A 140,427-nucleotide genomic window follows, 5' to 3' on the forward strand; every position below is an offset into this window, starting at 1 on the left:
GAAGGAATGATGAAGAAAGACTCGACAGTCCTCTGTGGCGTGCTCTAACTTACCATAATCACAGAAAGCGTCATGGCCAGGAGCTCTTGGCATCCCGGCTCAAACCCACGCCGTGGCTGCAACTTTGGTGTAACTCCCGGCATGGCAGAGGGGCTTCGGCGCAGAGGCACGGCTGCCCTGGGGTATCTGATGGCCTTCCAGAGCGCTGAACGCCTGGGAGCTGCTCGAGGTGGGGAATGGGTCTCCGTACACCTGTGCGCATCCTCTGAATCCTGCAGAGGATGCTCCTGGCGCTCCTACGGTCACCCTCAAACACGAAGCTTTTCCGCGTCGAGGGCGGTATCTGGCAGCCCCTTCCATCCGCGGAATGCCCCCGTGTGACCTCCTCACCCCCGGACCCCCCTACCCGCGGCCGACCCCCGTTAGGGGAGGCGAGGGGCGCACCGGGGCCTTCCCCGCCGCCCTGCCCGGTCCCCCAGCCCCTCTCCCCGGGCTCCGCTCCCCTTGCGCGGCCGGAGAGAGGCGGGAGGGGGCCGGGGTGAAGGCAGCCTGCTCCCGGCCCGGCCTCCGGCCTTCCCCGCCGGGGGAGGGGTCGCGCTGCGTGGGGCCGCTGCCGCCCGCCCCTCCCCGCCCCCGGCCGGTGCCGGTGCCCGTCCCCCGGTCCCCCCGGTCCCCCCGGGCGGGCGGGCGGTGCCTGCGGCGGGCGGCGCGGCGGAGGGGAGTTTCCAGGAAGTGGCCATATTGGATCCATTCAGCCGCATCCACCCGCGGCGGGGAGAGCCGCGCTCCCGCCGCCGGAGCCGCGCCAGCCCCGGCCATGGCCGCCACCGACCTGGAGCGCTTCTCGGTGAGCAGCGCGGGGGCCCGGCCCCGCTCTCTTACGCGCCTCTCCTCGGGCAAATCACTCGTGGGTTTTTTGGTTTTTTTTTTGTTTTTTTCCTCCCTCGCTGGGTGGGAAAAAATAAAAATCCAGCCGGTGGTGGGGCCGGGGCAGCCGGGGGGATGCGCCGTGTCCGCGGCGGGGGTGGGTTTGGGCTGGGAGCGGGGCGAAGCCGGCGTCCGCGGCATGGGCAGGGCGCGGGGGGCGTCCTGCCCTGCGCCGTGGGCTGGAGGACAGGGCGGGCTGGGAGGCTGCGAGGCCTCGGTGCCGGGTCTGATGCCGAAACCCGTGAGGAAAGCCTTCCGTGACCCCTCCTCGGGTGTCCAGGGTGCTCACAGGGGGTACCCGGCATCCCTCTGTCTGCAGGCATAAAGTACCCCGCAACCAGGGGCGGGAAGAAACGGGGTCAGACCTTCCTAAATAAGAATTGTTTACATACCGCTGGTATCCAGACACTCTGAAACAGCGAGTAACTTAACGGTGCGTATATAATACTGCGAGAGAGACACTGATTCAAACACGGGGAGAGCAAACCCTTGAGGCTAACCGGTCTCTGAGCCAATGTATGAAGAACGCTGTACAGCAAATATGGAGCGTGACCTGTCCACCGCCGCCTCTGCAGCTCGCATGTTGTATAACTGCTATCGGAAGTCAATCTGGCTAAAATCTGTGTCGGCTTAAAACTATTCTTTGTCTAAGGCTTGAATTTTTTGTTGTTGTTGGAAGGCTGTTCTGATTAAATAGCTCGGTGGTGCATCTTGCAGCCTTTCAGAGCTAAAAACATTTTTACCGCATTTAATAGCACAGCTTTCAAAAGTCAAAAATGTCTGGTGTGATATTGCTAAATAAATGGGAACAGCAGTGGTGGTTGTCTGAATTATAGGCATGCCGTTTGAGCACAAACAAGTCCCTGCTACTGTTTTCTCTGTAAACTACTTTTTGCCAAGAATCTCAAACTCTGCTTCATTTCTTTGAATCCTGGCCCAAAAGTTTCCAGCTCAAGAATGAATTTGCAAGACTGTAACTTACTTAAAGCTCGCATAAAGGAAAATTGATTGTGGGCTCTTATTTAAGAAAGCAAATGCTTCTAGACTCCGGGGGGAAGGGATAAGGTACAGCCTCAGCGGCAGGGAATGGAAACACCGTAACTGTCTCACTGCAATTCTTTCTGCATTTGTATCCTATATAAATACTTTTAATGTTAATTTGGTGTGCCTGCTGGTGACTGTGCAGGTTTCCGTAGGTGTTTAGGAACCTAAAATATTGCCTAGCCTGGGAGAAAATTAAACTTAATCTTGCATTCTTTGGTGTGGGTACTTTAATGCTTGGTGTACTTGCGTCAACGCGCTGTCACTTTTATTTAAAAAAAGAAAGGGGGAGGGGGGGAAGAGAAGTTCCTGAAGGTGCTTGGCTCTCATTTGGGCACCAAACTGAAATGGCTGGGATCCAACATGACTTTAGTGCCCAACTCCATTAGGAGAAAATCTGCTTACTTTGTGCAGGGAGCTAGGGTGGTTTTATAGGCATCTGCAGGCCCGGCAGGTCTTCTCTGCTGATCTTTGCCTTTGGACCGGTTTGCCTTTTGTCTGGAACCATGGATCTGGCAGAAGCAGGTGGGAGAGCAACATCTTGTTTCCATCTGATGTAGGGCAGAGGGCTGTCCCAGCTGCTGTTCTCTTCATCCTCGGCACATGTCTCGGCTCTGATGCTGTTCCTCTGGCAGCATCATGGAAACCTCATGATTCAGGTGTTCCAAGTTGTTCTTTCTGCAGGGTTTACAGCTATCTGGTGCCACTTCGTATCACCGTGCCTCAGTTTCCTGAGCATAAAGTCTGGGTGGGAATAGCTCGTTACTGCCAAGAAGAGGTGATGATAGATTAATTCATTTTTACCAGCTGTTTGTGCCTGCAGTGGGAAGTAATGTTGAAAAAGCCTCTGAAGGAGGTTTTCAATATACAATAGGCCATGCTATTTGGATTGGTGAAGCTATTTATAAGTGTCCAGCTGACACTGACATCCTGGAATGTAGTGACCCTTAGGTTTGGATAATGTGTTTTCAAAACTCCCCAGACGCACGCTTCCCTTGTACAGTCCTCCAGAATGCCTCTGTCTCCAGCACAATAAAGTTCCCTTGAAGTGCTGCTGTTGGAAATAACCAACAAAAGCAAATGAAAGGAAGCTCGCCCATAGAAAGCTGCCTCTAAGGCGGCAGAATCACACCAGCGGTGCTCAAGACCGCCTTTGTTTTTGTGAATGTAGTGCTTGTGAGAGAGACTGGCTTCAGCCCCTGGAAACCGAAGTTTTCTGCTTATCTGCTGTGAGAATGTGGCTCACCACTGCTGCGTTCAGGGCTTGGTCTGCAGGCATCGCTTCTAGGTACCTGAGGCCAGTTGTCTTCATTGCAGTTACCACCAGAGTGGAAAGAAAGCTGATAAAGTTTGGTTCAATTATGAAACACTTCAATTTGTCATCAAAGCTCAGAGCTTCTCCGTTGCCTGTTCTGGCCAGTGTTGAGCTAGCACATGTGTGACTGTGCTGGAGCAGACACTGGCAGTATTATTAGCAAGGATGTTGGTATGTTGAGCGGGAAACAGCCAAACCACCACGTGCAATCGGAAGCCAGAAAGTGTGTGAAATGCTTCAGGGAAGGGTAGAAGCTCTGGAGGAAGCTAGAAGAGCTGGAAGGAGAAGAAGTAATGGAGAAGCGACTGGAGATGCGTAGGAGAATAAATGGGATGAGATGCGAGACAGAGACTGAAAGACTGTGTTGCTTTTGAGAAGCTTTTCCAAACTCCCAGATCTGTTGCTTTCTCTCTTTTTAAATAAAACCCATCGACCTCCTGAAACACTGTCGCTTGACTATCTGCATTAACCCACTGTGTGACTTGGAGGTGCAAAGGCAATTGCTTGGGCTCTAAATTAAACAGCTGCATACCCTCAGCTGCATGCATGTGAGGAGGAGTGGGTGTCCCCAGCCTTAAGGTTGGGCTTAGAGTTTAACATTACGCCGTAAGTTTTGAAAATGCCGTGGCTGATGGCCTTGTCCGCGTACTGTGACTGCGTGCACAGACGAGGGATTTGTGAACATCAGCTCCCAGTGAAGAGAGCGCTGGATGCAAGCACGTAGCTGTGTGTGAGCCGTGGTTGCGGGGTGGCTGTCTACAAGCAGTCCTGAGAAGACGTCCCTCCGTGTTAGTGATTGATAGCTAGGCTTTTACTGGTAGCTTTACTATAAATTAATGCTCCTTAGAAGATGTCACCAGAAAAAACACCATTTTATACTGAGGAAAGCTGAACAGCATCTTCTTCACTGGAAACAGACAACGGGATTTCTTTTGTCGCAGCGAGCTGCTGAGATGGGGGGGGTCTGGCTAGTTTGGCAGCTTCGTGTGAGCGTTACCTGTTTACACACCACTGCCTTCTTGTGATCTGCTCCCAAGTCTGTGGGAGGAGAGGGACCTTTGAACAGTGCCTGCTCTGCCATAACTGCCTGGGTTGTGATAAACTTCATGCGTGTCTGCTGCTGCTGTTTTCTGTAAGCTCGCGTTTTCTCTTATTGACTGCACAGCCTAAACCCGCTCCTCCGTGTGAAGGGGCCGGTGTTCTACCTTAGTCCGTGAAAGGTGGGCATGAGGAGTGGGCTGAGAACAGCTCTGTGTACTGTGGCTATGCCAGAAGACTTATCACTGCAGGTTCTAAGCACAGGCTTACATTTTCTCTTAATCAAACTCTCAAGGAAAACATTTCCATGGCTCAATTCCAGTGGAAACTGGGGTTTGTTTGGATTCGGATATTCCCCCTGCGCTGTTTTTTGCCCAGCCAGTGGCACCATTTGGAAGTTCCAGGGTTAAATTTCCTTGTCTGTTTTTGTCGTTCAATTATTTTACCTTTAGCCTGGAAAAACTCAAGTGATCCCCCATGCAGTGTGGAACAGAAGTGACAGATTTTTCTCCAAGCTGGTAACATGCACCAGGAAGCCAGCCCAGCGGGAGCAGCCCTTTCCCTCCCTGCCCTGGCCAGCTCTTCTGCCTGTAGTGTATACTTTTTTTGGGAAGGAGGGATGGGGAAAATGGTCTTCCACTGGAGGAGACAGATTGGTGGTTGCCTCTCTGAGCCCCGCAATCCCGCCCTGGGAGGCTTGCCTGTGCTCATACAGGAAGACAGCTCTGACTGTTTCAACCGCAGGACCAATTAGCTCAACCACAGTTCATCGCAGTTAAACACTTATTTTGAATATATGCACTAGCAACAAATGGTGCCCTGAAAAAGATTGTTTTGTTTTTCTCTCTTTTTTTTTTTTTTTTTCCTGCCCCGCTGTGGTGCTGTTGCTGTCGGTGAATCTGGAGCATCTCCTCCTCTTGCAGCAGAGATGCAACATGTTGTTCTGCGTGGGAGCTCCAGAGCTGCTCTTAACCGCTCATAATCACAGCGAGCGCCGAGGCAGTGGGTGGAAGGACGTGAGCTGGCGAATGCTGAAGCCGTGTGTGCCCTCTGCATCGGCAAAACAAATGAAAGCCTGAAGAATAACTCTTTCAGGAGGCCAGCATGGTGTCAGGGCTCGTCGTCAGTGCTGTGATGGCAGCTGTCAGCCAGTCTCCAGCGTTGCTGGAAGGCCAAAAGCTCCCTAAATATTATCTTCTGTAGCAGAACACCAGTGCTGTTGCCAGCTGCGGGGAGAGATGCAGCCCTGTCTCCGAGTGCCCCCGCTGTCCCTAGTCCAGTCATCTCGAGGCACCACCGTGCAAACGACGTGCTCTGGGGACTGGGCTGTTTGTCTGTCTGCACGAGCGACGGTCGTGCTTGTCTCCTTTCCTTCGCGTGCTCCTTTGCCTCGGAGGTTGGGAGGTGAAGAAATGGCATGATGCTGAATTGGCTTTTCTCGGGTTGTGCAATTAAAAGGACGAATTTGGGAGGCCACGGGACTGAGGGAGAGGTGCGGGGTGTGGGCACGCTGTTTCCACCCAGCCTGTGTGGGGTAGGGGCACATCTGTGTGATTAACTTGGATTATTCAGAACGTGTCCTGGGCACATTTCAGGCTGTGGATGGGAGAAGCTGCCCTGCTCGTTTCAGATTAGCTGCAACCCTTAGAAATAATGTTGTCCTGTCCCATATTTATGTTTTGATGAGGTGAGGCCTGCGCATTCATGCACAGCCTGCTTGTTTCTCCCCTTCCCCATATCCCTGTAGCTGCAGCGAGCTCTGGGTTTATACCTGAGGCTTTGCATTTGTATTCATGTATCATAAAGGTGTCAGATGGGTAGGAGAGCCCACCTCTGCTCCCAGAGCAGCTCAAGTGAGGAAAAAAAAAAAAAAAATCCTGAAGGCACTGCTTCTCCTCAGTCCCAGCCATGTGCTTTCCTTCCAGAGCCTCTTCTCTGGCGTAAGCGGCCCTGCTTGCCTCCGGCTTGCGACATTTGGATGTGAAAGGTGGAGCCAGGCAGGGAATCAGCACCCTCCAAAACGGGGTGACAGTGGAGACTTTCAGAGGGCTGGGGGAGAACAGTGTCAGTGAGAACTGCAGGCTTCTTGGATACATCCCTCATTGCTGGTTTTGGCTTGTGGGCTGACTGGGGCCTGTGGGGTCAGGGTTGTGGAGGCACCGCTTTGTTTAGATGTTCAGATTCCTTTGTGAAACCAAAAAGTGTCCATCTCCCACACACATGAAATTCCAGAGATGTCAGACAGCTAGAGAGAGGTTCCCATGGAGCAACCTGCCTCAGGGCTCTTGTCCTCTCTGGCTCGCACAGCCTCAAAACCAGATTGTCGCAGGAGCTGCGGAGCGAGACAGCCTGTGCTGGTTTCCATCGAGGGGCTTGGGCTGCTCCCATCCTCTCGCGCTGCTGCACGAGGTGCTGCGATGAGTCTGTGCCACTGCTGCATTACGTGTGCAAGGAAGCATGTGGGGAATGCATCCAGAGTCCTCCACAGGCAAGGAGCATTTCGGCTGGTTCTTGCTGTAACAGAGAGGCAGGACACATCTCTCAGCTTCTGCTCGGCTGAGTTCATGTCTGCCTGCAAAGGACTGTACAGGCATGCCTTCAGCTGTGGGCTGGCGTGAAGCGTGTTCCCAGAGCTCGCGTTGTTCACGCTGGAAAATCAAACCGTCCTGCAGCAGCAGCCAAGGTTGCTCAGGTCGGTCTCTGGGAGAGGCGGCCGACTGCGTGGCATTAAATAGCATATATGTTCCTGCAGGTGCCTGGCGTGTGTGGGACAGCACTGGGGTCACGGGGCAGCTTGGGTCAGAGGGACATTGCTGGGTGTCTCATCCAGACCCTGCTTCCAGCAGGCTGCTCCGGGCCTTGGATCCTAATCCAAGTTGATCCTGGCTTTCAGCTCTGCCCCAGTAAAAAGGTTGCCTGATAAAGGGCTGCCAGAGCTGGCCTCCCAGGAACGCGCTCCTTCCCCCGTCTCCTGCAGCAAAGATGTTTCCAGCTCGTATTGCTGAATATAGGTTTATTCTGTAGTTTCATACAGAATGAATAGCTCTTTCAGCTTATCTTTTTGCTGTACACTTTTTTCAGATAGAGGCTTTTTCTGTTGCCTTGAGTCTTCAGATTAAAGGTATTCTGTGCTAATACACTTTGAGGATTTCTGGAGGCATGTGTTAATAGGATATGTAGCGGTCAGCTTATTAGCATGATGACTCTGGTTTAGCGCTTGGAACTGAGTGGCTGTGGTATGTAAAACTTCTCTTTCTGGTGTCTTCCAGGCAGTATCACAAGGAGACTTGTCCACTAGCTGGAAGTGCTGTTTGTGGAGATGCTGCGAGATGGTTGCGTAAGGCAAACTGGGAAAAAGCATACAGTGGTGACCAAAACTCTTGGGTTCCCACTATATCTCTGTTCCCTTGTCTAAAAATATACTGAATAATAGTATTTATTGTAATCAGGCAATAAATTCTGGAAACATATGTGGGAATTAGCTATGTTTATTTTAAGTGGTAACTAAAACAAATAATCTTGGTGGCTGATATCCAGCATGGCTTGTTCGGCATGATGGGGATCCAGATGCTTTTTCCTTCTTCAACATTGGTTTTAAACTGCCCCAAGCCTTTTCCGTGCCACTCCTTAGGGGAAGGCACTCAGTTTCTCCCTTGGCTTTGTCCCATGGCCATTTGTATTTGCCAGGTGTCTCCTCCTCTTCCTCGTGGTAGCATGGTGGGGAAGGGAACAGGTCCTGCTGGGCAGATCAGTTGAGTGCAAGCTGGGAATGCATCTGCTGCCTTGGGTGAACTTGGGAAAGTCTCTTACTAGATAAGGTGATAAGATTAGTCTCTTGTCAGGGTTAATTGTGAAATTCAATGAAATTAAAAGCCTCAGCTCCTTCTGAATAAATAATTTTGAAAAGAAACGAACTGCGGTAGTCTGGTGTATTCTTGTTTGTCTATATTTTGAGTTCTTTTTAAACAGACTGAAAGAAAAGTTATGTTTGTGTTTTGGACTTTGCTTTCTTGGTTTTGAATAGCTCATGGGGGTTGGAATTCTCAGGCTGATGAAAAGCTGAACTTTCTCATCCTTTAAGGTCATTTTGGAGGAAATGTCTCTCATTTTTGGTTCCATAGTTTTCTCTGTTTTCACCAACTTTCCTTATTCTCAAAGGCAACATTCATGTTTGCAAAACATTGTGTGCATAATGCCCGGCAAATCCTGTTTTGCTCCTTTGTAAACTCTCATCCAGGGCTTGTGATAGGGACAAAATGCATGTTTAATCCTTTCTTAATTAAGAAAGACCTCACAGTAAATTAATTTGGCTTCATAAATGTTATAGGGAAATCGCTAAATAACAGCTTAAGAGAAGGAAGCATGTGGGAATTTTGCTTTTAGTGTAAAAAGTTAGAGAGGAATTTAAGCCAGAAACAGTCAGTTTGTTTGCAGAAAATTAAAACTGATGTTGCATTCACAGGTTGTGAATGTATCATCTTGGATGTATGTTGTATAAGATAAGCTTTACTCTCCCTTCAAACTTAGCTCTGAAAGTCAGCAAAAACTGATGTTTTAAGCCTGTGCCAATTCATTTGGTTCTGTAGATGTGTGTAGGATTTTATGTTTTGTGGTTTGCTTTTTTGTTTTTTGGGTTTTTTTAAAGGAGGAAAGGCTTCTGAGACTGAAGCAAAGCTGAAGGCAGTGCCTGCAGTTCAGCTGTTTGCTTGCAAATGTTGAAGTGAGCAGGCTGGTGCAGAGGGGAATATGTCGAGTGTGCAGATCCCAGCTCCTGGCTTGCTGCTGGGAGAGCTCAGCGTCCGGCGTGTTGCTGGGCAATCGGTACAAGGTGTGCCGCAGGAATCAAAACACCGCTTTGGCACCAGGAGCTTGGATACAGGAAAGCAGTTAAGGAGTTTGCCTAAGGAGTTCCTCCCTTAAAAGGAGTTTTGCGTTCTCAGTTGAATAATCCCCGTCCACCTTCTTATGGGTAGGTGACTACAGTGCGTGTTCAGCATGCTGGATTTTCACAGGTGTGCAGCAGAGCTTTTTCTTTCTTGAGACTAGCCTGGGGCATATGGGACATTGTGAAACATTGATGCTGGACCAGTGATTTTTTTTTTTTTTCAGGCAACATAACCTTTAGTTAGCCCTAAAGGAAAGAACCTCAGCTTTTGAGTCTTCTTGCCTCTGTAATGTAGAGTGGCTTTCATTTTTATTTGGCATGTCTTGGCGGTGACTCCATATCTGGTTTCTTCAGTGATGGTTTTTGCCTGCCTGGAGTGCAGCTGGGAGCCGGGAGGGATATGAATAAAGCCTTGAGTGTCTGGGAAAATTCTTGGCGTTCTTAGGAGAGCGGTTTAAAGGGGGGGTGGGATTGTGTTTTTTTTACTGTGAAGTTTTTACGGGGGGAGACTGCAGTGTGGGCTGGGAGCATGTTGTGAGTGTGAAGCAACTGGAGATGACTGGCTGAAACGGTGTCATGTACGTGGAGGGATGGCTGAGCTGTGGCTGTGCTCCGGTGTGCTCTGTGTTGGAAAAGAGGAGGTGAAGGCCACTAGGGCTTTGCCCTGCCATTGCTGGAGGGAAAAGCAGTGTTAGGCATCGCAGTGTTACAGTTTACAGTTCTTTAGGGCTGCCACAGTGGGAAAAACGCTGTTGCCCTCCCTGCACAGTCGTAGTGAAGGCAGGGTTGCTCACGCCATCTGAGATGTGTCCTGTTTGACTGGCTACGGACCACCACCAGAGTGAACTGGAGTGAGAGGTAGCAGAGAAGCTGAAGCACAGCAGGTTGCTATTGTAAGACAAGTGGTAAACCAGTATAAATCCCACATCTAAAATTATCTCTGTAGGGTTTGGTTTTTTTCCTTTCTTTCTTTTTCCCCCAGCCTATTATTAAGTGTTCCACAATGGGGATGTGGAATTTTGAGCACATGCTTAAGATTAACTGAAAACTTTGAGTTGCACATGCGCTTGCACTTTGCAAATCTGCTTGAGATTAGGTGGCATTTAGGTGCGACAATTTTAGCCTAAGAGGTGCTGAGATCTCCACTGGCCAGCCCCAGCTGAAAGCGTGCTTCCTTTCATCTCCAGTGCCGAAGGCACCCATGAGGTCACGCTGACTGCGCCTAAGCCCTCTGTCAAGACTTACTGTGCTCAGCGTCCTCCTACTGTTGTTAGACAACCTCAAATCTGGTCTCATTACCTCTCTTGGGCCATCTCTTTCTGCCTAGTAGGCTACAAAGTGCAAGCTCATTCACTGATGCTGTAATGCATCTAATAGTTCTCAGCCTCGAAGTACAAGAAAGATAATATTTTGATGTGTGATAGTGTCTATTTTGAATGTTGCTAGCACTGTAGAGGTGCTTTTCAAATGTCAGGTGTGGTGTTGCTGTTACTGCCCCTCAGCTGCTGAGCTTGGCAAAAGAAATGTTTTCTTCATGGAAAATTGAGTCTGTACTTGCTGCTGTTTCTTTGCAAATGTCAAGTGGCGTTTGTTGAGCCGGTGTTCGGAGATGGGGTAGGATCTTCTGAGAGAGGTGATTTGAGCACCTTGATCCAGAAACTGGGCCAAGCCCCAGGGAGTGCCTGCTTGGACAAAGCAGCTGGATTTGGCTTCCGACACTGTTTGCCCAAAGGTCTCTAGGCAAGTACACAACTGCTCCATGACTCAGTTTACTTGTGAAATGACAATAAGACTACTAGCACCTCTGCAAGAAATCTTGCAGGGAGGGGTGTTTGGGGGAGGTCCCCTCAACATCACGCAGTTGTGGGATTGGGGTAGGGACCTTGCCCATGCTGGACCCTGAAGCAGACCTCTCTGTTCCCTGGGTTTGTGGGCAGTTCGACTTGCCCTGCCCGGTCTGAGAGAGGCCAGGCAATGCCGGCAGCGTGGCTGCTTGGGGTGCCAGCCTGCATGAGCCTGTACGTGGACCAGCTTGCTCCGTTTGGATTTAATAAACAACCAGGTCTCATTCAATCCTTTCTCTGCTCAGCTGCAAATGAAACTCACTGCATGAGGACCGAATAATTTCCTGATTCCATGCATTTCCATTCAGGAGACAAGGGAACAGCATCCTACAAATCCCACTGGTATACATATTAATCTCTGTTGCACGCACTGTTGTGGTGGATTGTGGATGGGGAATCAAGAAGGTGAAGTCATTGCTTTGTGACTAACAGCAGTCCCCAGCTGTGCTGGGTGCCGAGCCGGCCCCTGCAGAGCGATGACCGCTCTGTCCCGCCATGGGACCGCTGCCAAAGGTGCCGCAGCCGTGCGGAGCGGGGCCTGCGGGAGCTTTCCCTGCTCTTCCTCTCGCTGGTCTCTGAGTCACGCTGATCGGGGAGCTGCAATCTGTCTGCTAGCACTGTTTTATCTTTCTGTTTTGATTTGATTGTAAATTGGAGGGGAGAGGATCTGTCTGTGCTCTGCACTTTGCAGGGTGCCTGGCACGCTGATCCGTGACTCCGTGTCTGCGTGTGCTACTGCAGTGCGAAATGACGTGCCTGTGGGTATATCCAGTGCTGTAGAGCTACTGCAAGGCATGGGTGTGAAGGTAACGGACTGTACCCAGGTTGGAGGGGGACCCATGCTGCAAAGTCCTGGAGGATTTGGTATTATTTAAGGTCAAGATGTCACCCAGAATTGAGGAATTTATAAACAAAAGCGTGCCTCGGTAGTAGGAATTGAAACACCATGGAAGATGTTGTGTTGTTGCCTCTTGCTATTTTATAAGTGTGTGTGGAAAATGTAAATGGAAAAAGGCCAGGAAGAGAGGGACCTGAAATACCACTGCCTGTGAGCTCTTGGAACAAGAAAGCTCTCATCGGAACGGCTGTGCCTCTCCCCAGCGTGCGGGATTGGCGTTTGGGGAGCTGCAGCCCGGCCACAGCTCGGGGAGACCCCGGGTCGTCGGAGCAAAGCCTATGGAGGTGCTAGAGGGCATGTTTGGGAGCAGCAGATACCTTTGGGTTGAAGGTCATTGCTCAAGCGTAAGCCCTTTTCATTTAGCAGAACGAAGAAAGGACTGAGTTTCCCCTGTAGGCCTTTGCTCTTTTGCCTTGGAAAATGTCAGCTGTTCATCTTTCTCACTCATGTTTTTTGTTGGGCTGTAGAAATGCAAAAAGGCACCTTAGATGCAGAAAAATGCTGTGCTAGCCCTCGGGGTATAAACCCAGGAGTCTTCACTTAAGTCATGGTTTAACCGATAAACAGCTAAACCATGTGATTCTTGGTTTTTGCTCTTGGCGTATTCACAAGTTGCTTGTATGCTGATGAGTCTGCTGTAGCAGGGCTCAAAATTTACATTACAACTCCCATCGTGCCAAGTTCTTAAAGAAAAAACATATATCACCATTTAAAAAAATAAATATCACCATTTATGATTGTGGCGTTCATTTACGTTTTTGTTTACCCATATGCTTTCACTGGCTTCATTCAGGAAAACAAAACTGAGGGTTGTCTTAAGCAGAAAGCACAAGCATATGTCACCAAAGAGCATTTCTTGTTGAGATTAATTGAAAGATGATACTTCTCAATATCTTTTTCTTTTTTTTTTTTTTTTTTTTAACCAACTGATGTCAGAATGCAGAGTCGTCTTTTATATCCAAGTTCCAGTCTGTTTATGCTACTCCTGGTGTGAAAGCAAGGAGAACAGGGGCAGCACATCTAAAAGCAGAACGAGCTGCTCTGCACCAGGAGCCCCAGCTAGGAAAGTACGCAGTTGAGGGGCAGCTGAATGTGGAGCTGATCTTCTCGCTGCTGACATCCCCCATGGGTTGCGCAGGCAGTGATAAAAGCCGCTTTTCCTGGGAGAAGTTGCTGAAAAATGTAATGACGCAAAGTGAAACTGATGCTAATTTGGAGGTGAAGCATGAAGAGACTGGAAGAAGAGAAACTGTGATTAGATTTTTATTTTTTAAAGGATCGTAGGCACACTGGTTGATGCTGTAGCCTGTGCCACTTCTCCCTGCAGGTTTCTTTAATCCCTCTGTCTAGTTGGAAGAGCCTAATTAATATGAGAATACTGTGTTGACCCTCTTATAGGGATCTGGATTTGGTCTCTCTGATTGTGTTTCTCTGCCTTTTCTTGGCTCACTTGCAATAAAGGGCCAAATAACATATCATCTCCTACGGATGTGGTTTGTGGCCAGCTGCCCGCAGCATTGCTGCCCGTGCCTGCAGCGATGCCGCCCCTTGCTTCCTCCCAGCCCCGCGGTCCCGCAACACAGCGTGGTTTGTGGGACCCTGCTGTGGATGAGCTTAGGAAGCTGATGTGGGTTTGAAATGCTATTTTCAGTTCCCTGGGCAGCTTCTTGCTGGTGTGGCTGCAGGAATGGGCCAGCGTGCTGTTGTGCATCCCAAGTGCATCCCCAGCCATCAGCAGAGCATGGCCGGGAACTGGGGTGTTTGATGCCTTATAGCAGGTTTGAAGCATTACGTTTGGAGGTTTCTTTTCAGTTCTTGTGGTGCTCAGCTAAGTGTGGCTGTCTGTGCTACCAAGGGCATGTCTGTCTGTCTGCTGCATGCCAGGAGAAAGGATCCTGTGACATAGCTGTCGAACCAGAGCCAAAGACTGATTTCCCTCCGGGATGGCTGTTGTTCCCATGGCCGTGCCCCCAGATGTCATTTGTGCGCCTGTTGCCTTGATGGACCCTGCTTCTTGGCCCAGTTAGAGCATCTGTGAAAATGTTTAAAGGATTTTGGATTAATAAATTCTGGTCTGACCTTCTGATGACTCTTTTGTTTCCCACCAAATTCCAGATTCAAAATACAAATTATCCCCTTGTCTCTCTGCTTCAAGCCCTGAAGATCAGCTCAAGGCACAGAAGATTTTCAAAGAGCACATTCAAAGGCTCCAAGTGAAACTCTGGTAGCTGCCTATCATAGGATGCCATTAATGACTCAAGAAGTGATGTTCAGGGCTGCAGTGGCTGTTTATGGTGGCGAGTTCACACTCAGAGCTATCACAAACTCCTAAATATCGTGTTGCAAAATGACCAAATGTGCTTCAGGAAAGCTTGACTGCCTCATGGTTATTTGCAGCCACAGGACGGGGTCTTGCTTGGTAAGAAGGAGGAGAGTAACCTCTCCAGGCCATGAGATGAGGGACCTAATTCTCATCGGGCGTTGCAGAGGGCGGGAGTGTTGCAGAGACCAGTGCAACTGGAAAGGGCAGGGCTGTGTTTCTGCCTGGCTCTTGTCATGGCCGATCCCATCTGGCTCTGCCAAGTAACCTGCCTGCTCCTGTCCTGCAGGGCAGTTGCATTGCTGGCACCAAATGTGGGAAAAGTCCTGCTGAAATTCTTAGCTTTCGTTTAAAACAAAACCAACGACAAACCCCCACGTTGCTGCATTACTGCTGCCCTCATTTATTGCAGCATTTATATTCTGGATTGATTATTTTTGCTGAGCCTTGCAGGCTGGCTCCTTCTGCTGGGAAGAATTCAATTTTGAGTGTGACCTTGTTGCCTTTACTAGCAGGTGAACCGTGTCAAGGTGTCCTTGAGCTAGCCTGGGCAAGCCGGAGGTGGCCAGAAGGGCTAGTCATTCGGGGCGAGACTCGCAATCAGTTGCAGGTAGATGCAGGAAGAAGGCTGGTGGTTGCTCGGTGGGGTGGTGGGTAAATTCCTCTCCAGGGCAGGCCAAAGCACCAAATAGCACAAGCAAACAGAAAAATTGGTTGTATTTGTAAGGCTGTCAAGTTTGTAAGCTGGATGGATTGGAGGGAAAGAATAAAATGAGAAAACTTTTTTTCTTTTCTTTCTTTCTTTTCTTAGTCTTATTAGTTTCCAGTATTTGTTGCCGTTGTTTGTCCTAACACAGCAACAACAGCAAAATCCCTTTGGAGGCTGAATGACAGCGGAACGTGCTGCAAGCACAGCAAATGGTTTTCTGCTTTGGTATCAGCAGCGTCTTGGACTTGAACCAGATTATTATCGCTGCTTACAGAAATAAAAGGAAACTGTGCATTTCAAGGTCACTGACAAAAATATTTCACTGAAGTTTGGCTCGTTGGTTTAGCAGCTTTAAGAGATGGCGAGCAGTTTTCAGTAAGTGTATTCTTGTCCTGTAACGAACAGCAACCAAATGCCAAAAAAAGAAGAGAAAAAGAAAGCCCTGTGCGAACACATTTGGGTTTCCTCCGTCCGAAGCATGACTGAGTTCTCAATGCAGCCTTGCCTAGCTGGAGCCTATTTTAAAATGCAGCCTTGCCGAGCTGGAGCCTATTTTAAAATCCCGAGCAGTGGTGCTGCCTGTTGCCTGGAAACCTCTTCCCAGCCTCGGGCACTCTCAGCCTAATCATAGCCATAGGCAGCCTTTATTTCCCATCCAAAATGTCATCCCAGGCTTCTGGTTTGTGTTTTTGTTTGGTTGTTTTTGTTTATTATTTAAAATGAAAAGACACAAAGTGTAACCATCAAACTCGGTGACTTTCTGTGGGAACAGCTTGCTTGGCTGTCACTGCATTGCAGTGGTGGGAACTGGCATTTTAAGCTCTGTAAGGTGGTGGCTCGGAGGGGCAGGGGGGCAGAGGAGAAGTGGGTGCTGAGGGGACGGGGCTGAGAGCTCGAGGAGGCTCCCCAAGCTCTGCTGATGCATGCAGTGGCTTCCTGCGCCTTGTGATAGTCTCCTCCTTAAGAGGAAAAACAAACCTAAACAACTCTGAGCCCTTGCCCAGCACACGTGTGTCCAAGTTCTCCTTGCCGGTGCGGTTGCACCATCCCGTGCCGGATCTGCGTTCAGCGTTGGGTTGCCCGCATTGGCATGGACTCTCTTTTCTCCCTGTGTGCTGAGGAATCATCCTGCAGTTGGGGTCTGTCCCTGCAGAGGTGTCAATCTGAGCTTTAGCAGTTCGGTGGGGTGACAGATGAATGGAAGAAAGTTTAACTTGGAAGTTTCTCTGTCTTAGGGGCCCTTTTTAATTCACCTAAACTCTTGGCCACCTTAAAACCTTAATTGATGCTGTCTCTCCCACAGGAAAACTTTAAATGATTGCTATTTCCGCTTAGTTAGTGCGTGCAATCGATCCTGATGGGATGAAATGGAATTGATCGCAGGAGCCCAGCTACAATTTGGTTGTGTTTCTGTCCGAGGAGTCCCCTGGGAGAGCTAGGCTGAAATCATCTGAAAGCTGGTAACAAATGCTAAGCAGGACAGCCAGAAGGTTTGTATGTGAGGCACAGGAGCTGCTTCAGCTGTTCACAAGTTGTTCTTGTGATTTAAATGGTTTATTTTACAAAGCTGAGAATATTTGTTCTACCAAAGGCAGAACTAAAGGAGGCTTTGACTCGAGATGCAGTTGAACAAAGGTTTGTGTTTTGTTTAGCAATCTTATTGCAGGCATAGAGCAATACGCAAGGCTTATCACGTCATTTCGTTTATTTTCCTCTTGAGTTAATTTAAAGTTTGACAGCCAGCTTAGGCTCTTCTCAGGGTATGCTCTTGTCTCACAGTGTTAGTGCTAGGACATTAAGTCCAAATTTTCAGGGACAGACAGAAGAACCAGAGCCAGGCAAAGGGCAGACACTTTTTCCATCCCCATCTTCCGCTGTGTGATTAAGAAAAACAGAGTAATTTACCAAAGAAACTGTGAGAGTGAATGAATCATGCTCTGAAATCATGTATCCTTGCTTCTCCATGGAAGGATAAGAGTGCTTGAGAGGCTGCAGGGGCAGTGGTCCGGTCCCTGGGTTTGGATAGCGTTGTTCAGTTGTGTAGAGAGGTGGCAACATCTGTTGAAATATTTGTGCAAATTCAAACTCTACTGTTCTTCACCACTAGAAACAGAAATGACTCATCTGTCGCATCCTCTCTTTCGGAATTACGGCTGACCTGGCCTGCCTTTCTGTATAACATAGGGCATAGACCTGTTGTCTCCTTGGATGTTTTTTGTCTTAGTTTCGAAGCAAAGCTCCTACAGGTGATCAGCTTTGCCTTCCTCTGGGGGAGGGAGGAGACAGAAGGAAGAACAAAGTGCATGTGGGGGAGGCAGGAATGGGAACAGCAGAGAAACGGTGGAAAACTGTGTGGTCACAGATGGTAAAGCAAGAGGATTCCTCACCCTGCCTGTGCGACCAGCACCCCTGGATGCGCGAGCGAACAAAACCGTGCTGCTTATGGCAATAGCAAAGGGAAAAAGACCAAGTACTCGGGGGAAAATGCGGAGTCTGTCAAGCTGAATTCAGTGCTAGAGGGTTTAAGAAAATAAAACAAAAAAGGACGAGGACAAATGAGTGCTGAAACACATGGTGGTGGGTTTTCCTTTGCTAATCTCTCCCAGTTGCATGCAGTTGGAGCTCATGCTAGTGTTTTCTTTGTAGCCTGGAGGCTTAGTTCTCCCAGTTTCCCATTAGGATCAGTATTTTCCCCTCTCTTTTCTGTTGTTGGTGGCTGCCGGAGGGTTTGAGCTGTGGCGTGCCAAAACACAAGCTCTCGTGGGCAGTATTACAGTTTGTGTCAGTGGCTCTGCAGTGCCTGGGAGGGTGGTTATTTCTTGGGCTTGGTGGTTCATCTCGTATCTCTGACTTGCCTTCTCAGTGCAGCTCTGCTAATCTGGTTTTGTCTCCCTACCAGAATGAAGAGAAGAGGAACCTCTCCCTGGGGGGCCATGTCGGCTTCGACAGTCTCCCCGATCAGCTGGTCAGCAAGTCTGTCACACAAGGCTTCAGCTTCAACATCCTCTGTGTGGGTGAGCACGGTCCTCTGCAAAGAGATGTGGGCTGAGCTGGCGGCGCGGTGAGGTTGGGACCAGGATTTCTTGTGTGTCCTGCTGTGCCACGGGCCTCGGCAGTGACTTCAAGCAAGTCAGAAATACCTAACTCTTAAAAAAATGCACAATAATTTCAATGAACTTGAGCTCTCTGGAGCTTGATGTGCTTCTGAGTTGTGACTTTCACAAGCGACTGTTGGAGACTCTGCCCAAAATTAGAGAGAGTTTTGGGAAAAGCTTTGATATATCAATTTTTGCCTTTGGTGAGGAAGCTGGGGGAGGAAATGGGACTGTCCAGCTCTGCATTGAGCTGAGCTACTGGTGCAGGCACAGAGAGCGGCAGGGAGGTCGAAGTGGCTGAACCTTGTGGGTCAAACCAGAAGAATTTCCGTAATCAGTGAGGTGTTACTCATCCCCTCCGCTGCAATAGCTTTGGAATAGGAAGGATTAAGGGAAGACTGTATGTGGCAAGTTAAATATATCCCTTTGCAAACTGGGGTGGCTGGCATGAGCAGCGTCTCAGTGAATAGGGTGTCCCAGGAGATGCAGTCAGAGGCACCATGTGTTAGGTGAGAGCTGCTGGTGATTACTTGGTCATTTCTGAGTGTAAGCCTGCACCCCAAAGCTAGGGATAAGAGGTTTGTATCTGAGCTGTCCCTGGTTGATACTTTCCCAGGGTGAGTCAAAGGGCTTGAAGCATGACCATCTCTGTGCTAGGAAAGGGAGAGGGAATGTTCCTGGTTTTATTGATTGTAAAGTATTTGTCTTGAAGATTGTGAGCAGGTCTGAGAGGCTGACTTTAAAATAACCTCACTATATTCTTGTTTTTTAATGTTGGTATTGACGTGATCTAGCAGGTGATGCTGGCTAGAGTACTAGAAACCAATTCCTCCCAGTGATGAGATGAGCATTATTTTTACTTTGGCCAGTTCTTGTATTGTGTATGAGGTCTGAAGTATTGTAACCTGCTAGACCAGAAGAAATACATCCAGAGACAGCAGCTCCCTGCCTGGCCCCTCAATCTGCCCGAAGAGAATATGGCTATGTATAGACTGTGCAGTGAAACCCTGACAAGTTGCACAAGGTGCTTGTGCCATACCTAAGCCACTTCTGCATATCCAAACCACAAGTAAGAAGCATGGCTGAAATCACAGTTGAACTTCATAGACGTGGTCCTTAGCAGAAGGGTAATTGCAGCAGAGGGCAATATGTTTTTAATTAGTGTTGTTCTTGAGGACACCAGAATGGATAATCGTGCATTCTCATCTGGCCATACCATTTGTGACACACTGGAAAAAATTACCTTTTTTTTTTTTTTGGACAAGAGGTAAAAAAAAAATGTACACCTGTTTGCCAGTTCCTGCTTCCAACTGTGCCCACAACTGAACAGGAGAATGTGGCTTGCATCAGTACTGAGTTCTCCATATGACTTTCCTTTCAGATTAATCTAGAGCACCAGGCTGTTTTAATTTCCTTGCATAACTCTTAGCCACAGCTGGTAGGAAGCGGTATGTGTCTCTGCCCTATTCTGAGCACCATGAGGTATTTTTTCTCCAGTGAAGAGCAGAATCTGTGGTGCTTGAAGAAGGAAAAAGTCCAAACCCCTTGGCAGCAGACATGGCACCTGCCTCAAACAGAAACTTGCTCACCCTCTTGCTCTCCCATCGGCACGTCCGCTGTAGGGCTCCACGGAGGTGGCTGGGTTCAGCAAGAGGGACTGTGCCCAGTAGAAGCAGTGGCCGTCTATGCCGAAGGTGTAGCACGATGGACCACCTGGGAAACGAGCGGGGAGTAGAAGGCTCTTTCCTTGGATTTTGCCTCTCTTCAATCCCTTGGCCAGTAGGGCTGTGTGTAGTGAATGAGGAGTTTAAAAGGGGCCCCTTGTAGGCCAATCTGGAAAGTATTGGAAAAAGTAACTGGAGAGTCTCGTTTAGTTACCAGGAGTAGCAGTTCAAAGCCTTTCTGTCTCACAGACAGCCTGTGAGCCAAATATTCTGGGATGGAGCTTGGTTTGTGATGCATACCAGGTGTCCTTCAATGGTTGTTGGAACAGGGGGGCTACAGATGGGAAACGTCTCCTAATCTTGCCCCTACTGGTTCTCCAAGAACGATTCTCTCCCTACCAAGTTTCTCTGCCATCCCTGCTTGACTCTATGTTCTCTCCCTCTGTGTATCTCAGAGGTTCAAGCTGGCAGAATTTTTTCTACCACTGGAAAGATGAAGATGCCTCGGAAGTGCCCTGCTTGAGTGCTCCAGCACAGGGCTCTGCTGAGGTCTATAGTAAAAATGCACTGTGGAACGTGGCCTCTGAAAACATTGTCATGCTTTGGCCTCTGTGTCACAGATGCTATATGGCATTTTGGTATTGGTTTCACTTTGGTTTCCTCTAAACAGCATTCTTGTCTCCTCTTGGCTGATCAGCATGAAGAATCATGGGGCAACAGGGCAGCCTTGGAGGAAGTAGAAATACTAAGGGGAAACTCCAGAAATCAAGAGCAATATGAGATGAAACTGGCTGCGTTGCCAACACCATCATCTGGGCTGGGTTGCAAGATCTCCCCTGTGCAGCTGGAGCTCTTCAGGGCAGAGCAACACCTCTTGCTCTCTGTCAGGCAGCTGTTGTCTTGCTGAGGTTGTTTGGATGCCTGATGTGACGGAAGAGTTTGCTGCTTATTTCCTCCAGTTTAGCCAATTCTGCTTGCCGCACAGGTAGCCCTATCATCTCAAAGCATAGACATGCTGCCTGTGATATGTCTATGCAGAATGGGACCATCTTGGACAGTCTGTGTCTACCAAGCCAGATCTCAGCAGCTCATTGAGTGCCTTGTGCTTGCGGTGCTTTTCAGAGGGGAGAGTAAAAGAGCCACAGAGTCGACTCTGGTGTAGCTGTAGTGTGGATGGAGGGGGGAAAGGGTTACAGCAGAACGAGCTTTAATCCTTTGGCAGTTATTAGTGGGACGTGTGGGACTACAGGGTTGAGGCCGTAGAAAAGGGACAAGCTGCTTTAGGGCTTCCAGGCAGACCAAAGTTCAGCTGCACAGTAAAATCACAAAAGCTTCACCCAGAGTCTTTTCTGCTGTGAAAAGAGGTTTTCCATCTGATGGCAAGTTGTTCTAGCAGGTCCAGAGCTGTCTGCGTGTTTCTCTGTACTGAAACAGGCCCCCAGATTCCCTCCTCTCAGGGGTCTCCACTCTCGGAAAAGGCAGGTCCCCAGAGACTTTAATGGCAAAATAAAGCAAAGAGAGAAAGTGGTAAAGAAGCCTGTTAAAGTTGGGAATCTCATAGAAAAGAGTGAGAGGAAACCTCATTGTCAGACCTCCCCATCCCCTCCACAGCACGCCAAACACCCATCGCTTCGTGCTGATCTGCAGTGTTACCTGGAGCTATCGCCGTGTTTGGGACAGCCAGCAACTGACCCAAATAGTCCTTGTCGGTAGGAGCAGCTGAGTTTTACTCCATCTCATCTGAAGACTGGAAAGACTCCACTAAAATTGTGCTCTCCCCAGCTCCTTTTGTGCAGGATCCCGAGCAAAGTCAGGGTACATGGAGGGGAAGACTGTGTTTTTCTGTGCTGTATGATCCTCACTGGGGAGATGAGACTGAAGTGCTCTGTGTTAGCTTTGCATTAAGCATGGGAGGCCTTCAAGAATGCAGTTACCTTTGTGGCAATTATATGGCTGTCAACACGCAATTTGTAGTAACCTTTCACAGTATAATTTAGTTCTGCTCTGTAATTAATGTTCTTTGAAGTACCCGTGACAAATTCATGCTGCAGTGAGCTGATGATTTCTCCTTCCTAGGTGAGACCGGCATTGGGAAATCCACACTAATGAATACCCTCTTCAATACCACGTTTGAGACAGAGGAGGCCAGTCACTATGAGAGTGCAGTTCGCTTGCGGCCACGGACCTATGACCTGCAGGAGAGCAATGTCCACCTGAAGCTAACGATCGTGGATGCGGTTGGATTTGGGGATCAGATAAATAAAGATGAAAGGCAGGTCTCGTGCCATCTGCTTGGCATTTCTGGGCTTGCCTCTGATGCTTAGACATGAACTGCCTGCAGCCCTGCTTGCAGTGTTGCAGAGGAGGTGTCTGTGTTTCTGATAATAGAGTATCTCCCTGCAGTGGCTCTGGTTCTGGGGACTGAGTATAGAGGGAGTTGGGTGAGGAGCCAAAAAGAGAGGTCATAGGAGGTCCTTCCAGCAGAGAATGGTGTTCTCCAGGAGCGTGAGCAGTTAACAAGCTGTCCTCAGTGCAGGGTTGGGAACTATCTGTTCTGGCAGTGATCGGTGTCTCTGGACGTGTCTCATTTAATTACACAGACATCTTGTTCAAGCCCCAGGTAAAGGTTTTCTGGGACTCCAAGGTCTCTCCTTGGTCATGTTGCATTGCTACAGCCAGATGGCTCAGCCCTGAGATCTGGGCAAAGTTTGATCTGTGGAAGTAGTCGTCTTTCCATGCTCCACTGTCCTTAGACTTTGCAGTGCAGCCTCAGGAGACTCCAGCAACCTTTACATTATAAGGTCTGTGTGTAAATGCCCCACTTTTCCTGTTGTAAGGCTAAATTGGTTTTAAATAATACCATGGTATGTCTAGGAGAACTCCTTAGCCTTCAGACTGTTTAATTTTGAGCTCCAGTATCTGGGTTGCTAATGGTATGGTTTTAGTTACAGGCCGATAGTAGAGTACATTGATACGCAGTTTGAAAACTATTTGCAAGAAGAGCTGAAAATCCGCCGATCTCTCTTCAACTATCATGACACGAGGATTCACGTCTGCCTGTACTTCATCACTCCAACCGGGCACTCACTCAAGTCCTTGGACCTGGTGACAATGAAGAAGCTGGATAGCAAGGTAAGGGGTTGGAGACCATGGTCCCTCTTTCTGGAAGTGGTGATGCTTCTGTTGATATTGATTGTCACGTGGAAGGCTCTGTTCCTTCCATGTAAGTGCTGGGCTCCTTTCTGTATGTTAGCTGAGCTGTTTTTAGGACTCCGGTAAAACTTAGTCTGCCCTGGTGGGTTGCTGAGGTTCTGTGCTTTTTCTCTCACCGGCTTTCCTGAAAAATGTCAGGTGAAAAACCTCTTTTCCAGCTAGCTGTGTGAAGTCTAGAGTGTCCATCACTGTAACAGTCTTACTCAGGTTAGTTCATATTTATCAAAGCCATCAGCTGCATCTTTATTAGCTCTTCTTTACAGGTGTGCAGGTAAGGCTGCGTTCCAGCTCCTGCAGTTGAACGCTGGAAGCTGCAGAGCCACCTCTGCTGCCCTGACCTGTCAGCAGGGACAGAGAGCAACCAAAACTGTAGACATCCTAAGGTGGTGGCCAGTACAGAGGAGACAAGGGCTGAAGAGAAGCGTTGGCTGTGCGTGCTGGCACACAGGGAGTGCGTGAGCTGTCACTGCTGGTGTAGTGCCAGATGATCTGTATAGGAGATCACAATATCTTCTGAAAATGTAAATATGGTGAGAAATTCTCAAGGTCATAGGAATCCTGAAAGTGGGTCGTGAGAGGTTCTAGCTGGGGGTTGCTTCTTTGTGCGTAAACTGTTACTGCCTTAGGGGGCAGTGGGTTACTTAACTGGTTACCACGGATATTCCTGCAGCTCGGGGGAGGTTTCTGACACACTTTTGGTTGCTCCAGCTGGCTTCCAGGGAGCTGCAGGAGGCTTCAAAGGTCACTAGCGACAGCAGCATCTCTTCTTTTCTTTGCAAGAATTTCCTGTCTTTCAGAGCGGTATTTTAGCAGTAAGGTGGTCCCTTTCAGATGGCAGATGCTGATGAGTCTACAAAGGGGGCAAGTAAGGTAGCTGGGACCCTGCAGTAACTGGGGATCCCCTGGATTACGTTTAGGGAACGCTCTCTTCTCTGGCTGTTGTCCATGTGCAGCTCTATCGGACTTTCCTGGTGGGTAGAGTTCCCCCTCCCTCGTCGAGTCCCTGCTGTTTGCCCTTGCCCCCCTGGGGCTGTTGGCCCGCTTTTCCTTGGCCCCACTCCAGAGCAGGCGCTGGCTTCCCATTGCAGTGGGCTGTTTGTAACCCTGGTGGCTGTTACACTGACTTCATCAGGAATCCAAAAACTTTCCCTTAATAAACTCTTGTCGCTTGGTCCAGTGCCAGCATTACATGTTCCCAGAAATATGTTTGGAGGAAAGCTTTTGCATGATTCCCCTTGGTGCTGGTGGTCCCACAAAGCTTTTCTCTTCCTTTCCTTCTGCATTCCTACTTTTCACATCTTCCCGTGGCTGCCTTTAATGTGGTCCTTGGGTAGTACCAAAATAAATCCTTTGTACTTGTGCAGAGATGAGAACTTCGTGCACGCTCAAGCTTTTTATATTTCTAAACTTCCACTCAAATGGTCCTCTTTGAAGTCATTTTATCCCTTTGCTCTCATCTCCCTTCTTACCACAGTGTGAGAGCATCTTGGATTTCATGGTGTGGTGGCCTCGTGCAAGCAGGCACATGGAAATGAATAAGCAAGTAGAGACCGTTGATGTTTTCTGGGTGTCAGGGATTTATGTTGCATTTCTGCATCGGTGCCACCCCAGGACATCAAGGGGCTTTCCGGGCACTCCTTAAAGATTTGTGCATGACAGAGCTGTGCCCCTTTCCCAGGACACGTGAACCATTTGTGCTTGGGGGGCCAGGGTGCGGGCAGAGTGAAGTGGGGTGTCGGCAAACCCAGACAGCTGTCTGTCTGCTCCAGACTGGTGACGGCGAGTGGTTACTGTGGCTGAGCAGAGAGGTGACGTGCCCTGACTCACGTCTGCAGCCGTGTGAGCACACCTGAACCTGGCTTTCCTCTTGGGAAGCTTTGTGTGGCTGGTGGCCCCTGTTTACAGCTGAGGAATGGAGCCCATGGAGACGAAAGGTGTATCAGAGGCAATGCTTTGCTGCTGGCTCAGCCTCTGAGACTAGTTTAACAACAGTTTTGCAGGAACCTGGCTCAGTTACACCTTTGCTTTAGCACACCAGTGGCATGGCATCAGGTGTTGGGCAGGCTTTTGAATCTGTGTGACGATTTCAATCTTGCTTTTAGTGTAAAGTTTACAAAATCCCTTCTGGGTAAAGCTGTTTTGTAAACAAAATCTTCCATTGTACTGTAATACAATATTTGTTTGGCTGAGCTCATGGGCAGCTGTTGTGTAGGGTATTTAATTACAGACAGAGAGCTAGAAGCATCTTCAGAAGTGGTTCTAGGTGGATGAAATGTGGCTGGCTGGTAGGTGGGACGCAGGTATGACCTGGCAGGGGTTGGGTTTAACCCAGGAAAGGAAGGAGATAAATAAAATTGCATCTGTATCAGATGAGAAGGTGATTTACTGATTTAAACCACAGCCCTGCCCTGGCAAGTGACAGCACAGCTGTGTGCTGCCACGGGCATCCCGGGGCTCCCTGCTTGTTGGCCCTGGATGGTTTCCAGCCAGCGTGTGCTGTTTATGAGCTGTGGCTAATTGCTTGCCCTTCGCGAGCTGACACGTCCTAGGCAGGGCACTGGCCAGTGGGGACGCTTCAGGCCAGTTTGTGCCTCTGCTGTTTGGTTTCCAGGGTACGATTTGCCTCTCAGCTTCACTGGGACTTGCATTTGGGAACACTTTGGAGATGGGGAAAAATCCAGCTGTATTTCACAGGGTGAAAATCCATGTAGCCCTATTATAGTAGCAAAATTATTTTCTACCAACTGACTTATTTCGGCACGTTCTTGTAAGTTTTATTTTTGGAGACGAGAAATAATTCTGTGGTCAGAATTACTTGAGAAGGAGATGCATTTTATGTGTGTGCATGTGAGTTGACTGTCTTGTCTGAAGCACAGACTTCCTCTGGCTGTAATTCCAGCTCCAGCAAAGACTTCCAGAACATGGACTGACAGTCAAGGGAATGCTGCGTGCCTGTCACATTCAGTGGGGTGACACTCCAGTAGATAACTTCATTATTTTATACTTGATCTTTAAATAGAGAATATTGCCCCTCCACCATGAGATATAAGAATGTTGCTCTGGGATTTTGCCTGCAACCCAAGGTAAACGTTATTTGTGTAAAAGTAAGAGTGGAGAGAGAAACCTCGCACAGTTCCAGCATTGGACTCGATGATCTTAAGGGTCTTTTCCAACCTTAATGATTCTATGATTCTATTGGGTTTTTAAAAGCTGTTCAGGAAGGAGAGGAGCGGTGACTTCTCTAGCTAGTTGTATATCAGTTTATTTGGCACTAATGTCTGTGCCCCACATCGTGGCCTTTGCATAGATATGCATGTGTGGAAGGTGCTGTAGGAGGGCAGGATTAGACATGCAGTTCAGTTCAGTGGCATCTCATATCTCATTTGTTTCTTGTGTCCAAACTTCCGTCCTTTCTCCTTATTATAAAGGGATGGGCTCATTCTAGACTTAGATAGCTTTTGGGTGCCCGTGCTCAAAATCGGGGAAAGGAAAACAGGAAGATAATAGTATGGTGCTCTGGGTATCACTTGTTAACCGTGGGATTCCAGCTTGTGGGTTTCCAAGGTATGCATGCCATCAAAATAAAAGCAGTAATAATTTAAAAAATTAAGGAACTCACAAGGGAAGAAGAGAGAAGGAGGGAGATACACCCAGGTGCCATTTCCAGGACTCCAAAGTATTGATGTTGGCTATTGATTACTGGAAATACGACAACTTGTAAAACCCTTTTGGGTTTTGAACTCTGTGAGAGCAGGTGCTGACTGAAATGCCTTTTCAAAGTATGAGGAAGGTTGGAAGGGACTTGAACTAACCTCTGTGTGCACCGTCTTTGAGTACAGCTGGGGCAGCAGCTGTGACCACAGAGCCTGCCTTCTCCTGCTGCTGGGGAAGCCGTGCCAAGCTCCAGACTCTGCACCTCTTGCCTTGCTGTAGGCAGGACTGAGCTGGTGCTTTTTGGAAGAAAAGGGGGGAATTGCTCAGGCCAACTGAAAATGGACTAAAATCACCTCTTGTACTGGTTTGTCAGCGTGCCTGGCTGGACGGAGAGTGCGAAGCCCTGCACACAGCAGCTCCCTGGCAGTGCCTTTCCCCTCGCAGATATTGCTCCTGAGCGGGTGGTACACGAGCCCTGAGCTGACCCTTTTTCTGTGCGAGAGGGTGGATCCAAGCCTCCTCAGCTCTTAGCAGGTCAGCAAGACACCCTGCTGTGGTCATGGCCCTTTTTACCTTTGTAATGAGGACATCAGCCTGCTGAGTCGTGGAGTGGGACAGGCAGACCTTGTTCTGTGTGGATGTTTGTGGTCCTTGGTAAAAGAGGCCAGATCAGTGGCTGAGAAAAATAAGGAATTTATCCTCTCAGATAAATTCATGATGAGCAAATTAAGACTATTTTCTTTTGGAGTGAGTAAATGCTCTTGTATTTAGTAAGTGCTAAACCAGAGGGGGGAGAAAAAACAAGTCGTATGGAAAAAACAGAGCTACAAAGAGAACTTGAGCTGGGAAAGCAAAGTGATTTGTTTTAATGGGCACCCATTGGAGACGAAATGGCTGTTATTAATTTCTGCTCTGTAGGACAAAAAGTGCTGGCTTTTGGGAAATGTTAGATGGCGAGTCAGACTTTCCCCTCATTTGTCTGAATTCTTCTGTTTTACTGCTATGAATTTGGCTGCTGTTCAGACAGACGAGTTTTGTTGTTGTTTGTTTAAGCAGTGGTTTGCAGTATTGCACGTGGCTTTTCTGGGCGTAGCAGCATTATCTAATAGAGGTTCCTGCGACACATCGTGCCCCGCTGTAGCTCTCCCAAGCACGAGGCCATAGTGAATCGCATCCCTCCTGAAGGATGTGCGACGTGGCCCTCGTTTGCTCTCAATCTTGGTATGTGCTGGGCATGAGGGGACCTCCCCACCCTGCAGCTTGCGTGTGGCTTTGAAACTTGGGTCGATGAAGCTGCGCGGGGTATTGTGCTTGGTGACTGCTGATGCGAAACCAAAGCTGAGCCACAACAGCATGAAAACAAATCTCCTGTCTGCTCTATGGCACCCTGCTCCTTTCCCAGGTGGTCTGTGTAATCCACACAGCATGCCTGAGTTGTGATCCTGACGGAGAGGCTCCGGGAGTCCTCGGGAAGGATCTGCAGCTGCTGTGAAAGCATCTGAGTCGTCCCTGCTCTTTCTGCTTAAACATGGGAAGGCTCCACGTCAGCTCGCTGCAGCGTTTCATCCTTGCGCTTGCCTTCTAAAACAGCTTGTCAGCACAGCCAGAAGCGGATAGGCGATAACTCGAGATGTGACAGTTATGCTGTCTGGGCCTCCCTTGAAGTGTGTAACAAAATACATAGGCAAGAGCAAAGGCTTTGATCTGCTCGTTGTGTATTTATTGCACGGTGTTTGTCTTTGGTTTATCTGGAAGTCTTGTAGCCAAATTAGTCCTGGAAAACTCTTCCCTCTAGTGTTCAGCTGGGCTCATGCTGCAGGCTTGCATGCAAAATGTAGCACCTTTGTGGTTTTATGAAATGTAAAGCAGCCACCGGGATAGGACCCGGGCCACCCTGCGGGCACCCACGCTTCCAACAGAGCTGCTCGCCTGACTGCTGCTCACCTGGTTATTTTTCCTTCCTTCCTTCTGCTGTAGGTGAACATCATCCCGATTATTGCCAAAGCAGACACCATCTCCAAGAGCGAGTTGCATAAGTTCAAGATAAAGATAATGAGCGAGCTGGTCAGCAATGGTGTGCAGATCTATCAGTTCCCCACAGACGACGAAGCAGTCGCTGAGATCAACTCTGTGATGAATGTGAGTAATGCTGCCAATCGTGTTGCTTCCAGAAGTTGTGACAAATGAAATTACTGCACAAAAATGCATTTGAAGGGCAAGTTTCATTGGGATTGTCCAGACGCTGAATCTGTTTGAAAGTTGAGCTGTGGATCTGATGCCTAAGGCTGTTGCATACAGAATTAATTAAAATGTGTGGGCTCTCTGAAGAAACTCAGCTCAGCTCTAAAATTTGTTTTATTGAATTTTTGAAAAATACTTTCTTCAAAATTCATTCTGTCTGCTTTTAGGCTACTTTTCATTTCAGGAGGGAGAAACTTTGAATAAAAATTTTTCAGTTAAGATTTACATTGGCCTTCTGACTTAAGGAGGCTAAGCAGAGAAAACCGAATTTAAAATAAAGAATAGAAATTGTTAGACTCTATTTTGTCTTTTTTGAAATTCAAAGATCAAATTCAGACCTGGCTGAAGCACGTGCAAAGCACTTACAAGTTTCCTGTCTCCCATATCAGAGTGTAGCTATTGCAGTAGAAACAGCTGAAATGTTTCCATGTTAATTTTTTAAATAAAAAGTAGCTTTTTCATCAAAATGAACATTTTCCTGCATAGTTGTTGCTGATTACATGCTTTGTCTTTTCTTTCACCCCTCCCCCCCTTTTTTTTAAACTTTCAATAGCCAATTGATTTCTGGGTCAACTAGATATGTGTTTTCACTATAATAGTGCTTTTTTGCTGAACTTGTGAAAAATTTGGAGGGTGCACACTTTTTAAAATAATTGTAAACTGTGTGCATTGGGGAGAAAAATGGGAGCCACGCTTGCTTGGTTTTTCTTTTTTCTCCCCCCGCCCCAATGAAAATCTTGTTGGCCGCTTCTCTACCAATTCCACATTTCTGGATCCGTTTCCTCCTAAATGTGAAGGATTTTGTCAACCTCGTCCTACTGAAGCGCCTGCTCTGCAGCTCCTCTCCTGCAGCGCTTGAGGATGGTGCCCTGCTTCCTTACTGCGTTTGATGCTTTGCAGACTTGGAGAGCAGCGAGCACACGTTGTATCCTGCACATGTCCCTTCCAGTGCCCACACACAAACTGCTGTGCCAAGGCCTGTTTGCGGATGTCTTTGCTTGTGCTTTCTGCAAGGCAGGGAGTGCCCGGCTCTTGGCGTGTGGTAAGACTACCGCTGAAGAACAACCTGACAAATGGACAGAGGGAGATCAGTAATGATTATGGTGTTCCTACAATATTTCCCCATCTAGTTCAGTCCAGCCAGCACTGCCAGTAAGCTGTGCTATGGCCCTGCGCTGCTCTCTGTTGTAATATCCCAGTGCATAGTACAGACTGCTCTGAGTATTGGAGATTGATAGCTTCAGAGGAAGGGCTTTTTGAAGTAGATCCTGTGCCTGGGTGAGGGGGATCTAATGGTCAGGCTGTTCTCTGAGGGGTTAGCCCATGCACTGAGTCCCCGGCCTTGGCTCTGTTTCAGGCTCATCTGCCCTTTGCTGTGGTCGGCAGCACGGAGGAGGTGAAAGTTGGGAACAAGCTGGTGAGAGCTCGGCAGTACCCGTGGGGAGTGGTGCAAGGTAAGGTGCTGCGAGCTGGGCACCTGCTGCAAACCTCCCTTGTGCAGGCACATGCACACGCCGGCACCCTCCCCAGCTCTCCCTCCCACCAGCACGTGTGCATGAAGGTGCCCTGTGCTAAATGGTGCAGAAATGTCCTCTGCAGCCTTTTGTGGGTTGGCCAATCTTTCCTTTGAATTCCCATTCCTGCCGGCAGGTGGTAATGGTCAACGGGAATCCCTGCATCCAAGGGGCTGTGTTGTGCCCTGTGTGGGACAACAGGTAGAGGTCCTTGGGAGGGGATTCTCTGGAGTTAATCTGTATGTGCGTTTGTGCTCCCCTGGCATGTGTATAGTTTGCTGACTTCTCCTGTTGCTTCCATCAGTTGAGAATGAAAGTCACTGTGATTTTGTGAAACTGCGGGAAATGCTGATTCGAGTCAACATGGAGGATCTTCGGGAGCAGACTCACACCCGCCACTATGAGCTGTACAGGAGGTGCAAACTGGAGGAGATGGGCTTCAAGGACACGGATCCAGACAGCCAGCCCTTCAGGTGAGCGGCCTTCACATTTAGCATCAATTTAGAGCAATAGTTTGGCACTGACACCCCAAAAAAATGTTTGTAGGTGGTATCCACAGTGCTGAGCTGGAAAATACTAGCACTGGGTTTGAACTTTGCAGCTGACTTTGGTGGTGTTCCCTTCCCTGTCTGTTTGTCTTTAAGCAACGCAGACAGGCATGCATTTCCCCATCCTGAACTCATTGGTGTCCAAAGAGTCTGGATTTCGTTTGCTTTCTTCCCCAGCCTCCAAGAAACATATGAGACCAAAAGGAAAGAGTTCTTGGGTGAGCTCCAGAAGAAAGAGGAAGAAATGAGACAAATGTTTGTTAACAAAGTCAAGGAGACGGAGGCAGAACTGAAGGAGAAGGAGAGAGAGGTGGGTGTGCCAGAAACCTGCGAGAGGAGCCCAAAATACCGCCAGCATAGGATCTGGGTCTGGGCAACGTATGAATCCTGGAAAGCACATGCAGCTCTTGAGCAGACCTCACCAGCCAAAGCACAAACACACACACACACCTTCCCCCACTCAGAGAAGGGGACACGGGGTAATGTTTTCAAAACAGCATCACTGGTTTAGGTGCCTCAGAAAGAAGAGCCTTCCCCGTCCTGTGCAGTGTGTAGGAGACTCGGCTGCTGCTTGGTGAGCGAAGGGCAATGCGGGACATTTTGGTGAGCATCCACATCAGGTAGACTTCACCCCTGGAGGCTCACTGGACAAGCAGGCTAAAGCTCCAGCTGGGCTGGAGTTCCCCGGGTCAGTGGTGTGAGGCCACGGGCAGCTGCCATGACTGGGGAGGACATAAACGGACCATCTTCAAAACTAGCGAGGATCAAAAGAACCTGCAATGCCCACAGCCCCACGGCAGGGCTGCAGACTGAGCTGAGATCCTCGGTGCACTTATCCAGAGCTCACGCTTTCTCCCATTTGAGACGTTGTGTCAGGCAGAGCTGAATTTATTGCGTCTTCACTGCTTTTGGTGAAGAGGCTGTGATTGCCCGGAGGTCAGCTCTGGCGAGGGGCTTGCACGGTGCAGGGGCGCTGGCTGCCGTACCCCGCCAGCTGGCCAGTCTCTGTGGGGTGGGGAGGGTTCGTGCGGGAGGTGCGACTGTGGCTCCGGGGGAGCCTGACGGTCATGATGGATGCAATGCTCAGAGGGTCTGTCTCTTACCAGCTGCATGAGAAATTTGAACACTTAAAAAGGATACACCAGGAAGAGAAAAGGAAGGTGGAGGAGAAGAGGAGGGAGCTGGAGGAAGAGATGAACGCCTTCAACAGGCGGAAAGTAGCAGTGGAAACCTTGCAGTCCCAATCCTTGCAGGCTACCTCACAGCAGCCGCTGAAGAAGGACAAAGACAAGAAAAAGTAAGTGACTGAACTTGAGTCTTTCTCCTCTGCCGCTGGGAAGCTGGGTGTCTGCTCAGATGCTTTAATGTTTGGTCAATTGCCTAGACAGCAAATGGAAAAGGGGATTTTGGAATTCTAATTCCTACCCTTCTGACTCTTTGCCTAAAGCGGAGGAGAGACAGCGTCCACCTGCGCCTGGGCACTGCCCTGGGGAAGCCCTGATGGCTGCAGATGGGAGGGATTTGCAATTTGGGGCCATTCTCTAAAGGCTGAGTGTCCCGTGGGGTTTGCCCTTGCCCCTGTGACAGCCAGCTCGGGTGATCCTGCGAGCCGTCTGCCCCGGAGGACAGACGGGAAGGTGACTAGAAATAAGCTGCATCTTCTCCCCAGCAGAGGAGTGGGGACAATCTTGACACAGCTGTAATGTCTTACAGATGAGGTCCCCCGTCATGTGCCACCTCACGGTGATCTGTAGGCTCAGGGCCCTCTTTAGATAGTGCACTTACTTTATTTTTAGAGTCAGAGCTGTAAAGAAGGAAACAGCAGCTTAGAGTGAAGATGCATTGGAAATTCATTAGGGCTCCGTGTGAAATAGGGCTCCAAGACACAGTTCTGCCTACGAGAAAGCTCTTTTCCCCTGAAGGCAGAATTCTTATCTTAGCTTGCTGCAAGTTAATTGACATTGCTGAAGCCAGCAAGACTGTGGAGCGAGGGCATGTAAATAATGCTCTCTCAGCTGCCTGGTTGTGTAATGATAGAGCAGGAATGGGGCAAACGGGTTTAGGAAGAAAAGGTGGGAGGGTCATCCTGTTTCCATTCAAGCCAGTCTTCAAGGAACACTGGCTAGGGAGCAAAATGAGGAGCGCCATCATGTAAGCTGGTAGTTCTGTTATTCCAGCATTTTTTGTCATTTCCCATTTCCCCTTGCGTGAAGGAGCTTAAGAGTCTGAACTGCATTCTGTCAAATCCAGACCGGGCTGGCAGCAATGCTTTCTGAGCCTTTGAATGATGAAAAGAAAAAAAAAGACCATCAAGAGTAGCAACACCCGGGTTTGCTCTTGACAGCACAACGTTTGGCTTCACGTTGCTGATGAGATCTTGTGCTCTGTCATTTCTCTGCTGTGAACTGCAGCACTAGAGAAGCTCATTCTGTGTACTGACGTGCTAGTAATTTGTTTCTTCCTGTGGAAGATAACAGTGCATATTATTTAACATATTTCCTCGGAATGTAAATGTGTTGGTGTTAAAACAAAACCAAAGCACTCTCTTCTGCAGACTTCTCAGCATGCTCTGGGCATGTCCCACCTCATGCACAGAGTCCAAAACTCTTTGTAAAATATTTTGCTGAAAATAGAGTTTAATCCAGCTAGACTTGCACATGAATTAGAGGCTGAATACCGGGGCAGCCTGGGGCCCAGGTCTGCTTTGAAGAAGGTGAGCAGACCAAACCACACGCTGTTAACTTGCGCGAGCGATGCCGGTCGCTGGGATGCTCTGGTGGTGATGTGTGTGTGCGCTGGCCAGGCAGAAATGCTGCAGCTTCCCCTCCGCTCTGTCTGTCTGCGATAGAAATAGGTTTCCTCCACTTTGCTGGTTTTAACCCACTTGCAGATGTGAGTCTGGATGCTCTTCCTCTTCTGGGTGGTGATGAGAAACCAGCCGCCGTCAGAAGTGGGGCTGGGAGAAGGCAGCTCGGGTGGTATGCGAAGGACGGAGGGGCACCCACAGTGGGGACCCCCGTGAGGTGCTGGGGCTGGGAGGGGGCTATCTTCAGCTCCGGAGCATGGCTAGAGGAGGTGCACCATCACCAGGAATAAAATTAATGAATTAGGGAGAGAAAGTGGTTTTGGACTGAGTTTTGGGTTGGTTTTTGTTTGGTTTGGGTTTTTTTGCAAACCTGTGGGCTAGTTCAAAATGCAGTATTTGGGGGTTATCCTCAAGCAGGATAACAACATTTATAATAAAAAATTCAAAGGAAGGTGCCTCCCCTTGCCCTTGCCAGTGACCTGTCTTCCCAGACCCCCTCTTCATCTGGGAGGTAGCAAAAGGAGCTGGGGGTCTTGTGAAACCTGTGTGTCAGAGAGCACAGCCCTAACCATCCCACTGCTGCATCCCAGCCAGTCGGTTTGACGTTAACCCCACAGACCGCATGGGCATTAAGAGGATCTGTGCATTCCCAAGCAAGCACCAGGAATGTCTTTGCCAGCTTTCTTACCGAGATCTTTCAACCAAACCAGACGGGAAGGCAGCTGGGATCTGGGGAGCTGGTGGCAGGCAGTGTCCTCCCGTGGGACCGGCAGCAAAGCTTCCCCTGGCAGAGCGCAGGGTTCAGGCTGTGCCCGTGGCTTTGGTAAACGGGGAGCCGGTGCTTTACAGAGCTGCGTGTAATACTAGCTCGGGGTTCGCCCTCTGCTTGCACAGGGGCAGGTGCCCACCCAGGGCGGCGCGAGGGAAGCGGGACCCAGAGGATGCCAGGGGAGCATCGCTGCTGGGAGGAGCCCCCACAGCTGCCCAGGGGATGGGGATGCGAGTGGACGCGCGTCCTGGGTTTATGGGCAAGATGTTGGGACCTTGCAGGAACTGGCAATATATCGTGAGCTTGGGGAGGGGGTGTTTTTTCTCGTTTCAATTTTAAGAAGAGCTAGTTGAATCTTTTATCGTCTCCTGTTTCAACACAGTGTTTTTAGCAGCTTCAGTAAGTAAAAAATGGAGATGGAAGAATTGCAGGTGTCGAGGGGACGTAAAAGTGTTTGTGCTGAGGTTCTCTTGGTGCTTGCAGCTGCCAAGCAGGTCGTGCTCTGTGGCACAGCGCCCAGCGTGCCGGGGGGTTGCTCTCCTCTGGGAGTCTTCAGAGCAGTGTTTGCCCTTCTCTTCCTCCTTATTTTTTTTTAACATATTTCACTACGTTTTGCTTTTGTTTAATTTTCATAACTTTAATTCATGCTTTTTTATGTTTTGTTTCTTTCAGTTAATCACACACAGACTTTCAGGCCAAGAGTGGACTTGGTGCTTTCATGTGTTAAGTTGCTTGAGTTTCCCACCCTGTGACCCTTCTCATAACATTGTGTGAGTGGACCAAAGTGAAAGAGAAAATGAGCATCTTCGGTGGTTGCGGTGTAACGACTCGCTGTTATCTGTACAGAATTTATCAGGAGGTTTTAAGGAAGTAACCTTACCATGTACATTTTGTTAAACAAAGTCAACTAATCCCTAAAGTAAGATGTTTTGTTTTAAACCCAGTGACTGAACAGCCGTGTATAAAGTGACCGTAACTGTTTGTCTGAACTCATCGTACCCACCAGCTAAATACTTGCTTTCTAGGTTTATTTTTTTTTTAATTGGCTAAGGTGACTGCTTCAGGCTCATCTGCCTTCCCCTGTACATGCATAAATGTGAGGAGTGGTATGAAGAATGCTGAAATGTTTATTTTTCTAACAAAATTATCGATTTGAGTAAGTTTTTAGGATGGGTGGAAAAACCCAGTGCTTAGACTTTCTGCCCTGGGAATCTTAGTTGGAGTAACCCTCATTCCAGTAATTATATATTTTAATCCCGAATTACTCTAAACACTTTCTACATCATTTATTTTTTATATATATATATATATATATAAAAAGAGAGAGAGAGAGAGTGGTTAATAAAATTCATGGGACAATGTTTTGAATTTTCTTTACTGCTAAAGTAGAACACTTATATAGAAAGATTTTTCCTAAGAGTTTGTTGTATAATGTGGAACTACAGGATTTGTGTAACTTTTCACTTGTCATTTACCAATGTGTTTTACTGTTGTGGAAAAATTATTTAAGTGGCCATCTTTACTTTTACTCTTTAACCTTAAACTTATTATGTGCCTAATAAGGAGAATCCCCTGATCTTGAGCTATGCACCGTATTTATACTGATAGGCTCTGTTCCTCTTAGAAGGTGCTTCCTTTAACACTCCTCATGCCTAGAAATCACAGCCTTGTTTTCCTGGGCAACCGAGCTTAGAGGAATAATTAGGATCAATATTATTTTTTTTCCACTCAAACCATTTCGTGATAAGGCAGGATGATAACTGAATAGAGACTTACTAGCGATGTTGTCATGGAAAAATAGTTGGACCCAACTCCATCCATCAGATAACAGGCTAAAAGACAGCAAATATTTTATATTAACCCCACATAATGTCTTTAGAGTTTATAAAAACACTGGCTGGCTAAGTGTTAGTGGTGAGTGTGTGCATTTTATTTAGTTATTAATGTTATAGGATTTCTCTTTTTTTTTTTTTTTTCTTTAAGACTTTTCTTTAAGCTAAGATGTCAGCAAATTCCTTATTTGACTTGCAGATGGAGGTGCACGGCCTTGCATCTGAGCCGTTACAGGTCTCTGAGGGTAGCATTTTGTGGGATTGTAAAATGAGGTTCTTTAACTTGCATATCCCATTAAAGCAGCTTTTTTTTTTTTCCTAAATACCTGCTCAGATGTTAAACTTTTCATATGGACATTGACCTTTTATACAGATATATTGAAAATCATGTCACTGTTACTTGATGAGTGTAAGAAAGAACCTCCTGAAGATCTCACAGGTACCTTTGGAACAGGCTGGTTTTGAAAGAGTAAAAATTATGCGCACTTATTAGGAGTCTGCTGAAAGCTGAACACGTAATTTTTAAGGCTGTGCCTCCGGGTTAGACGTATTTTAAAGAGTAACTGTCAAATGTTAGGGGAGGGTTAATGTGTTTTTTCTCAAAGAAGCGTACAAGGAACCCAACCTATTGTTACATACAAGACGACAGTTCCAGCTTACCACTGACTACAGTCCAATCATGTAGCAAATTAAGGGCAGGATTTTGATTTTTGCTAATGAGAGAAACTCTGGTGCACTAATTGCATGAGTAAGCAGCTTTATTTGGTTCATTGTTTTGCTTCTCAAGGCCAACGCTACGAAGGCTGGGATAAAACAATAACCGATGGTATTGGGTATGCAAACAGCTGCCTTGCCATCACTTTTCCAGTGGATAGTTTTCTCCCAATCTCATGCTGCAGCCAGAAAGATCTATGCAAATGATTTCTCTCTGCCCTGGCTCATCAGAGATCAATTTTTTTTTTTTTCCTAAAATAGTAGTTTGTTACAAATAATGATGATAACAATGAAAGAGTAAAAACCTTCAAATCCATGGGCATTGTGGAGAAATTCCCATTTTTTTTCTGATGAAGACATTCAGAATGTATGTAACAATATTTGAACGATGATTATGATATATACATTGACTTTACGTTGTGATGGACATACCTTTTCCTTGTAGTTACTTGTTCTTTAGAGCAGTCAACATCAGAATCTCCCCAATGGGACTCAGTAATTTTTTTTTTTCTCTCGTACTTGATTTTTTCCTTTTGGCTGAGACAAGATTTAAGTATGTGGTATATAGAGTAGTTCTGTATCTTACTTTTATTTAACAAGTTACAAATGCATGGTGATGCTAATCTCACTGCAGTCCGAAGATTTACATCTTGTAGGCTAGAAGTGAAAGAAAAACCCTTCAGAAATGGCTGAAGCTGTTCAGTTACACATCTCTCAGCTGTTTTATACATTTATCCTTAAAAGGTTGGTATTAATGGGGAAAACGATCCATTTTTTTTATCATTTAAGCATTTACTATCATGTATGTTGCCTGCTTTCTAATTTAAAATGTGTTTTGCGGGGCTGTGAGCTCTGTAGGATTCACGTCTGGCTGTGGTGGACGCCGCGGGGTGGAGATGGGGTGGTTGGCTCGGAGCGTGTGGAGGTGCCTTGGGGACCTGCCCGGCGTGGGCAGCAGCCTCTCGGACGTGCCGCATCCGTTCGCTTTGTCATTCCGAATGTGTTGGGTGTTTTTTGTTTTGTTGTTTTTTGTTTTGTTTTTTGACTTTCAGTTCTTTCCACTCACTTTGTACTTTTTTTCTTTTATTAAATCTCACATGTATTTTGAGTTTTTGTGGTGTCGTTTATTTAGCAGTGGATTTCCTCTTTTATCTAGTGGATCTCTGTTGAAATAATAATGTGTAATGATTGAAAGCTTACCAGTCACAGGATGTCTTCTGACTATTGGGAACATTCAAAACTAAAATTAGCTAGTTAATTAACAATTAGCTAATCATACAGTATGCTCATCTGTGATCTGGGGAGAAATTCTAAGGTATCAGTTCAACTGCCATCCTTATTTGGGCAAAAGTTGCCTTTAAGCTTGTTTGTACTTCTCCTTTGTGGGATCTGGTGACTGAGCGGGCAGATTTATGAGCAGTTTTGCTGTTGTAATGATGCCCAAAGAGGTGATTTAAGGGTAGGATGAAAAGGGAGCAGAGATGGAGGGTGATAGTTTCCTAATGGTACTTCCAAAGCTGTACGCTTTTTCTGGAGAAGCACATCATATGCTTAGATCAAGGCCAAAAAAGGAGCACAGCTTTAGTTTGGGGTTGTTTTTTCAGAGAGACCTGCTCCTGAAGCTTTACCTGAAGGCCTCTTCTTGGTGTCTGTTCTGTGGGGCACTTCTACATATGAAGCTATATTCAGTTAATTTAGGGTCTCTCTGGGTTTTATTTGGTATTGGACTGAGATCAATGCTGCACTTAAGACAAAACCACGTGGAGTTTGGCTGATGCACAGTGTTTGCTGAAGTGGTGCTTCTGATGGGAGCTTTTTCTGCAGCACCAGTTTCAAGAGCAAAACCAAGTTGGTGATACTGGCTGCTTCTGAAATCTTCTTAGAAATGTGCAGATGAACTGTGCGATTGCTGCAGGAGCTGGCTTGAGTAAGAGCCCTCTGCTTTTTGCATTTAATACGCAGCTTGCTTAAAAGGCAGAAGGCAGTTCTGGTCATCTTACATGCTCTTGTTTGCATCCCACCTTCTTACAAGGCTGGGATGGTTCCCCCAGCTGCGGGACCGTGCTGTACGGACGCTGTAGGTCCACCTGCAGAGAGCTGACCAGAAGCGGTGGTTGGAGCTGGTGTGATATTGCCCGACGAAGAGTGCGGGTGAACGTCTGAGCCTGCACTGGGTTAGGGTTGTGCCACTTGGGCCTATTTTGAGGGATAAGCTTTAGTGCGGACTTAGCAGTTGATACCAGGTGGTCTGTTTGAAATGTTATACAGCCTTTTCCATCCCAATACCTTCTAAAGCCAAATCTTAAAGCCAGCGAAGAGAAAGTGTATTCAGGTACATAAGAATTAATTGGGAAACTAAGGTGGCAGAGTAGCTGGTCATTTTAAAGATGGGATACCTGGGGATTTAGGATGATGTACATTGGCAAGTATTTTTCCACAGGAACAGTGTTAAGATCATTCATTAATATTTGTGCAAAGCTCCTAGAGATGCTTGCAACAGACTGAGAAATGCAAAGTGTTGTTATAAAAGCAGTGCAGCAGCGAGGTAGGTAGCGTCCGTGTTTTGCAGTTCCAGAGCTCAAGCCCGGTGACCAAGGCCCTAGGACACGTTGATGCTGTCCGTTCAGGAGACAACCCAAACCCAGCCTCGTCTCCTTGTCCTCAGCTGCTCGATAGGGAGAAGTGCGCAGCCGTGAGGGACGTAACCTGCGAGGCAAGGACAGAGCAAAGCCACTGGCTCTGCTGGCTGGGGAGCCGGCTGGGGCTGCCTGCGCTGGTCGGTGGTGCCCGCGGTCCCGGCCGGGCTGGAGACGGCTCCGCGCCTCTCCCCGTCCTGTGTCTCCGTAGCATGTGACTTCTCAGATCTTCCCTGGTCAGCAGTCTTCTCTCATTAAAATTTTAAATCAATCCTCTGATTACCAGTTCCAAACAAGATCTTGGCAGCCCTGAGAGCTGCTCCAAGTTGCGATGGTTTAAATTCAGATGTCTCCAAGGTACCCAGCCCCCACGCTATCAGGCGGCATACGTTAGATTTGTTCTTTGACCTTTCATGCTGTCTTTAATTAATGTAAATAACTGAAACTTAAATACTGATTCTCTTTTGTTCTTTCTGTAGCTTTTTTAGTCTTCCCAGTGCGTGCTCCATAACATCAGGAAGACATGTTAATTAGAAGATTTATTAAGGCCAAAACATCTCATGCAGAAGAAATTAATTGGTGCTTTCACCTTTAAGCTTGCAATATATTGCACAGAAGAGATTATATAGCAAGGACTAAGTTGCACGGTATCTCTTGATAAAGTTGAAATTTAAGATACTTGCCAAAAGATAAATCGCTAATTAAGGCTGCTGCATGGCTTGCACTAAAAGCAAAACGCTAACCTCTGGGCGAGAGCCTGCACGAAGCCGTTAACACTGACCGACCTTCAGAGAGATGAGGGAGGCAGCTGGGTTAGCGCGAGGCGAGGTTTCAGCTTGCTGCTTGAGCTGCCGCTGTAACGGGGTTTCCGTGTGTCCTCTCCTCGGTCTGGTTTTGGGGTGTAACTGGAGAACCTCCTAACGTCCCTAACCTTTCAGCTGGATTCTTAACATTTCTTAGCAATAACTCTTCCGTGCAGCTTTTTTTCTGTAGACTTACGGGTTTTATAACCAAAGTCCCCCGACCTTTATTTGTTTAGTTTTCCTAGGGCTGCACACGCGTGCCTTACAATTAACCCCTTCCCCAGAGCTCCCTGCCCACCTCCCCACTCGCTGCTTCGGGGACGGGTAATCCCGCCTGGCCAGTCCGGACCCCGGTGCTTCCTACTGGGACGTGGCAGGTGGGAATGGAACCGTTTCAAAGGACAAGTAAATGTTATATGTTAACGGAGGGGAGACAGTTTAAAGCTGGAGACTCAGTGTTCCTGGTTGTGAGTTCTGTGTTTGTAACAGACTGATTTCCCCTTACGCAAATACTTGTTTAAAGAAAAAAAAGTGTGATGTCTGTGCCCTACTCTAACTTCACACAGGAACAGGGAGAGGCCCCAGCTGATCTTTGTTTTAAAACAACCTTGTAAATGAATCTCAGGAATGACCTGCTTGTACCAAAGTTGGGTTTAATAAAAACAAAACTGACTTGTTTAACAAACATCTGTAAAAACACCTTTTGTATGCTAGTTATATTCACTGGAACAACAAAGTGCTGTGTCCAAATTCACAACCCTCACTGCTACTCCAGTTTCTCTCTGTTAACCCCGTTGCCCTGTGTGTCTGTGTTTAAAGTGGGATATCCCCTGCGCACCCCCGCACTTCCCCAAGCTGCTGCTTGCCCCGGTGCCGTGGGGCTGGGTAGGACCGGCAGCAAACCAGTCCTTGGTAGGAGGTTTGAAGGCAGCTTGCACCCCGTAGCCCAGCCTTGTGCTGGGTGGTGTGACCCGAGTGGGTCTGGCTGTGAACAGCGGGGTGTGTGAGAGGAGCCCAGCGAGGCTCCCACTGAGCAGGCTGGGCCTCCATCACCACCCAGGAGTTTGCTGAGACGGAGAGGATGGCGTAGAGGCACTGACTGCCGCAGGCACTGAGCTCCTGTCCCCGGGGTGCGTTGTACGGCGCTGAAACCTCTGGATGCCCTTGGCATAAATTAGAAGTTGGAAATAAAGCTCGGTGAGTACCAGGTATGTGGCCTGAAAATAACCAAACTGGGCACACAGGGAAGTTCTGGAGACTCCTGCCACTTGCAGGCAGTAGGGACTAAACCCCGTGACGAGCGTGTTCATCCCACGTGGCTCATCCCTGCCTGTCCCCGTCGCTGCCGCAGGCAGGGGCGAGGCACCGCGTGCCTCAGTGGAAGTGGGACCGGGGGAGAAGCAGGCAGGGTCTGGCCAGGCGTCTCCCAGGGGCCGTGGATTCAGAGCTGGAAGTCCACTTAGGGTGGCTCTGTCTGTCTTTGTGCCTGTTGTGCCCTGCACCAAACGGGAGGAAAGCTGGAGCAGCGTGTGACCATCAGGCTGAGCTGAGCAATGGCACACCCTTGCTGCTGCTTTGATGACTGTTTTAAACTTGCCTCTGTTCTCTTTTGAGGCAAACCAATCTAATTCCTTTGGCAAAGCTTGAATCCGGTTTGGAGCTATTGTCGAGTTAGATTCCCATCTGGATAGGTGAATTGGGAATAAAAGCCCCCCCCCCCCCCCCCCCCCCCCCCCAGTTTCTCAGAAGATTTGATTAAGTTGCGTTTGCCATGACCGTAGTTTGGTCACCAATGGGATTCACGTTGCACGTCTTGCTGAGGAAGAACGGGGGGAGCTGCTGGGACCTGCCAGGAGGTAATGCGTCACTTGATCTAAGTGCACTTTTCTTAAAGAATCGAACTGTAAGTACTGTTCAAATTGAATTTAAAATAGTAAAGCCAATTAGAAAAAAAAAACAAAAAACCAAAACAAAACGAAGACCCCAAGAAAACCAAAACAACCACAGAGGCAGCCCCGCAAATGAGGTATAAAGCCAGCCCAAAAGAACAAACACATAAAAGGCTTTATACACATCAGAAAGCACTTGGTATCGGTAACATCCTGCTGGGTGCTCTGAAAGAGCCTTCTGTGCTCCTGGTGCTGGTTGCTGTGAATTGCTTCTGTGCATTTCTTTGGTGTATCAGCAAATTTTGTCAGAAACCTGTAAAACAACTGTTGTATTACTCTTCCCTCTGCTGTTTTCTTGTATCTTGGTCAATCCTCTGACCACAGAAGTTTCTTTATTTGTGCAACTGTAAATGAATTCTTCTTCTAGGTCATCACACGCACACCGTAAGCAGCGATACCGAGTCAGGTTTATTGTCTGAGGGTTCTCTGGTGAGCGCTGGTCCGCAGCACGGCAGCTCATCCCTAGGTGTGACGGTTCCCGGGTGACTCGCGTCAGCTGCGACAGGTTTCCTCTTGGTGGTTGGTGAATGGGCGATGTGGCGGCGGCGGGGGGTGACTTTGAATGGCTTCGCTGTTTCCGTGGGTGATTTAATGTTCGGTTTATGTTTTGGTTCCAATTCAGAATCTGAGCATCCGTGCGCAGCAGCGGTGTCTGCCAGGAAACTTCTTGAAGGACAAAACAATTCTGGGGATCCTTACTGTGGGGGATTTCAGCTGTAATTGCAGCTTTGTTTACAAGGTGGTGGTCAGCTTCAGGCACCTGCAAGTCTGGCCTGAAGTGAGGCAACAGCAAAAGGAGTCCGGGTTTGAGAGGCGTGCCTGGCCTGGCCGAGGGCCCTGCAGGGGAAGGGATCCTGCTGTCGTGACACAAATCCGCCCTCACCCCTCTGCTGAGGGCCAGGGCCCGGGGCGGGGAGCTGTGCCGCGCTCCTGCCCCGAGGGAGCAGGGAAGCAGCCTTCCTTAGCAGGTCAGGATGAGGCACCGTAAGAGCTCTTTGCAAATACTCTGTAAATGTTCTATAGAGTTTTACAGGGACCAAATATTCCCTAAAAGAGCAATCCTCACAAAACTAGCCCTGAACACATCAGATCTGTGCCAGCACTCGCTGTGCCAGCTGCATCTGGCACGTTCTCGCCAGTAACTGGCGTGTAGCAAAATGGTAACGGGATGCACAGCAGGGAGCTTAGCTGCAGGTAGAATGAGCTTGCGTCTGTGGCATGCACAGCGCGCACAATCCAAGCAGGCAGGCACCAAAGTGAGATAGCTGTCATCTGCGAAACTCAGCTGGGCAAAATGATGGCTCCCGTCACTGCTGTCCCCTGGCCGTGTGGTGTGTCGGTCTTGTAACTCATCACTTGTACAGCCAGTAAGGGGGAAGATACCAACAGCCTCAGACCCCGTTCTGCCAGGAAGAAGGGAATTTGTGCACCTCTCGCTATGGAAAACTCTTTGTGTAACAAGAATGATCCTCTTGCAACAGCAGCTTCTTCTGTTGTTTGCAGTTTGTTCTTTAGGGTGGGAAGCTCCGGTCTTAACGATGCTGGGAACACAAAGGTAAGCGGCGCTTTTAACCCGCTGAGGCCAAGCACAAGCGGTAGTTCCTTTACCCTAACTCCAGCACTGGAATCGGCGTGCAGAAAGGGCCCGTGCTGCCAGAGAGAAGCAGCACGTCCTGGGAGAGCAGGCAGGCTCCACATTTACTGTTCCCATCCCAGTATGGCCTCTTGCAACCTGACTGGGAACACGGGACCCTGGTGGGCCCTTCAGCAGCACTGACTTCATCTTTTAGCATTACCCTCCCGTTAAGGTATACTTTTGAACATTGATCATATAGATCTGCAGAGGTTTTGAAGAGGAGGTTTATTCACGGCTTTTAATGTGTCATCCAGCTTATGGGCAAGAAACTATGTGCATAGGCTCAAAGCTGGGGGAAAAAAACCATGAGTTATGGTGGTTGTGGTATAAAGTTACAGCACGTTAATTACTCCGCGTAGAATTTTTCTGCCAGCATTTCCACTGGTTAACACGGCTGATGGAGAGGCTTGAGATAGGGCAAAGGGATGGGAGGAAAAGCATCCCAGGGACCTTTGTAGGCTTTTGGCTGGACTCTTCAAGGAGCACACTGAGAACACACAGACCAAACTTACATTTTATTTAATGAAAACTACAAAAGATGACTCGCCTCCTTCAAAAAGTCAGGCAGTCAAGTCACAGCTTGTGTTAGAAAAGGCAGGTGCTGCACCAGGGGGAGGGAAGAGCCCTACCACGAAATGACAGCCTTCCCTGTGGTACGTAGGCAGGATGAATGAGTAACAAGTCCCAAGTGTGCCGCTGCCTGGCCCCCGGCTGCGTGGGCACCTCGGAAACCTCCCCCAGTCTAAAACGGGGCACCGGGTCCTGCTGCCTCGGCATCCCCTGGCCAGGGCAGAGGCTCCCCCCTGCAGCACAGCATTCACAGTGTGCAGTAGCTCTGACTTGCCTCATGGGACCTCCTTCGGTTGCACCGCTGGTTCAAGTCACGTCTGCTCCCATGTGTCACTTGCACTAAGTCTCTGATACTAAACGTTTCTTTCTGGAACACAGGCACTGCTTTCTCTGAGGTTTAAAAAGAAAAGCATGGCTTTCTGCCTGCACGCATACAAAGCTCACCCTGTTCTCAGTGCCACTTCTGGCAAATGTAATACTTCAGAAAGCATTATCTGTTAACAGAGCTGCTCAGGACATCAGTCCTGCATGGTTCGACCTTCAGGAATTCCTCTCCTACAAAGTAAAAGGATGAGCAAGGGAAGGAAGGCCAGAAACTTTTTTCCCGCGCTGATGAGCGCTGCTGTTACGCAGCACGAGGGTCTCCTTGCTCCCGTCCCATCCCTGTCCCCTATTTATTTATCTTGTGCCATTACCTGCAACGCCTGCACGGTGTTTAGCCTGTGCCGGTCCATAGGAAACCCTTTCCTGTTCTGTGACAGGGACCTGCAGGTGCGGTGCTGTTATTCGCCCAGTACTGTCTGGATTACACCTTCAGACTAGGATAACAGGCACCTGAAAATGCTGGCCCTATTTAAAACAAAACAAAAAAACCCTAAGAAGCACTTATTTCAAAAGAAGGTGTAAGGCTGGTTTTTTAAAAGTGCAATAGAGGTTTCCACTGACCTTTGTAGTTTGTAAAACCGCTTTCCTATGGAGATTAGCAGTTCATAAAAACTAATGGGGGCGGGAGGGGGATTAATTAAAGGCATTTTGTATTGTCCAGTCTGGTAAGACAGAATAAACTAAAAAAACTCTGAACTGCACGTGCTGGTTGGTGAGGGCCCAAGGCAACGGTGACTGTGGACAAGAAGTGATTTCCTGCAGCTCGTAGGAACTGGGATTGGGTCTTTAATGGCTGAAGCAGGCAGGAGCACAGACCTCAGACCCCTGGATTCCAGGGCAAGGCCTTAAGAAAAACTGGAAGGTTTGGTTCTCAGTCTCTCACTACTAAATCAAAACCTTGGTTCCACTTGAGGACGACTCTTGCAGAGCCAGCAGTGGGACCTCCCCCTTCCTCGAAAGCAGCTCCTGTTCACTCTCCCATGGGGACAGTCATATTAGCTCGAATAAGAGGACAATGGAGTGAGGCTCAGGCTGTCACACTTCATCACAGCTATTTTAAAAATAAACTCTGAGACATTTGGTTCTCTCTGGTGCAGTTCGTACCCTTCTGCCAAATTGATCCCTGAGTTGTAGGATTGTGACCAAGTCCCTCCTCTCCCCAGCTTTCTGTGTTTACATGATGTTAAAAACTGAGGGGTAGCACACACTGCTTAGGAAGGACATAAAAAATAGAAAGATACCGATTTGTCATTATCCTCTGAAAACCACAGCAGCACTTTTGCTCTGGTGTGTTGGCTGTTCTGTTTGCTGGGACCTACTGGTTCTGCAGTTGCTGTTTCCAAGGTAGTAATTCTCCACTAGTCCCTTTCGGGCGGCTGTAAGGGAGGACAGGGGGAGCTGCCTTCTCCAGCCTTCAGCTGAGGGCACGAGCCACCCATGTTCACCCTCCCACCACTCACTCCCCCATCCTCACTGTACAGGTGTCTGAATCCATCGTAGTATTCATCGGTTTCCATGGTGTCATCAGGAATTTGGGCTGTGGTAGGTGTGAAAGGTACTAAAACTGGCTGCCTTACAGCAACCCTCAACCTCATTTGATGGGAATTCTTCAATCCAGAAGGGTGGTGGTAGGGTAGCCTTGCCTTGGGATGGCCCTGGATGGCCTGGCTGATGGGATAGAAGATATAAACAGCATTGGATGGCTGCAAGCACGTTAGCTCTTGACCCACAAGCTCTTTGCAGTGGATGAATTCAGTGCTGTTAACCTGTAAGGAAAGATACAGTTTTTTTTGTAAGTTCATGATAAATTACTCTCTCTTCTGGCCACTGCTCTGGTAACTCTGTAATTAGGGAGAGGACAGGGACAGGCTGTACTGGATGCCTCAACAGATGCGTATCAGCAATGTGCATGCTGGCCCTGATGCAAAACAGGTAACCACAAGCTCCTGAGCTACTACATACAAGGGGGGCAAGCGCTCCCTCTTTTTAGGAGGCGACAACAGTCAGGAGGGGCAGCAGGAGGTTAGGTTATTTCAGACAAATTCATGGTAAGGTGACAGCCTGGGTCTTTAGCCTTCTAGGTATGCTCTCTTAAAAGGCATGTGTTTTATGGAACTGGAGAAAAGCTTTAAAAAAAAAACCCCAAAAAACAGAGCTTGCCTTTAATGTGTGTCATTAGCAGCCAAATTGATTGTATTTAATGTAACTGTACTTAGAATTTCTCGCAGTCTTCAGTGGGAGGCTGGGGACACAGCGGGCAGGTTTTTAGGTGCTCTCAGACACTCCCATTGTGGGAGAATCTCTCCTTGCTCAGCAGGCAGGGAGCTATCTGTGGCCAAGCAATTTGGAAACCTCCCTTCCCTGCCAAAGGGAAAGCCCTCTCCCCAGTCCCAGCCCTTGATTGCAGTTTTATTCCCTCTCTTGTTAGCACTAGCAAGGTCTGCAGCGAAGGCAGGACACGGACACATGCTTCTCAGAAGGCTGCTAAAGTGCAATGTTGGTTGTAAATACACATGCGCTTTATTAATTTATCAGTGTCCTGGCCTCAAGATTTGTGACCAAAGGCCATTTTGATTCCTACCTGTGCTTTTTTTAGCAGATCAGTAATAACAGGAAACCACTCAGGAGTCAGCCTCTCCAGCTCTAAGGTGATGATCACCAAAGCCAATGTGGAGCCCTTAAACTGCAATAGTTGGTGGCACGCCATACAGTGCTGTAGCTGTTTGGTCAAGAACGCAACATGGCGGGAAGGATTCATCTGAGGCAGCCCATGTAGTAGATGGGGCCAGTTGGACATCACCATGGCATGGAACTGGAGAGAAGATAAAGTATATATATATATATATATATATATATATAAAAAAAAAAAAAACAAAAAAGCAGAGGTTAGTGAACTTTGTATGTTTTCATATGTTATCAAGCAGAAGTACAGACTAATTTCATCTCATATCAGGAAGCCCAAAGGGTTCCCCCCCTCCTTTTTTTTTTTTTTTGTGTTTTGTGTTTGTACTTGCCAACCATTGAACTGTTTTTTTGAGCTTATAATGAATGTACAAGGTCTGTGTTTCCTAACAATTTCTGAAGTTTCTACGTTATCCAGATTGCTATCCAGCAGATTCAATTCAGGCCAGCAGATACGTATAGAGTAAAACCAATAATAATGACTGCACTCTGAATTTCCTGAGGAAACAAGCACCTAAGAAAGGCAGTTTTCACAATCAGCAGCCTAAGATGGCTTAATATTTGCACATAACCTTAAAAAAGGGATCCAGGATGTGTTCGTATCACATGATTTTTGCCTTACTAGCACATGATCGTTTCTTGAAGACAAAGTTTAATTGTTTCTATCAAATGTTTAGTAACTGCAATGTGAACTAAGTGCCAGATTGGGGTAGTCTCATTGCCTAAAACAAGGGTGAATATTTAGTGGGGTGAAAAGGAAAATGGTTTAATAAAAAACCTGTGTGTGAAATGTAGCAAAACTCTGACAGCTTTCTATGTACAGTATTAATAGAATGGAAACAGTTAGAAATATTTTTGCAGTGTGTATTTAAAAAAATGAAAATGGCGTATAGTTGTGCATTATAAGAATCTTTTTAATGTCCATTTTAGTTGTCCTTTAAAGACGGGGGTAAATTTTTTGAGCAAAATAAAAGGTTTTAATAGTAGAAAATTTTAAAAATAAATAAAAAACATCACTAACATTCTTCAGAAGACTTGCAGATAGCTAAGAACAGGTAGTTTGCAAAGCATCTTGGGAAGGATGTGTGGGTGTGTGTATGTGTGTGCATCTGTGTTTTCTAGTCTTATTTGATAAGGAGCTGTTTCTTTAAAGAAAAAAAAAATTTGCAAAACTTAGTGCTTACAATGTTTAAGAAATCCATTGGTGTTGCTGTGTAAAGATCCCAATGAAGCTTATCTAGTATAATTCTTTCCATTCTCAAGATCTCAGCTGGAGAGCGTTTACAACCACTCTGCACTGCGAGCATCTTCACCGATGGTATTACCTGTAAAAAAAAAAAAAAAAAAATTAAAAATAATAAAGAAGCCAACGTCCTATGCAGTGCTGTGTGTGTTTCTCTGTATTGCAAAGGGATCTGGCAAGTTTATATGCATGCCAAAGTGCTAAGCAGAATGCTCGCTGAGGAGACCCACTTTCCTAGGTAACTCCCATCCTAAATGAAGACTGGTCCATGCTCGCCACAGTGCAGCTGGCTATGAACCCACAGCAAAAACGATGCTGTTCACCTCCTGGGTCACCCTCAGCCTCCTTAATGCTGCATCGGTGATGCATGTTCCCTGCTACCAGCCTCGTTAGTTTTGCTCCTCTGACAAGGAGGCTTCCTGTTGGCCTGTTTTACAGGGCCTTCTGTGGTTGTCGTTTCCTGCGGTCATTGACTCAGCTTCTCCTTTTTAGCTGAGGGGAAAAGAAGAATAACCTCAGTGTGACGCATCCTGAGAAAGGCAACGAAGAGCATTTCACTACGGCAGAAGTTGTTCAAAGAGACATGCATGTCTGACTCCCAACTCCTAGGTTTCCTGTTCTTTTTCAAAACAGAATGAAGGCAAGAGGAGAAATGCAATCTGAAATGCTTTTGGCTCATGTTTGTAAGTGTCTGAAGAAGTCTACCAGTGCAATTCTGCCATGAGAGGTTATCCTGTGTAATCTCACACTTACATGGGTAGTTGCTGATTTTACACGCTCACCTTGAGGTGCAGACCGGAGTCATTTCCTTGCCAGGTTCAGAAACCAGTTTCGACTCTAAGCAAACTCACCTATCTTAAGCTTTCTCTGAAGAACCTCTGCTCTGTCTCGCCTACCTTACCCTCCCAGGACCTATAACAAGGAATTACAGCACTCTGATGTTGTGCGCACAAAACTGTGCGTCTGCATCTTGACTGTCCCCCCCAGGCTAAGCTTTACTGCGAGCTGTGGATTCTGAAGAGGGGAGAGAGGTTTAAGGGCAGGAGGAGGGAAACACATCCATTACATAAGCAAACACAAGTCCTTCATCCATAAAGGTCACAATTCTTCCAAGCAACGATGAAAACGTTACTGTCACCCCTTAAGGACTACTTAGGGTAAACAAGTTAGCACTTCCTCATTATGCCCAAGTTGCTGAAAGACCTGGAAACGTGAACAACTTGAACACAAAAGATGAGTTTAGCGTGTTCAATTTTAAACATACAGACCTCATCTTCTTCGTTGGTTTTTGCTGCAAGGACAAGGCAGGAAATTGCTATGCATTGAAGATATTTTAATTGGGCCTGAAGGGAGAAGAAGAAAACACTGAGTAAAGAAGATAACAGTCTTGGGGGAAATAACTGTCATTCTATGACAGATGCACAAGTTTCAAACTTTCATTTAAGTTACAGTTGCTTCTGAATTAATCTAGCTGCAGAAAGATTAATTTGAAGCTGGAAACAGAGCAAGGAAATCCAAAGTGAAACAAAATAAATCCTCCTCTGGTGCACTTTTTATTCACGTATCCCACAATTTTTAGACTACGCAATGCCACAGTATTTACAATGTGATGTTATTCCTCTTCTTAGCTATTAGTTAATATGCTTTTGCCAAATGCCATTATCGGTCTAAGTAGAACTGAGAGCTGCAAGGCTCAGTTTAACTCATAACTTTGTGGTTGCTTCAACAGCAGAAAAAGTTGGCCCCACGGTTTATTTAAAAATAGTGGTTTCAAAACTAAAGTATTACAAGTGATAATGCAAATGTTTTCTGTTTAGCAGAGACAACCAGATGATAATGAGTTGTTTGTATTTATCACAGCATTTGGACAATTGACACAAACACTTCTACCAAGGACTGTAAATCAGTGGAACTTCATCAAACACTTGAGTTCATATATATATATATATATGCTTAAAAGCCTCCCCCAGCAACTGCTCCCTAAATCTGCTGCCAAACATAGTACCTGCTTCGTGTATAAACTGATTACGTACTCCTTACATCCCCAATCAGTAATCTAGCCAGAAAAAAAAGCTGACGGATTCTCTACCTTCACTGATGCCAATAACCGGTTAAGGATGCTGGTAGCTAAGGCAAATGTTTCAGGGTAAAACTGGAACTGAGAACTTATTTCTGCAATCCAGAGAACCGCTTTCTTGTAACACAACAGCGAGATATCTGTGCCCTGAGGGGAAGAAAAAGTTAGAAGAAAAATACAGTTAGTGCTTTGATGATTTTGTTAACATATCTCCAAAGGAAGACTCCAATCATTCTAAGTGCTCTAATTAACATTTCAGATGTCTGGAGGCTTGAAATGAAGAAAGTTGTTGGCTGTGCCTACAGAGTGAGGGGAAGGGCAAATTTCGGAGCAGTTTAAAGCACTCATTCGCGTTGCCCACCCAGTCAGGCTCTAGCTGTGCTTACAAGGGCCCGGTACTGGATTGTACTGGAGTACTGAACGGGGAAGCACCCAGCACTCCCCTTGCACAGTCCGTATGAACCACCAAACTGAGCTCTTACAAACAAGGTGCTGAGTGTGCTCGTTATTTCCCTCTCCTGAGAAAATCAAAGCCTCCAATGCAGCACGTGTTTCGTTCAGACAGCCTCGACAGGGAGAGAGAAACTGGAGTCAGGAGCAGGTTTCGATTTACTCTGCAAGATTTCTTTTTTAACAGCCCTTGACTCTGCTTAGCGTTGGGACCACAGAAGCCAGGTTTATGACTCCCCCAAGGCACAAGGCAAAATGCACTCAGTTCTTTCTTTCTTGTATCTTACTTGAAGATGCATTCAGGTAAGAGGAAGGACTTTACTCCGGCTGCCATTACAATGCCACATGACCCATGGCACATATTTGAACATTATTGCAGGAGAACTGAAAGGGCCGAGCAGCTACACAGAACAGACAACATTTACCACCAATTTGTTTAATATTACTCACTGCATTATCCGTTTCACTATTTTGCTTTATTTGGTAGTAAAAATACTTGGTAGAAAATAGCATTTCTACACTATTGCAAAAAAGAGACAAGGGTGATGGGGCACTTTTGTGCATTCTTCCATGAATCTGATGCATTTTACAGAAGCAGCTGAGCATAACTGTTTGCATTGTACACAGAGGGCCATTAAGTGTTGTAGCTTCCTAAGGTAGCAGACCAACTCGCTTTAGCAGCCGGGAATGGGGCTGGGTTTCTGTCAGGCCTCAGTGAATTCCCTTTTCTCCCATCTGAACAGATAGGACTCAAAGATGGCGTCGAGCACAATTAACTCTAACGCGACATATTTATGGCTTTACTATCGATTGTCTGCTCTTACCTGCTCCACCAGATTTCCCCAAACTACCTGAGTCAAAACAAAGTGCAAGCACCTGGTTTACATGGGGCATTAATAAGGTGTAAGATGGGACAAATACAGACCCTCCTCCCCCTCCATTCCTTAAGCCTAGTCCATGTGGGATGACTTTGGCATTCAGGTGGATTAGATGGCAGGACCAGCACTGCATCTCTGCAGAGTCCCTTAGGCACTTCCAGAAAGGACAAGGGAAAATACCTTCAGGGTGAGATTCTGGAAAACTGGCACTTTCCAAGTCCTAGCCTCTCTCGCTAAGGCATTTTCCAGGAAGAAGGCAAGTCTCGAGCTCTCTGGAGGTCCGGGGCACTTCATGGCAAGTCTTTGAGCCAGTTTCCCTGATGGGAGCCGCTGTCAAAACCAAGAAAAGAATTATAAAGCAACATCCCAGCTGCTTGTACTAAGTATGATTTCCTCTCGTGATGCCTTTCCAATGCTGAGAACTAAGTCGGGAGCAGCCATACGACTTGTTTGTTTGCAGACAGAGCAATCCTGTCATCCATCTTCCCAGGGGGAAGCTCAGGATGAAAGAAAACATATCAGATGGCTAAACAACAGTGCAGTCGAGCTTTTTTCCTCCCGGGCTCTGTAAAGGCTTGCTTGAGTAACCTTGGGTGAGCAGTACCTATTACTCCATTTACCTTGTTTCACATTCAGCTCTCCGTTTGCAGAGCTATTAAGTTGCAACCCGTTATCACCCGATTTCAGGTTTCTGGCAAATAGAGGTCTATTGTTTCTGTACAAAAGCTCAAAGATGACTGTTCTTAGGAGGTTTATTACCTCCCAGTCAACAGTTTTCCTTAAAGCAGTCTAATCTTTCTCTGTTGCTGCTGAGGACGTGCAACAGCAACACTTTGGAAATTCCACTCTCCAGGTTATGCACGTATTTACATCAAATAAACGTTTCTGTATAATATCACACAAGAACCAAGCAGTGAGAACATCTCAGCCTGAAACCGAGTATTTCAATGCTTACATTTTGGTGTCTCTTTAACAGCAGAAAAAATATGGTACCAGATATAAAATTCCTGCTTTTCTTTGTAAAGAGTAGTGGATGTGGGCTCCCGCACCAGTGTTTTCTGGAAGCTCACACCGTTATCTCTACAGCTCCAGTAAAAGCCTCAAAGTGACATGAATCCTCTGGAAACCGTTCCACATTTCTAAAGCTGAAACCGTGATGCCTGTGTTTCACTGAAAGCAGGAACCGCACATGCCTTTGGCTTTCACTGCCGCTGGATGTCGGAGCATCCAAACCTGACTGCCTGGACCATTTCAGCAGAAGGAAAGCTGGAAAAGATTTGTCTGTCCGGTTTGATGCGCTGAAAAGTTTATCCTTCTGTAGTTGGGGAGGGAGGGAGGGGGAAGAATTAATTAAAAGCTCACCCTCCGGCTAATTTGAACGCGACTGTCCCTGAGAACGACACCGAGCAGCCCCCGCACCACCAGCGCCCGGACTGCCGCTCCAGCCCCGCACCGGGGCCGGCGGGGAGCCCCGCCCCGCTCCGCCCCGCCCCGCCCCGGGAGGAGACCCCCGCCCGCCGCCCCGCCAAAAAGAGCCGCGGTGCCGTCCTTACCCGCCGGGCTGGGCCGCCCCGGCGGTGCTGGGCCGGGTCCGGCCGGGCATGGGGGCGGCGGGCGGGCCCTCGGTGCGGCCCCGCCAGCGGAGAGCGGCTCGGCGGGGCTCGGCCGGGCGAGGCGGGACGGGCCGCCCGCTGCCATCCGCGGCTGCGCGCAGGGCCCGCCCCGCCCGCCCCGGGGGCCGGCGGCTGGGGGGGGCCGGCGGGGGCGACGCCTGCGGAGCCCCACCTCGGGGTGCTTCGCCCCCCTTGAGCGCCCAGAGGCGCTGCTGAACGTCTCAGCCGGTCCCTTCTGTGCAGTAAAGCCACCAGGGTGAAACCCGCAACGGGCTGGCGGCTGAGAAGGTCCCTTTCGGCACAGCTCCTTCCCGCAGACTTCGGCGGGGCTCTGGCCGGGCGAGGGTGCTGGTCCTGGGGCGGCGCAGCCCTGTCCCGCTGGCAGCTTGGTCTCACGGGGAATGAGCCGCTGGATCACCGGGTCACCTCGCCCCTGGTCCCAGCCGCTTGGCGCTTCCCGGGTGAAGGTTGTCTGGGCCCGCGTGGGTCTGTCGCTCCCGCACGGAGCGCGTGGTCTCCGTCAGGCAAAGCCGTGCATTCCCGGGGTCAGGATGAAGTTCTGCCACGGTGAAAAACATGGTAACCTTCGGCATAGCCCCCGAATCCTCCCCTGCCCCCTTTCCTGGCATCGGTTATTGCCTTGGCAAATGCGCTGCCCCTTCGCTTGGGCTCGGCCCTGTCCAAAATACCCTTTTGCTGCATCCGCACCATCCGCAACACCTGACGTGAGCTGTTTTCCTTCCAGACACTGGGAAGGATCCTTTTTCTTCGTGTTTCATGGAGCATAGGCACCCCTGTCCCCTCCCAGGGCTGGGCCACTCTGCCAGCATCACCCCGTGTTTGCTTCCAACCGGGGTCTCCCCGCCTCTCGCAGCCACTCTCCTCAGCTTTCCCCTTGGCTCCTGGTTCCCTTTGTTTTTCTCACGCAGCATTTTCTGTGGAGAGCTGGTTCCGATATTTTGTGTTAAACCTTTTCTTGCTCCTCAGCTTTGTCTGCCCACACAGGACTCCCTATTCTCTCACCAGCCCTTTGGCTTATATATTTTTGGTGCTAAATTACTCTGTTAGTCTACAAATCTTTGCATACAGTACAGCTCTGAGTAATACTGTGACGGTGTATAAATAGCAAAGCGACTGTGTTTGCTGAACACCTTGTCCTCGAGCTTCCCGCCTCACCTGGGACGCTCAGCTGGGGGTGAGGGAACGGCCCCGTCCTGTCATTACCGGCGTGTTCCCGGCCCTGTGATACACGGTGAGTTTGGTGGGTGAGATCAGAAACCCTTCTGGAAGCCCCTGATCAATCCTGGCCACATTCCTGCTCCTGCCTACAGCCCTCTGGCAAAAATACAGTGTAACTGACTTACAGCCCTCCGTTTGCTTCTGTGCTTGATGCTTACTGCTGCTTATTCCTGGCCTTGCTCTGGGGTCCCAGGCCTTGGTGTCCAGAGTAAAGGCAGTGTGGGCAGGAGTGGGACTGGAACAACGCCCTGCAACCTGCCAACTGAAGGATTTGGGTGGGCAGAAATACCTGGGGCGGGGGGGGAGTGAGACACCGAGCAGGGATCAGGAAAAGAAGGAGATGGATATTCTGGCTGTGTGGAGAACAGGCTGCGGCTGCAGCCCTGTCAGCTCTGGAGCCCTGCCAGAGCCCCGGTGCCCTGTCAGACCCACGGAGCCCTGTCAGAGCCACTGGAGCCCTGCCAGAAGCCCTCAGAGCCTCATCAGGCCCAGAGCCCTGTCAGAACCCCCCGAGCCTTGTGTCAGCCCCGGAGCCCCCCGGGGCCCAGTCGCGGAGTCCCGGGACCACCGGGCCAGGCCGCCCGCGCCCGCCCCGGGCGGCACCATGGAGCCGCAGTGACACCGGCGGCGGCCCGCCCCGCGCCGTTCCCATGGCGACGCCCCGCCCGCCCCCGCCGCTCCGCCCCCGTCATTGGCCGAGGCCTAGCACCTATGGCCGCGAGGGGCAGGCCGGGCCCCTCCTTTCCCCGCCAGCCATTGGGTGCGCGGCCTCCGCAGAGCGCGGGGATTGGCTGCGGGCCGGGGCGGTGCGGGGCGGGCGCAGGCGCCGTGCTGTTATTGTTCCGTTGTGCCGCCCGGCGGGTGCCTCGCGCCCGGCGCCGCTCCCTGCCCGCGCGCCGCCGCCATGCCGGTGAGCCCCGCCGCCATCCCGGGTCCGCGGCCGCCGCGGGGACGCGGCGCGGCGCGACCGGCCCTGGTGCCGCCCGGTTCCCGCATTCCTCGGCCCGTCGCTGACAGGAGCCGCGGCGCCCGGCGGGGGGAGGGGGGGCGGGGGTCGGAGGCCCTGCGGCCTCTGCTCCCGTCTCGGCGTGGGAGCCGCATGCGCCGTGGGATGGGAAATCGCGGGCGGCGTGTGCCGTCCTGTCAGGCGGAGCGGGGCCGGTGGGGTGAGGGGCTGCGGGTGGGGCGAGTCCCCGGGCAGAGGCAGCGGCGGCCCTTTGGCAGCAAGGGGTCTCGCCTCTGCTCCCGGGCCTCCCCGCGATGCTGCCCAGGCAAACGGCCCTGCCTGGGGAAGTGCCAGGTAGGAGGAACCTGGGGCTCTGCTCGGGGCTGAGGTCTGGCTGGGCTCCCCACTTTGCTCTGGGAGGCTGTGGATGACAGTGCAAGGAGAGGTAGCATGTGGCTCATCGTGACTCACTGATTCTGTAGCTGATTTCAGAAACTCTCTTGCACCTACGGTGGTAGAATAAGACTGTAGGATCCCTTCTCCACCAACATGAGACTAATCAGCTCTCTGCTTTCACCAGAGCAACAGAAGCTGTTTCTGGCCTCTGCTGAGGCCTGAGAGGAATCTGGGCAGATGGCAGCTGGTGGGAGAGGCACTTGGAAACAGGGTTTGTTTCTTGTTGACATCCAAGACAGCTGCTTTAGAAGTAGTTAAATGCTCAGCTACAGCGCCTATCACCAAGGGTACTGTCTTAGACTTTACTAGATCAAATGAGGTTTAGATTTATTTAATCAGGAGAAGCATATGACATCAGATGAATCAGTGGTGCTTCAAAATTTGTATTTGTAACTACTTCGTGAAAGAAAATGTTTGTGAAGTTTTATAATACAGCATATGAATTTTCTAAATGATTAAAATTCAGCAAGTATGCTGAAGCTTGTAATTTAAATTAATTCCCTTCAGTTAGTGCTCACTGGTATCTGCTTATGTCATCTGTAAGGTTTGAGACTTGCATGCTCCAGGGAGGGAGCATGGTCAGTGTTAATGTAAAAGAATGGCATGACTGCACATCCTTCCAGCAAACTGCTTGCAGATTGTTTGCAAGCATGAAGTTGTTTCTTGAAGAAATTCATAGATGATATTGAATGTGAAAGTCTCAAGTTTTACCAATTAATCAGTTTCCACATTAGCAAACAGAAGAAGATGCATTGACTGAATAAGCGTACGTTATTCTCTCAGCTTTAGTTATAAACCAGTTCTGGTTTTAAGTCCCCAAGTTTGTGATCCTATGGAGATGTATGCATCTACTTGAGTTGATTCAATAGCGTTTGTGCTTAAACACACAGGTATGTTAACAGTAGTGTTACAGCTTCTGTATTTTTTTTCTTTATTAATAATTATAGATCAACAAGCCTGAGAAGCCGGACAAGCCGGAGAGCTGTGATAATGTCAAGGTTGTTGTTCGATGCCGGCCTCTTAATGAACGAGAGAAAGCTACAGGCTACAAAATGGCAGTCAACGTAGATGAAATGAGAGGAACGATAACTGTTCATAAAACAGACTCATCCAACGAGCCTCCCAAGACATTTACGTTTGACACAGTGTTTGGACCAGAGAGTAAGCAGTTGGATGTCTATAATTTAACTGCAAGACCTATTATTGACTCTGTCCTAGAAGGATACAATGGTAAGTCCCTTGTTGTTTTAGGTCAAGGAACCCATCTCCTATTCTTTGCGTTGTTAGGGTTCCTGCTGATCTTATTTAAGAGAGTTTCACCTTCTGAGGGCTATAGCCCTGTATTGTTTCTGTTGCGGCCTCTAACTTAAAGTAGCCTGAAGGTACTTGCTGTTCCTACTATGGTCGTTAACAGTGGGAGATCAGTGATGAATGAGACTCAGCTGAGGTCAGTTATAGCTGTATGTTTATATTCTGTATCTTCTGATTGCAAAAGATATACACTTTATCTCATTATCAGAATTCTCAGCGGCTCTTCACTATACAATTTCAGTAACCAGGCAGCTGCCACGGTCCTGCAGTAACTAGGTATGCATACCAGACTTGTGCCTATAACTGCTGAATTTTCTCCTCTAAACTTGCTGTTTTAAACTAAGATGACTAGTTAAACACATCTGCCCTACTCCACAGATAGTCTGTTGCTTCCTACAGCTGGGAAGAGTATGACCGTGATTTGTGTGTGTGTCTGTTATGCCTGTAAATGTATTATGTAAAGGAAAGCAGATCCTAGTAAGGAAGCAAATTACTGCTTTCCATAACAGTATGCTATAAACAACAACAGATTACAAAGTTCTTAAAGGTTTGTAAAATGCCTAATAAGCGCTTGTAATAACACACCCAGGTTTCAGCTGATTAAAATTTGGCTTTTCTGAACTGTAACATCAGTGGCTTGACAATCAAAACTTGAGTTTTCAGCAGTGCTAGGCTAAACTTAAGAACCGGTATATTTCTAGAGAACCAGAGTCTGGAATCTCAGTAAAGTTTCTGGATGTCTTCTTGTGCAGGCTGATTACCTAATCCAAATTGTAGCTGCTTTTGCAGGTTCAGAACTGGGCTTGTGCTTTGGCCTGTGTTGTAGAAGCCTCACACTGTTTCTGCTGTGGTGTAGAGCACTAGCAATATTTGGTTTTGCAGTTGACATATAATGATCTTCCTCTAATTGACCATGTTATTAATTGGGCTTGCTTTAATTAGTTGTGTGTGAGACCGAAGTGTACTAGCACTCCATACTTTAATCACTCTGCACAGTTAAAACAAGCTGACTTATTCTTAGATATCTTGCAGGCTGGATAAAAAGCAGTGGCTCAGTGCTTCTTGCTGTGGTTGTCCAGCATTTCTGTTGCTCCTAGCCTTGTACGGTATCTACTGGAGTGGGTGGAAAATTTCAGTGCCATAAAAATAGAGGTGTTTAGTGCCATCAGGCTAAGAAGGGATGAAGTAAAATTGCAGTTAGCAACTTCTTAGAGTTTGTTCATGTATCTTCTTATCCTTCAGGTACTATTTTTGCATATGGGCAGACTGGAACAGGCAAAACTTTCACCATGGAAGGGGTCCGAGCAGTTCCTGAGCTTAGAGGCATCATTCCCAATTCCTTTGCCCATATATTTGGTCACATTGCCAAGGCAGAGGGGGATACAAGGTAAACAGCTTTTCTTCACTGCTTCTGTCTTTTGTGTGTCCGTCTGTGGTAGGAGCCTGATCTTCATAGTGACAACTGAAATGGTATCTCTGGTCCTAGCTGAGAGACTCCTACTTAGGCAGTTCTTGATGGGGTAGCACGATTGTATTGGTATCTCACTGCATTTTCTTTGTGCTCTGTGATTGTGTTTGTTGGACTTCAACAAATGTCTCACATGTCTCACTAAGAAAACTACCCAACTGTTTGTCTTCAGGTTTTTAGTTCGTGTGTCTTACCTGGAAATTTACAATGAAGAAGTGCGGGACCTGCTAGGAAAAGACCAGACACAGAGATTAGAGGTGAGCCTGCTGTTCTAAATGTGATGTTTGTTTTGAATCAGTGAGCAATATTATATTTTAAAGACCAGAGAGGCACTTGAAGGGAAGTGGGAGGTTGGGCTCCTCAGCACATGTACTATTTTCTTTAAAATACAGTAGCTGGATATCACTTCCGACTTCTCTAATCTTTTTCTACTTGGTCAGTTGCATAGTGAGAAACTGGCTCTTCCATCTGAGTCAGTTTTGTGGCTGCAGTTCTACCCCAAAGGCCCATCATCAGTCTTCCTAGGAATTGGAGACTGAGATTTGCAGTCTAGTGACTACTTCCACTTGGGGAAACCAGCGGAATATTGTCCTGCAGGAGTCTTTGTTCCTTACCTGCTCTGGTTCTGAGTGTTGGAGTGTTTTATGTGCAAACCAGAACCTGGAGGAGTAAATCACTGTACTATTACAGTACCATTGAAACTTGCTATTCTGGAATCTCCTAAGGATGCTCAGTCTAAGCTGTTTCTCTCTTAGGTTAAAGAGAGACCTGATGTGGGAGTTTATATCAAAGACCTTTCAGCCTATGTTGTAAACAATGCAGATGATATGGACAGAATCATGACTCTGGGCCACAAGAACCGTACGTAGCCTTGCTGTGGGCGAGTTTATAGCTCAGACAGAACGAAGGTCTGGTTATGAGACCACAGTAGGAGATCCTAGTCCTAATGCTGGAAAGATTGTTCAGCTGAGCAGAGCAAAAAGGGTGTCTCCTCCCAAACCCCTTTTGTGCAGGGGCAGGTGAAGAAGGCTGTGCCTCCCACATTGGCCAGTGCCAGTGGGGGAAACGGCGAAGGGGAGGATGCAATGAGGGCAGTCAGCGTTGTCAGAACTACTAGCGTATGTCTTGATTCTTTTTGCTCTTCAGTTCTGATCAGGATGAACTACAGCTAGCCCTGTGCTGTGAGTGGGAGGTGGTTTATATTTTCTGGAAGACTTCTTAGTTAAGCTCAGATCCTTTTATGATCTGAAGTTCTGACTACTGTTGCTCTTGGCATGGATTTCTGTCTTCTTATTTGTCAAAGTACAGCTGTTCTTGGGGATCAGCTGTGAATGCCTTAGGCTACTGATCTTTGTAGCCTTAAAGAAACAGATGAGAACTACTGCTGCTCTTGGGATGGGAGTCTGAGGTTGCCTTAGAGCTACAGCAGGCTGTAATGCTTGCGCTACTCCATATTGGAGATGTGCTGCAACTTCAGTGCCCAAGAATACAGTTTGCTGTCAAGTCTGAGCATCCCTCTTCCATCTTCTGAAAAACAGGGTTGGGTAAAGAGGCAGGGATAAGTCTCTTTTCAGAGCAGGAAGAGTGTTACAGGAGCATGTGATTCCTTCTGAAGACGACATTGCTTTTTCTCTCTATTAAAAGGTTCTGTTGGTGCCACAAATATGAATGAGCACAGCTCTCGTTCACACGCCATCTTCACTATCACTATCGAGTGCAGTGAGAAGGGGGTTGATGGAAACATGCACGTGCGCATGGGCAAACTGCATCTCGTCGATCTTGCTGTAAGTAGGACCAGCCGGGTCTGCCGTAACACATGGTGGGCACCGCTGCTCATGTATGCAGTGTTGAAGGCACAGCAAAGGGCATGTCCCCTGTTTCACAGCTAAAGCCCAGACTTCTGTTTAACATTTGACTTCTGTGAAGTATTCATTTGGGGCCTTAAATCAGAGATGTACCAGGAAGAGCCTTTAGTGTAGCTAGAGCCTGTCCCAGTAAAAGGGCTCTCTTGCTCCTATAAATTAATCATTAAATGGATAAACTACATTGGAAAGAGCTCTCTGGACAACAGAACTGGGTCTTTGCAAGAGTTGGTTTTTTTTTTTTTGAGGGTTATGACCGTGCAGTGCATCACTAGCAGGTTTCCTCCCCCTGTAACTCACTTTGAACCAATGTAATTGTGCTGGTAAAATGTGTCTTTAGCCCAAACTTTAGTGGTGTATCTTTCCTTGGAGAAGATGAAGGAAAGGGGAGACTAACGGCATTTAGTGTTGGCATGTTAACTTTATTTACGTGATGTATGTTCAGGTTGCTCTGTGAAACTTTAAAATAATTGCAGTGTTGCTTTTCTCCCTTGATAAGATGATAGGAAAGGCTGGAGATGGTGCTTAGCAGCTCCAGCTGAGGCATTTTGTAACTGCTGACTTGCTTCTCATGAAATTTTTGTTCATAGGGACAAAAATCTCTATTTTTCCTAGCTGTATTACTTTGAGTAATCCAGATTTTGCTGGCATTGAAAGCTTCAGTTAGGATCTGTTTGACTTGTCTCTTTAGCAATGTCTGAGGTACTTAGCCAGATTCCCTAGTAACAGATGAGGTGGTTAGTGACATGGCTGCTAGCAAGACTTCAGGTGTAGTTGGTCCTATTTGGAGCAAGGAGGTGTATTAGAGGATCTGTTGTAACTCCTGCTTCCTGTTTCATTTCCAGGGTTCTGAAAGGCAGGCGAAAACTGGAGCCACGGGGCAGCGACTGAAGGAAGCTACTAAGATCAACCTCTCTCTTTCCACACTGGGGAATGTTATCTCTGCGCTGGTGGATGGCAAGAGCACCCATGTGCCCTACCGTAACTCCAAACTTACCCGGCTCCTTCAGGATTCTCTGGGGGGCAACTCCAAAACCATGATGGTAAGCTGAGACGTGCCCTTTCCAGTGCCAGCAATCAAGCTGCATTTTTACGAAGATAGCAAGGGACTTTGCCACGAGAACAGCCTGGCATTTACCTCTTTCAGAGCTGTTTCAGGGCTTAGAGGACATCTTATGTGCATCTTTTTCTATCTTTTCTTTTTGCCTCTGTACAGATGAGGTTCTAAACATAGTGCAAATGTATACATGTGCATGAGATCAAACAGAAGCTGTGCTTGGGTGGTCAAAAGCAGCTTTGGTGTAGAAGCACCAGGAAAGCTTGGGAAAGAGTAGCGGTGCGAGATTGGCAGAGCTGGGGATGGGTCCCTGTGAAATTACTTGTTCTGGGCTCTGACATTTAGTAACTTGGTCTTCGTGTGTCACAGTGTGCAAACATTGGTCCAGCAGACTACAACTACGATGAGACTATCAGCACTCTCAGGTATGCAAACCGAGCCAAGAACATAAAGAACAAGGCCAGGATTAATGAAGATCCTAAGGATGCTTTGCTCCGCCAGTTTCAAAAAGAAATTGAAGAGCTTAAGAAAAAACTGGAAGAAGGTGAGATTCCCCTTCCTCTTAGTGCTTCTGTCTGTTCACACTCAAACAGAATGAGCGTTGGTATATTCTTTGCTATTTGAAGATGTGTCACACGAGTTTAGTAGCTGGTCAGTGTCCTGGTTTTGTTTGCCCTGCTGGGTTCCAGGAGAGGTGTCCCAAGGGCAGCAGGGCGCTGGCGGCCGCCAAGCTTTGCCCACTAGGTGGCACTTGGCACTAGGATAAGCGATGGCTTCTGGGCTGTGCTAGCTGTGCCCAGGCGCAGGAGGGCTCTGGGCACGGCTGGACACGGTGTAGGGAATTAAAATGTACCATAACAAAAGGTCGAATGTTTTCCCTGTGTGAGGAGGAGGGATGCATTTTTCGGGAGAAAAATGAACCAAATTTGTGGAACTAGAACTGGGGCTGACTTTCAAACAATGCATAGAGAAACAAGAAGCTGCTTTAAGCCCTGTAACTTCATGGCCTTGTGACACTATTAGTCCATCAACATTGAAGGACCCTGCCAGAGGGATGCTTACTAAACAGTGACCTTGGCACAACATCTCTCTCCAGAGAGATGCTAACAGCACAGAACAGCTGTAGCAGTAACTCCAACATGGCTTGCTGTTTGGAGTCTGCCCCGTTCTGGAGAAGCAGGAAATGGTCAGTAATGCTTATTTCAAGGGTCGGGAGCTGGGTGGAGCTGTTTCATCCCTGCTGGACTGAGGGTGGCTTCTTAAATTTTAGACTCTAAGCTACAGAACAAACAGCCTTATGTTTGCTAACACTACTGGGAGGCCAGGATGTTAAATGTTGCATTCTATTCAGTTTGGTTTCCATATTCAGCCTGAAACATCTGAGCATTGTGTCTGCAATGGCAACAATGATAAACACCTGTGAAACTGGCCATTTTCTCAATTAACAGCCATCCAGCTTAATGTATACAGGTGTCTGATTAAGTGGCAAGTCTGTGTGAACTTTGTTCATATGACTGTTTTCTCCCCCATCTGAGATGGAAGAGAAGGTATGGGGAGATCCTGCTAGGAAAACTTTGTAGCTTAATGCTTCAGCAGTGCAAGGATGCTTTATTTCTCTGAAAAGCACCCACTTGAGCTTTTACATATACACACTGACTTCACAGCATTGAATTGCTTACCTTGGTTTTCCTTAAGTTTCCTGAGCCATGGCAAGCTGTCTGCTCAACAGTTAATGACTTCTGTAGGTGCTCATAAGCTGATGTCAGACACTGCTGGGTTTGGACAAATGCTGCTGTCACAGTAACAAGCTGATACGAGGTCAAGGAAAGCGCATCAAAAAGCACACTCTTCTGTTCTAGGGGAAGAGATATCTGGTTCTGAGACCAGTGATTCTGAAGAGGAGGATGAAGATGACGATGGGGAGATTGGAGAGGATGGGGAGAAGCGGAAGAAACGGCGGGGTAAGGCAGTAGAGACTCTTGTCAGTGCCATCAGTCTCCTCTTAACCAGCAGCTGGTGTTAAAACTGTAGCCAGAGCCAGGCGGGGAAAAGTGGACTTGTAGAGCTGCCCTACTGCCGCTGCAATTATCATGCCTCTCCTAGAAACGAAGCTATTTGGTGCCGTCTCTGTAGATGGACAGCTCTGAACCTGTGTAGTATCTGCTTCCACTTGGGTAGTTGTGCTTGTGGTAACATCCTCTTTTGTGGTGGCTCCCTGGTTGCCGCAAGGTGGCTGTGTATGGCTTGTGACTGGTGTTGTGGAACTTCCCCTGCTCACAGAGGTGGGAGGAAGAAGACACCAAAGATCAATGGTAGACAGATGCAGGTTTTTTATAACCATGGGAATGGTTGGAGGGGAATTTTGGCTGTGGTATTAGGCAAAGGATTCATCTGTCTTATGGATGTTCAGTAACTGACTCTTCTGGTGTCCTATTTTATGTCGATAGAGGAAAAACTTGACCTTTGGGTGTCTTTGTGCAACCTGAAATGCTGCATGGGAGCTGCACATCCCTTGTTTGGGAGCACTCTGGAAATCCCATGGTGAAGTTTCCTTTGTCCTACACCAGCATTAAGCTACCGTGTAACATCTAAACCCCAAGGGATGTTGCTGAACCTAGAACTGCAGGTCACTGTGTACTATGGGATGCTGTGGCTTCCAGGGAGCTTGCTATGCCCCTAGAACCTCTCTGTTTTCTTCATGGGGAGTAGAGGAGTCAAGCCCAGTGTTACACCTCAACTTCCAGCTTTTCTAGTAAACTAATTTTGACACTGAAACTGCCTTCCTGTCCTGAAGCACTCACATCTGTTTAAAAAATTTCTGTTAAAGCACTCTCTTAATTTTGCTATCTGTCCATGTAGGGTTGTAAATGACCTTTGTCATGCCTTTGGTGATAGTTGTAACAACTTCCTTTTTTACCTCTTGGTAATTTCTTGAAGCAAAAAGATTGACCACTGTCTCCATCAAGAACAAAGTCCTGCCCAAATCTCCTCCCAAGAGGAGACCACCTTCAAAATACTGCTTGAAAGGAGTAGAGGGCAAATAACTGTCTTGCTCAACTTCCAAACAAGCTACTCCAGTTAAGTTCCCTAAGTAAGGGTGCTGCTCAGCAGGAGCACGCACAGTAACTGTCCCTGTGTAAGCTGATTCTGCTTTCCAGAGGAAAAGTGCATATTGCGATGTATATAAGACTGGAAAGGACTCCCTGGTCACTGAATCCTCTGCTACTGCAGATATCCACAGCCTTTTCCACTATGATCTGGTTTTCTGTGCTGTTGTTGCTTGAAATGGAAGCTGCCTTGGCATGTTGTACTAAGCTGTAGTCTGGTTAAGATGGGTTTTACTGAAGTGTCTTTCTGAGCATGCTATTTTGTGCTGGGAGATGGTGGCTTTGCAAGCTGAGTTTGGGAGGGATCCTAGCAAATGCTTCCTAGTGGGAACTTGTGCCTTTTTGAAGTAGGTTGCTGGCCCTTCTGGGTTTCTTTCCTTTAGAACTAACTTCCCATCTGCATGTTTCTTCCTCTCTGGGTTTTTCTGTGGGACGCATTTCTGTTTTCCAGGCAGTAGCAGCAGCAGTAGTTCAGACTCCACATGCTCTGTCATAGAGAAACCTCTGGATAAGTCCTTCACTAGTGAGTGGGAGCTCTTAAGTCCTTTAAGCTTTGGCCTTTCCATAATCTGCACACTCCATTTTGCAATGCTGCACTCTTCCCCGCTATGTCCGTTGGAAAGATAAACCTGAACTTTTAACTCTGCTAAAGCATGCTTTTCCTTTGCTGCTTCCATGCTTGAAACAGTTGTTCGATGTGCACATTGTTAGCCAGGTATGTGAGAGAATAGGGAGCAATTCAGTATGCTGCTTGAGCAAGATTTAAAGACAATTGAGAAATAATAGGTTAAAAAAACCAGTTTGCAACTCCTGTGTTAAATGCTTCCCCTAAAATATCAGAAAGAGCCTGAGCTAACTCTTTATGGGAGTTGCTACAATATGAGTTCATAAAAAGGACAGCTAGACAGGTAAAATGGCTTGTGCTATGTTATATTGGACTCTGCCTTCTCAAAATTAGTTTTGGAGAAAATGAATGGCACAGTCAATCAAACAACATGAGGTTTATACTTGCAAAGAAAACGTGGTAATGCTTGGTTGATTGTCTTTATTTTGGCAGATACTTAAAAAAAAAAAAATCCTCGGTGGTTGGGGTTTAACTGCCCCATGACGTTAAGTTCTTGATCACTGTGGGACTTAGTTCAGAGGAACAAGGGATCTAGATTTTGGTCTAGCAGTGAGGAAAGTCTGGTCTGCTTCTGGTCAGAGAGGGCTCTGTGTCTTTAAAAACCCTACAGTCGATTAGTGATGACTGAAGAAATAAAGCGCAGCTCAGGACTTAGCTTGTGGGGACTTCACCCACTGTTGTGGTTGTCCTGTATAGATGCAGTCCGCCTCTCCCTGTGTGGAGAGCAGTTCAATCACATTTATACTAGTTACGTTAGTGGAAAGCATCAGCTCAGAGAAAGTGTGGTAGCAGATTAAGAAGGATCACAACCGAAGGGAGACCTTTTGTGGGTCATGTGATGGTAGGCTTGGAACCTGCTTGCCTCAAACTTGCTCTTTCAAAGCTTGCTCAAAACCCGAGTATTGTATTTGGATGAGGACAGTTAATAGCAAACTGCTGATGTGGCAGTGGGTGGATGAGTCCATCTCCTGCGAGTTTGGAGACAGCTCTTGCGGAAGTTGCACTGAGCTTTTGGTGATCAGGACAAGTGTGATTATATGTGGTTTGAGATATTAACTGTCCTCAAGTGTGACCCTTTTGCATGTGGTGTCTTTCATTATCCCTTTCCTGTCCTGCCTTTTTTGCTGTACTTGCTCGAATGACCAAAACTGGCTATATACCTCTATGGAAGCATCAGTTACTGCAAATTAACCTACTAATACCCTGTGTAATTAAATGGAGAAATCTTGTGCTGAGACTCCCTATGCGCAACTGTCATGTATCTCGCAAAGAATTGGCTTGGAAATTTGGTTAAAACTTAGAATGAGTCTTCTGTATGCTAATATTTTACAGGTAATATAACAGAATTGGCTATCTTGGGGGGGAGCATTAAGTTTCTTGAAGAAATCGACACTCTAATTGTTTCTTAGGGCATGATCTTTGCGGCAGGCTCATAATGTTACATTTAGATTCTGCATTGCATTGAATGGGCAGAAGAATGCAAGAGTGAGCTGAAGATTATCCTGGATATGCAAAGCACTCTGAAGTACAGAAACTTTCTCTGCTTTAGCATAAAATCATGATGCATTAATGTTTGCTCTAATGGAGATTTTTAGTGATGATTATCCTGTGTTTTCTACTCTGGAAACATGCATATAAAATTATGCTTGTTCTGATGCTGATGATCTTACTCCAAAATGATCAAAACAATAATATATTTTCTTTCCTCCTCTTTTTTATGCATATGCTGCCTCTATGTGATTTGCTTTCTACTTCCTCTTAATGCAAGATCAAGCAGGTTGGTGTAATTGATTTCCACCTCCTTATAATACAATTACAGAGCTTGTGAAAGGGTCTTACAACTTGGTTTAGTTCACCTTTTTCTCCTAAACTGAGAATATATAGGAATGTGTACTAACAGTAAGAAGCCTTTATCTGGATTATCTGTTTATATGATGATCTCTGTATAGCACACTCAAAGCTTCTTATTGAGACTAATTAGTGAGAGACTTTTTTACCACAGATCCAGAAATAAGTGCTTATTATCTGATTCCTAAGTTTAGCAGATGCAAACAACATCTTAGTTTCCTGTAGTGCTGAAGTCCTTACCTTGCCACAAAACTAATTATATTCTTTTGTGTGCATGAACAAACGTGCATACAGATATGTATGTATGTGCATGCGTGTTTACAAATACACTGCATTTTGTCTGCTAGAGGTCATATATATATATAAATAAAGCTGAATGCTGTGAAGGCTGGAGGGAAGGGAAGCCTTTTATTGAACAACAACTTTCTTCTGCATGTTCTGCTGCACCAGGGGAGGTTTAGGTTGGATATTAGGAAAAACTTCTTCACTGAAAGGGTGGTCAAGCATTGGAACAGGCTGCCCAGGGCAGTGGTTGAGTCTCCATCCATGGAGGTATTTAAAGGACGGATAGATGTGGTGCTCGAGGACATGGTATAGTGATGGACTTGGCAGTGATAGGTTAATGGTTGGACTTGATGATCTCAAGGGTCTTTTCCAACCTTAACAATGCTATGATTCTATGATTCTGACCATGTGCATTATGTCACTGTGAAAAACAGTCCCTTGACAGTCAGTGGCTTCTGTTAGCTTCTAGGCATGTGGATTCCAGGGGGTGGGGTTTTTTCACGTCTGGAGAAGAGCAAAACAAGATAATGAAGGATTTGCTTGTAGTAAATAAAGGGAGGTTTAGGACTTGTGGAAGACTTGTGGATTTGAGGAAATGCACATAGGCTGGGCTCTCTCACTCCAAATAACCCCCGAGGATCTCTGTGTTCACCTGCCTTAGGCACCCTTGGGATACAAGTAAAAGTTGACTCAAGACTTGTGGAGTGACTTCCCAGAGCAGCAGCCTCACACTTTGTTTCAAAATCACAGGTGTTTGGGACCAACCCTTCAGGCCAATAGGTTCAATGAGTTGCTCTAGCCACTTCCTTTGTAACCCTCTGTGAAATGTATCTGGTTTGCTGTAGTAGTAGTAATGTTGTAAAGACACAGTTGATAAGTCAGAGCAAGCCTCAGTACTTTCAAATCTGTGGGTAGTCACTGTTACATAGATCGAATACCATCAAAAAGTTTCTTTAATTGCCTGTTTTTTATAGGGCTGTAATGAATTTCTCTAGTCTCTGTGTTTTCATAGTAGGGTGTTCTTAAAATATCTATGTGCTCACTTTGCAGTGGGTAAGCCTGTAAGGAAGACAATGAACGAGGGGTGTGGTGGGGATGCTAATCTGAAATTTAAGGATGTAACTCTTGGCAGCTTAGCTCCTGTAGCTGTAGGTCAAGGCAGTGTTTTCCTTCATTTGGCCTAATCTACATAGTTAGGACATCTGAGTTTCCAGCTCAGCCTTCTCTTTAGGCAGTGTTCCTTCTCCAAGTGTTCTTTGTATGTTTTCTATTTTCGGGGCATTACGTTAGTGTTAGTTATATAGCATTCCCTCTCTGTAGGAACTGGTGACAACTAGTCAATGTTAAAATGGGATTTGAGAGTGAGTTGTGCCCAGCTTGGAGCTGACATCTAATTAAACTAATTTTTGTTAAATGCAAGTATTGAATCAGAACTTGGAAAAAATGCTGTGATACAGAGACTGTCTTGTTTTTCTGTAAACGAATTTGTTTTCCCTATATCTTCCAAAGGCAAAAAGAAAGTTTCCCCTGATAAGATGGTAGAGATGCAAGCAAAGATTGAAGAGGAAAGAAAAGCTCTTGAAACTAAGCTTGATATGGAAGAAGAAGAAAGAAATAAAGCCAAAGCTGAACTGGAGAAGAGAGAAAAAGACTTGCTTAAAGCTCAGTGAGTACCCTGCTCTGAGCAGTTTGTGTGGTCATGTGGGTTTCTGCTTCCTTAATCTACAACTCAGTTATGGATATCTAGAGATGCGTGGTGAGGTGCCTGCCAAACTTTGTATAAACTGAACATCAGCTCTTGCTATTATCAAAGTGAAAGAGGAGCTTACTCTGCTTTCGGAGTTTAGAGCAGATGGAAAAGACAAACTTTATCCTTTTGCCACTTCTTTCTTCTCTTAACTTTATCTAGCTGTGCAAGATAGCCTAGAAACATAAACGAATCCTCCAAGCCCTGGAGACCTGTGAAGAGCAGCAGTAGTGCTGCACTGCTTGGTCAGTGGGCAATAGCTGTGTAGCAAGCCAGGTTTCCAGCAGCACTCTGTCACGAGCATGTCATTTTGGGTGTAGGGGTTCTCCACTCTGGAGCTGAAAAGCTGCTGAGATCGTGCTGGCCCATGCAAATAGGACAGTCCTACTGTCAGAGGCTGCTCCAACGGCAGCCAGCATTCCTGGTTTGCATCTCAGCTGCCCTGATCTCTGTTCATTCGCTTCCATTTCTGCAGCTGCCTCTGGGCACTGCTGTGCTGGCAGGGCCATGGGGGAGGGGGTGCCTTGGGTAGCCTGGTACTGTCACTGCTGCCTCACAGCCCCTCAGAGGACTTGCAGCAGGAGAGACTTCCCTGCTGACCTGGGTTTGCTTGTGAGAAAGCGATGGGAGCTGGAGCTCAAGGAACTCCCTGCAGTCACTTGCACTGCCTCACCCCCACTTAAACTCTTGGCAGCAAGACAAGTTTTTCCAGCCCTGCAAATGCTGTCTGGGCTGTAAAACTGAGCTGGATCTGCTGCCTTGCGAACACTGTAGGATAGGAAGTTTTTCACTTACCTGTCTCTCTAGACAAGAGCACCAGTCCCTATTGGAGAAACTGTCTGCATTGGAGAAAAAGGTGATTGTGGGAGGAGTGGACTTGCTGGCAAAAGCAGAGGAGCAGGAGAAGCTTCTAGAAGAATCAAATATGGAACTGGAAGAACGAAGGAAGAGAGCGGAACAGCTTCGCAAGGAGCTTGAGGAGAAGGAGGTGGGGTTATATGCTGTAGCTGTCTGAAAACAGCAATGGCAGGACACACCATGTTGTGTGCCTTGGCATTGCTCATGCGGATGAAATGTGGCTCTACTCTGAAAGCACAGCAGAAGCTAACCACTTTGGAGGCCACGTGTTGGGAGTGCGATCACTGTGGGTCTGAGCCAGCCTGGCTAAGCCAGGTCTCTGTGCCCTTGGCAAATGCTTTGTTTTGTTCAAGTAGTTTCTCCTCTTGTTCATACTATTGCAGATAGTTTCTTTGACTATGTTAATGTGTGGATGTCTGTGCTAAATGTTGCACGCAGCAAGAACGCTTGGACATTGAGGAGAAGTACACCAGCCTCCAGGAAGAAGCACAGGGGAAAACCAAAAAGCTGAAGAAAGTTTGGACCATGCTTATGGCTGCAAAATCGGAGGTTAGTGTCTGAAGTCCTCAGCCTGTGATCCCATGAGGGACTATAGCTGGGAAGGGCAAGCCGTCAGCTTTGTAACACTGGAAGAAGTGCCGTATGTTTAGAAATGTCTTTCTGTGCTGTCCATTTGGCTCATGTAATTCGAAAAGATCTAATTAAGTTTGGTGTCGGAGCTTCACGGGGGCATGTTGTAGAGCTTTTCCCCAAGCCAGGCTGAGAGGGGGTACGTGTGAGACCCTGAGATATTGAGAACTTCAAGGAAAAACACTGGTTATTTCTGAAACAAAATAAAAGTTGTTTGCTGGCAGCCCAGTCTCCTGCTTTGCAGCAGCCCAAATACTGCTCTGCTCTTAGCTGTCTGTCCTTTCTGCCTGGTGCCCTCATCATCTCTTCTTCAGTCCCACTGGGTCAATGTGTCCTTTGGCTGGTATCTAGAGTTCCTGCTTCATGAAAAGTGCATTTTGTCTTTGGGATCAGAGATGTTCCTTGAAATCTTGCTAGGGATATAACTTGTCTGCACACTCTTCATCTGCTCTTAGCTAGTGCAGAGCTTGGGTTGGCAGAAGGCCAGTTTCGTTTTTATGAAACTGAGAACTTAATGCTATTTTCAGCTATCTCTGAGCTGGAACGTTTCAAAAGGTTTATTCTTCAGAGATAAATATTCTAGTACTTATAACCAGAGTTTCCTTTTGTTTCCCAAAAACCTCGTAGAGGTTGAAGACTGTTCTTTTCTAGGCTGTTACCATGTCTTAAGCTAGCTCTGATGCCTCTCAAATGCCTGGTTTGTCTTCAGATGGCAGATCTGCAACAAGAGCATCAGAGAGAGATTGAAGGATTGCTAGAGAATATTCGGCAGCTAAGCAGGGAACTTCGTCTTCAGATGCTTATCATAGACAACTTCATTCCTCAGGACTACCAGGTAAAGACAAAGAACCTAAGCCCATGATGTAGGATTGTGCTGTGCACACTGAGCCTTCTAGCTTTTCTTCTGTCTGACAAATGGAATGAGTTGGCTGCTTTTCTCTTCATGAGGTATTGCCAGTGAACTGATTAACACTTGTCTGCTAAGTTGTAGCACGGGTGAGTTGGTGTGTATTGCTGTGTGAGCCTTTGTTTGCTGTGGCTCAGCTGAGGAGGTGCAACTTGGTTGCATTCGTGTGTTTGTGCCATTATCTGGGTTGTTAGAACCAGGTGATGTTGAAGTAGGAAAAGGTGCTTTTGTCAAGTGACTCTGGTGGACTTCTGCCAGAAGTTTAGTTGGAAGAAGGTCAGAGTGGGTGGGTGCATTTGGCTCCAGAACCAGCGCAATGATGTGAATAACATGCAGAATGGCTTTGTTGTATTTCTAAGGGGTTTTGATAACTTTGGCTACAATTCCATGGTTATGGAATCTCTTCTAGGGAAGCAGTGTATAATGTGGTGGGGATTGTAAGCAGAGGGATATGCTAATCTCAGTTCTCTTGCAGCCTGTTTTCCTAATGGTTTAAAAAAGATAAAATCATATTCACCATGTATTTAAGTGGTGTATTCACTGTGTGCTCGTGCTCTGAGTCTGTTCCAGACCTCCTTTTTCCACTGTTCTTAAAGTTGTGCTTGCTAATGTCCAGTATTAATACAAAATAGTAAGACTGAACTTGGAACTCTTCACTTCTTGTTTTCTTCCTGACCCCAATGTTCAGAAAATTAATTTTAAGCCTAAATATGATGCACACTGTTTATAGAAAATATAAAAGCTACTTCCCTTAATCTTTCATTTTTTCCATATTACAATGTGTGTTTATTGCCATCCTGATGACATTGGCATAATGGGAAACCCACGCTTTAGTGGGAACTCAATGCATACAATTTAGGAGTGGTATTTTTCTCTTCTGCGGTCTTCTGAGTATAAATAGGGGTTTTTGAACATGGTATGGCTGTCCTGATGAAAACAACTTGGAATGGTCAAGATTGTTCTAAGCAGCTTGTCCAGGCCTTTAGGGATGTATGGTCTGGAAAATGCATCTGGAGTGTGGATTGTGCAAGTCTATAGCAATTACTGTTCTAATTTCTTTCTAGGAAATGATTGAAAACTACGTTCACTGGAACGAAGACATTGGAGAATGGCAGCTGGTAAGCTAGCAGACTGGCTCATGTACAAGCTCATGTACAAGCTAACGTTAGCACGAGCTTCTGAGGAGTTGAATTGAGCCCACAAGTAAATTGATAAAGCTGTAGTCAGCTTTACTGTGGACAGTAGATGTTACTAACAGACCTTTTTCTTTCTTTAAGAAATGTGTTGCATATACAGGAAACAATATGAGGAAACAGACGCCTGTCCTGGATAAAAAAGAAAAAGATGTGAGTGACTTTTTATAAGCGTGTATTGAACTGCATAGGTTTAAGTTCTGCCTGTGCCTAGCACTGCATATTTATAGGGAAACTGTCCAATTTCAATTTTCTTTTCTTTTGAAAAGATGAGTCTTTCTAGTGTTACAAAAGCACCATTGATCAGTGCATAAAATGATTCTGATGTTTGTGTTTTGTGGGGGTTGTTTTTTTTGGTTTTAGCCCTTTGAAGTGGACCTTTCCCATGTTTACTTAGCTTACACTGAAGAGAGCTTGAGGCAATCTCTGATGAAGCTGGAGAGGCCGAGGACTTCAAAAGGAAGATCCAGGCCCAAGACGGGTAGAAGGTGAAGAACTTTGGAGTATCTATATGTAATGGGGGATTTACCTAGGGGAAGGCTTAAGTTTGTGCATGCAAACTTACCATAAGTCTTCAAACACTTGCTTAATGAGAAGACAAAATGCTAGAATTTTGCACAGTATAAAGTTTACTGGTGCCACGTGTGGCGGAACCAAGCTGAAATCTCTTTACTACAGTAAAATCTTGCCCAGAAAGACTTGTCTGGGGATTTTTCTGATGCCCTTTTGCTGCATTCCCCTCTTCTGACTTCTTGCTTTATTTTATTGTGTTCTGTGGTTCAGTTTAACATCTGACATGTTGACAGTGCATATACTGTTATTACTGGAAAGTAATGTGCTGTTGGGGGAGACTTCACCATGGGTTTTCTTAGTTATTTTTGTTTGGTTGGTTTTGACAAATACTTGTGGAAGACTAACGTTGTGTGGTTTTGACTTGAAATGTGGCTGGTCCCTGTCTTTCCTAGACAGCATAATGATGTGTGTATGGTGTTATTTTTCCTTTTCCTTTCTGCTCTCCAAACAGAAAACGTTCGGCAAAGCCAGGAGCTGTCATTGACTCTCTGCTGCAGTAGGTGTGACCTGTTCAGAATTGCCGTAAAAGTCAGTGAGTGTATAAGATTTGGCCAGAAAATGGAATTCAAGAGATGGCACAGTTTGACATGGCTATAAAATCCATGCCTTGCTGGATGGAGCTTTATTTTAAAAAAAAAAGTATTTTTCCTTAGTTGCCCGTATATTGTATGTTATATTAACATAATATTAAACTGGTATATATGATGGTTGTGAAATTCCATGTGTTAAACGTGTTGTGCAGGGAAACTATTGTTGGCAATCCTTGTTGAAATGTATAGAAAATAAGGGTTCTAGATGTGTGTTTAAGTGCTAGACATGTTAGCTCAAAACGGTTGAAATCCTAAAATTTAAGGCTGGTAAATCTGATTTATGCCCTGCTTTGCACATAACTGGCAGCTTTCACTATTGTCCTCTGTTGCACTGATCTGTATTTGAATGTGGTTGCTGCAAACCTTTGAATTAAGAGCATCAAACCCTTTTATTTAAATATTCCTCACTGTGGCTGTTAACCTGATTGTATTGTGTATCAAATACACAGTCCTTTTCCCTTCACTTGCTGTCTTGCTGTACAAAGAAAGTAGTTGGGTAGGGGAGACACGAACTACAAAAGTGTGAGACTTCTGGGGAGGGACCATGCTCTGTTTAAGTGCAACAGAAAACAAGCGTGTCTAAGTAGTGCTTTTATTTTTGTCTGTTTGCGTGTGATCTGCTGGCACTGTGGAGAGTGAGGCCTTTGATGCAAAGGCAAAAGAGAGCTTTGTGTGTTTGTTTTTCCCTTCTTTTAAGGCTGTGTTGCAGCATTGCTTTGGCTGCTTTTTATGCTTCTGAGATGGAATTATTTTAAATGTATGTGAATTGTTTTGTAATCTGAACAGCAGAGATTATTTAAGGGGAATGCTATAATACTAGGACTTGGCTTCAGCCTTGGGACTGTGAGCGTTATGGCTCCATTTTCTCATCCCTGGCTACAAGGGCCCTGGACCAGTGCTCTAAACTGAGGGTAAATTTGACTCTCCTATATTAAAACGGGCATGAATTGCCCAATTTTCCCAGAACAGTAACCTCCCCTGAAATAGCTGATGCTGTTTGTTCCTGTGTAGATTGTATCATCTCGGGTTTCTGGCTATGCTCGGAGAGGAAAAAAATTCTGGTCTCTGATAACCATTTATTTGTGGTGGCTGCTCTTTTTCTTTGATATTTATGCTGCTAATAGACACATATCACTTTAATACATAGCTTTTGTGTCACAGAGAACGCATCTCTCTTGGATTGTGCACGCTTTATAACTCATGCTGGAGCACATCAGCTGCAGGCATCTTAATAGTTCCTGTGTCAAGGTGGCGGTAAATAGCTGTAACTTCCATATAATCTTAGTGTTGCCTAGAGATTTAAAAAGCTGTGATTACTAATAGGAGAAATTGAGTCCTTAAGCATGACAGAAAGAACAAGACGGCTCCTTAGGTGCCCTGAGTTCTTGCTAGTAGCCACGTTTGCAATTACCAGAATGTTCTTGTGAAGTACTTAGAGTAGTTAAAAGTTGATATCCCTTTCTTACTGTCGTGATGCTTAACTGGATGTACCTTGTGACTCTAGAACAGGTCTGTGACAGGATCTGTAATAGTTAAAACTGGTCTTCTAAGGGCATATTTTGCTCTGGAGATATATTCAGTGCTATTCTAAATGAGTTGTAAGCTTTTCCCTGTGTTTAAAATGTGTTTTTCAGGATCATGATCTAGGAGAAGAGCATAATGCCCTCTATTTTGGGGCAGGGGGGAGGGAGTGTCACCTAAGTTCATAAAAGAACTGGTTTTGTCACCTAAGTTCATACAAGATACAAATACGAACACTGGCATTTGTTTTCTCTAGCCTAACATTTAAAGACGTAAATACTCAGATTTTTTTTTTGTCTGATCTAAGCTATAGTTGGTTTTGCCCTTGAAAGGCTGACCTTACTTTGAATGTGCTTGGATAGGGTTGGGTTATCTCGTGTTACATACTTCTCACCAAACAGGACACACTGAAAATGGCTTAAATGCTGTTTTGTCTTAGGCCTTATGTCAGCTCTCAGTCCAAGCAGAGAGATGCATAATTTTGGCCTCTACTTGTTCTCAGAACCTGGGATAACTGTTGTATTTCCCTTTGTGTTACGTCTTGTTGTGCTAAGATTTGAGTGATCTGTTTTTAAGGGAGTTTCTCCTGAACCGTGCTTTCAAAAAGACCATTGAAAACTCTTTTATCTGACAGACATCAGTGGCTTAAAGATACTACTGTGAACCATGACACTGCATTTAAAATATTTAAAACTTAACTATAAAGGCATATGCTTTACGATTTAATTAATGTTACAGTCCTGCTGCTGAAAAAATAGTACTCTACATATTTAAGTGAGCCTTGGGGCAGAGAAAACACTTAATAAATAATTGCTTGCACACCTTTGTAATTGGCAGGTTAGAGAAACTGGTTGTATCTCCTGTTACAGGGGCTTGGAGGACAAATTATGTGCTCTTACAAGAGGACTTTTATTTTAAGTGCAACACTATCATGGTCATGATGTTCTGTCAGCTTGGCTTACCTTTTAACTGGTGTGTTTTGTTGCAGTTCTGGGAATTTGTTTTTAAAACCAGGGAGTCTGGCTTGCAGGTTTACCTGTCTGTAGCCCTGGACAATCTGTGAATGTCTAATCTGTCCATAACATGTTTTAATGAGGAAGGGGTTTAGTTTGTGTGGTTTTTTTTAAGAGCTTAATACAGCCATTCTCATCCCAGGTCAGTACGTGCTCTATAGTATTTATCAAAAATCATATTACCATAATATATATATATATAGTGTGTGCTCATCTTTGCGTCTTGCTACGAGAAGATTCCTCTCATTCCAGAACATCAACCTTAACGTTGAGGTTTTTGACGCTTTATGTTGTTTAACGTTGTGTAAAATGAATTATTTCATATTTAACTTGTTCCTGATCCTTTCTTTAAGAGGAGGAGAAAATGGTCCTTAGTGCCTTTCACTGACTTACACTGTCTGCACATGTCCAGCTCTCACCTTTCTCAACAGTTCTGCTTAGCCAGTCCTGTATATAGGAAAAACTGCTAGTCTGTTTGTATAATTTGCCTTCCTATTTATTGGGTTTCTAACTCTGTTTATTTCTGATTATTCTTTGTTTTATGATTAAGCTTTATTCATTACACTGTATATATCAGTATTGTGTCCCTGGAGCATGTTCATACCATGAAATAAAATTCTTGATTCCTAGTTCCACCTCTGTGCATGTTTTTCAAATAACTTGATGCACACAGCACCTTTCCAACTCAGTTGAGTCAGAAGATATGTCAGGAAGGGTAGCTAAAATAGTCTGATATACAGCACTCCTGGAGAAGTTAGAGAAGTGAGTCTGGGGTGCGTGGGGACCCCCATTGCCAAGCCCCAGGACAGTGGGCAACAAGCTCCTGTGGCAGAGGTAGACGAGGCAGAACAGGAGGATGCTTTGCAAGACGCTGGAGAAGATGAATGGGATGAGGCCCTTGTTCAAGCCCGTCCTCTGCCGGGCTGCCCTTGGGGAAGAGGACGGCCCAGCTGAGCCAGAGCACTGCACGAGCAGCTTCTTGTCCGCTGAAATAGTTGGTGCTCCTCATGTTCTGCCTCTTGCATATGTGCACTGCATAGGTGGTGTGGCTGATGGAGAAGGCTGTTCACGCTGTTCTGGTTTTAAGCATCCTTGTGCTACACAGCAAGCCTGTCGCACCCTGTGTGTGTGCAGATAGTGTGAATTTACCTGCAGTAATTGGAAATGTTTCAGCTCTGTTTCCTTTGCTGCATAAACTGTACTGGTCTGCAGTGCATTTCTTCCTCTGGAAGACAGTTCAGCCTGCTCATGCAGCAGGTAAGAGGTTTTTTGTGGTCTGCTAACTTTGCAGCTCCCCTGAGTACTGTGACTCAGTTGATGCACGAACCAAACCCTGCACAGTCCTGGGACTTTCCAAAGCGCTCTCCCACGCTGTGCCAAAGTAAGTTGCAAAACACCTAAATACCTGCAAGACTCCAGTCCCCCGTTGCTAGAGACACTTTAACCACCACGCAGGCCTGCTGCAGGCTGGAGTTGTCATCCCTTCAACAGTGCACTTTTGCTCTCTGTTGCTATTTCTTTCACTGCTGTTGCTGCTGGAGCCTCTTTACTCCTGGGCTACAAAGGGCTATGCCATATATAAATGGCATATACATATAAATACATGGTTATAATATAAATATAGGCTATAAATAGACTATAAAGTGAGGGGAGAACTAAGGTTAGTTAAGGTTAAGGAACTAAGGTTAGTTAACCTTAACCAAGAACTTGGCTATGGACCTGGCATCTCCCTTTGCAGCTCAAGCACACACTTCCGAATTCATGGCTTTTGGAAGCAGGCCCTGTTTGTGGCCTGTCTTCTCCAATCTGGCTTCTCTTGGGCTTTTTTCCTCTGCTTAGATGTGTTTTCCTCGTGTTAGTGCCAGCCTTAACCCTGTAGCAGGACAAATTCTTTGTTTTCATAGCTCTTGCCAGCACCACCCTTGTGCCAGTGGACTCTGGACTCTGCTGTAGCCCTGTGTGTTTTTTGCAACTTATACGGCAAAGTAACAAAAATGACTTCTGATTTCATGGTTTTAAACCCTCTTATTTCTAAAGCCCCGGTTCCATCTAGGAACCTGTCACTGCTCCGCTCTCTGGAGTCAGCGCTGCCCTTCTGTGCCCTGGTTTCCAGCCCAGTCACAAACTTGCCCCTTTCTGACAACGTGGATAGAAAATACCCATCCTCTCTTCCCTGCTCTGCAGTTTCCCCTCTCTTGCCATCCCCCTCGTCCCTGCTGCTTCTGGGCTGGCCTTGGTGCTCTGTCCCAGGCACAGCCTCCTCTTGGGCCCTCGGCATTCCTGCTGGGGTGGTGGCAGAGGGCTGAGCGGGGCTCCCCAGCAGCTCAGGGCTCCTTGGCCCATAGCTGCTGCCGGCCGGGTCCTGCAGCCCAGTGCTCCTCCATGCTCCAGCTGGCACCTTTGGGCTCTTCAGTTTCTGGCCAAGAAACATCTTAGGCAAAGCCAACAAATTTAGTCCAAAAATACATTTATTTAAAGAATTATTATAAATAATCTTTGAAAAATACAGTGTCATTATAGTTTAAAAAGAAAACAACAAACAAAAAAACAAACTGTGTCTTTTCACTTCAACTCTAGCCTTTTACTAGTTGTTGGAGGAGTCTGCGTAAGTCCTGCAGGAAATCATTCAGGGAAGTAGTGTTGCCTGCTGCTACGGGACATGGTGCCTGTAACAGGAAAAAAATGGCTATTAGGATGCTTGCTGAGGGAGGAATCTGCTTCTCCAGTCTGGTCTTGGCTGGTCGGTGGTGTGGGAGAGGACCGGGTGAAAGCGAGAATGGTGACCGAGGGAGAAGCTGGAAGTGCGGCAAGCTTGGAGGCGGAGGGCTGCGCGGCCCTGGCGCGGTCGGTGCCGAGGGCTGTGGGCGGCGGGGGGAGCCTTGCCTTACCTTGTAGGCTGTGCTCTTCCTTTGGACGAAATGGACCAAGTTGAGGTGAATGCCCTTCAGGTACTTGTGGCAGCTCTGGTGCTCCAAAGTGACCGTGGTGGCTTTGCATAAGGTTTCTATATCGTTGTCTTTCTGGAAAAAGATGCACGCGGCTTTTTTTAGAAACCCTTTTGTACAGTCACAGCTTCATTAGCAGCAGATTAAAACAGCGCAAATAATGTGTTTCTGTTCTAAAGGGCAGGGGCAAAGTACAGCTGGAGATGGCAAAGCCTCGCCAAAGCTTCCCAGCCGCGTGCGTGCGCACAGGGGTCCGTTCCCATCTCCGGCGAGGAGGGTGCCGTCAGTCGCTGGTGAGAAGTCATGGCAGAGTTTGGTGCACCAGTGAGCACCCACGCGCTTAGAGCATCGTCCTCCCGGCACGGGTCCAAATGTGGGACCCGTGGGTGGGACCCTGTGTGCGGGGAGCTGCTCCCTGTGGGGTCCCGTGGGAATGAAGCTGGTTCAGGTGGGCAGAGGCTCTATAGGAATAACCAAAGTCCCTGGGAAGAGGTTGCCTCCGTCAGGTGCTTTGAGTAGATAAAGCCCTGTAGCAGCGACACGCGGAAGATGAGGAGCTAATAAGTGAAGTGCTGGCAGTAATAAGAAAGCTATTCAATTGTCTTTCCTGGGAGATATTCCCGATGCCGCCTCCTCGCTGCAGGAGCGCAGGCAGGTCGCTGAGAGCTCTGCCTGCTCGGAGTTCCTCAGCTTTCACCCATATGGCACTGCCGAATAAGCAACCGGCCCGTCCCCGTGAGCGCGGCCAGGTCTGCGGGCGTCGGGTCATGCGGTGTCCCGGGTGTCTTTTCTCAGTCCCAGGGCTGGTCCCTGTACCAGGAGGGGTGTGGGGACCCCCCCGAGGGGGTGCTCAGCCCCAGCCCCTCGCGGGAGGCTGCTGCACCCCTCGGCTGCTGCCTGCCTGTGCACTGCAAGGTGAGGGCATCGGCTTTCTGTGAAAACAGGAACTCTGGTGCCGGGGAGCTTGGCTTAGACAGCAATTTTCGGAGCAGAAATACACTTTATTATCTACTATTAAATCTTCTGCTAACTGAAGAGCCTTCCCCCAGATAAGGGGCTAAAGAGGGATAGTATGTCTAACCAGAGCTCGAGATGCTGCGCGATAGGCGTGTGTGGGTGTCTGTGAGACGGTGACACACCGCTCCAAGGCAAAGGAAGAAGTTCCTCTCTTCCTTTCTGAAAAGCTTGAAAAATCCTGTGTGCTGCTAAAACACATGCTGCCCGTTCTTGCCTGCCCCTCTGGCCTCCCTCTCGCCTCTGGGGTGGCCGGGAGCAGCCGATGCCACTTTGGCTGGAGGTGGAGATGGGTGCGGAAAGGTGAGGGCACCCGTGCTGGGCACCGGGAGCGGTGAGGACCAGCCCGGCAGCCCAGCGTTGCTGCTCGGGGCTTGCGATGGGCTCCTTGCTCCTGTGCAGTGCCGCACCAGGATGGGCAGGACTCCTGGGGCTTCTCGTCTGCCTCCTGGCTGCCCTGTGCTCTCCTCCAGCCCCCAGCAACCTCTCCCAGTACCCATCGTGGCCATATGATTGTTTTCGAACAAGAACGCGTTAGTTTTTTCTCTCCTACCTTATCGCCTGCAAAAATACTTGGCACGTTCGTCTTGTTACAGGAAACCTTTATCAAGACAGAAAGGAGAGGAGCAATCAGGCTAAAGAAACCGCTAACGCGGATCCATCCTGACACATGCACACACAGACACACACCCATCCGTCCATCTGCTCTCGGCCCCCTGGGAGCGCTGTGAACCATGCGCTCTGCCTCAGCACTGCACGCTCAGCACCTTTCTTTAACTCAGCATCGCTCTCGCCAAGCCTGGCAAAACAATCTGTCCCTCCCATCAGCAAGTAAAGTCTGAGCCGCGTGACCGAGCCCTACCTTGCTCTCTAGGAGCTTGTTCAGCAGCATGATGCTCTCCTTCAGAAAGTTGGCGGTCTGCAGCTGAGTGGCCGTGTGGCCCTGGCAGGCTGACAGCGCCAGGAAGGTGAGCAGGACCGAGACCGGGACGCTCATGGCCTGCTTGGACTGAACCTCCTCAGCTCGCAGTTTCTGGATATTTTGGTGATCTATACCTGTGTGTGCTTTTCTGGAAGTCACATCTCAATTTATGGCTGTAAAATTGCTGAACCTGCAGGAAAAACTTATTTTTCCCTTAGCTGCACTTTCCAAAGTTGCTCCTATCCAGTTAGGACAACAGGTCTTTTTTGTAAAAGTCAAGATTTTCTTCTGATCTTGCATTACGTTTCAACGTAGGAAATTTCCACCGTAAGATAACAGTGGTAAGAGTCAGGTCACATACAAAAGAAAAGTATGTAAACTGCCTGGCTTGGGGATTCTTCATTTCTCCGTATTCCAAGACTTTCTCTACACCGTGAGGTGAAAGTGGCCAAACTGGGGAGACCACAGATCTGACCACGCTCAAATAACAGAGCTTTGCTTTTATTTTCTCTAACGATCCTGCGAGCTCTTCCATCTTGCGTTTCATTTGAATATCTCCAAATCATGCAAAGCATCCTTCATCTGCATACCCTTCTCTGTCTACGGTTATCTTAACCTGCGCCCGGGGAGAAACAGAAAGCGTGGCAGAGCCCTGCCTGGGGCCCGTGGGGACAAAAACCTCCTGGGTAGGAGCGGGGCAGTGCTATCTCCCAGGGCCGGGGGGGCTTATGGAGACCTGGGGGCCCTCCTGGCCAAACGGGACCCCCGAAACAGCGTGATCCTGCCCGTGGCACCCTGTGGGGACGCGGGTGAGGGACAGGGAGCTGGTGGTCCTGCGGCATCGATGCCCAGGAGCGCCGGCACTCGTATGGGAAAATGGGGTTTTGTGACTCTGCTCCAGCGCCTGGCGTCTCGGCGAGCTGGAGCCTGTCCCGGCCGTCCTGCCCCCCTCGGGGAACAGCCTGCGCGAGGTTCAGGTGATGGGCTCTGCCGGCACCACCGACCAGCCCTGCCGCAGGAAATCACGCTGAGAAATTAGCTGAGCTGGGAAACTTCGGAGTTTTGTAATAACTAATAGGTATTTTTCTAACTCAAATAGCAACTCGCCATCAGATGCTTGATAAGAGTTTGCGAATGCTCAATTAATCCAGGAGCAGCCAGACTGAGAGTAATTTTGTTTGTCTAATTACGAAATGCCGCAGATGAAGTTAGTGCCACTGACTCAGAAAGACCTTTGCAAGGGATTTGCCAGCGGAGTGCTCTGCCGTTTCCTACCTGCACCGCTCTCGATGGAGAGCAGATAAGCGAGCGTGCTCCGGCTGCGGGACTGTGCCACGGCGGCCGCAGCCTCTGCGGATGGCGGCTGTGGGGCCGGGCTCCTCCCTGGGATGCTCGGACCTGCCCCACTGGTCTGGGATGGGGGGTGGTGGGAGGCTCCCTGCCTAAAAGTGGTGCTGGAGAAGGGGATGGAGGCGGTGGTCCCATCCTGCAGACACAGTGGTTTCCCGAGTGATCACGGTGGAAGGCTCTAGAAGTGGAGTAAATGAACAGAAAATACTAAATTAACAGAAAAATGTAACCTTTGAGCTACTTGGGCTGAATCATGGTGGAAACCTGCATCGCTGTGCGATGGGAAAGTCACCAGTGAAGGAAGAAATTCCCACATCCTTTCACGAGGGTGAGATGAGGCTGATGGCAGTGATGGCCCCATCGCTCGCTGGAGGGACGGCTCCGGCTCCGGCGCGGTCCCTGTCTCTGCCCGCGCGGGGCGAGAGGGTTGTTTCTAGGGCCCCGGCTGTGCCTTCGTTCCAGCCATCATTCAGGGGATGAACGTGCTGCCATCTTCCCTACCCAAGGAAGGTGCTTGATTCAGAAACGTGCCCTCAATTTTTCTCCACTGCCATTCTCCCCATTGTGCTCTGTGGTCTGAAGCATCTCCCCATCACACAAGACCCTGCCTGGGCTCCCAGTGCCAGCAGCCGTGCAGCCACCGAGCTCAGGGCTCCGCTGAAAGCCACAGCCACCGGCTCAGCTGTCCCCCTTTTCCTTTGGCTGAAAGCAGAGCGATTCCAGGATGGCTGCTGAGAAAGGGCCACAAGGGTTTGCCTGGGTGTGACGTGCTGCCCAGGGTACGTTTCGGCCGGCAGTGGCAGGGATGTTCTGCTGTTTTCATACATTTCTGTTGCCTGCCATGTCTGGTGCTGGTGCTAATAATGCTGCGATTTATCCAGAGCAAATCCAAAGCCTGCAGTTAACACCCCATCGCATGCATTTATAGCTATATCCTGCATTTATAACAATTTCTAACAGCTCGTTTGCCTATTTATTGCCTACCTGTGTACCTGCTGCTGCCGGCACCCAGGCGGGCACTCATCCCATGAGCCAGCCCCGTCCCTTCCCTCGCCCATCGGCTGACCGTGCCTTCCCCTGCATGCAGCGCCTCTTTGCTGCCCGCTGGTTTCCATTTCAGCCCTGGTGCCCCCCCGGACCAGGGTCCACACCCCGACATACTCCCCTTCATCACGGCCCTGTGCACAAGACCCTCTTCCCAAGCGTGGACTTTCATCCCTGCTCCTCCAGCCTTTCCCTTCACCCCGTGTTTTCCTACACCGCAAGCCGGGTAGGTGCACTGGTGCCTTTTGCTTTCTTGAAAACTTCTTCCCAATGGCAAACTGGGTAGATTTGCTGTATATTGCCCCAAGAAATGCCATCCTTCCCCACCCCATTGCCCCGCCAACTGACCGAGGAGGCAGCACCCCCCCATGCTCTTCGTTACCTGCTGAAGGTAAGAGGGGAATTGGCAGCATAAACCATTGGTACCAAAAGCTCGTTATTCAATAGTTTATTGCTTAAGCCCTGAAACACTTTTATAACATCAGTGCAAAGTTGAAATGAAACAAAAAAAGACATGATAATTTGAATATATTAACTCTGTCGTAATACAAATATTTTAAATAGAGGGAAGAACAATAAATTACAAATCAGCACACATTCATTTGTTGTCATGGAAAGGCAATTAGGCAATAATAGTTCCCTAAGAATGAGGTAGCGGTATTTTAAATATGACTGTATTCCAAAGAACTTATATAAGTTAAAAATCAAACACCTATTCTGAATACTGGCTTTTCCTTTTCGTTTTGGGTCCCAAGCGAAGAAAAGCTTTCAACAGCCAGGACTTTTTGTCTTGAATCTTTAGATTACACAGTATAAAAATAAGTTATTTAAATAAAATATAATAATAAATAAACTCCAGAAGTATGATGCCAATGAGCACCCATTAGATCCAAAGTTATCCTACAGACACTCCTGGTCTTCCCTATTAATAACTTAAAAGCCCACTGACAATACAAAAGGCACATTAAAGGTTAGGTCAGCAGTTCTGGCTGGCGGCGAGGCAGCCCCCTCCCTCCGCTGTTTCCCCTCCCAGCTTTCGCTCTCGGATGCTGCACTTCCCCGGCTCCGCTCCCACCGGGCACCCACGGGGAGGCGTCCCCCGGAGCTGCTGTAGTAACTCGTTAGCGAAAAATGCATCATTTCAACCTAGATTTTGATCTCTTTAGGAAGAGAAGACGATTATGAAGAAGCCTCCCTTCATTAAGAGGAACAGGAAGCAGATAATTTGGTTTTGGTTTTGGTAGGCGCTGCAGGAGGAGGTGAATGAATTAAAAGCTCAGCCTCCTCGGCTGCCCCATCCAGGCGTGATGCCCAGCTCCTCCCGGCCAGGCAAACCCTCCTGCCGGCCTTCCCGGGAGGTCAAGAGGGCTCACATCCAGCCCTCTTGAGGGGTCACAGCTCTCCTGAGGGGTCACGTCCCTCCCGAGGGGTTGCATCCGTCCCTCCCGGGAGGGTCGCATCCCTCCCGAGAGGTCTCATCCCACCTCGTGCCGGCTGGAAGAGCCGCAGGGCTGCGAGGGAGCACTAAGGGCAGCGTCGTCCAGACGAGACCTCTCCTGCAGAGGCTGAGTAATGTCTAACACACGGCACTTGGACAGAAAGCTTGGTGCCAGGTGCTTGCCGGGAAGGGGACGTTTCCCATCGCCTGGTCCCAGGCAGGTGGCTGAGCGATCCTGGATGCCCAGCGTACCCGCTGGGACTTGCTTTTAGGATTGCGTTGGGTTTAGGAGGGCTGGGGCAGAGCTGAGGAAGTGCATGCAATGAGGAGCAAAAAAACTCTGCAAAACCTAAAGAGCTGCCAGCAGAAAGGTCCCTGGGCTCGGGGCTGGCAGAGGTGGCTCTCGCCGGAGCGGCACCCGTCTCACTGTGCAGCCGATGTGGCCAGGCGCCTGTACATCCCCTGGGTGAAGTTCCCCAGCTCCGGCAAGAAGTTGCGCAGGTAGATCTCGTTGTCATTGTTCAGGGAGCAGTTCTGGGGAAGAAGAAGCATAAAAGCGTTAGAGCTGAGAGCAGGATTTAGCAGCTCAGACGGCGGGTAGCCAGGCCACCAGCCCAAGCAGACGGTTTGTTTCCATTGCCTCTGTCTCCCAAAGTGAATAAATCAGTTGAGTTGTGAGGATGCTGCCCTGGGAGGCTGGGAATTTGTGCTTTGCTCAGGACAAGCACCCGGCCCCTGTGCCCAGCAGGGTGACCCCGTGGCCACTGGCTCAGGGTGGCCAGGGCTGGCAGGGACGTTCACCCTCTTTCCATGGAGGCAAATTATCCTGCAGCACTGTGCAGGTCTGCAATGCTCGGGTCTGGCCCCGTGCAAGATCAGTCCTGTGGGTACGTCTGGGCAGCTGGCACCGAAGCAGGGCCCGTGCTCGGGAGCAGCCGGCCTGGGGGGCACAGCCGCTCCGGGGGCCGGAGCCACACAGCAGGGCAGCGAGGGGGGAGGCTGCAGCTCCTGCTTACCGTCTTGCCGTGCAGGCTCTGCAAGTTGATGATGAACATCTCGTAGTCTTTCTTGCACCTGGTGACTTTCATGAGCGCCGTAGCAGCCTGGCACAGCAGCTCCTGCTCCGATAGCTGGTAAACATGTGGGGGAAAACATTATTAGAACCAAGTAGTTGATTTAAGTTGATGCTACTTATCAAGGTGTCCAGAACTGGTGGGAGGTTTCACAGCGACTTCCTAAACTGCTTTCATTTTACAGCTGTAATCACAGCCCTGTGCGGTGACTCCGGGGCCTGGGCTGTGCCCAAGGGCCGGGGTCGGGGGCAGCTGGGCAGGCAGAGGCACTGGAGGCAGGTCCCCGGGTGCAGCCGATATTGAGCTGTGTGCTCAGCCCCAGCAACTGGCACTTGAGCTCTTGCTCGGTGACTAATAAAACTACCTCTGCTACGTGGGCTGTGCACCGCGGCGAGGAGGGCACCAGCTATGTCTGTGTTTATTACAAATGCGCTTTCCGCCTATCTCTCCATCATCTTTTACCTTTTGATCCGTGAAGGCGACCTGTGCCACGCGGGTGTCATTGCAGGGGACCTGCAGAGGTGACACAAGGGAGAACTGTCATTATGTGACCGTCATTACGAGACCGTCCCCAAGGAGCTGCCAGCTGCGCCCTCCCCCGGGAAGGGGCACCATGTCCCCGTCCGTCTCCAGTGGGACATGGCATGGATGCACCCCAGGTGCTGCCGCCACCACCACCAAGCTCCATGTTTCAGCAAATTGTTTCAAAACAGGCTCCTGGGAAGACGGGCCCCAGGTTTGCACAGTACTTGCAAGCAGTTGTTTGAGGAGGGTCCCCGGCTGCTCAGCGGGTGCTATGGACCGGCACAGAGTAGGACCTCTGGCAGCTCACACAGTGCCAGGCCACCATGTCCCCATGACCAAGCTGCTCCGGTCACCCCAGCACAGCTCTGCGTGTTGGACAGGGAGGTTTGGGGGAGCTTGTTTTGTTACTCAGCATTTTTTTCTGCAATGTGCCCAATGTCAGGTGGAAAACTTCACCCTGCCCGACCCGAGCAGCCTCTTGTAGCACCAAGTCAAGTGCTGAGCACCCAAAGTCTAGGCTGAAATGGGTGGGGGTGCCCAAAGCACCAAGGAACATCATCATCATCATCAGTAATGTTCCCCTGGTCTGGAAGCAAAGAAACACCAGGAGGTGTAGCAGCATTTACCTGCACTCCTGAGTTGAGCTGGTGGATGCGGTGGGTGATCTCTGACAGCTTTAGTTTGGGAGAGATGGTCGTCAGCGGTCTGGAAGAAATGAGCTCGAGCAGGGAGAGGAGAGTAAAAGCAGCCTTCAGTGAGGGGAGCATCCTGTCGCCGCTGTCCGAGTGCTTCCCGGGCTGGCTGGGCTGGCTGGCCAGGACCTCTCTGCCTCGCTGCTTGGCAGAGCACCATTTTTATAGTCTCCATTGACTACCAAATATAGGTGTCTTCCTGTGCTGATCAGGCGAGACGGTGGGAAGTGCCATTCGCCCCAAAGAAGGGCATTATGTAATGACTGCGAAGACTTTTCGCCCTTAAACAACATTATCTGCTATTCAGCTACCATGCAGATTTTAATCACCTAATTGATAGATGAAGAGATACTGGGATGAGAAGTTGAGAATTTCTCTTTGATGTTTGAGGATCTATTTACTATCGAGCGTGTTTGTAATGTGCTGCATGTGGAAAGCCATGAATGTGTGCACGACTTTTAACCAAGCGCATTGCAAGACTCGAGTAAAGTCAAGCCACGGTCTTATGTGTGGAGAAAGATTTGCTGAAGCTTTCCTTGTCTCGCTGATGCAAAAGACAAGGAGTTACTCAGAGGGACCAGCTCCGGGACGCGTATGGCTGGGTGCCTGCCAGGCCTCTGGCTCCTGCCCTGGATGTCGATGTTTCATGGGGGACAGCACAACCCCAGCGAGTGTCTGGTTGAATTTGGAGGCATTTCCCCGCTGTGCCGGGAGCCAGACCAGCCCTGCCATCCAGGTGGGTCTGTGCCCAGGGATCGGCATCACCCTCAGGTTAGAAATCCAGTAGCCAAAGTGACACAAAAGCAGACATTTGCTTTTGCACTTGACCGTGCCCCTCTGCTGCCCACACAGGGTCCTGCAGACGGCTTGGCACCAACCTGCCCCGGGGACACCACCATCACGGGATGCGGTGGGAGCACCCCGGTGCCTGGCACTGCTTTCCAGGGCACCCCGACTGCTTGCTATCTTTCCTGTTGATGTGGAGGACCTCTCCCCCCCCACGTGGCCCTTTCTCCCTGGTGGTGGCCCTGGGGACCACAGTGCCCTGTGCCGCAGCTTGGTCGTTGCCGGTGGTGACAGCAACACCTGGGAGAAGGAAATGGTGTGCGGCTGCTGTCGGAGAGGAACAGCTGAACCGTCTGTCAGAAAAAAATTCACATTGTTTGGCCATAATGGCAGCAGCTCCGGCAAGCTCGAGTAGCCAAAGTCAGATTTGAAAGAAAAGAAAACCTCAAAACTTTTATCAAGATGTTAAACATCTGCAAAGAAACAAAAAAATGCTCTTGCATGTAAAGGAAGAAGTAGCTGAGGGGGTTTTCTGGCGTGTGGGTGTTTGGGTTTTAACTAGGACTTGCTCAGCTCTGTTGCACGTATCCCGCCCCGTGAGGACGGCTCCTGCAGCACCTCGCTCGGCACGGCGCCTTTCAGCCCTGTGCAGTGCCGTGCCTATGGGCCACAATGCCCCACACCATCCCATGGCATCCCACGTTGTCCCACACTATCCCACGCCGTCCCACGCCGTCCCACACTGTCCCATGACATCCCACGCCGTCCCACACTGTCCCATGACATCCCACACCATGCTGTCCCACACCATCCCACATTGTCCCATGCCATCCCAGAGGACATCAGAAAACCACTGGTAACTCAGGGATTCAAACCACTGCGTCCTTGAGCAGAAGAGCAGGCAGGAACCTGCAGTTCTTTCCCACCATGGCTGAACCATGCTATTAGTGGGAATTTTGTAGTGAGAAAAGTTGACTGGCCAAAATGGCTCATTTCTCCCCCAAATTCTTAAATGCCTTTTCCCAAGCGCTGCTGCAAGCACAGGTGAAGCGGCTCGGTGCCAGCGGCACCTCATGGCTCTGTTCACACCAACACCCGCCGCTGTCGGGCGGCCCTGCGGTGCCGCTGCCCCGGCTCGGGCAAACCCCATCCAGGGGAGCCCCAGACTTCACCTTATACCTGATTAGAGGCTTGTAAATAATTGTAAATTGTTAAATGCATTTAGAAAATGTAGAAACATTTAAACTTTAAGTAGCTTTTTGTTTTCAGTAAAGTCAAGGCATTGCATAGCCAGAGGAAGCGCTGAACTTTGCTTTTCAAACAAATCCGTTCCAATTTCGCTGCACTCTTTTTGTACTGGAAGATCTGACATTACAATGGCTGGACTGGGCTGCAGTGCTCTGGTTTCATTGCTTCTATTAGCCCGGAAAAATTGGTTTTCCTGGAAAAAAAGATGGTGATGATTCCCAATCATTGAATTTCCTGCAAAATAGAAAGGCTGGGTCAGAGCCAGACTGGAGGTTTCCCATCGCAGGCATTGGGAGGAAGGTGTAGGAGCTGACGTGTATCCAGGGCAGCACAGTACAGTGCGTGTGTGTCTGTCTGTCCCAAAGCCAGTGTCCCTGAGTCCCTTGAGCCAAGCTGCTGGAGCGGGATGCACCGTGGCCCTGGGGAAGATGTCTGCGGTCTCACCCCCTGTGCCCTGGCGTGGGGTCCGGCAGCAGCGCGGTGGTCCCTGGGGATTGTGGGGCCACGGGGGGCTGCGGGGGGTGGGAGCCCCTTGGCTGGGAACGCCCCATTCTGCAAATCCTGCACAGAGAGCATGTGTCACGTCCCCCAAAGGCAGATAAAATCATTCCCCCAAACTATTGGTACAGTAACATGAACCCAATGATGGGAAAAGCTGACATGTATCAATTTGGCTCGTGTGGGTGGAAAATGATAGCAGAGCCCAGTTCTGAGAAATGGTGTTGAGCTGGGGGCTCGGGCAAGAGGTGGCGTGGGAGAGGGGATTGCAGCCCTTCGGGAGTGTCATTGGCCTGAAGGGAACCGAAATAGCTCATTCAGAGCATCTTCGGCTCTGAGCGTTAAACTCAGCGGTGATTGTGAAATAATAAGGGAAATTTCTGCCTGTGCATCACCCCCAGTGCTGGTGGTGAGACAGGCGCTGCCGGCTGAGCTGCCCTTCCCTAAGGGACAGGGGGTGTGTGGCTGGGACACCACGTCTCCGAGCCCGCTGCTGCCGGCTGGGGTGGACACAGGACCCCAAGCATGTGAACCCAGCCTGAACTGGGTCTCCTCAGCATGAAAGAGCTGGTGTCGCTTCCAGCTGTGGCCAGAGGCAGAACGTAGGTGGGTCCTGAAGGTCCAGTAGCTGGGGGGCTGCCCTGCCTTGCACCCCATGCTCTTCATCCCTGATTTAAGCCACACCAAATTGGTCCCCAATCAGTTCAGAAAAATGATCCAAGTGGTTAATTTAGGTGTTGCAATTTTTCCCATCGGACTCCTCTTGCCCCCATGTGGAGGAGAAGCCGGGGGGGGTGAAGGCGCACACTGGGCTGGTGCCGGTCAGTCCTTTCCATAGCTGCATCCCTGGATGATGACACCAGAAAACAGAGGAACCAGCTGAAGAGACCTTCAGTGCAACCGAAACCAGAAATTTTGCTTTCTTCTGTGTCCAAAGCCATGGCTATTTTCTCTTTTATCTTTTTTTCCAGCCCCGAAGCCAAGGTTGGTTGCCCAGAATCACCACACATCAATGAAGAGCAGCGGGGTAGGCTGGAGCTGCGGCTGCCACCGGCATGGGATGACATCAGTGGACATGGATGGAATCAACGAAAATTAATGGAATTGGTCAACAGCTGCCTGAACATGAGCTAGCAGTGTGCTCAGGTGGCCAAGAGGGCCAATGGCACCCTGGCCTGTATCAAGAATAGTGTGGCCAGCAGGACCAGGGAGGTGACAGTGCCCCTCTACTCGGCACTGGTGAGGCCGCACCTTGAGTGCTGTGTTCAGTTTTGGGCCCCTCACTACAAGAAGGACATGGAGGTGCTGGGGCGTGTCCAGAGGAGGGCAACGAAGCTGGTGAAGGGTCTGGAGCACAAGGCTTACGAGGAGCGGCTGAGAGAGCTGGGGTTGTTTAGCCTGGAGAAGAGGAGGCTGAGGGGAGACCTTATTGCTCTCTACAACTGCCTGAAAGGAGGCTGTAGCGAGGTGGGGGTCGGTCTCTTCTTCCAAGTAACAAGCGATAGGACGAGAGGAAACGGCCTCAAGTTGCACCAGGGGAGGTTTAGGTTGGATATTAGGAAAAACTTCTTCACCGAAAGGGCAGTCAGGCACTGGCACAGGCTGCTCAGGGAAGTGGTTGAGTCTCCATCCCTGGAGGTATTTAAAGACGGGTAGACGTGGTGCTCAGGGGCATGGTTTAGTGGTGGACTTGGCAGTGCTGGGTTAATGGTTGGACTCGATGTTCTTAAGGGTCTTTTCCAACCTTAACGGTGTTATGATTCTATGAAAGAAACAGGTATGGCTGATGGGTAAGTCAGATTTACAGGAGCTACAGCTCCCTGTGGCAGTGTCCCCTTCTCTTTCCTGACTCTGTAGGAAATGGGGGAACTATGGTCCATAATTTTAGATGGGCCGAATTTGTGCCTTTCCAGTTAAACAGGCGGTATCTTTGTCTCAGTACTGGGCCGCTGCAGTGACAGGCAGAAGGAGCGGGAGGTTTCACACCCAGCTGCATTTGGCCGTCCTTGGCTCAGGACGGGGAGAGGACCCCGGCACCGTGGGCAGCAGGGGCACCCGCTTCTCCTGGGCGATTCCCAGTGCACAGCTGCCTTTTCTCCTCCCGCAGTTTCCTAGCACGCTCAGCGTGCCTCTTCCCGGCTGGTTTAGCAAAGGGAGGCAGCTGTGCCACCGCCACTCCTTTGCTTTAGCAGCTGAGTTTGCCCCTGCGGCCGTCCCAGCTGCACTGAGCTGTAGGTTTTGTGGAGGAACAGGCCGGGATCATGCAATTAAGAAACTGTCAGAACTCATAAGGTCCAGCGGATGCTATAATTGAGGTGATATAAACAACTTTGGGTCTCTTCTATCATTTTTGAGGGCCTGATTTTGGACAACCCTACTAACCTTTCTGTTGTTTCCAATACTACTCCAGCTTTGCTTTTTATGAAATCCTCATCGAGAAGCCACGTTTTTTTTTTTTTTTTTCTAGGCTGTTTGCTCATGTGTGCTGTTCCTTACTTTCAGAAGATGGTGGAGAAGTTAAATAAAACCTTTTATAACATGAAAAAACCCAAATGTGGGTCACCATGTAATGTCTAGCATCAGCACATGTAATATCTCTTGAATCAGTGGTTGAGTTTACAAACTGTGAGTGTTTCAGCCCCTGTGCTGGGATCCACCGCAGCCCGGTCCGACGCTGAAGCCAACCTGCTTCCTTCAGCTGGTGCAGCTGGAGGGAAAGGTGCGCTACAGCTACAGCAATCTAGTTTTTTCTGCATAAATCGAATTACACGGAGTAGGAAGAAGCCGGATGAAGGAGAATTTGCAAATTGCATCACATTTCCCGAAGGTATACTCTTGCAGCAAGTAGAGAAAAAGTGCTGGCTCCTGGCAGCTTGCCCGGGGGAGGTAGTAAACAAACTGTCATACTGAAATAGATTAGAAATGATATTTAGTGTGACATTTAAATGCTAACAATGTTACATGGAGACATTAAATGATTAAGCTTTTGAAAGCATCATCTATATTTATTGGTTTGGCTTGTGGTGTTTATTTGTAGATAATCAATATCACATCTGTTTGGCTTTTTTATTTTTAATTTTTAGGGCGTGCAAAAGCTTGTTGTCTAAGATGTGGCATGGAGGAGGAAAACTGGACCTCCACCATTAGAAACTTTATGGAGAAGTTGCTCCTGGAAGTAGCAAGTTACATGTTCTGTAAGTCACTTTTCACTTCAGGCAGGTCAGAAAGGCCAAGCAGCTGTCTTTGTAGCAGTCTGTAAGCAGACGGCACAGTGTTGTACTGCGTGTAATATTGAAGGAAGCACCAGAAAATCGAAATATTGGTTTTCCACTGCTAATATAAGTTCCACTTAGAAATGAGACTGCTCAGACAGGGGTGTCTTTAAGGCCTCTTTTTTTTCCCCAGTGAAAATAGTTGCCACCTAGCTTACTAAGTGCAGATAAACCGAAAATAAGTTATGTTAATGAAGAAATAAATGCTGTGGCATAGAGATGGGAAGAAAGTAATTTACTTGAGCAGGGCATGGTGGAGCCCTCAGTCAACTGCCGATTCCTGGCTCTAAAAGCATTCGCCAGGGCTGAGGCTGCAGTCAGACCAAATCCCTTGGAAGGGATTTATACCCAACTCACCCTTTCCTGGGCTGAGCTGCCAACATTTGCCCATACCAGCATGGGAGGCATTTGGTGCTCTCGGAGGGGTGCTGGGTTCCTGCTTAGCTATGAAATCACCGCCCCAGGCAACTGCCTGATTCATGGCTCCTGAGCCCACTGCAATCACACTCTCTGATAGTTCTGTGAAAGCATGTAAAATTATTTCTAGTTGTCATTTTTAGCTCTTAAATCATGGCATATCTGAGTTAGTGCCTGCCTGTGGTTGTGCCTTCCTTGTGAGGGTGTGTGCGTCCATCGCTGCGTGGAGCACGGGTGCTGCGGAGCCGCTCTCCTGTGCTGGCGTTTCTCTTGCTGGAAATCCACCTCAGCTCCAGCCAAAATGGCAAGCGGAGAGCCAGTTTCTGCGTCGCTTTGTCACCTGCCCAATGAGTTACTGCAATAAATCTGCGCCTCGCTTGCCTTAAAATGTCTCTGCTTGGTTCTGCACTACAGATGGCGTTGAACTTTGGGTAGCATGACATAAGGGCGACAACCCCTTCCCCCCGATATGCTGCTCCTCTTGCCACCCTTACCTTCAGTCCTCCACCCGCACGACAGGGCTGGAGGGAGGCCGAGCCTGACCGAGCCGTCCGGCCGGGACCACAGGCAGCTGCTGCGCAGCGGCTCTGTGGCGGCAGCCGTCACCCGTGCGGCGAGGCAGGAAGCTGCGGCGGAGCAGGGATCCCCTTGACGTGGCGCTGGGGGTGGCTGACTGCGCCCATCTGCAGCAGCCCTCTTTCCTGTGGGTGCAGCAGCAAAGCCCGCTCCACGGCCGGTCGTGGTGAGGGCCCGTTCCTCTCCTTGCTCTCCCCGAGGTGCCCATGAGCAGCCGCGATCATGAAAGTGTTTAAAGTTTCTCCTACGCTTGATTCACACGAGCACATTTTTTTTTTGTTTCCTGGTCCATATCAAAATCGTGGGGCTGGTGGAACCTCTTTTCCATGCTGTTAGCTATAGAAGAGCCTATCGATTATTCAAATGGAAGGTGCGGGAAAAAATCATTGCGTGGATTATTTTTTGTCATTTTAATACTGACACTTGACATAGGTTAGTTTCCCACCACGTTTTCTGTATTTTTTCCAAGTTCTGGCAAAAAGTTTAATCCCCAAAGTGTGTGTGTAAGGCTAAACTTTGCAGCTGGGGAAGAGAGAAAGGCTGATTTAGGCAAAAATGTGGCCAAACTACTTTATAATAGATGAATTGCAAACCATAGCTTTAACTTGGGGGGAAAAAAAGCACAGAATTCACAAAGGCTGGGGAGTTGCTTCTGAAGGTAATGTAATTCTTCATGAGCTGGGATGTATGTGTCATGCTAAAATAAACAGGTAGCACAGGAAAATTTGAAAATTCAAAGTCATTTTTTTTCTGTTGATTATATCTTTAAGAAAATTCCCCTTCAGGAAGTAGTACTAGAGTCAGTGAAGCTTCTTATTTAAAACTGCAAACGTAATGCATGTTAGTAGCATTTTCCTTTGCCTTCTCTCTCCGTCTGATTGTGTCAAGTGCTTTTTCAGGGGATTGGTGAAAGGGCGTAATTGCTAGGAAGTGCCATTCATTCGCTTATCTTTGAGTGGTTTCCTGATGACTGGGGCCACCCTGACTCTAGTGACTTGCAGTTTCAGAAAATTCAGGTGGAAATAATCCTTAGTTCAAGTCCTCAGTTTCTGGCATCACCCTTTGAGGCACCTACTGCCAAGTCCACTTCACTCGCTCGCCACGCAGAAGGCTGAAGACCGTTAAGATGAAGAATCAGCCCCGGGGTGCTGTTGGGTTTTGTCTTTTTTGGTGCAGATGTTGCATACGTCCTTTAGCGGCGGTGTCGGCGGTGGGATGACTTCGGGCGAGGGGCCCAGCAGAGCCAGGAGGGAGCCACGGCACAGCCCGGGGGCAGGCAGGGCCACGCTCCACCGTCCCGGCAGACGAAGGCCGCCGCGCGCCCCGGGGCTGCCTCTGTCCGTGGTGCTTAACCGGCCCCGGGCCCTGCCCGCGCCCGCCGGGTTTGCCCGCACTCCCACCCCCATCCTCACCCGCTTTTGGAAACCGCTCTTCGTCCCTGGGAAATAAAGGGATTCCCGCATCCTAGGGTGGGGGAAAGGCAGCGTGCAATGTCTTGGGCTCATTCCCGTATTTGCCAAAGACAAATATCCTGATCTTAACTGAGATTAGCTTTTTTTCCCCACAGTGGTTTAAAGATTCTTCCTCTGAAATTGAGCTTTGGTCATATGCTGTCTGCTAAGGAGGTTCAGCTGATCACTGCTGCCTATAAGGATTTAATGAGTTGGAAGGCCAGGTTCTGCTCGTGGACCTGTACCCAGCATTTAAGGCAGAAGAGGTGCCCCCTTAGTTAGTTACAAAGAAACAGAGACCCAGAAATTGCGTCCCCCAGGGCTTGCACAGCTTCAGAGGTGGCGAGGAACCCTTGTCTGAAACCCCAGGACTTGCGATGATCAGAACCTTTGCATTTTCAAGCGTGCCATCGCTGTTGGCTTTCCCTTGTCATTCTGAGGGGTAGTTTCCCTTGGCCTGTGTGCTGAAGGGCCATCGGGTGTTGCTGTACCAAGGAAAAGAGCCTCAGGAAGAACTCCGAGTCGTGCAGGTGAGGCTCAGCATCAAATTAAAACCCACAAATTAACTCTCTAAGGCATTTTTGTATCATTTTCACAGAACTTGATTGTATCTCATCAGAATCTCAAATCAGAATATGACATAACTCTCATAAATGCCATCATCTTAAAGCAGCAGAGAGGTAAAAGACACTAAGCAAAGACAAGATAGTTAAAATATGCTTCTGTTATCTATTCACTCCTACATCCAGTTAGAAGTGGGACTTTCCTTTATTCTAAAGAAAGCTGTTCTACTTTGTGAAGATTCTGTCTTTGAACAGCCGGAGTAACGTTACCTTGTAGAGGAAGCAGTAAAAGTTCTCTTTGAATCTTCTGAATTTTGTGTAGACTAGGTGGGTAGCTATGAACACACCCTGACGAGAGAGAGATAGAAATCAATCCTGAACTCGCCATAGTGCCGTGATGGAGAGCAAGCCCTATTCTATCGACAGAGCTGCAGCTTTTCCGAAGAATCTGCATCTGGATCTCCCCACCAGGACATAAACAAAGAACATCACAACTTTATTTTCACTTTTAAAGCATAAAATACATCTAAAAGTTAACTGTGTTGTATTCATTTAAATTCTTCCATATTATAGTGGTTCTTAAAACTCAGGCACAGAAATATGTAGGAAGGTATGAAGTTTAAAAGTCTAATAGTTTCAGACTCTAGCTAAAATTGTTACAAATCTTCAGTAGTATAGGATATGAAGGAACTGTATTTTCAGACGCCTTCATTTGAGCTCTACCAGGTCAGGCAGCTAAGCCAGTCTATAATACATAATTACTTGAAATTCTAATGAACGTATGAGCCTAGGGAGCTGACACTGCATTTCATGATCTCAGAGCACTGGTCAATGTTCTTCTTTATCCTGTAGAACGTTTCCACGTATTCAGAACGGCCCAGAAGTTCAACAAAATCTTCATCGTGAGTTATCACCAGCAGCTGAAAGTTACGCTGTTGTGAGCGGCTTTTTATTATCCTACAAGGAGATATTATTTAGTGTATGATTATCTCACTTACATTCTAGTTTTATAGAACTTGTAAATATATAGTACAAAAATATTTAACTATTGATAACGAATGACACGAACTGTCAAGCAATCTAATGTAGATTAGCAACTCTTTTTACTGACATAAATAAAATAAAAAAATTATTTAAGAAATATTTTTCCTCTTCCAGATAAAGGATAGGGAATCTAAAGCTACTGCTTTGCATGTATATTTGCAGATGTTAATAAAGACATGCCAGCTTAAAATATAATTCACTTCCGCTGACTGCTATTAACATTTGAAAAATATCTATCTTTAAGCTTCACAAGAAGAGGTCACTTACTCCACCAGGGCGTGTGCAAGAGACTCTATGTTTTCTCGATCAAGATTGGTAGTAGGCTCATCTAGTGCCAATATGCCACAGTTGAGACAGAATGTTTCTGCTAGAGCAAGACGAATAATAAGAGAAGCAAGCACCTAAGGGAAAAAAAAAAAAAAAAAAAAAAGGAAAAACGCCACCAAAATATCACTCTTTGAAGTGTTTATAGAGGAACTACGTGTAACATGCTATTTTTAATGCCATTACAAAGCATGACTAAAGTTTACATAACAACGTGCCGGTAATTCACGAAAATGACAATAACTAGTTACTGAAAAACTACATTAAAACTTCAAGTTTGAATTGAAAGACCCATTCTGCAAAGTACTGTTAGAAAAATATCAGAGAAGTCTCAACTACTCAAAACTCAGGAGATATTGGAAGTAAGGACTCCAATCCGAGGTAAAGATGCTACAACACTGCCATCTGTATTACCCCTACGCTCTGTTCAAGCCCCACCCTGCTGCAGCAGGGATGGTGGAAATCTGTACGCATATCACTAAGTTGGAGCTACTGAACTCCTGACTACTTACTAAAACTGAAGACAACAGGATTTACCGCCTTACAGGTTAGTTTTGTACTAACATGCCTAATGATATTATTATTATATCTCCTGAACTAGTGAAAATGACAGAACACTTGATGGAAACTGTGCTGCCGAAAATACTTTCCAATTATCACGACCGCTGGCATCACAGTTCACGATCAAAGAATTCTCAGAATATAAGCTAAGAAACTGTGAACAAGTTTCACTCTCATTTACATAGGACTCTAACGTAACGTCCTAGACTACTTTAGGAGAGAGCCCAATTTTTGCCTATACTGCTGTTTTGTAAGATTTGGATTTCCCCCCCTATGAGTATGGAATTTTCAAAACCAAGTACACATCTACACTAAGGTGGGAATTAATTTGACAGCATTTTTCATATTCACGCAACAATACAGTATTCATGTTCTCATGAAATATTCTTTCATGATTCTACTGCTGTATGCACTTAAAAATACTGCATATCATTTTGTTCCATTCCTTGATTTAATTTTCTACTACTGTCTGTACCATCTGGTCGTGGAAAAGGCCTGGCTGCCAATGAAACTCTGCTGGAGTAAGCAAGGCAGCAGGAATTGCTACTCTGGAGGTAAGGAAGTAGGCAGTTTGTTACTTCAGATAATGGCAATTCTTCCTCAACATCAAGATCTAAATCTGTTGCCATCATAGCCCTTTCAGCTAGGGCAGAGGAAAGGGAGCCAGAAAGCTCCAGCTCCCACTGCAGAAGAGGAAGGAGAACGTATCTCCCTCACACAACTGCAGTGTCCTCGGGCTAGGTTGTCACTGGCACCTCACATGGAGAGCCTTAAGTGTTGGGGAGAGCTCTCCAGGTCTTCTATTTACAGTGCAGCAGGCACAAAGGATGGGCAGAAAGTGTTCCAGCAGGGAAGAGATAAGAGCAGCCCTGGCTGCATTTTTGCCCCTTTCTATTATCTCTACATTTAGGAAGATCGCTTGTTCTGGTGGAAACAACAGCAGACAGGTGGAAACAACAACAACTCTCAAGCCCCAACATGTGAAAGAGGTGTGGTTAACTATGATGAACCTCTGATCACCGGTACTGTCAAGGCAGGTGTCGTATCAGGCCACTTGGCCAGCATGTGTTACTGAAGTACCAAGACAGCTGAATGGCCAGACTGCAGAACTGATAGCTGACACAGGACACAATGAAACACAATGCCCGGAAGTGTGGCATGGGATGATATTTGGTGACATGAACTGAAAGGTTATATTCAGCAGTCAGGGAGAGTAGCATAATTTGGAGAAAAAGAGGTCTTCTCATACTTAGAGGAAGATGCAGTTGTGAAAAGATGACCAAGGGTCAGCCCTCAGGAAGGAAAAGATATGGGAGCAAGTCAATAGACCTAAAGCTATGGGAACCTTAGTGGTAACTAGCAAGAGACTGGGAGGATTTGAACTTGTGGAAAGAGGGAAGTTGAACCCTTCACTCCCGCAGGGACTCAGACCAGTCCCCGACTGAAACAATGGATTTTGGCACCCCAAAACAAGGTTCAAATGTTCAGAATCATATATTGCATACTATCAGCAAAATCCAGATACAGTGAAGGAAAGCTGTACAGAACAGTTAATTAGGGTTGGAGCCACCTGTTCTTCAGGGTCGCTTCAGAACGTGTTACTCTCTTGCATTCACCTGAATCACTTTTCTTTACTGAGCACTAAAAAATGCTATTACCTTTTGCCCAGCACTACATCTTCCTCGCATATCCAGCGCTGTATCTCCCTTTATCATTACTACCCTGTAATTATAACTTCTTCTTTTATCAGAGGCTGAGACATTCTCATCTGCATCAGAACGAATTTCTATATATTCAATATCTGAAATTGGGAAGGAGACAGTTTTTACATTATCAAAAATCTTTAAAAATATCATAGGATTAAACAGACTTGAGAGGTATAATATGCAGTAACCACAAAAATTCTATTCAGAACTCCTACTAATAGATACATCCTTGAAATTAATTTTTCCAAGATCGAAGGAATGAACTCATGCAGTTCCCCTGTCTCAAGGAAACCTTAACTTTGGAAAACATGGAAAAGGGAAAATTACCTCTACTTATCCTGTAGCTAACTACATAATCTGTAATAAAAGGGAGGTTATAGCAGTCACGAACAGATGTAGCCTTTAGAATGGAACCAACTATTTTCAGATCCTGGATTTTCAATACTTTGAACAAACACTTTTCAGTATCAAATGGATACATATGGGCAAAAAAAAAAAAAAATTACATACCTTGTCCTCTGTAGGTGCTTCGCCAAAGGTCACGAATTATTTTGTTGATTTCTTCCATCTTCATGCTATGAAATGTCATTATTGCTCTACAGAACAACAACAAAAAATGCAAATTGTTATAGGTGCAGCCACAGACTGCTATGGACTACAGGAGCTTTAAGGAAGGCAGCAGCTCCCTTTCCATTCCCTAAATACTTTTACTAAAAATATAATAAATACTACTTCATTTTGAATGCAGAAGTATCTAAAGACTAACCACGCTCTATTGTGTAAATAATTCTACTCTCACAAACAGTTCAGTCTCAAGAAGTAGGAGAGTAAGGAGTAATGAAGACAAAAAGATTTGCAGTCACACTCAATGGAGAACAAGTTTACCTGACTTTTTAAGAGATTTACACTTTATGTATGAGGTATATTTTCAGACTGACACTAAAAAGACAAATCTGATGTTAAGTCTTCCAAAACAACACTAGTGTTACTCATTGGCACAGTCCCCCACCAGTGCAAATAACTGGGTCTCAGTAGGAAAGCCTGTGAAGTTTCCTCAGAACAGAGAATTCTGTATTGAGAATTTTATAATTACCCAAACAGGCGTTATGACTAGAGCTACCTTTCTCTTCAGCAGCAAGAGTAACATAGGATGTCATTAATAATTTTCAATTTAATTTCCCCGATTAATATATCAACATGACTTTAGTTCAATAATAGATGATGCCTTATGAAAGCATTCAAGATAGGACAGGATGCCACATTTTTAACTTGGCTTTTTAAAGAAAAAGCGCCCTGTAATGAAAAAAAATGCTTGCTCAATTTATGCCAATGTCTTCTTTCAAAAAAATATGGAGGAAGTAAAATATACTTCTGAAATGGACTTTTACATGCACTCTTCCTACCTCCCCTCTTACAGGAATTATTTCCACCTGCTCTGGGGAATACTGACGTATCAACTCTAATAAATTTGCTAAGTCTGAAGGAAGTGTTTTCAACTATTTACTTAATTAAACCCAAGAATGCATTCCTCATCAATATTTATCTTAAACCTCTAAATATTAAGTCAATAAAGATCAATTGATAGCACAGAACACCCAAAATTGTGGTTTTCCCAGCTACAGATACAGCTTTCAATCTCTGGCCATTAGAGTTAACATTTCGTCTCACCGATTTTTCAGGCGATTACCAATAAGCGATGCTTATCTATTTTTCTTGAAATTACAAGACTGATTTCCTGTTTTGCCTTAAATAGAAACAATAGATGATTTGATACCATACAAAAAGATTCTGAATTCTAAAAGGGAAATTCTTGGAGTGCATTTCCATTTAAGCTGAAAGGGAAGAATTATACATGCTCTGAACAATATAAATCTTCACAAAATTAATTTTGGATTAGCTTACATTCAAATGTTAAACATATTTATTTTAAAACTGCTTAAAACAGGGACCCTCCAGACCACTGTGTTCAATAACCATCAAGACCTGTCTTCTCAACTTGGGAAGTTCTCATCTGTTTAGTTTCTCTTCTCGACCATTATGCTACACCCTCAACCGCATTACTGCTCTTCCGTGCTCCTTTTTCCAGAACTGCTACACCCCTTTTAATACAGGGGACCAAAATTCCATCCTATATTCAAGACATGGGCGTACTGTGAATTTATGCAGTGGTCAAAACGTTCCTCTTTCTTTTTCTTTTTTGTTCCTAATATTCAATTTATCTTTCTGCCACCGAGTACCAGCTTTGTATTTCCTGAAACCTGTCCATTGATTCCAAGATACTTCCCCATTGTCCATCAAGTTGCAACAGCTCATTGCAATTCCATCATTATAATTGCACATACAGGGTTTTTTAGGGAGCCGTATGTTTTACTTTGTATTTGTTTACAAATTTTGAGATGCTATTTTTGGCCAGTCAGTCCAAGACTAGAAAACAAGCTTCCAGAGGAAGCAGAAACAATCACAAAGTTTACTACACTTTCCACCAAATGCAAGACATGCTTCTTTTGATCTTGCCTTCTGTAATATAAGCACAAAACCACCCACACTGGAAAAGGGGGGAAAAAAAACCCTCTATATTGTAATATTCTTTAATGAAAACACAATTGTTTACCTGAGAAGATGATCATGGGGAACAAGAAATCTACCTGGCATATCTTATTCATGTTAAGATATGACCAGAAGATGCTAAAACGTACTGCTATAGAAATGAAAGTAGTATGAGAGACTTTGCAAGGAAGACCCAGGTTAATAACGAAGGATTTAAACACAGATTTCACCTTTCCTGAACTTGTACTGTGGCGTTTATGTATTTTAAGAGAACATGTGAGACAGACTTTTAAGAAACACATTCTCCCACTGCATATCCTGTAATACTTCCCTCTACGTCCCTCCAAAAAAAAAAAAACCCAAAACAAACCAAAATTACAGGAAGAAAGGAAAACTATCAGCAATTTTGGGAGACGCTCTTACAAAAGCTTCCTAAAAATGCCTTCAAGTGGAAAAAAAAAGCTAGAGAGGAATAGGGTCAGAGGAACAGTCTGCAGCTCCACTGGCTGTTCCACAGGTTTTCATATGAAAAACAAAGTTGACTCTGTTTATTGTCTCGACATTCTCTAACCACCACAGACAACGCAGCAAGACTATTTCACATCAGGAATTCCGCACAGAAGGCACAGGTGGGTGATGCGTTGGGTTCACTCGCTATTATCTGTCAACTTGAATTGTTGCATTGCAAATATGAGTCCTAACACGTACAATCATAACTCAAAAAGGGTCCTACAAAGAATTGGGAATAAAATTATAATGATCGCTGGACTTATCTATGACTATGTTAAACTCCAGTTACTACCATCAATGCATTAGCTGTATGTACGTTACATACATTAACTTACAAATTTCCTACATCCTACCAACCCTCTGCCATTTGTAGTATATTTTAATTAATTTACTTTAAAAGTTATATCTTGTTATCTTAATATTTAAATGCCTGATTTTATAAAGAGATCTAATTATATATCTCAAAGAATTGTATCAATTTACCATCTCAAAGTTACCCCAGGAAGTCTGAAATTGAAAGCTGCTTTTGCATCAAGGTTATGAAGAGTAATAAAGCCTAAAACATTTAAGAACTACCCTTATATGACAATACTTACTTATCAAGAGCCTTGTAATAAAGGTCCAGATCTTTGTTCACCAGCTCTGTTGTTCTCATAACAATCATCATGTCCCTGTATTTTTCCTCTGCGTCTCTGAATTGTGACTCTCGAAGTTCCTTTTTAAACCGAACAATCTCTTCCTCAAATCCACGTTGTCGGCCAAGTGCAACATGATGATTTCTTTTCAGAGATTCTATTTTCTCCTCTAAATGTTTTTGTTCACTGTGAAACCGTAATTGATATACAAGTCATCTGTATTTAGTGTTTCACCTTTTTTTAATCAGGGTTCTAATTTTGAGTTTATGTTAGACAGTAGCTCATTATATTATATCTATGAAGTCTGTAACAGTTAAAATTATACTACTAATGTCACTGAAATTAAGACATTATTGAAATAAAAATATTTTCAAGTTTGTTAAGAACATATTCAAATCACTATTCTGAGTGGGAGAAGCAAGTTATCAAGTTCGAATGCCAAAGTGCTACATGTAGAAACACAGAAAATAATTAATGTCACAGGTGAAATTAAATTAGGATACTGAGCAAAATAAGATGAAATAATTGTGTAACCTCTAGAAAGCTAAATAAATGGTTCACACATAAGAACCAGCATAGAGCTAATTCCTTTTCAAAAGTGTTTATTATCTAAGCAATTAATATTAAACTACTGAAATAAATATAAAACTCACTGCTGAGACCTCAGTGAGCAAACTGAAAATGAAAACTAAATATTCTTATCCAGAGACATGAATTAATTTTTTAAATGTGGATTTAACAGTGGAAGTCATTAAAAAAATGGATTGGTTGGAACAGGTATATGCACACGTAAACATATATGTATTTCTAGCTAAAATCACTATATCATTTCACCGAGTCATTTATGTTGTCGTCATGGGGATATTACGCAAACATGAGTTTGAAGGAGGAAGTGGTCTACATGAATAGGGAGAAAGGTGGACGAGGAAACACACTAAAACACAGTGAATATTACATTCAGATACTCGGTGAATTCTTGTGCAAAACATGCCGTTCTGTTTTGAAGACGCTTACTTTTTCATTTGCGGGACTTTCATTTCTCCCATCTCCTTCACAAGGTGTTTTATATTGTCTTCAACTTCTTTTAGCTCTTCATTCCGTTTCCTCAAAGTAAGATTATCCTCTAGCCACCTTTCCTGTATCTATCCCCACAGAAAGCAAGAAGTTGTATAATGTTTCAGTATATTGATTCTCAATTACAAAGTACGAGTTCTGCACACCTCTAAAACATGCTGCAAACATAAAATAATTGACAACAATGAAAATTATCACAGTAAGAACTTCTCTTGTGCTAGAAATAGGGTATAATGGAAATCAGCAGTATTATTTCATATTTAAATCTAAAATAATACTTACTGTATTTATTGTCACAGGTGAACACAAAAGTGATCCTGTGTGCGAATATTAATCAATGTTTCAAGCGGGGCAAGTAATTTAGGATGAGATTTAACAAAGTCCCTCATCTCAGTTCTACAAGTTCGACAGTAAGTGGTGGGGTAGAATGGGGAAAGACATCTTTCCTATCAAGAATGTAAACAGACAAAATCTGGGGTAACTAGCAACTTTTGGTACCTGCAATTAGAAACACTTTACAGCAATCTTACTTCAGAAGGCAGGTATTCTCCACACAAAGATACTTTTGAAAATGCTGGCTATTATCCCAACAGACTTACCCCTTTTGGAAATACCACAAGATGATAGTTAGAGATAGAAGTTTTCTAAAATGCATCTACTTTTGCATATACAAATCTCAAAACTTTTTTTAGCCTAATGCATGTATAGCAGCTATTCTGACTAACAACTGATTAAGTAAATCAGGAGGAGACAAACTGCACCACTACGGACCTAGGCAGACTTAAACCAAAACCAGAAATTAATTCAACTATGCAAAATATCTTTACTGTAAAACAACGCATCTACCTTTTGAGTGTCAATATCTTGTCGAATCATTTCCATCTCTTTACTTATCACTTCCTTCTGTTTCTCACAGGCAGCTAACTGAGAATTTACTTCTTCAAGTTCAGACTCTTTTTGCTAAAGAAATAAAACGGTATATGATTTAAACACAAAAGTGCTTTTAATGTCAACTTTTTATTGACTGTTTTTTAGGTTACCTTTTTATAGTCTGCTCTTCCTTGTTGAATATAGTTTTCAATTTCTTTCACGTACTTGTTTATATCTTTAACTTTCTCTTTTATGCCATTTATCTGCAGGGGAAAGATTTCAAATGAAATGCAGTCTTATGTGCAACAACTGGTACGCTCTGTATCAAAGATTAGATACTGGATAACACTGCTGCCTATGTACAATTGCTTTAATTTACTAATCAAGTCTTCAGCTTTTGAAACCCGGATGCTCCTTATCACCATGAAAATGTTTTCCAAAGCAAATGGTAAATCACTCATTTCTGCTTACACAAGAGCCACTTCACATAAGTAAACAGGTTTGTCTCTTGGCAAGGACAGGTTACTCATCCTTGCTATTTCTCTTAGATCTATTAGGAAGGGCTTTTAATACCATTGGCCACTAAATATTGCCGAATGTCCCTAGAAGCCTTTTGACAAGACTGCCAAAGGTTAATTATAATTGAGTTCATCTCCTGACTTGGTTATGTTCCTCTTCTTCCCTAGAAGTTCCACCAATCTAAAGCATTCGCAAAAGTCACTACTGTTTCCTGAAAGCGAACTCATTACCATAGCTTCCATCCATGCCTGAAAACCAATATATAATCCTATCTCCCAGCCATGTCAAAAGCAAACAAACCTTCTCTTGTGTTTCTTTATTACTTGCAGTCCTTTTATTCATTAGATCCTCCTTCTCCTGCTGCAGTTTTTCTAAAGTTGCATCCAAAGGAAATACCTGTTCTTTTGCTTCCTGAAAAGTAGTTGGAGAAAATCCTTTTTATTTTCTCATTCCGTTAAAGATCAACAATTTTTCAAGTGGTAAAAAAAAGTCATGTGGTTACTTCTTTCTTTTTTTTGTGTGTGTTGAAAAAGAGATGTGAAAATGTATTAATAAAGTTCTGGAAATGCCAAGGATATGTAAGAGCAGCACAGGACAAACATTTAAAAATACATCTTATTTGCTAGGATTACAGACAACGTTAAATCTAAGAAGATTGTTTTTTTTTTCCCAGGACAACAAAGCTAGGGGTTAAATAATTAAGAGTATTTCCTACCTTGATCTCTCTGCATAAGGACTGAACCTCAGTGGTTAATTCCACTGTTTGTTCCTCCAGTTGTCGACGACGCTGCATGCTGCTGGAAATCTGAAGTTTCTCTGCTTTAAGCTCATTAACTGTACTCTTTAGCTGCTGAATCTGATTTTGCTGGTCTTGCTTGAGTTTTTGATTTAACTCAATTTTACCAGTAACTGTAGATGAACACAAACACACAGTCCATCTGTTATTAAAAACATTTATTGTTATGAAAATTTAATTCTAAATTAAGCTAGTATGACCCCCAAAACCAAAACAAACTATTAGAATGCAGTTATTTCAGAATGTAAAGTAAGCAAACTGAAGTTTATTTTTTTAATGGCAGCAAGTTTAGAACATTATTTTCAATATAAAAATGAAGTACCAGTTTTGTATGACCTACCTGTATCCCACAAGTGCTTTTTCTCTTGTTTTTCTTGGCTTACTTGTAGAACAGTTCTACTTAAATCGACACCTAGCAGCTTAGCCTCCTGCTGAGCAATTTTTCGTTCAACATCCCTAATATCAGTCTGAAATTGTGAGGAAAAGTATTATTATTATTGTGTTAGTGTTTAACAACATGTTTTTTATCTTTGGCACACAAGAACAAGCTTGAGGCACACATGACTCCCAACCTCCAAATTTATCTCCTCTGCTGGAGCAATGTCACATCATTAACAGTAAGGTTATGTCAGCCCACAGGCTGCGAGAAACTGGAATCCCTAATTGTGAGAGGAAATCCATCAATACGGATGGATGGACTTTTGAAATCCCCAGGCTACCTCAGAGCAGTCACATGCGCTACCTGTCTCTGCAACAACAGAATCGTTGGAGCCTCAGGAGCTGCTGCCACCTCCCACCGGTGCAATGCTCTCAGTCCTTTGCCTGGCCCCAGGTTCTCTGCATAATTGACCCTCTCGTGGTTCTTAGTTGAGCAAAGATTTTGTGTTGGCAATAAAGGCATGAAGACTGTTCAAAACAGTCTCCTATGTCAGAATAATAAAAAGTGTAGGATATCAATTCCCCTTTACCATATATTCAGATGGCACAGAACAAGGAAGCATGTGTGACAAGATTTCAGAAAGTACACAGAGCAGATGCTGAGAGCACACTGAACGATCACGACAGAAGCCTGACTATGAGCACTGAAAAACACTCTGGTGTACTTGTGTTCATGCTCAGGTTCTGGATTACACCTCTTTTCCCAGTTACTATAGCACAGAGTTGAATCAGAACTCAAGGGACTCTCTGGTCCTCAACAGCACAAATCATTACATAAAACTTTTAAGTTTTATTAGTACCAAGATCACCTATGTTATGCTGCCTTTTAAAGTATTTTTACTTTGCTTGAAAAGTCTTAAGACCTCGAAGTTTTGTCATATTATTGAATACCTATGTATTTAGATGCTAGCAAGTGAGTATCATTTTATATATGTAAAAAGAAATTACCAAAGCATACCTGGTACCTTTCCATTAGTGTTATATCCTGTAAACGTGCCTTGGCACCTTCCTCCTCAGACAAAGCTGTCCGCAAGATTGATTCCTGTTCTTCTATCTGACCCTTCAGGCCTGTTAAATCCCTGTTTGCATTCTGTATCTTGTTCCTCAAGTCTGGTATGTCCCTATCTTGGAGTTCAACTACAGTTTGCCTTAAATAAAATAGAAATCCGTAAAATTTCCTTTGTCAAAAACAGCAGCACAAATTCAAGACATTCAAGGTCACAAAATCTGTGATATGATTTAATAGTGGAAGACTAAATTTAGCCAAAATAGTATCCCCTTAACCTTGCCCACGTTTGACTGAGCTTATGTTATATACCTAGCTAAGGTAATACATCCCTCATTTTAGACAGGTGAGATGAAACAAACAAGCAAACAAAATCTCTTTTGGTTTTTAACTTAATTACAGCAAGTACGAGAGGGTCTAAATCCACTGTACAAGAGTGCCCTCTTGTGAAGGAAAGGTCTACCCTCTAACATATATTATCCAAATTCTTTCAGAACAACGGTCTGCAAAGTTCTTGAGACTAGAGCCTCTTCACCTACTGGCAGGAAACCTGCATACTCTTACTTCAAATGCTGTTCATATGCTAAGAAAAAAAACCCCAGGACTCTGACAAAAACCCTTTAGGGCTAGTATTATTTGTTTATGTTTTGGAAGGAGGCAACAGGAAGAGAAAAGGGAAGCAACAAAAACCCCAGCCTGTCTAGTATTTTCATAGCTTTAAAAATACAAACAAATTCAGCCTGGAAATTGGAAAATACTGTAGGCACCTTTCCTGAATTTGTTAATATTACCTACACTTTGTATTACCTTGCAAGTTCATAAAAAAATAACAACATAAAAAGTTTTTTTAAATAACTAAAATACAGGAAGAAATTCAGTCCAATCTAATATGGGTTATCAGTATCAGAGACAGAGATGCATTCCCAAATGACGGAATTGCACATAGCTGAACCTCAAGGAAACATAAATGGCATTGGTATCCACTATAAAATCCAGAGATGCCTTTCTAGAACATCATAATTCATACAAAACTGCCAGCAACAAAAAGTATTGTTAAAGGAGATATAAATCAAGATATTATTAAAGGGTGTTTAATTCCCATTCTGTCTAGCCAAACTTCCATTCCAGCATTTTTAAGAAACGCATTTAAGGTGACATGGTATGAAAACATTTCATTAACAACAAAACCAGCCTGTCCATTTTAAATTACAATGATAAATAACAAGGAGGGGAACTATGCCTGTAGAGTGTAAATAATCGTTAGAAAAGCATACAACCACTTTTTCTGCCTCACGCTCAAGAGAAACCCCAAAGGACCAGAAACACCAAATATATAAAATAGTTTAATATTAAAGTCCAAATGAGCAGAGAACAAATGCTAGCAAAATATTTGTCTCAACAATGAGATTTTTTTAATGAATTAACTAGCCCTAAAATAAAGCTTCCTTGATGTCTGCATAATTTTTAATAATCAAAAAACAAGCATTTGAAAGGAAACAGCTTGAAACAATATGGTTTAAGTACTTTACCGAAGTGGTTTAAGACTCATCATTTCATCACGTTTTTTCTCTTTTCTTTTAAGCTCCAACTCTGTTGATTTCAGTTTGTCTGGAGCAAGACGCAGCTTAGACTGCAGATCACTAATTACATCTTGCAGTTCAACCTCTGTTTGAAAAACTCTTTGGCAAACTGGACAACATGACTGGTTCTCCTCCGTCAGTTGTGTAATGAACTGTGAATAAACTGCAGTGGCTCCAGCAAGCACGGCTGGTTTAAAAAGAAACAAAATACTTTATGTAAAAACATAAACAGTGCATAATCAGATCTAAACTAGATAGCTATTTACCATAAATGAGACAAAATTATAACCCACAAAATCACAAAGACAGGAAACTGAAATGGCCCTAAGCGACCTGGTCTGAATTCAGTGCTGCCCCTGCTTTCAGCAGGTTGCCCTAGATCACCTCCTGAAGTCCTCCTCAACTTGAATTATTCTACGAGTCTCTTTTATTAAACCATGCTCATCCCTCTGCAATTAACAGTGGAAGCGAGTCATTTCCTTCAGAAATTACTTTCTTTCAGTTAGTAGTAGGCCCTTTGGGTCAAACCCACACCAGACAGCTGGTTCCGTACTTGTCTTCGCACCTGGCAGATCCACACACTCAAACATCTCCTTAGCTTTGAGAAGGTCATCATCTATGTACACAGTAAGCCAAAGCAGATCCTTCACTTACACATAATAAAAGAATTAACTGAGAGAATTAGAACAACTGATCCTGCTTAAGTGTAAAACAGAAATAGTAGCAAAGATAACAAAAATTTGTTAAAAGAATAGTAAGATCCAGTAATAATCTCCCTTAAGTCAGTTTCTGTGCTGACTGTTTGTCCTGCACAAACAATATCTGTGGCTTACATTTAAAACAAGCTTCAGGGAAAAAAGTAGAGCTATTAATAAATTTACCTCTCTGTTTTGAACTTCTTTCAATTTCATCCTGAAGTTTGTTCAGATCACTGTCAAAATCTTGGCTTCCACAAACATCAAAAAGTTTTGTTTCATGAAGGGACAATTGCTCTTCTTTTTTTCTTAGCTCACTACTGACATAAGTTTTATGATATTCTGCTGATGCCAGTCGTTTGCTGAAATATCAATGCATAAATGCATCAATGCATAAACTCTTTTATTACAAAAAAAAAAGAAGATTTCAAACTGTTTAAGCAAAAACAAAAACATGGGAAGTTTATCTGAAATTGATATTACAGAGCTGTTCACCAGTTCTTCTTCAATCATTTTTCAGGACATCTATAGCGTCAACTTTTTATTAATCTAAGTACAGCATAAAGTGTTTTATTTTAATTCCTTTTGGTTTTCTAGATGGTTACTGATGAGAAATTAATTTCTAACGACAAAGCCATGCAACACTTCATAGAACAATACAATAGCAACTTTTTTCCCCTGCAGCAATTATTGCTTATGAGGTATTATTGAACCTCTTAAGCAAAGAATGTTAGCATCCTTCTACCACTTGATACTTTTGAATTATGCAATATTCTTAAACTTAAAATCTTGGGGTTTCTGTTCTGTGGAAATTTAATGTGTATCTCTGCATAGTGTGCTGATGTTACCTACTCCTTCTAACAAATTGTTTTATATAATCAAATGAAATCAGGAACAGGTAATCACACATGAACGTGTGATATAGTCACTAACCACTCTGTGACTTATAAGAAAGTCAGAAGGCCAGCAATTTCCACCCCCCAAGCACATTGATTCAGCTAGGATTAGTATAAACAATTAAGGATGTTCCAGAACAATATTTTGCTATCTGCTTTCAGTGCTGCCTTTGACATACTACAGACATCGTGATTTTATTAACTACCACAAACTATATCAGCTATAAATTACAAAAATTCTGCAGGATGCTTTCTTTGATTTTGCAGATACCTAAATAAGCCATAATGAATTAAAGTGAGACGTATGTTAAGCATATTAAAATTTCCACTATTTAAATTCATCATTACGTAAATAGTTATGGAAACATAATCAACTAAATTAATACCTACTTAAGGTCAGCAAGATTATCCCTTGTCTGATTAATCTTTCTATTTTTACCATGAAGCCAGTCTTCAAGTTGTTTTTTATTCGGAAAGTATCCCAGTAGTGAAGTCAGTTCATCAGAATGTCTTGATTTTACTTTTCTAATCTGCTCTTCTTTTTCTGCCTGGGGAAATAAAGTATTTTAAATTAATTTTTTCAGATCTCCAAGTTTATGTCACTGAATGCGTTCATGAAATTAATGGTTTCTATGAAGTCAGACAGAAGCTTTACATACGATTGTTGATAAACACCTGAAAAATACACCAATCTTGACGGGACTGTATTAATTTCATGTCCCTCTCTTATGAGATGATGATAGAAAAATTACTTTGTCTTTCTTCAGCATGTCCATTTGGGTAATTGTCATGGTATGTAGATTCAATTGTTCCATCTCTTGATCCAACTTCCTAAGGGCTTTGTCCAAGTTTATTTTCTCATTTTGCAGAGTTTGTACTTCCAGTTCAAGTGTTTCTACATTGCTGTTCTTCTCAGCCTTCTCCAGCTCATGTTCCTAAACAAAAAATGCAAGCCCAGAAGATTTAAATAATTACAGTAATCAATGAAGTTCTAACTAAAGGAAAGAGAAGAAAGCTCTTAAGCTTCCTGGCAGCTGTTACAGGAATGACACAAGATTTGTAAAGAATACATGAAAAAGGACAAAGGCATGGGGAAAGTAAAGCAGAGACTGGATGCACTGTTCTGAAATGTAGTACTGCCCCAAGATGCTTATGCTTTTACCATAAGCCATGACGACATGACTTAACTTCAGGAAGCTCACTCATATTTAGTTTGATTCTCTGTATTTTAGCATCTACTGTACATTAAATTTGGAATTATCCTAGTGAGGAGGCTAGAAGAAACACTGTCAAGCACTGAATCCATACGCTGCTAACAAACATAAAATACTTGGCAACAAAGGGATAACCAGCTGTTCAACTGGAACATAAAATGCTAGTAACTTTATAATGCTTCATCAGATAAAATGCTTATAACCAACTAGCCCATCTCACAGACAAGTTATCTGAAAAAATGTAGCTAGTGTAGCACTTTAGGTCATATTTTTGTGGCCCAATAATTTAAGACTGACTAATCTTATGACATCACCAGCTGTGGCTATTGCCTATTTATAACTCACCAAGCAGAAGCAGTACATTCTATGCATGCGTTGTACAAAAAAAAAGTAGTGAACAGTCCCTGCCCCAAAGGGTGCCCCATCTAAACAGACAAAGCATAGGGAGGGTATTAAAAGGGCAAAAATGCAACAGATGGAGTAAACATCAAGGGATTTTTTGGTTGTTTTTGTTTGTTTGTTTGTTTGTTTTTTTAATAATGAAGCCAAAAGCTTTTATTTCAAACTTCTATAAATTTTTCAATTACATGAACTTACTGTCTTGACAATCTCCTGATTCAGCTCCAGAATTCTGTCTGAAAATCCCTCCAACTGCTGCAATTCACATTTTACATTTTTTAGCTCAACTTGTTTCTTATTTTGAATGTCTGATTTCAGATCAATGGTTCTTTCTAATCCGGTTTTCTTGTCTCTTATTTCATCTATCTGTTTTTGTTTCATTGCTTCTTTTCGTGCAAATTCTCTCTGAAAGAAGTCAGCAATAATATACTCATTATTTTTTTCACAGGAAAACAACATTTAAAAACACTTCTTCACACGAGCTTGCAAATATTCACCACTGTAATACAAGACATTGAAATACTTAGATAACTAGAACTTGTCAAAAATTTTCTGCTGAAATGTTTAGACAGGAAAATGCAGATGCATCATACTGGTAGTGTTCTGTGAAAGCAACTCCATTTTAAAGACGACTTCAACAAAAAGTTGCTTATTTTTTAAACCAGTTGCCCACTGCAATTCTTCCTCAGGCTTTTTAGCTTGTCAGTGATCCACCTGCACAAGAGGGCTGCTGAGAAAAACCTATTTGAAGAACCGCCTGTTCAATAGCTTTGGCAATTCAGATCACTTGATGACCACTCTTAGTTCCAAAACCAATTTCCATGGAAAGATTCGGGCAACCCATAATAAAGAATTCCAGAAGAAAAAAAATGGCTTCGGTTTCCATCCCCCAACATTCTTCCTCCCAGCACCATGAAGACACATATGGACCCATAACACACTAATAACCAATACTACCTACACTACTAAAACAACAAAACTCTTACCATCAAATGATTTGCAGCTTCTGCATCTCTTTCCTGTCTCTCCTTCAACAACCTGTTAAAACTGGTAATGTGCCTCTCATTAAAAGGTGCTCGCTCAAAACCTTCTAATTCCAGTTGTGCTGCCAAAGACTGAATTAATGAATCCCTCATTGTGATGTGTTCTTGGTGACGATCTGCTTGCAGTTGAAGACGACCTTCACAAAAAGAAAACATGACATAAACACTCAAAAACTGCAGCAGAAGATACATTTAGGATTCAAAGTCAGCTGTAACCATTTTCTTAAAGTCTTTGAAACCAAAGTATTTTTAAACAACACAAAAAGCTCCAGAGTAAAAACAAGCTTTAGCTTGAGAGATTGGTATTTCAGGTAACTAGATTTTTATTAATTAAATAAATCAAGAATTTAAAAGAAAGCATCTTAAAACACTAAAAATATTATTCTGATAAATATAAACAAAGCCCAAACATATTTTATGTAAGCATGTATTTTGTGTCTCAACTACTACAGCTTTACTGAAATTCCCATAGTCTATCTAAAAGAGAATGCAGCATATATGAAATCCTATTATCCCAAAGCCCTCCGACTAGTCCCCAGCCTCCACCTGAGACACTGAGCAGGCCAAGCATTCAGCTTTCACGTTTTTCTTGGTTAAAGCACACTTATACAATCACATCTGATTAGCAGGCATTTTCATCACCTAAAGAAAGTACAAGCTCAGACAGTGAAAACAACTGTGTTGTAAACTGCTAGGCTGACATTGATCTATGCCACCGTAAATTATCTATTTGGAATATTTTTATAAAGAATGGTCCATTTAAGAACAAAGGTACTACATGTTGTAATTATAGGTCAAAGCAACAAGTGCACATTAGAAACTCCAGGAGAAGAACGCTAAGGCCTGTCCACCTGTGAGAGTCTCATACCGTACTTCACAGCTGACCCCAAGCTCAGCCACATTTTAGGGGTTTTGTCCAGTTCAAATCGCTTCAATTCTTACCAGTAATTCCATTTCAGATCTTAATTACATTAAAAAATAAATACAAGGTTATAGATGAAGTCTAAAATACCTCGTTCAATAAGTAGTTCTGATTTCTCACTGTTAAATCTCTGGCATTCTTTGGTGGCTCTATCTAATTCACGCTTACGGTCTGATAATCTCTTCTCCTTCTCCTTTACTGTTCTCTGGTGGTTCTGGTATCTATCCCTTAGTTGTTCATCTGTTCCTTGAAAAACCTGTACACCAAATACAAGACAGAATAAAGTTATCTTTTTAACTAAATTTATAAGCCAATCAATGATGTTTTAAAAAAAGTATAGTTCTTACCATAAGAGAATTCAAGAAATAAGACATAAATACCTCCTACACAGAATTTCTATATTAAGATATATATTAAGAAAAACTAAATATGCCACAAGCAAACTTGGAAAATATATTTTTCTTAGGCTGATAAAACAAATTAATCTAAATTTTTACCACTAAGGAATTTCTTTTAATTTTTCAAAATAGTTTTAAATGCCTTGTCACAATCACAACAGAAGACTGATAATTATTTCTTATTTTAAGAGAAAGAAATAAAAAATCTCCAGGGAGATGAACAATATTCATGTCAGGACCCATCCCATACCGGTCAAAACAAGTGCTGGCTATCATCAACATACAGTGAGAGGTAGATATTTTCAAGTTACACACCGCAGGGCATTGTTACCAGTAATTATCACTTTCATGAAAACTTCTGTCAGTATTTGCCTTCCTGGCAAGCTAGTCTATGGTGGAGGGAAAAATTACAAAAAGCAATTTAACCCAAATTACACAAAAACTAATACAGCTTTATTGAGCCATATTTGCAGTATCTGGTAATATCAAGCGAGTTATATGGGCTATGAAAATGTTCTTCACCAACATCTGATGCATAATATATACTTAGGTCACTGGGTAGCAAGAGACAGACTGACTCTTCAGCAGAAAGGATGGCAGCATGAAATTTAAAAGGCAACCTTTTCCATCTTCTGTTGCAAATCTTGATTATCTTTCTCCATCTGCTTTCTCCTGCTCTCCAGGGCTCTTACATCGTTGTCTAGCCTCGCTACTTTTGTGAGATTATGTTCAACTGCTGCCAGAGAACTCTGCAAAGGAAAGAATGCTGTAAGTGAAATATCTCACCAGCTTATGAATCCCATAATCAATTGTTCCACACAATATAGTAGTCTAAGTGTCAAACCTTCAGCTTTATAAAGTATTTTTAAAAAATAGGGGGGGTTTAAGGTTTAGTTTAGTTTTTGTTTTAGTTATAGTTTATAATAGTTTTAGTTTATAATAGTTTTAGTTAGCAGCTAAATTTGAGAGAGATTTTAAATTAAGCTACAAGAAACCAATGCTGCTACAAAAATTTCACAAACTATGTTCTTAAACCTCCCATGACTGTTTACAGATTAGACCAGCATCTGCCAGGTTTGTTGAGGTATGCTTGATTCTGCTTCAGAGCAAAGGATTAGATAACACAACATAAAAGTGTGAGATTTTAATCACGAAATTCATCCAGCTTTCACAGTTTTCTGTGTTGTTTAGTCCTTATGTATTGTTTTGTATTAAAGTCTTAAAGATAATCATCATGCAAATCACCTTCAGAGGATCAAGTTGACTCTCAATAGATTTTACATTCTCCTTAGAAGCAGCCAGTTGAGCCTCTCTATTGCTAAGATGATTCTGGATTTCCTGTGCTTTTTCTTTATTCTGTTTTAGGTATTTCAGTTCTGTCTGACATTCTTTTACTTTCAAGCTTTGTTTCAGTCGTACTTGACGGAGAGTTTCGAGTGCTTTAATATACCTTTAAAAAAACCCAAAATTTCAGATCCTATTGGCAATATAGCAATACTGATGTATGAAACATTTTCATTAACACCTACATTATTAGAGAAGACATTTCTTACTTAGTTTTTATTTAATTACAGTAAAGAGAATAACCTTGTTGCTGAAAAGATCTCATCGAATTTTTGTTTCAGGGCCTTCCCTTCACTTAATGGCCAGTTGGATTCTTCTTGGTGGCAGAAAATGACATTGTTAATCACTGATTTGGAAACACCAAGGGCGCTGATCATCTCTCGATCAATTTCTGCACACTTAGAACTCAGACTGACCTTCTCACCATGCCTATGTAGCACAGATAAAGAAAATCCCCAAAGAAGTTACTAGCAAATTCTTTTAAAAATAAACTGCATTTTTAACGGTATAATCTCATTGTAACGTACTGATTCAAAAACTTAACAAGAAACAATTTTTAAGAATATAATTACCATGTTCAACACATGCATTTAACACTGTCAATATTCGTAGCCAAGACTATTACACATTTTAAAACTATGCAGAACCACCAGAGGGAGCAAAAACGATCTTGAATAAGTTAAGTGAATACACTTCTCAAACAGTGGAGACTGGAGTCAAACACGAGCCAAAAACGATCTGAAACTGAAAATGGTGCTAAAGGAAGTAAAGCCTACATACTCCACACAATGCTACTTTCAAACTGTATCATTATTAATGCAATTTTCAAATAAATGCAAGTTAATAGATATAAGTAGTTCTTAAAGTAGTGGCTATCAATTGTAGGATTTTTGAATCAACTAATAGATAAAGTGATGAAACTACATAGGTTTCACCCAAGAGCACTGGTAGCTACTTCAAGGAATACGTTATGAAATTTTCTCTTGTCTTATACATAAAAAACATACAAACCCCAAACTGATCTTCACACCAAAGAAAGAAAGAAAACTTACTTTGTTCTAGTAATGACACCTTCAAGTGTTTTAAATTCTGTTTTCTTGCCTTTCTGGGTACAGACCATGGATCGCTGGACAGCTACGAGCTCTCCGTTTACATCTCGAAACTGTAATCGAATCTGAGCTCTAACATCTGTTTCATTGGCAACCTTTAGTAGAAATGAAAAAAACTAAATAAGGGAAATTCTTTTCAACATCAACAAAAGAATATGTTTCTTCCCAGCTGTGGGTAATGTCCTGATCTCCCCCAGCACTTTGTTTTTTCTGAAACAATACAGTCAGGTCATCTCTGCCTAGAACCTGAGCATCTCTATTTTCATCACAACACTGAGTGCAGTTAAATATTTGACTTGCAAGTAAACACACGTTAAATCTAGTCACTATGACTTTTACCTTTGGATCGTGAACAAATGAGTTTCCTTTGGTGCCAGGAGGAAAATCTCCAGTGGATATATATTTAAGACATTCAATGATAGTCTAGGAAAACAGAAATAAATATATAGTTATAATGCCAATTCAGAGTAAACAAGATGGACTACAGGCAAAAACACACTAACACATTTACAAATGAGTTAAATACGCGAGGAGAGAAAAATAAGAAATAACATTTTATTTTTTGAGTATCCTGAGAACATGGTACTTTGCAAAATGGGTTTTAATCAGGATCTGGGTCAATTTCCTATGAAAAGTATCAACTGGTGCTCTGCAAAATCCAGGCATGAAAGCAGATCTCTCATAACGCTAAACACCACCATATTTACAGTAAACAGCAAGACTTTTACAATATTATTAATACTTTTCTGTAGAGATCATTATTCATATTTTGAGGCCTTTCAGAATTATTTACAGTGCAAAACCAAACATACAGTAAGTCCTACCGTTTTTCCTGCACCATTTGGTCCCACCAAAATAGTTAACGGATTAAAGAAAGTGATAATTTGTTTGTCTTTATCCTCTACCCCGAAACTCCTCACTCCGAGGATACTCATTTTCTCAATCTTTGACATTTCTGCAGAACTTCTTGTCTTCCAAAGTCAGAAGTGTAAATGTTATAAACCCTGTAAAATAAAGCTTTGCAAAAAAATCTAGAAGGCAAAAATCACAGCATATCACTGAAAGATGACAACACATCTACACAAGCACAAAATATTATGAACATCTTCAAAAAAACCAGCTACGGCTCTTCAGTTATGGCTCAAGGTACAGAACATCGAAAGGCAAAACTCTCATTTGTTTTAAGCTGAGAAGCTTATCAACTCCAAGTTAAGACAACTGCCATAGTATTTATCATTAAATCAAAAACAATGGCCAACAATAACCCTCGAAGTGTATGAGAAACGTGCTTTACTCCACACCACAAAACCCACGCACAGGCTTTCAGAATGCCCCAAACACAACCCAGGCACTGATATTTTTTCCCTTTAAAAACCGACTGTTGTACTGCAATACCCAACGCTGGGCGAGCTTCGCTACCGCCTCTGTTTCTCACAGGGCCGCATTCCAATTTGTACGGGACACCCAGCACTACCTCTGTCCTGATATGAGGGGGAAGAAGAAAAAGCAGACGACTTCGCAGGCCACAGCTGCGGGGGCAGGCAGGGCCCAGGGGCCTGCCCACGGGTGGGAGCTGCCCCTGTGGCAGGGGTGGGCTAAGCGATGGAGGCAGCTCCTACCCTCCGGCCCGGTACTGACCCATGGCGAACACGTCTACTTCAAGCGTGTACATCTGTGCGTTTCAGCTGTGTTTCATACGGCGTTGCTCACTGCGCTCCCACTCTCCCCTCAGGGCCTTCCCCGTCCCCCCCGCCCTCCCCCGGCACGGCCGAGCCCAGGCGCCTCCGGGGAGGCCCAGCGGCGCTCGGCCCCGCCAGGCCACCGCTGCGGGTGGAGGCGGGCGGCAGCGGTGGGAGCACCGGGCGAGAAAGGGCATTTCCTGGAGAAACCCCGCTGCCGGGGCAGAGGTGGGCAGCGGGAGTTTCCCGCCCGGAGCCCCGCGCTGCAGCGGGGGTGGACATTTTCCAGGGAGAGGCGATGGCAGCGCCGCAGCGGAGGCAGCCCTTCCCCTGCCGGCCCCCGAGCCTCCCCGCTCCCCCAGCCCGGTCACCTCCGCTCGTCGCCGCGGTCCCGCGCACCCCGGCAGCCACCGCGGCCGCCGCCGCCGCCGCCACGCCCCGGCAATGGCGGGCCCCGCCCGGCCGCCCGCCCCGGCCCGGGCTCGCTACCGCCCCCCGCCGAGCCCGGCCGCCCGCAGCCGCCGGCCGGGGCTGCCCGGCGGGCCCGCATTTGGGCCCGGCTGCTTCGCTTGCCCTGGTTCCCCACCCCCTCTTCTTCCACAGGCCGTGTGGGGCGAGGGGGGAAGGCGGCAACGATGAGGAAGCTCCGCTCCAGCTCCCGCCCACGGCCCCTCTCCGCATCCCCACGGCCCCTCTCATCCCCACGGCTCCTCTCCTCGTCCCTTGGCCCCTCTCATCCCCACAGCCCGTCACCTTGTCCCCCAGCCCCTTTCCTCATCCCCACAGCCCCTTTCATCCCCACAGCCCCTCTCTGCATCCCTTGGACCCTCTCCTCATCCCCCAGCCCCTCCTCATCCCCATGGCCCCTCTCCCCAACCTCTCCTGCCTGCCCTGTCCCCCAGTGGCACCCAGTGATTCCCGCCCCTGCTGAGAAGCCGTTAGTGCTTTTATTAAAAACATAATTGTAAAATAATAATTTCAGAGGGTTTTAAAATAATGTTTCCAGCCTGCTGCCGCAGCTCAGTGCCCCCACAGTGCTGGTACAGCAGCTGTGGCAGTGGAAAACTCCTGCTGGCCCCAGCTCCAGCCCTTGCCCTCAGAGCAGACAGGTCGCCTGTTGGAACACAAATCCTCCAGCCTCATCATCAAATGGAGCGAGTGGATCATCCCACAGACAAGTCCGCTTTTTCCGACAGTCTGATTAAGTGATGAACAGACCTGGGGGTAACTGAGTTGTGGGGAGTGTGTCAGTGTATTGCTGAGCCCCGCTTTTAAGGCAAATCTGTGGATCCCCACAGCAATCCAGCCTGGTGCTTCTGTCTCAGAAACCACATTTCTGATGCTGGCTTTGATGTCTGCTCATTCTGCCCGTTACGCGCTGTTGAATCAGAGCCAGCACAGGATCAATGACCGGCGTGCAAAAAGGTGGCACAGCATCGTCGGAGCCGCGATAGCTACCTGGCTGGCTGTAGCAATGCCACAGTGTGTGCTCAAGTATTTCCAGCAGTAGCATGAGTCCCCGGCGCTGTGGGTGAGCGGTGGTTCACCATGACGCTGTCGGTAGTATAAGTGTGATGCATCCCTCTCTCGCAGTGACAGATGAGAGTCAGGAAATGGTTTACAAGTCTGAGGTGCAATATGATCTGATAATTCACCTTTCTTAGTAGGAAATCTAGAATATAAACTGCAGAAACTCCACATCAATCTCTTGGTGCTCAGTGCAGGAAGAGGATAAAGTGTAGTCATATATCTGATTGTAGGATTGCTCCATTTAGGTTTAATTTGAGGGGAACTTTCCTTCAAATCCGTATGAAAAACAGGGAAAGAATGACTAAACCAAGTGGTATAAGGTATTTCTGAAGTTAATATCTTAGCAGGACTAAAAAAAGTGTTGGGCATACAGACAAGCGCCGTTAGAGTAGACGAAATGTGTGAGGACCCTCCGCCACGTCCTCCCAAGGAGAACAGTGTCTCTTGCACAGGGTAGCAGCTGCGGGGCATAGCCCTCGTGCTTCACCTTCCTATTTCAGAAATTTAATACAGGTCATTGTGGTCGTTCAAATACCGTTCTGATGCACGGAGTATGAAACCCAAACAGGTGGCTTCTCATTAAGTAGAAATGTTTTACTTAGTGGCATATAGTATTCTTTTCCACATTTTACACCTGCCTACAAAAGTTGTTGGAAATAGAAAATAAGCTGTAAGGAAACGGTATTACTTCCATTACCAATCCTGCTTTTTATTTGCTCATCATTTTCTGAAAATCTGTCTTGTGGATTGACAGCTGTCATGCACAAAGGTGAATTTTGTTAGACTTACCAAAATGTGAAAATAAGTTGCCGCAGCTTTTCACATTAAATGCAAACAGCTTCCACTGTTTCACAGACAGCTCAACGGCAGCTGACCAAAGCAACTTCATGCTTCTGGGGGAGCGACTCCAGCAATTTCTATAATCTGGAAAGAAATCCAAAGAAAGAGTCCGTTTCCTAATTAAATTAGAACAAAATTAGAAAGCATTCAGAAATGCCTCCTATATGTATCTGAAGGGAGATTGCTAAATAATGTTGTCGAAATTCCATGCAGTTTTTTGCATCCAAGTCTACCTGTTTTATATGCTTTCTTAGCCACAGTGCTAAGTCTGATTTCTTTTTTTTTAGAAAAATAAGAGGATATAAGAGAAAAAATGAAAACAGAATGAAAACAGATATAATACCTTTCGCAAGGGTGCATGTTTTGTACCACTTGGTGGGTAGTAAAATACAGATCCTGCTCTTAACAGCCAGATAGTTATAAAACTGGCATGAAATAATACACCTGAAAGAGTTAAACAGAAAATCAATCAATGGATAATATGCATGTCTGTTATCGGACATAACGACAGAAACTGCTTCAAGAGCTGTTGTTCCTATCAGTGTTCACTGGGGTGAGGAAGTAGAAGTTCAAATCACTTTAAAATGAGTAAGTTATTTCTTACTCACTCTGAAGAAAAGAGGGAAAGGGGAAATAACCACTTTCCCTGCAATAGAGAAAACTTCAGCTGCTTCTGGTTAAGTCCTCAACCATTATCTATCCTTTTCTGTGTACCCATGAAAACAAAAACTCTTAACATTGCTGGTTTTCTGACATTTATGATCTTAGCATAGTTTGTTAAATACCTTAAACATTTGAGTCTGTCCTGGAAAAGAACTTGAGGAAAAATCCTGGACGGTAGGGAAGTCCGAAATTCTAAACCAGATCTGGAGTTTTGCAACTGACCTTTTTTTCATAATGAGAAAGTCAATCTCTCACAATTTTAGATCACCAAATAACATTGTTAATAATGACCACATGCACAAAGCCCATAAAGAAGTCACCTAATAGAGCATTATAAAGATAACAGTGTGTCAAGAGCTGTATATCATCAGACTAGAAGACGCGGTCTGTGGACTCCAGCTATTGCACAGGTAGTGCCTTTGGGCACTGTTTAATCAGAGGTTACTCAACACTTCGTAGACGCTTTGAGGTCTACAAAGGGGTTGGAAAGGAGTGCCAGAGTTTTGAGGCAGTTTGGGGGACTGTAGGAAGGTTCCAGGTGATTTGGGGGTAGGAAAAAGGATCTCTCCCTTTGGCTGCTCAAGTTCATTTCTTTCTAGGGCCCACAGATTTCCCCTGCCCCCTTGTACCAGTCTTCTCCCACATCCACTGCAAGAAGCAACTCTTCCTCTTTGCTCCATAGCCCCTATTCATCTTCCAGTTAGAAAAAAGTCCAACCAGAACAAAAAAAAGCTGGAAGACCGCCGCTTCCTCCCACCTCTGGGGCTTTCTTATCCTACTCCTGAGGACCAGGAGTCCCTCCAGGACTAACTGTAGGGACAGGCTGCCAGCCGCAGATGCCATGAACACTCTCACCTCTTCCCGGCAGCCCCGGTCCAGGTGGGAGCCATCTCAGGCTCACCTGTAGGTAAACAGGCAAGCTGCCAGTCTTGGGAATCTAATTTACCTACACTTTCAGTCAACTCCAAAATTGATTAATAACTTTACCAGCATATGTGCTTACTGTGCTTCCTTTGTGGAGGGAAACAAAGCAGCCACTCTTGTATCAGGTCAAGTTCATGGTTAGGTAACAGAGGCAAACTTTGGAAAACAGCCCTGCGTACTCAGTCTCAGCATGATCTGTAATTAAAATAAGTAACATATAAATGATAGACATAGTGAGACTGGACCTTATCATAAGCTGGTGGCCAGCAGGTGGTTTTGTGGCTAACAATTCAGGCTTTCTCTATGGTTGTAGTCTGGTGATAATCCTATTTTTTATGGCTGCGAAAAAGCTTCACAAAACGTGATCTATGGCCACTACAGATCTTGAAACAAGAAGAGGTTAGTATTCACTTCACTGAGATATCGCTGGCACAGCAGGCTGTAAGAGTATTGCCAAAGTCAAAAAGTCATACCCATCTTTCAGAAGCAAATACAACTCCTCTAGATAGATGATACTAGATCATTTGGGGGTGTTGGTTGACAGCCACCTGAACATGAGCTAGCAGTGTGCTCAGGTGGCCAAGAAGGCCAATGGCATCCTGGCCTGTATCAAGAATAGTGTGGCCAGCAGGACCAGGGAGGTGACAGTGCCCCTCTACTCGGCACTGGTGAGGCTGCACCTCGAGTACTGTGTTCAGTTTTGGGCCCCTCACTACAAGAAGGACATGGAGGTGCTGGAGCGTGTCCAGAGGAGGGCAATGAAGCTGGTGAAGGGTCTGGAGCACAAGGCTTACGAGGAGCGGCTGAGGGAGCTGGGGTTGTTTAGCCTGGAGAAGAGGAGGCTGAGGGGAGACCTTATTGCTCCCTACAACTGCCTGAAAGGAGGCTGTAGCGAGGTGGGGGTCGGTCTCTTCTCCCCAGTAACAAGCGATAGGACGAGAGGAAACGGCCTCAAGCTGCGCCAGGGGAGGTTTAGGTTGGATATTAGGAAAAACTTCTTCACCGAAAGGGCAGTCAGGCACTGGCACAGGCTGCCCAGGGAAGTGGTTGAGTCTCCATCCCTGGAGGTATTTAAAGACGGGTAGACGTGGTGCTCAGGGGCATGGTTTAGTGGTGGACTTGGCAGTGCTGGGTTAACGGTTGGACTCGATGATCTTAAGGGTCTTTTCCAACCTTAACGATTCTATGATTCTATGATTAGATTATACTCCATTTGTGCGTTGTCTCCTGTCCCCTAGCTGCCTCCTTACGACTCAGTTGTTCAGGAGCACAATGCCATCAGTTTCTGTTGTTGCTGCTTTCTCCATGGCAATGCTTTTCCACGTTGCTGATGGATGATGCACAAACTGTATCCTGACTCTGCAACCAGTCTGACCTCTGGAATAGTCTCCAAAAGTCATTAGTTGGAGCCTTAGTTATTGGCATTGTTTCTGGTAAGAGTTTTCTGTTTCACACACACTATTTTCCCACCAATATGAAATCTGTTCTCTAAATCAGCATGTACGCTACTGTGAGATGGTTTAGCAGGAATGATTTCTTCACTTGTGATCTATCTCCTTCAACTGACACTCAGCACAGTTATCAGCCTTTCAGAGTATATAGATCTGTGAATGTGAAAGTATGAGGCTGAGGAGCAGAAGGGACTACCTGAGTCACTGTTTCCAGTCTCCTGCAATGCGTATTATCGTGTCATCCCTTCTAGAAATCTGTCAGTGCTCCTTTATAAAACTGGTTGGAACATTAGGTAGAAGAACAACTAGCAGTTACAAACTTTAATATTTCCAGCCTAAATGTCTGGTGGCTGGAGTGTTCCCTGTTTGAATTTTTCTGAACGTTGTCCCGTATCTATCTTCTTCCTGCTCGTATCTCCCAATCTGTTTATAGACTGCACATGTTCTCAGCCTTCATTTTCCCAGATAATCAAGCCAAGCTCTTCCATGGTCTGAGCTCTTTGTTCAGCTGGTCAATGACATTGTTAATGACAGTAGGGCAGAGACTACATCTTGAGGCCACTCATTAGTTATCTACTTCAGCCTAATTACTTTCCTTTTCAACACGACTCTTACCATAGCCCAGTAAACTGTTCATCTGCCTTAATACTTTCACATCTTCATCAACCAATACATTATTGTTTGATACAGTGCTTTACTAATCCCCAGATACCTAGGATCCTTGTCTTCTTATAGGATGAACTCTTATCAACGAAGGATATCTGGTCACTCTGGCATGATCCATCTACAACAATCAATGTTACGTCTTGTCTTATTCTACCATCTACTTCTATGTCTTTAACATATGTTTCTTTCTGTTGTGGTTTAACCCCAGCCAGCGACTAAGCACCACACCGCCGCTCGCTCACTCCCCCCACCCCGCTGGGATGGGGGAGAGAATTGGAAGGGTGAAAGTCAGAAAACTCGTGGGTTGAGATAAGAACAGTTTAATAATTGAAGTAAAATGAAATAGAATAGTAGTAATAGTAGTAATAACAATAACAATGATATAATAATACAATAATACTATACAAAGCAAGTGATACACTATACAATTCCTCACCACCCACAGACCGATGCCCAGCCTGTCCCCAAGCAGCGATTGCTACCCCCCGGCCAACTCCCCGCAGTTTATATATTGGGCATGATGTTATATGGTATGGAATAGCCCTCTGGCCAGTCTGGGTCAGCTGTCCTGGCTGTGCCCCCTCCCAGCTTCTTGTGCACCGGGCAGAGCAGGGGAAGCTGAAAAGTCCTTGACTGGTGTAAGCACTACTTAGCAACAACTAAAACATTGGCGTGTTATCAACATTATTCTCATACTAAATCCAAACCACAGCACTATACCAGCTACTAGGAAGAAAATTAACTCTATCCCAGCTGAAACCAGGACACTTTCCAAACTTGTTCTAAAGGCCAACATATCAGAGGAGCCAGCCTTCACTAGTCCAAGTTGCTTTTTATGTGTAACTTAATACACCACTTTATAGAGAATTGGGGGATGTAGAGTTTATCATCCCCTGATTTGAAAACTCAGTTCAGCTCCAAGTCAGGCCTGGAGGAACGCCAAAGACACCCGACTGTCTCCCCAAGAGCTGCTGACCCAGCCAAATCATTTTGTCTTCCTTCTCATTTCGTTGCAGTCCACCCTGTCGCTTCAGATGCTGCTCTCCACTCACTGCACAGCCTGCCTCGCAATATCTTATAGCAGTATTTTTCCTCCGACTGCCCATCCTTCCTTGAGACTTTTTTAACCACTGTGATATCTTCATTTACCTGATTTTTTTTTTTTTTTAAATTCCTATGTACTGACAGTTTTGATTTCACTCTGCCCTACAGGATAAGCACGGACGCAAAGTCTGACAGACAAGGTATTTGCACTCAGCCGGGAAATGGAACCTTGCATATTGATCTCATTTGTTTCTGCTGCAGTTGGGTGAATGGAATTTTACTAGGAGACACTTATCCTATGTTGCCTTCATACGTTTTTTCCATTCCACTCCTACGTACCTCCCGTAATGTCACAACTCTCTTTATTCAAATTCTGCAAGACTCATTGATACTGTGATACAAAGAACTGCCATGGTTCTATCCATTGATGATGGACAGAAGTCTTCTGTTATTAAAAATCATGTGCATCTTGTTCCTCTCCCAAATCATACCTTGGTGGTGCGTCACCATGAGTGTGATTAGTTTGGGGCAAAATTTTTCATTATTTCAAAAATGACTAAGACATTGTTTGTGATTCAGATCCTGGTGACAGCCCAAAAAGATTAGATCATTGGCCAATAAAGCAAGAATAAACATTTACTTCTTTAATTCTTGTTAAATATATACTCATATATTAAATATATTTAATATATATAAAATATATACTCTATTAGCATGTGCTATGATAGACATGCTAATTTCTATACTAATAATTTTTAGTAAAACTACCACTATTGGTGAAATATAACAAAATGTTCGCTTTATATCCACACTGTGGGAAAGGGAAACCTTTCCGAAGATCTGCTTTTCTTCTTCCTGGTTTGTCATAGATGGCATTAATCCCTCTCCCTCGAGGAAAGAGTGGCCATACCAGGTCAGGCAAAAGTCCATCTTACTCGGCGTCCTGTCTCTAAGAGTAGTCAAATGCTGATTTCTATGGAGGAATGTAAGTATATGTTGTGTTATTTCCCTCGTGCTCTTCCAGGACCCAAACATTTTCAGCTGTGGGGCCTCTTGCATTCCTTTCGATGTGCTCTGACAACAGGATGCTCTATGTCCCTAGTGCTGAAAGCTTTTTTGTGCGCTTTTTTCAGTTAGGATCAAAAGATCCTTTCAAGAGTATTCTTTCATTATTTACTTTCAAGAGTAAAATACCTTTCAAGGTATTTTAATACTAAAAAAAATATTTAAAAGTTTAGTTTAGCAGTGTCTTCAACAAGACTTAAACAGATCTGTTCATAAAATTATGTATTGAGAAATTAATTATTTGATGTGCACAAGGTCTCCTTTGTTTCCGTAACTCTCAAGCAGATAGCTATGGAAAACCAGATGACTCTTCTCACATTGTTGAGTGATTTGTCTGATTTTGCTGGAAAATTGTAACCTTTCAATGAGTGACTGTTACCCTCTCACAAGCCCTTCTCAGGCATCTGAAAGTAGTTTTTAGCCATTTATAAGCACTTCAGTATTTTTCAGTACATAGAGTTTTTCCACTAACGTTGAAGGACAAGGTTTTTACTTGATGCCAGGACTGCTAATTTCTGCCATTAATGCCTACCATGCTTTTACTATTTGGCTGTTGCCAATTAAACTCATGCTTTTCCCAGCTGTGTATTATATGCTGAATTTCACAGAACAGCGAGGGTGAAGGAGGAAGGCTAAAGAAATCAAATTGGTTAAGTGGTGTTAAGGTCTGTGTATGTCTAAGAATTTGCTATTATTTTTTACTATACCTAGAACTGCAGTTTATGTTAGAAAATCCTATTGAACAAAGGATGTCATATTACTGAGTGGAATGTAAGAACTATTTAGGTTTCCAGATCTCCATCTATCTGATTATATGATGCAAAAATAAGAATAGAACCACATAAAGATGTGTGTTATACAAGGAATACTCCTATTTCCTGTGATGAGCTTTTGATATTGTGTAAGAAAATGACATCTCTTATCTACAAAGGTATTTTCCCTTTATTTGATGTCAGAGGGAAGGAAACCCCCCACCTGTCCCCACTGAGGCATCCCACAGTGCCTATAGTAATTCACACTATGTTCTTGTGCCTTTTCCTATATGAGAAAATTTTCCCTTCGATTTAATATTCAAGGTGTACATGAGTATATATAGGCAGCATGTGGTGTTAAAAAGGCATAAATCAAACGTAGCTTTCCTGGAAGCAAAAATGCTGTTGCTCTATATCTTCTTATTGAGTTGCTGCTTATCTGGCTCAATGGGCAGTGCAATAGAAGAATTTAAAGTAAACTTCAAGGCTCTAGTGGATCAAGCAAACAAGGAGGTGGGTCGTTATCTTTTCTTCATTTTCTACAGTTCTTTTGATGGAAGTATAAAATCGAGTCTGGGCTAGTTTCAGCTCTAGTTTGCCTGTCCTGTGTTTTGTTTGTTAAACTTGAGGTGCTGAAGGCACTGCGTGTCAGCCTCTCCTGAGAAGCTGGCACTGCAATTGTTTCCCCAAAGGAAGTTCAGAAATAGAAAACCTGATAAAGATGATAGGTAGGTAGAGATGCTTAACAATGTGGCAGTCACTTAGAAGAGAAATACCTTCTAACACTATTTTTTTTTTTTTAAATTTTAGATCTTTCTTCTAGTACCTGTCGGGAAATTTCAGGTAAGACTTTTAAAGCTTCTTTATTACTGCTGTTGTTAATAATTTGGAAAATGATGATGCTTTATAGCAGATCTTGAGAGAAAGAGAGAGTTAGACTACTAAAAAAGACTGACTCTCACAAAAAGGGAATACACATGCCAACGGTATGTTCATGAGCAGCTCTATCAAATTCAGTTAAGTTCCTTGTATACAAAAAGTTATGGAAATAAGTAACCAATTCTGAGACCAGGGTCTCTGAGACTTGGTTATGCTCCTACTGAAGTCAATCTCAGGAGCCCTCAGAGAGAGCTTAACACTGAGGCTGTTCTCAACATTACTATATGAGGTGCAGATCCTGAATGTGACCTGCTGTCATTTAGAGCAGAAGGTGGTGAGTACAGTTAGTACTGGAAATACTAAAACGTTCTTACCTCTCGGCAAACAGGCGACTTGACTGTTATAAAGCATAATGGAGTTTGTCTCTGAAGGAAGCAATATGCAGGCATGAGCACTTATCGCACACAGCCTTGTTGATCAGTGGTTTTCAAGCTGTGGTCTGCAGATTTCTCAGGCTCTGTCAACTGAAAAAAGGTTCAAGAAAAATAACTAAGAACAGGCAGCCTGTTGTTGGGAGGCCTTATCTTTAGAGGAAAAAATGGTTAGAGTTTGTAACTTTAAAGAAGGTGAAGAGCAGCACTTTATAGACAGAAGAGTCCGGTGCTTCTGTCCTTCCGCACGGAGATGGTAGCTGTGAAAGGCAATTAGCAGATCTAATCTCCTCGGGCTACTCAGTGTGATTTTGATAAAAATGCAACCTCAATGGATTTTAATCCTCTTTTACAACTCTTTTCCCTCTTTTTCCTTTATAATGATTTTTTTTGATGTTATATGTGTTTTTCTCTCCTGCTGTAGATTTTTATCAAATCCCAGAAAACATAGGAAAGTAGCCCTTTCCCTAATTGTACAGAAATAGAGTAGACAATAGATAATTTCTTTTTCTGCTGTGCATGCAGTTAGTTATTGAATTTAATGAAAGATAAACTTTAACTCATTTGGCAGAATATAATTTTTCTGTTGTTTGATATATTTTTTTTTAGTGCAACCATGTTCCCTGTCACCTTCGAAGAATCACAGATCAGCTGAAAGTTTACTTTAAGAATGATCAAACGAGAACAGACATTTCTCTAATGGAGAAAAACATGGATCGCATAACATCAGCTTTAAATATAGCACGTACAGTAAGTTTCTCATCATTTATAGTGATTAAACAGGTAAAAATGTGAAATTACTGTGAACAGACTGCTCCTTTATTTTCAAAACATATGAAATTAAGCAACTCAGCATCCTCCTCAACTGAAGTCAATAGCAAAGTTCTGATACCATCTCTGTACACTCTTAATTTCGCACCATTGAGCATTACGGCTGCTGCTCAGCAATGGTTTTATAGAAAATACTTACCTGAAATTCATAGAGTCTGGATGGAAGTTACAGTTTTCTAAAAGATGCATCACCCTTAGACAAATCCTGGACTTATCATTAGCCAGGAGATTAATGAGAAAAGGTCCTCAGCCACATCTCAGTAAGCAAAGTCAGACAGAAGGAAGTATTCCTGATTCTGAAGAGTCTTCTTTCCGTTAATTCGTGAAGATCTGTCTTTCCTTCTGATTAAATATTGCCTTAAACAACCACCGACAACTCGGCAGCAATGTGCTCTTTTTATTCCATCCCTTCTTATCACTGTTTACCTCTTATTATTTTTATTCTAGAAACGTGAGAAAGAGAGTTCCTGTCTGATGGCTGAGATGTCCCCGCAGAATGCCCTGAAGCACTACGAGAGGTTCTTTCAAAAGGTGCACGAGAAGTGCTAGAAGCCCTGCTGATGGGTGCTGGCAACCCAGCTGGTCGGAGACGTCTTTTACCCAACACTAGAGCCGGTTCTGACGGAATACTGCAAAGCTGCCACAGAGCACCACGAAGAGACAGCACAACATTAACATGAATGTTTTAATATGTGTATTATCAGATATTTATGTCTTATTGCAGGTATTAACATATTTATTTTATTTATAGAGAGCTTTTATATTTGTACAGAGTCATAATGTTCAAAGTGATAATGAATAAAAGAACTTAAAATTATTAATTCTATTGTGGGTTGTGTGCACTTTAATAATTACATTATATGTCAAGGCTTCAATAAAACTATGTGAATGAAATTTAAAAAATACAGATTAGAAGGCAGATCCATTAAGGTGCTCTCCTGCAGACATTTACAAAATTGTCAGAATCTTTATTTTCTGAAGGCAGCAGAAAAAGAACAAGAAAAGGCTACCTTTTAAATATGTGCATAATTGAGTTTGAAATCAGTGTGTTTTCCTGAAATTCTATGACATAATTGCAGTGCAGTATACCTCCATACTAGGCATTCTTTATTTATTTAATACATTTATTGTGACCACAGATCATATTTATTTTAATATTACTCCAAATTTATTTTCAACCCATGTTGTCTTCAAACTTTGGAGCAAAGAGTAGGAATTTATGTTTGTCGGCTCAGTGCCAAGCCAAAATGAGAGCTTGAGCAGTCTCTCAGGGGTTATTGCAGTAGAAATATGGTAATGATAATTGTAACGACAGAAATAAAAGTATAGCGAAGGATGTCTAATTTAGGCTGGATTTGGTGGTTTTTTTTCCTCAGGATTGCCTTAAGCTGTATTTTCATGAAGTAAAGAATGTATTTGTGAGTTACTTTTCTTAAATAAAGATACTACATTTTTCTAGAATCTGAAGTGTCAGAGGAAAATGATACTTTTGTTAATGTATGGAAGCATATATTGGTTTCCAAATGAAATGCAGTGGATCCACCGAGCTGGCTTTTGGGGCATGAGGTAGTTTGCAGACCTGCCCAGCTAGGCGTTGCATAAGTTTTAAGTCAAAGACACTTGGCATAGATGTATTTTTGGGAAGTCATAGACCCTCACCAATGAAGTAAACCCCATGAATAAGTAATTGAGCATAATCGTATGAGGTTCAACAAGGCTCAGTGCCGGGTCCTGCACTTGGGTCACAACAACCCCATGCAAGGCTACAGGCTGGGGGAGGAGTGGCTGGAGAAAGGGCAGAAAAGTTGCCTGGCAGAAAAGGACCTGGGGGTGTTGGTTGACAGCTGCCTGAACATGAGCCAGCAGTGTGCCCAGGTGGCCAAGAAGGCCAATGGCATCCTGGCCTGTATCAAGAATAGTGTGGCCAGCAGGACCAGGGAGGTGACAGTGCCCCTCTACTCGGCACTGGTGAGGCCGCACCTCGAGTACTGTGTTCAGTTTTGGGCCCCTCACTGCAAGAAGGACATGGAGGTGCTGGAGCATGGCCAGAGGAGGGCAACGAAGCTGGTGAAGGGTCTGGAGCACAAGTCTGGTGAGGAGGGGCTGAGGGAGCTGGGGTTGTTCAGTCTGAAGAAGAGGAGGCTGAGGGGAGACCTTATTGCTCTCTACAACTGCCTGAAAGGAGGCTGTAGCGAGGTGGGGATCGGTCTCTTCTCCCAAGTAACAAGCGATAGGATGAGAGGAAACGGCCTCAAGCTGTACCAGGGGAGGTTTAGGTTGGATATTAGGAAAAATTTCTTCACAGAAAGAGATGTCAAGCATTGGAACAGGCTGCCCAGGGCAGTGGTTGAGTCTCCATCCCTGGAGGTATTTAAAGACGGGTAGATGTGGTGCTCAGGGGCATGGTTTAGTGGTGGACTTGGCAGTGCTGGGTTAACGGTTGGTCTCGATGATCTCAAAGGTCTTTTCCAACCTAAATGATTCTATGATTCTGTGAGTCTATAATTATCTCCAAGGAACCAAAAGGTTTGTGAAGATCGTAACAGATAGACAAGATGTGACAAGTACAGAAATGAAAGGGTGCACAGCAAAGTGATTCCCCTCTTGGTGACTGAGAAAGGCCAGGATGAAACCAGACACTGTTATTAGCAGTGTGACAGTGGCTAATCCATTGGGCTGTGACACTAATAAACCTTAGCCAGAATGAATAAATACAGCAGTAAAGAGGAAATGCAAAGGACACTGTCCCACAATGCCTGTGCCATTAGTCACTGCTGGAGGTTTAGCAAGAGCAGGCAACAGCAAAACATTGAATTTTGAAAGAACTGAACATGAGAAGGTACCTCTCTAAACAGTGCTTCTCTGACGCAGCTCCTGAGAAGGCACCGCGCATCCTTGGAGGTGCAATAAGCTGGGAAACTTGACCCGTCCAGAGGAGGTATTATGTACTTGGACGACAGCTTTCACAAGTGACTGTAAATGATGCATGACATTGATACGTGGCAGAGAGCATCAATTTTTTTCTTTTATTTTATGGTTCATTCCAGCTTTCTGCATAAAACTGAAAAACAGCGGCAAAGTCAGTGTTCTACCACAATCTTTGCCGAAACAATATAATCTTAATTAAAACAAAGAAAGAAACAAGCCTTTCAACTAACCTTTGCTGAGTGACTGTAACGTTACTACAGGTCATCCTAAAAACTCACCTTTCCTTCCAAAGCATGCTAAAATATGTTAAAAGCATCAGCTATAAAGTGATGTAACTACGGGTGGGGACGATATCGCTCACCAATGGCAGGATAAAACTCATGGGGCAAGCAACAGACAAATGCTACTGACTGCTTAAAAGACCACACTGGAGCTTAATTAACTAATTAAGCAGAAGAGAGCTCTAATTACAGCGTAGTTCCATGCAACCTTGCATAAGCTCAGCTCATACCTACGAGTGTATTCTTTCACTGTTCCTTCACATTCCCTTGCGGTGGGTCCATCCCTGCAGGGCAGAGCACAGGGAAATCTGTTTTCTTTTCCATTTTGCTCTTCTGGAAACATTTTACTTCCTGCACTAATACAGGTTAACAGAATTTGGAGCACCTGTAATTCTCATTTTTCATGCTATTTGCTCTTCAGGAATACTAGTGGCAGGATTATAAGACAATTTAGAGTCCTTGGGAGCATTTTAAAATACCCCGAGCTAGAGAAATGGATTTTCGGTGTGCAGACGGACTCTGCTGCCAGTGTGGTGCATCATCCATTTGCAATCTGGCCAACCTATTGAAAAGTCATTTCAGAAGAGAAAGGAAAGGTGCTCTTTCAAACCAGACTCATCAAGACACAGGAATGAGGTTTTTAGGAGTCCTGGGAGGGAAAGGCTGTACACACAAGGGCAGAGGAAGTTACGAGGCTGGCTGTGCAAACTTTCAAATTCATGTTCAACATATACAGTGCTGTTCACTGCTGCGAGTGAAGAGGAAAAGCCTTAAAGCTTTCATTTTCAAGATGTATAGGCATAAAAAAAAAAAAAACAAATCAAACTTGGGCAGAGCCTGGTCTTGGGAAGGTCTGTTACTGAATGCAGAGGGCACTCCGCACTGAGGCAGACTCCTGCAGAGCGTGATGTGTGGTGTGGGAACTGAAACCCAGCGCGTCGCTTCCACGATAAAAATCAGAAAACAAATAAACAAAAATATACTGAATTGTTTAAGCTGAAAGAACTATAATCACAGGTTGCTGAGCTGCTACTGGTTTCATTTTCTAGCTGGGAAAGCCAAAGGATTTTAGAAACCAGAAGAGATGTTAAAGCTGCCAGAAGGAACTGCTGAGATCCAAAGAGGTGGGCATTGTGGGATGCTCAGCAGTCACCACTGCTCCTCTGCCTCGTCACTTCAGGGGGTTACAGGACAACTGTTTAGATTTTTTTTTTTTTTAACTATTCTGGCTACCATTCCCACTGATATTTCCCATGATGCTGAAAAGCTTTCTAGTACAGCCTGGGCCAGCCAGTCATCATGCCTTTGCAAGCAGCAGATGACATTGGCATTTCCATTAGTTTTGGCTGAGTCCTGAGCAACAGCTGGCTCCTCTGGGTCATCTTCCTTTCCCTGGCTTTCCTCTTCTCTTCTGCCTTTTGTTTGCTCTAGAGGAAGCACCCCACATTGCGCAACAGCTTGGTCAAGCTGGGCTTAGGGTGGCATCCAACAGTGTCCCACTGATGACAGCATCTGGTGCTAGATAGGAACTGTGCTGCGCTCCTCGCCTACCTGAGCAACTTCTGCCCTGGCTCGCCTTTAAGAAGCAGCAATAGTGGACTGCAAATAAACAAGTCAAGGTCATCTGGCCAACGTTTTCTCTTTTCTTCCAGGTGTCTAACACCACCGAGGAGACTGGCAAACCAGGTGTTTCTTGCTATGGATCACTTTGTGCAGAAAAAGCGAAAATCTGTGAAAACAAAAGCTGTGGTTAGTCCTTGCATTTAAAATCCTTTATGCTTTTGTGGTGTATTTGGTAATACTTACTTAATAAATTATGTACATTAAGTAATTAATACATACTTAATAAACCTTACATACTAGGTTTAAACTAACACTGTAAAAACCAGCCACAGCGTTGTTCCCAGTGTACCCCAATGCAGTCCGCCTCTGCCTGCAGGCTCCAGTCTCCGCAAGCAGAGTTAAAACCTTTCTCCCCTGAAAAATTGGTCAGATATTGCACATGTTGTTTCCAGAAAGCAGTCACTCCCACAGGCCATTACAGAACTGTAAACAACATTCCTCCTAACAGTCTGTTTCCTAAGAAAAGATTTTACTCCATGTAATTTAGGTCAAGACCATTTTTTACAAAATTTCTCAATTTCCCTGGCTTGGGACTGGCCTTTGAACAAGTACCAGAGCAGTTTCTGTGGCAGAGGTCCTCCAGGACCTGCACTATCGAGCAACACTACTTTGGGATGCTCTTACAGCAAGAACAAAGTCCAGGGCTTTATCTTTTATCTCCATTGCATGAAGCAGGATATCTGCTCGCTGCTGGAGCATCCCAGCTTGGTTTTGCACATGCGTATGCACCTCACTGTGCCAGCCGCCCTAACAAGGGGCATGCACTGGTGGAAGGCAGCAAACAGCTACGTATTCCTTCCCTAAATACAGTGAATATGACTCAAGACCTCCTGCTAGTAACTTGCTTTTTGCACTTACCTGGCTTTTCTCTGTTGCTGTCTGGAAGAGGGGAGAGTATAACTAACAGTAAAACGGTCTCTACAACCCCAGGAGATGGGTCAGTTTGGGGTCAGAAAATTTGCCAGGATAAGAGAAAACTCTGTTTCAGCTGGATTGCTTTAATCTAAGCCCGCAGCACAAAATATTGAAACATAACCACTGAGAGAAAGCATTTCAGAGCATTTCTGCAGGTTAGTAAAAGCATATTCGTACTGTAATAGAAACGATGGCAGGGAGCCCTCCTGGCCCCACCAAGTCACCTGCTCGTCTCTGGGCGCTGGGCTGGATCCAGCTCAGGAGGAGGCAAACCCTGCAGTCCCGAGCGGCACTGCTTTCCCAGGAGCGGAGAGAGGAGGCGGTCAGGAGGGGTTCCCACAAACAACGGTTGCAGCTTTTTACATGGCCAAATATGTGGCACTGGCTGCAGCTGAAATCCATACAGGACCACAGAGCATCTGCTCAGGTGGGACATTGCAGCCGCTTCGGAGATGCCCAAGAAACACTTATCTTTAACAAATGAGAGATAACATGTACTAATGAGGTTAACTGATGAACTGTAGTTTCCATGTGCAAGATTACGTTAGTCAAAAGCTGCCTATTTATTAAGGAGGATTTATAAAACAAGATATGGTCTCTAAAGCCCTATGATCTCCTCATACATCTAGCCTGCCCTTTCAGATAAGGGAGAAAAAGGACACAACACAGAGTCCGTCACAAATGTCACTCTGTCCTAGGGCTCCATTTACCCCCTCACATTCATCCCACTTACCTCTGAAACACCCACACACCATTTCATAGTGTGTCCCCCCAACAGTGCCTGTGGGCTGCACATCCCGGCCAGCAGTGCTGGGGCACTAGAGGACACCCCTCAGATGCCCCTCGGACCCCCCTTTGCTCTTGAAACCTCAGGACAGGAGGGGAGCGGGGGGAATCGCAGAGGACTCCCTACCCCATAGCACCCGTCGCGCTACCTGCACCCTGCAGCGCTGCTCCGCTGAGTCCTCCGCCTCCCCTGGCACCTGCCCCGGCAGAGGAGTGCCGCTGGCTTCGAGCGGCCATTGCCATCTTCAGGGGAAAGATGGTCTAGGAAACAAAGTCTGTTCCCTGATCTTCAGAAATTTCCATTTTCTTGAGTCTGGCAGGCTAGAGAGGCACAAGCTGCTGCACTGTATCCATGCTGCATTACATACTCACACCAGTAAAGAAGCCTTATCTGAGCATCATAACTTCATGTTTATCTAGATGAAGGAGCAAAACCAGCTACTGCAAAGAGTTGCAGCTTCCAGCAAATGATGCCAGCAAACAGATATGAAGGTGATAGTAGCATACAACAGCTCACTAGCTCCTCTGCGCCACTTTAGGTCTACTTTCTCTGGGCACCACAGTGTTTCAAGCTGCCATGGTTTCCGCAGGGGCTTCATGGCACTGCTACAGCCAGGGGATCAATCCTGCACTGAGAACCAGGCAGCAAGTGCTGAGCAGCTCCCACAGCTGCCCAGGTGCTGGCAATGCAACTAAGCCCCAAGCAAGTTCAGAAAAGCTCATGCTTAAGCAAGCTCAGCATTAGTCTCGCCCGTTATGGGCTTGGTGAGCACGCTGCAATGGCAGACTGACTTGCTCAATTCATACAAGGCATTCACCAAGTCTATCAGGCCTGTTAACACAGGCAGGTACCCATGGGAATCGCCATTTCTTGATGCAGAGGAGCCCTTGCCCCGGGTGATGATCCCAGCTTGCAGCTCTGGCATCAGCAGCACCTTGCACAGCTTTTAGGATAGCTTTGTTTTCACGTTTGTAGAATCATCTGATTCTTTTTTCAATAATATTCCTAAATCAGCCATAACATGAACATTGCTTATCACCCCCTGACTCCCACTGAAATACCTATTTCAGAATTCATGAATTCACTAATTAATTACATTATTTATTCACTTCCATACTCCTGATCGTTGCAAATTCAAACTGAGTCACTTTGGATTAATCCAACAGTTTGGATTTCCATTTACTGTCTTTTTCTCCAGCCTCCAGAGTTTCTTCAGAAATATTTTCTTTCCTTATTCCTGTTCTTATTCCTATTCTTATTCCTATTCTTATTCTTACCAATTCTGTCAGTGTTTGTGGTGCCTTCGCTCTGCCCATGCTCACAGATCAGACCAATTCTAGAGCTACAGGGATAGGTATAGAGCATCAGAAAGGCGAGGACCTGTTGCTTTCATTCCCCTATTTTGTTCTTACATTGTCCTTCAGCTTCTTAACCCTGCATTCCCATGTAAGAAAAAATGAAACCATCTGAACAGTAACAAACCTGCGGCTGGAAGATGTGACTACAGTTTGTGCAGGGACACCAAGCCAGCTTAGAGAGAGAAACTAGCACTTGAGCAGTTCTGTTATCTCAAGCAGAAGAGGGAAAAAAAGAGGGAAAAAAGGAAAAGAAACCCCCCTGCACTGCAAAGTCTAACGATTTTGGAGTATATCACAAGAAAACAGAGTGGTCATACAATGGTGAAGAACCAGCCTTGTTCCTTTGGGAGCTAGCTAAAGCCCTGCTGAAAGATCAGCTTGTGCTACTGATACGTGCGACAAAAATACCCTATAATTCTTGGGAACTGGGAATTACCTCCTGATCACAAAAAAAACCAAAATCCGCCAAGGGAAAAAGAAACATACAGTTCATGCAAGGTTCTGGGACAGTGCTAGGATTTTGCAGAAGTGCTTGAAAACCTCCAATGCAGCAGAGCAGGGAAAGGGGAAGGGCTGAGACATGAAATCTGTTGGCAGTTGTGCTGGCCAGGAACAGGAGTGGAGACAGATGTGCTCTCTGCGGTGCGTGGCCCTGGCGCAGGGAGACCTGAGGCGGGGGGAACCATGGCAGCAGCAGGCGGCTCCATGGGTGATCCCTCGCAGAGGGGAGAGGAATCACTCTGGTACGGGATGGACCAACCGTTGGTCGAGGAAAAGGTGAAAAAGAGGGATTTCCCAACCAGTCTTGAGGTCCCACAGCAATTCAAAACCAAGTTGTCCGTGGAGGTCTCTGGTGGTGGGGTCAAACCTCAGCCTGGCTGGCAAGTACAGCCCAGGTGCCAGCCAAAGATGGCTTTGCCTGAAAAATCAGTATGAGTTTGTGGGATACCAAAAGAAACAAGCTATAAAACAGCAAAAGCACAGCAGACCAAGAATGGGGCCTGATATTTTCAGCTGCATGACTTACAAATTCAGTAAGTCATGCAGCTGAACAAATTCAGCCTGAAGGTGACTGGCAGGTTCTCTGCAGAGCTCCCGGCGATGCACTGATGCAGAGTCCATGTTCCTGCAAGGATATGATCCTCAGAGCTG

At 45.6% G+C, this 140,427-nt stretch overlaps 5 protein-coding genes across 12 annotated transcripts; 2 read left to right on the forward strand and 3 right to left on the reverse strand.

Annotated features, from left to right (window-relative positions):
• The first annotated feature begins 622 nt into the window (after positions 1–622).
• SEPTIN8 (septin 8) lies at positions 623–49,068 on the forward strand. 5 transcript variants are annotated; one of them, XM_087753683.1, is made up of 10 exons: positions 623–847; positions 17,877–17,991; positions 21,813–22,008; positions 22,688–22,868; positions 28,581–28,742; positions 30,202–30,298; positions 30,663–30,831; positions 31,084–31,216; positions 32,013–32,203; positions 47,602–49,068. In XM_087753683.1, exons 1-10 carry the CDS (start codon positions 818–820, stop codon positions 47,765–47,767), a joined length of 1,440 nt encoding a protein of 479 aa, XP_087609809.1. In that variant the 5' UTR covers positions 623–817; the 3' UTR covers positions 47,768–49,068. The 5 variants fall into 5 exon arrangements, with proteins under 5 accessions (XP_087609809.1, XP_087609807.1, XP_087609808.1 ...); XM_087753681.1 differs by having other exon boundaries at positions 625–847; positions 22,682–22,868; XM_087753682.1 differs by having other exon boundaries at positions 625–847; positions 22,682–22,868; positions 47,605–49,068.
• Positions 48,812–54,013, reverse strand: CCNI2 (cyclin I family member 2). The gene is made up of 5 exons (XM_087753687.1): positions 53,889–54,013; positions 52,516–52,665; positions 51,020–51,154; positions 50,199–50,273; positions 48,812–49,012 (listed from the first exon to the last, which is right to left on the reverse strand). The coding sequence occupies exons 2-5, from the start codon at positions 52,627–52,629 to the stop codon at positions 48,812–48,814; spliced, it is 525 nt and encodes a 174-aa protein (XP_087609813.1). The 5' UTR covers positions 52,630–52,665; positions 53,889–54,013.
• A 2,005-nt stretch (positions 54,014–56,018) lies between these two features.
• Positions 56,019–77,813, forward strand: KIF3A (kinesin family member 3A). Of its 2 annotated transcripts, XM_087754003.1 has the most exons (19): positions 56,019–56,097; positions 57,537–57,819; positions 59,143–59,287; positions 59,541–59,625; positions 60,124–60,229; positions 61,013–61,152; positions 62,076–62,273; positions 62,657–62,831; positions 64,147–64,248; positions 65,846–65,917; positions 67,788–67,796; positions 69,662–69,818; positions 70,707–70,887; positions 71,196–71,306; positions 72,097–72,222; positions 73,359–73,412; positions 73,572–73,640; positions 73,851–73,975; positions 74,512–77,813. In XM_087754003.1, exons 1-19 carry the CDS (start codon positions 56,092–56,094, stop codon positions 74,558–74,560), a joined length of 2,193 nt encoding a protein of 730 aa, XP_087610129.1. In that variant the 5' UTR covers positions 56,019–56,091; the 3' UTR covers positions 74,561–77,813. The 2 variants fall into 2 exon arrangements, with proteins under 2 accessions (XP_087610129.1, XP_087610128.1); XM_087754002.1 differs by lacking the exons at positions 65,846–65,917; positions 67,788–67,796.
• Positions 77,814–79,717: 1,904 nt separating this feature from the next.
• IL4 (interleukin 4) lies at positions 79,718–82,140 on the reverse strand. Its single transcript, XM_009464393.2, has 4 exons — positions 82,006–82,140; positions 81,697–81,744; positions 80,073–80,204; positions 79,718–79,850 (listed from the first exon to the last, which is right to left on the reverse strand). The coding sequence occupies exons 1-4, from the start codon at positions 82,138–82,140 to the stop codon at positions 79,758–79,760; spliced, it is 408 nt and encodes a 135-aa protein (XP_009462668.2). The 3' UTR covers positions 79,718–79,757.
• A 15,333-nt stretch (positions 82,141–97,473) lies between these two features.
• On the reverse strand, positions 97,474–120,750 carry RAD50 (RAD50 double strand break repair protein). Of its 3 annotated transcripts, none has more exons than XM_087754156.1 (26): positions 120,679–120,750; positions 119,453–119,632; positions 118,968–119,051; positions 118,572–118,723; positions 117,763–117,948; positions 117,421–117,625; positions 116,796–116,924; positions 115,868–116,033; positions 114,799–114,992; positions 114,011–114,217; positions 112,952–113,134; positions 112,590–112,747; positions 111,490–111,665; positions 110,558–110,795; positions 108,981–109,170; positions 107,925–108,051; positions 107,504–107,697; positions 107,089–107,199; positions 106,440–106,532; positions 106,246–106,359; positions 105,340–105,467; positions 104,287–104,511; positions 101,144–101,229; positions 100,586–100,728; positions 98,310–98,443; positions 97,474–97,955 (listed from the first exon to the last, which is right to left on the reverse strand). In XM_087754156.1, the coding sequence occupies exons 2-26, from the start codon at positions 119,579–119,581 to the stop codon at positions 97,769–97,771; spliced, it is 3,939 nt and encodes a 1,312-aa protein (XP_087610282.1). In that variant the 5' UTR covers positions 119,582–119,632; positions 120,679–120,750; the 3' UTR covers positions 97,474–97,768. The 3 variants fall into 3 exon arrangements, with proteins under 3 accessions (XP_087610282.1, XP_087610283.1, XP_087610284.1); XM_087754157.1 differs by having other exon boundaries at positions 119,453–119,659; positions 120,679–120,708; XM_087754158.1 differs by lacking the exons at positions 97,474–97,955; positions 98,310–98,443; positions 100,586–100,728; ... (1 more) ...; positions 104,287–104,511; positions 105,340–105,467 and adding an exon at positions 105,678–105,845.
• Positions 120,751–140,427: the final 19,677 nt, after the last annotated feature.

This window comes from Nipponia nippon, unplaced genomic scaffold, assembly GCF_047370975.1.
Source record: "Nipponia nippon isolate SJK-2023a ecotype South Korea unplaced genomic scaffold, ASM4737097v1 scaffold_17, whole genome shotgun sequence".
NCBI classification, from domain to species: Eukaryota; Metazoa; Chordata; class Aves; order Pelecaniformes; family Threskiornithidae; genus Nipponia; species Nipponia nippon.

Coding starts and splice junctions, on each gene's coding strand:
- SEPTIN8 (XM_087753681.1), top strand. CDS start 818: ATGGCCGCCACCGACCTGGAGCGCTTCTCG. Junction 30,299..30,662: donor CCCGTGGGGAGTGGTGCAAG/GTAAGGTGCTGC, acceptor TGCTTCCATCAG/TTGAGAATGAAAGTCACTGT. Junction 32,204..47,601: donor AAGGACAAAGACAAGAAAAA/GTAAGTGACTGA, acceptor TGCTTTTTTTAG/CAGATCAGTAATAACAGGAA.
- CCNI2 (XM_087753687.1), bottom strand. CDS start 52,629: ATGAAGTGCCCCGGACCTCCAGAGAGCTCGAGACTTGCCTTCTTCCTG. Junction 51,155..52,515: donor TCCAGAATCTCACCCTGAAG/GTATTTTCCCTT, acceptor TCTTCCCCTCAG/GGCACAGATATCTCGCTGTT. Junction 49,013..50,198: donor AAACCAACGAAGAAGATGAG/GTCTGTATGTTT, acceptor TTTTTTTTACAG/GTAATACCATCGGTGAAGAT.
- KIF3A (XM_087754003.1), top strand. Junction 57,820..59,142: donor TGTCCTAGAAGGATACAATG/GTAAGTCCCTTG, acceptor CTTATCCTTCAG/GTACTATTTTTGCATATGGG. Junction 62,274..62,656: donor GCAACTCCAAAACCATGATG/GTAAGCTGAGAC, acceptor CGTGTGTCACAG/TGTGCAAACATTGGTCCAGC.
- IL4 (XM_009464393.2), bottom strand. CDS start 82,140: ATGAGCGTCCCGGTCTCGGTCCTGCTCACCTTCCTGGCGCTGTCAGCC. Junction 81,745..82,005: donor ACAAGCTCCTAGAGAGCAAG/GTAGGGCTCGGT, acceptor GTCTTGATAAAG/GTTTCCTGTAACAAGACGAA. Junction 80,205..81,696: donor GTATTTTTGCAGGCGATAAG/GTAGGAGAGAAA, acceptor ATCTTTTTCCAG/AAAGACAACGATATAGAAAC.
- RAD50 (XM_087754156.1), bottom strand. CDS start 119,581: ATGTCAAAGATTGAGAAAATGAGTATCCTCGGAGTGAGGAGTTTCGGG. Junction 114,993..115,867: donor AGAACTACTTATTGAACGAG/GTATTTTAGACT, acceptor CTTTTTGTGAAG/GTCGTCTTCAACTGCAAGCA. Junction 97,956..98,309: donor CTTGCACACGCCCTGGTGGA/GTAAGTGACCTC, acceptor ATCTCCTTGTAG/GATAATAAAAAGCCGCTCAC.